General features: G+C 39.5%; 7 protein-coding genes and 1 non-coding gene across 9 annotated transcripts; 4 read left to right on the top strand and 4 right to left on the bottom strand.

Annotated features, from left to right (window-relative positions):
- Positions 1-5,374: 5,374 nt before the first annotated feature.
- Trnar-ccu (transfer RNA arginine (anticodon CCU)) lies at positions 5,375-5,447 on the bottom strand. The gene has a single exon. It is a non-coding gene; the product is annotated as a tRNA-Arg (tRNA).
- A 329-nt stretch (positions 5,448-5,776) lies between these two features.
- LOC139734067 (uncharacterized) lies at positions 5,777-18,269 on the top strand. The gene is made up of 9 exons (XM_071644882.1): positions 5,777-5,923; positions 9,648-9,716; positions 10,221-10,278; positions 11,280-11,309; positions 12,484-12,522; positions 13,787-13,851; positions 14,809-14,888; positions 16,657-16,721; positions 18,032-18,269. The coding sequence occupies exons 1-9, from the start codon at positions 5,881-5,883 to the stop codon at positions 18,084-18,086; spliced, it is 504 nt and encodes a 167-aa protein (XP_071500983.1). The 5' UTR covers positions 5,777-5,880; the 3' UTR covers positions 18,087-18,269.
- A 9,694-nt stretch (positions 18,270-27,963) lies between these two features.
- Positions 27,964-44,634, bottom strand: LOC139734083 (E3 ubiquitin-protein ligase MARCHF5-like). 2 transcript variants are annotated; one of them, XM_071644898.1, is made up of 5 exons: positions 44,435-44,634; positions 42,141-42,233; positions 40,868-41,073; positions 31,584-32,074; positions 27,964-30,259 (listed from the first exon to the last, which is right to left on the bottom strand). In XM_071644898.1, the coding sequence occupies exons 2-5, from the start codon at positions 42,215-42,217 to the stop codon at positions 30,146-30,148; spliced, it is 888 nt and encodes a 295-aa protein (XP_071500999.1). In that variant the 5' UTR covers positions 42,218-42,233; positions 44,435-44,634; the 3' UTR covers positions 27,964-30,145. The 2 variants fall into 2 exon arrangements, with proteins under 2 accessions (XP_071500999.1, XP_071501000.1); XM_071644899.1 differs by lacking the exon at positions 44,435-44,634 and having other exon boundaries at positions 42,141-42,343.
- A 3,915-nt stretch (positions 44,635-48,549) lies between these two features.
- Positions 48,550-74,923, top strand: LOC139734066 (poly [ADP-ribose] polymerase tankyrase-2-like). Its single transcript, XM_071644881.1, has 22 exons — positions 48,550-48,739; positions 51,619-51,843; positions 52,245-52,453; positions 53,412-53,506; positions 55,330-55,467; positions 56,205-56,320; positions 57,998-58,119; positions 59,799-59,890; positions 60,792-60,870; positions 61,700-61,871; positions 62,878-62,960; positions 63,895-64,046; positions 64,824-64,989; positions 65,628-65,847; positions 66,620-66,729; positions 67,548-67,670; positions 68,262-68,810; positions 69,440-69,658; positions 70,953-71,133; positions 72,011-72,197; positions 72,602-72,758; positions 73,040-74,923. Exons 1-22 carry the CDS (start codon positions 48,550-48,552, stop codon positions 73,097-73,099), a joined length of 3,645 nt encoding a protein of 1,214 aa, XP_071500982.1. The 3' UTR covers positions 73,100-74,923.
- Positions 74,924-83,267: 8,344 nt separating this feature from the next.
- LOC139734073 (uncharacterized) lies at positions 83,268-97,644 on the top strand. The gene is made up of 2 exons (XM_071644887.1): positions 83,268-84,825; positions 96,674-97,644. The coding sequence occupies exons 1-2, from the start codon at positions 83,268-83,270 to the stop codon at positions 97,642-97,644; spliced, it is 2,529 nt and encodes an 842-aa protein (XP_071500988.1).
- Positions 97,645-100,636: 2,992 nt separating this feature from the next.
- LOC139734072 (UDP-glucuronosyltransferase 2B17-like) lies at positions 100,637-102,614 on the bottom strand. Its single transcript, XM_071644886.1, has 3 exons — positions 101,871-102,614; positions 101,327-101,570; positions 100,637-100,914 (listed from the first exon to the last, which is right to left on the bottom strand). The coding sequence occupies exons 1-3, from the start codon at positions 102,612-102,614 to the stop codon at positions 100,637-100,639; spliced, it is 1,266 nt and encodes a 421-aa protein (XP_071500987.1).
- Positions 102,615-108,521: 5,907 nt separating this feature from the next.
- On the bottom strand, positions 108,522-112,964 carry LOC139734071 (transient receptor potential cation channel subfamily A member 1-like). Its single transcript, XM_071644885.1, has 5 exons — positions 112,648-112,964; positions 111,792-111,941; positions 110,992-111,219; positions 109,896-110,111; positions 108,522-109,009 (listed from the first exon to the last, which is right to left on the bottom strand). Exons 1-5 carry the CDS (start codon positions 112,922-112,924, stop codon positions 108,522-108,524), a joined length of 1,359 nt encoding a protein of 452 aa, XP_071500986.1. The 5' UTR covers positions 112,925-112,964.
- A 2,372-nt stretch (positions 112,965-115,336) lies between these two features.
- On the top strand, positions 115,337-129,223 carry LOC139734065 (26S proteasome non-ATPase regulatory subunit 4-like). Its single transcript, XM_071644879.1, has 11 exons — positions 115,337-115,384; positions 118,241-118,381; positions 119,659-119,770; positions 120,090-120,176; positions 120,620-120,688; positions 121,415-121,476; positions 122,295-122,463; positions 124,060-124,168; positions 126,232-126,384; positions 127,613-127,704; positions 128,325-129,223. Exons 1-11 carry the CDS (start codon positions 115,359-115,361, stop codon positions 128,499-128,501), a joined length of 1,197 nt encoding a protein of 398 aa, XP_071500980.1. The 5' UTR covers positions 115,337-115,358; the 3' UTR covers positions 128,502-129,223.
- The last annotated feature ends 14,956 nt before the right edge of the window (positions 129,224-144,179 follow it).

The raw sequence follows: 144,179 nt of genomic DNA, 5'->3' as shown, positions 1-144,179 counted from the left end.
GTAGAGCGCGCACTGACGACACGATGAAAGCTCCAATGTCCACAGCCCAATATCAATGACACATTATTGGGAGTTTTCACAATGTAACTGCACAGTGTCCTGTAAATCGTGGAGAAGAGAATCTCTCCAATCTCAGCAAATACAAACTAGAGGCAGTCTCAAAAGTGAAGTGTTCCGTCATAGGAGCAGGAGCCTTTGGGAAAGATGATGGCAGTACCACAAAAAAATTCAGAACACAATCCTGCAGCAGTTATGCGAATTAAAGTAGCAAAGTTCAGCTGTAGATGTCAAGCATCCGAAAGTGAGCGCAAATCAGAATCGATGGCAAAGTCCCGAGCGGTAAGATGGCTCCAAGTTTAACCGCTGCCACCAATGTAACACTCGATAATTTAGAGGTAGCGTGGTAGAGTGTTAACAACAGCAGTTCATTGATGAAGCGTCACACATTCATTTGAAGTCAACCAGCAGGTTTATTGAACTCAAGATACTTCGAACATGGAAACAAATTCACAATGATCCAGCCGAGTATAAGTGCGATATAACCCATATATAATATAAAAGCCGTAACCCAACGGAGGGGGTGGCTAGAGGTTTTAGCTTATCCAGGGAGGTGATTGTCTCACCTCCCTGACTTATCTGAGGTCCTCACCTGAAGAAGGTGGGAATCCAGACTGCCCCTGTTCTCTTAGTCACACTGTATATACACTGTATCTATGTTTATGCTTATTAGTCTGGTTACTATAACTACAGACATGTTAATTAATAGATGTACCAGTATAATAGTTACATGTGAACAATATACTGCTTTAATATAAAAGAGTGACTCACTTGGGGAGTAGAGATAGGGCTATACATGCTGTGCCCTGTATTATATTCTTAATCCTAGTGCTATATTGTTAATCCAAAGCCTATTCAGTTGGGTTCTATTCATTCCGTTGTGACACACAGTTTCTTACTGCTGGGCACACTGTTTATACATACAGTGTTACAACATTTATCAAACTTACATACAAACCCCATACTGGTGTTATAACCTATCAACCATACATAAAACTACCTTACACTAATAAGAGGCGTGGCCTGTCGCTTTTTATTATTATCACTTTATTGGATATGTCAGACATTTGAAAACCAATTTTCATCAAATAAACGTTGAATCCTTTTTAAAATTACATGCTCTTCCATATTTCATAAGAGGTTTTTCATTATCTCTTTTAGGAATGTTATAAACCTGAATCCTCACCTCAACCAGTACTGTACAATCCCTTTGATATTTATGTATTCATTTATCAATGTCTATATGCATGTATATGTATATATGTATGTATGTATATTGTATTTTATTTTCTTCTTTGTTGTCATGTTGGAAATCCTCATAATTATTGTATCGATGATAATGGAATTGATTAAACCAAGATGGTGGGGAGGAGGGTGGTCCGATGCTTGTCACGGTATTGCTTGATCAATCCGCGTGTAATACAGTCCATGCTTGTACATAACGGAACGGTGCATCTTATACTTTATATAAAATATTTTATAAAATCAATATACAAATGACGCACAGGTCTGAGTGCGTCAGTCGGAATTGTGTGCACAAGGTAACTATGGCGAGGCGAAGCCGAGTGGGTTTAGGCTAAATTCCATAGTTACCGCATGCACACTATATTCCGACTGACGCACGAAAAGACATGTGCGTCATTTGATTTATAGAATGGGTAATTTTCTTGTCAAAAACCCAGTTTTCTATCGTGTTACCCGATGACAAAATTACTGGATGCATTTCCTTTTGGCTTTCCGTAGGGCGGACGTCCACTTGGGCGCGGACAAGCCCCGGAAGGGTTGCGGAAGCAAATTTTGTTATTTCGGCATCCTGTCCGCGACAGACGCGGAATAACTTTGTGAATCGGCTTGTCCTGGGACATTCCTAGGACTGTCCGCGGACTGTCCGCGGACTGTCCGCGGACTGACTGCGGACATTCCTAGGAATCTCTCCGGAAGAGCGCGAAATACCTCGGAATATGCTAATCGTAGCCGGGCAGCGCGGAAACATCTAGGATTACACCAGGAATGAACGCGGACAATCAGGATGCCTTCCGGACAACACAAGTTAGGCATGCGGACAAACTGCGGACAATACCAGGAAAATGGAAAGGTATAAATTTGGCGCTGACTTTGACTTTTCCTCATTTGACTGCTAGCCGTCGTTGATGCTCCTTGTTGTGCTTCCGCAGTAGCGGCTGATATTATATTAATATGATTGGTCAATATCATTTGATAAATGTGACCACCAAAAGTCGAAGAATAGGATTGTCTGCATGTCGGCTGACGACTCATTTTTTTTTTTTTTTGTCTCATCTGGGAGAACAATTTTTTCTCTGCCTACAGTCACATGGATGATATTCGCAAACTTTTTGAACCATATATATATATATATATATATATATATACATAAAAATGTAAATGTATATACATATATATATATATATATATATATATATGTATATATAATCATGCTGATAAGGTAGTCCACGTGTGGGCAAGATAAAAAGATAAGTAACAAAACTGCAACAAAGTTCGTGCTGTATTCACCAACGATTTATTTCTTCACAAGAAATAAACCGTTGGTGAATACAGCATGAACTTTGTTGCAGTTTTGTTACTTATTATATATATATATATATATATATATATATATATATTCTTTATTCCCTTTTTTTAAGACATGTGCTTTATCCATCGTGAGGTATACACATGTTTTGTCTGATACTTCTGTAGAGCATGCCAAAATGATCCTAATCATTAAATTTTTTTCTTTCTCTGATATTTACCCTTGTGCATCTCTAACCCTCTCTTATTTTGATCACTTTTGAACATTTTCAAGTCCGAGAATTTTTTTTTCATGCTTAGAGCTTACTTGCCTATTGTCAATGAAGTGTAAAAATAGGGAAATATTTTTAACCTGCTTTAATTTACTTTTTTTTGGGGGGGGGGTTCAGCTGGGCTGTCAAATTGGACAATCGAGTTTATTTGCAACTAAAACAAAAAGAGAAGAAAAAATATTAGATAATAACAACTACGAAAATCATTCAGGTAAAGAATATTTCTGAAATGATTTGTGATGCTTAATGTGTACTTAAATATATACACTCAGCAAAAAAAAAAATAAGACAGACATTTAACACTTTTTCGAGTTCATGATTTATTGCTTTTTCTCTCATTTCACTTGAATTTTGAAGTGACAGAAAATTCTTCATTTTCCTCAATCATCTTTATCTGTCATTGTTATTTTGGGCTTCAAAGATATTACATTGTAATGAGACCACAGGTATATCTTTGCAACTGAATTCATGCTTTTCAGTGTGATGAATTTGTCTTTTGTTCTAATATGTTGTATCATTAGAAAGCATTTACGTATGAATAACAACTTGTTCATTCAAATTCATGCTTTTCTTCCGTCGAGATGTTTTCATTGCAATTGATTGACAAATTGCCCTACATCGACGTATATAATACATTAACATGTGGCCAAAAATTCTATGCTTTTTTTCTGAGTGTACTTCCACCTACTTTTGTGATTTTTCAGCTGGGCTGTCACATGGGACAACCTAGTTTGTTTGCAAATAAGATACGAAAACAACATAAAGGAAAATGTACTATAGTAAGTAATAGGAACCAGGAAAGTCACCCAGATGAAAAATAATGTCTGAAAAGATCAAATCAAAACAAACTTACTAGGAAGTTAGGGGGCTGATTTCACTTCTTTCTGGTTGCTTTTGGCACAGTCTCTACTACCTTATTCTTTGCCTTCTGGGACCGGAAATTCCTTAGATTTAACTGTTCTTCATCACTAGACGAAAGGTGTGCCTGTGATGGGGATATTTGCATGGGGGCCTCGCCTCCCTTCTTACTCATTTTACGTTTCATTGGCATGACGCTCGCGGAAAGTGTCGACATTTTCGAGTCTTGATCACAAAATTTCCGCATCGGTTCCGGACACTTGCATATATAGATCCGCATCGGCTCCGCGCCGTCCTAAAACATTCCTGGTGTCTTCCGCTTTCATTCGGGAAGCTTCCCCACACCGCGGGATTCTTTCCGGAGCGTGTGCGGAAGGAGCGGAAGGGTTCCGGACAAGCGGGACATCCTCAGGACATCGTCAGGACAAGTCGCCGAAGGTGTCAGGAAGTTCATTTCCGCGTCCAAATTTTGGTCTCGATCAAAATTTGGACGCGGAAATTTTTCTCTCTCCCGAAGGTGCGGAAACGCCCGGACATGTTTAGGACAGTGAGCGGACACGTTCAGGAACGTGCGGACAGGTTCCCGAAGGAGTGCGGAATACCAAATTTGCATTCCGGAGCTTGTCCGCGTCTTGTCCGCGCCCTAGTGGACGCCTGGTCGTAAAGGGCATGCATACCCGTACTTACGGTTTTTACTGGATGCATGGCCAGCCATGCATAAGTTTTTACTGGATGCATGGCCAAGCCGAGTGCGCGAACGCTTGCTTTAGTGCGCGAACCTTTGTTACAAGTACGCGTACTCTTGCTAAGTGCGCGATAACATGTTTACCACTGTGACTCAGCGTGCGGCCAGTAAAAATGAACACATAGGGGTCTAGCTCTCGACCAATCAGATCGCAGGATTCTCGCTACCCATTCTATAAAGACTATTATAAAATGGGTTCAAGAATGTAGCCAATTGGAAGCGCTGAAATGAGTCACGTGTGCGTGCATTATTTTCTTCAAGTAAGCACTAAGAAGAGTCTCTCTTCCACCTCCCTGGCCTGACGTACGTCACAATGTTTTACACTAGCAGTGCGCACTCAATCAGTTGTTACAAGTGCGTCACGCGCTACTATACGCGCTGTCAATCCTGTAAACAACTTCTAGTTCGGGCCGCGGGCTGCCACAACAGCCGGCGGCCTTTCTTGTGCATAACAGTACGTGGCGTACGTATACTCTTATACGTACGTACAGTACTAGGTGAGTGTGCGGGATTTCCGAGTGCGACGTGCGTAAATGTTTGGGACGAACATCTTCGGACATCTTGACTTTTGAGAGAGTGCTACATGTAGCTGACTGGTATTGACCCACAAAGGTACGTGAATAATGCTGTTAGTTTTCGACCCATTTTATAAAACTAATGATGCACAGGATTATTTCGTGGCGTTAGTGAAGGTGCGGCTCACTCTCGAGTATTGACAACGGTTGCAAACATGCACTCGGCTGCGCCTCGTGCATGTCGCACCATTGTCAATACTCTCGAGCGCGCCGCACCTTCACTAACACACTCTATCCTGTGCATCATTAGTATATTATTGACATTAAAATAAATAGAATATTAAAAGAAAAAAAAAAGAAAAAAAATCCCATTCTTTCACCTCCGGTGGGACTCGAACCCACAATCCCCGGTTTAGGAGACCGATGCCTTATCCATTAGGCCACGGAGGCTGTTGGCGCTTGAGGTGGTTAATTTATATATATAGTCTATACACTTTGTATTTAGTCTCATTTGTAGCATTTTTGTCAATTTATGATACATTGTATTGTACAAATTGATTTGTAATAATAATATTTAAAGTTAAAAACAAAAAAGGAACAACTTTTTGTATATAATACGTGTTTAGAAGCATTGACATGTTATCCAGGTGGATCTTATTTAATAACAAAACATAATTATTACTAGAAAAGCAAAACTAGACCTAGCTGTTGGAATCATGAGTGTGTTAATTTGCTGACTGCGATTATTGCCTATGGGACTACACGGACTGTAGCTCGAGCTGGGACTGTAGCTGTCGCTGTATGTGTAGAGCTTCTCCCTGATATCCTGTTTATCATTGTTTATTCCTAGGGCATAGACAATACAAGAGCTTATTCTACTGAGATGGGGAGAAGTAGGAGTCGATCGAGGTCACCGAAAAGGAGAGGTAAGTTTGAAATATCCAGTGAAACCAGGGTATTACTAGGGATGTGTTACAAATGTTATATTTATAAATTATAGGCACGTTAGGCCGATACTCAGTAGATCTAGATGGAGTGGCAACATGCAAAGACAGATAGGCTAGCTAGTCTACATGCTTTGGTTCAAAGCATTGACATTGCTAATGCAATGCCAATGGGATGCAAATCATTCCATCGACTCCACTAACAATACACTTTTAAGTCATGCTCGGCACCGCTCTAGTTGCAAGACCAAGGTGAAGACGAAGTTTGGAGACAACAAATGCATTTCACTGTTTTCACTTTTCATTGTCATTGAATTAGTTCTGGCAAAATCGTGAAATAGGGCCATCCATGGGATAGCAGAGACTCCAACTCTCCCGTTTTCGACGGGAGATCTCCCGCTGAAAACCTATTTTTGCAAAATCTCCCGTTCTCCCGTTTGAGATTTAATTTCTCCCGCCCTGGCTCTTTGTCTCCCGTTGGAAAGGATTTCTTGCATATTTCTATCGTATGTTGAAAAAATAAGCCTTAGATAGCACCAGAGAGCATCTAGAACCCTAGGAATTTCGCGCTTCGCACACATCAACTTTGAGTCTCCCGTTTGCTCGGGGTTTCAGTCGGGAGAATCTCCAGATCAGAAGGTACTTTGGGTTGGAGTCTCTGGGATAGGCCCCACCGCAGTGCGCGTGCACCTGTGGCTGTGCGTTAGCAAGCAAGGGTAGGTCCTTACTCCTGGGGTTAGGGTTAGGGCTAGGGTTGAGGGTTAGGTAGGGTTGTATTTATGGTTAAATTGGCCATTAAATTAGTCGAGGGACATTAGGGAGTCCTTCCCAGAAGAAAGGGAGGACGAAAGATGCTATGCTGTGGAAATCGGCCCCACCGCTGTATCAATTTCGCGTAAACGCCGTTTGGTGGGGCCGCATTCACAAGTTTATAGATCTAGTGTGGAAGGAAGCCCCACCGCCGTGCCTTCCTACCGATGAACGCCACATGGTGGGGCCTATTTCACGAGTATACCTTAGTTCTAATGTTACGAGCTAGTTTCTATATTTCACTGTAAAATATGAAGTGAAATGCTCGAATTGATTGAGATTAAACTAAAAAGAGAAGAGTTTAGGAAAGAATTCGATGTCATGAAATTTAAACATCTAGTCTAACACTTTATAGAGGCGAGTAGAGCCTATGCCTATAATAGCCTGATATTATTGTTAGTTTCTTCGCAATGCGCAAATGGACATGAAATGAAAATTAGATCCTCTTAAAAAACCTAATATTCTTCTATGATGCGCACATATATGATTTGCGCATATTATTTTGTAATCTTTCAATCTGGGATATTTTGATCTTCTGCTAAAGCGTGACGGTTTTACACTGCATTTTGATTTGCTGCTCCAATTCAAGGCACACAAATTCATTGTTGCCATGCCATTACATTCATTGTTCAAAGCGAGAGCGAACTGAAGTAGGGGGAAGTCTTTCCTGGTGTGAGAACCCTAGTCCCGATTATTGCATGCTCTCTTTTATCAAAGCACCTGGTTCCCACTACCTGTACTAAGCGCATAGACCCTAACTTCTCGGTAGTGCCGCGCATGACTTAAAAGGAGAGCAGGAGTTGTATCTCCTTCTCTCACACCTCCCTGGTGAAGCGAAACAACGTACTTCACTACATTAGTAGATTCATAGATATTGTCTGCAGTCAAGAAACCAAGATACAGTCTCTCGACTCAGCTCTAGCTCATCACATCACAGATAAGTGTAGTGTGGATAAGTAGACTAAATCATGATATCGGTCCCCTCTTGTTTTTGCGTCTGCGTCTTCACTATGTGCAAAGTCTAAGGAGGTTGAAAGCAGTCACCGGCTATGACGAAATAAATGGCGGTGAACATGTTGATGATCTATTTCATAATGCCGATAAGTACGGTAAACATAGTCATCAACCATTTAGTCATTTAGGTTTTGTCAAGATGAGTTGTGTTGCATAGTGATAGGAACTTAGCTAGCTTGGTAGGCAAGGTTAAAATACCAGACAGTTGCACCATGGTTGCAAATGGGTAGCACTTTATTCAGAACCATGTCTTAAATGTGAAGAGAGAAAGATGGATAATGGGTTAGCCTCTATGGGAAGGACCAAGTTTTCAACAACGTGGCCATGTGGAAGGCTATGAATCATAAATGGTTAGAAGAAACCCTAAACACGAACCTGCAGTCATGCAGGCTGGCCTGATGATTCGACCACCTCCATTGACAGTCTCATCCATGCAGTGAGATACTGTATGCATTGTTCCTTCACACTAACATGCAAACTGGGAAAACGTGCAATTTGTCATTGTTGTCTTTAAAGTTCATGTGCTCAGTCATGCATGACATTTGTCAACATAAATAGGTATCAATGGAAAGAGGAAGAGTTCCCCTTTCCTCTCAACCAACATTGCACTCTCCATAGCTGACAATTATAAAATAGTAGCCCTCCAAAGTTAGATTACCTTTCTTTTGATACGCACTGTATGGTTATCTTGTTTGTAATATGCATTACATTGTATAACAGTTGCCACCACATTGGCATATGAACATGTAGCCCGACCAGACGCTATACCATGCTACTGATACAGTGACTGGGCTGTGTATACATGTAGTTAATGGCATGAACATGGCTATCACAAAATGGTTGCTGTGGAAGTGTGGGATATTTTGTGTTCACAGCAAGCAGCCACCATCATCAATGTATGTAGGACCCTACTGCGACTAACCCCGGGGCGCTCCTTGTCCGGGCTGGTCGCAGTTTGTAAATTTACTGCGATTAGCCACAACGCGTAGCATTAGGTTAGCTTACAGTTGTACATGCAGCACCAACAAACTGAATCCTGAATCACATAGCACAGAGGAAGCGGAAACTTGACTGCCATCAGCCCCAGGCATCTGCAAAGATCGATATGAATCGAATGATGGGATTCAATATAAAATGAAAGCTGAAACAGAGAATGTTTACAATCTGTCATTAATTTAATGAAGGTTGGTGTAAACTCTGCAGTGTTAATGAGGGCATGGGAACGTTCCATGGGCACAAACATGTTTTAATCTTTCAGTAGAAAAATTCTAACAATGGTTAGGTAGGTCTATGGCTATGTATATCTATATTAAAGTATCTGACAGTTACTGTAAAACAAAATATATTCATGGTATGAAATTTTTATGAATGGGAGTGGATGGCTTTTTTCATACCATGAAATTTTTGTAAATTGCCACTGGTGTTCAATGCATAAATATCGATAACCTACATAGTTTAGACCAGAACTTTTGCGGGCATTTTAATTACGTGAATCTTGGTGCTCACAAAATTAAAATGCATGCGAACATTCTTCGTTTTACAGTACTACTAGAACCTCTCTATTTTTTTGCAAGGAATAAAAATTCATTATGACATATAAAAATAAGATCTACTAACCACACCAGCGACCCCAACACACCAACAGCTCCCTGTGCCAGGGTAATTTACACATGTATGTAGGTCTACCATCTTACTACAGTGTATCTCGTGATATGCAGAACTTTGTATTTCATACACATAGTCTTTGTACTTGTAAATATCTGTTTTTTGTGTGAATTGAATATCATAAGTACAATGAAGATAAGTGGAGGAACATTCTTCTTGCAACTGATTGACAATTTCAATTTCATGAATTTGAATAACATTCTTTGTATTCTCACAGATTATACCAGAAGACGTTCAAGGTCCTTATCAAGAGAACGAGATGTAGAAAAAAGGAGGAGATTCACAGGTAATCATTTTTCCCCCTTTCTCTAGTACTATGCTAGTAGTTTTACTAGTAAAACTTTTTTAGTAGACACATGACAATAACCATGTGTTCAATGAATTAGAAATTGTCATATCAAGTACATGTACAATGTACTAGTACATATAGTAGTGTGTATGATTTGCAATTTCTGAGTGCATCTTAGATATTCTGTCAAGATACTGTGGTACAATAATGTAGAAGTGTATTTTATTTTATTAACATTGTCATAAGGGTGCTATATTTTTCTGACAGTATTTTCATAGGACTATTCACAAGCAAATTCTTGTTCTTTTTTCTGAATAAATTAAGATTCAATCAGTTTGTTGCTTTTATCATAAACGTGATATGTCTACCATGTAGCACAATCTGGATACTCAATATGCCTAGGACAAAACACTGCACAGTACATGTTAGAGCTAACAAAGTTGCAACCTGCTTCAGATTTGATTCATTATTATATCTGTTTATATTATACCTTGTGTACAGAGCGTCGTAGGTCAAGGTCACGGTCGAGATCACCTTCAAGGAGATACAGGAGATCAAGGTCAGTGACATGTCCAAGTCAATGTCTTTCTGTCTCTCTCTCTCTCTCTTGGTATCTTCTAGATGCTCCTAAGCTCCCTCTGCTCTCTCCCTGTGTTTTCATACATCATTCATACATTTCCTACTCCATGAATTTCAAACCTCAGAACAAACAGAAGTTCACACTTTGTATTCAAACTAACTTTAATTATAACATTATATTCTAGCATTATGTATAGTTATGTGATGTTATATTTAAAGGGCAATAAATGAATGGGAAGAGTACAGTAAATGTATTTAATTTTACCAATATACCTCTTGTAAAACAGTTAAAAGCTTACCATTCAAACATTTTTGTATTTATCCAATTTCATGACATTTCTATGGCTGCCAAATCCTCAGGACACATACTAGCTAAGTTTAAAGAACGGCAAGGGAACATCCACATGGAGAGGGGTTTCACCTTACCTCTATTGTTACCACCCATGCTCGGCTTATGTACAGCGTCAATTGTACCTTGAGGAGCTGGAACCAAAATGGTTATGGCTGTTTGGACCGAAGCTCTTTTGGTGGCTGGTGTGCACCAATGTTATACAACGGTGTACCAGTTATTCAACATTCACTCACTGGCATCTTCTGTATCCAAGTGCCAAAGTCAAGGACAACAAAATGTGTAACCTGCATATCAAAATATGGATACTCCTGTCATGGCTTCTTTTATCAGCATGATTCCACTTTTAAATGCTGGCTTTCTATCTACTGTAAAACACAATATTTTCGCAGAATGAAATTTTTTGTGAATTGAAGCTGACAGCCTTTCACACGGCATGAAATTTTCACAGGTTGCCTCTACCATGCAATACATATAGTGTAGACAAAAGCTTTCCTGTGCGTTTTAATTTCATGAATCTTGGCTCTCGTTAGATTTATGAAAATAGAAAGCTCTCGAACATTCCTCGTTTTAAAATATATTATAAATGTGGTGTTTGTTTGTTTCTTTTCCTAATTGTCTTGTGTTAATAGGTCAAGATCAAGATCACCAAGAAGAAGAAGGTACTTGTCTCTTTATTGCAGTCCATGGAATGGTCATACTCAACATTCTTTTATGTGGTGAATTCACCACTGTGGATCCGTGCATGTGTGGACAGTTTGTGTCGAGTTCATGGGCAACTTTTGCCTGAGACAATTATAATATTGTAAGAGTGGGAATCTTTACTTGAGTATTTTGAGCCGAATAAGACAAATTTTACACACTATTAACCCAGCATAATGAAAATTTGAAGCAGTATTACATAAAACAAGCCGTAATAAAAACAAATGCATGCTTTATTTTCAAGCTGGTTTTATGTTGAGTGAAACATGCAAAAATTTCCACCCTGTTAAAATGCACAGTTTTACAGTAACGTTTGTCAGACGAATGTATTGGCCATGCATCTTAATGACTGCTTCTCGCAGTCTTTTATACAGTGTACTACACATGCTAAAACCCAGAAAAAGTAGGCAAAAATTAAAAAAATAGTGTCCACTTTTATACATTGGTTTGAAAGAGTAAGCTCCAAGCTTTACAGTGATTTATAACTTGTTAAAATTGGATCATCCTAACCCATTCAGAAAGTGATTGAATAAGACAGAGTTGGGAGACTTTTGCAGTTTCATAGGATGGGGAAAAAAGGTGATTCAAAGATAAATAGATTCACTCAGACGTGCTGTGCAGAAGTAGTTAATGAAAACATGTTCTATTTCCCAGTGACAGCAGCTCCCATATGAAAAAGATATGGTCTTTAAAAAAAAGAAGAAGAAGAAGAAACTACTAATATCTTGATTTCATTTTAACCTGTTGAGGACGAATCCAGAGTATACTTGGGCAAGTGTCTATGGGAAATGCGTGTTGTAGTAAAATCAGCCCATCCTCATCAAGTTCAGTCACCAAATTTTAACAGAAGGTAGAGAAAAGATTCCTCTTCCAGGTAAGACAAACTTCAAAGAGTAAGTAAATACAAATAAAAAAAGATTGGTCCATTACAGAGAGTGCTGATTTGTGACCTTTTGTAGATTTCCAACTGGAAGGTCAAATCCTGTCATGGTGATGTCAATATTAGAGATGTAGAGCACATAGTGAACACCTGTATGGTAGATGATAATTGAGTGATAAATTTTATACTGCCCACTGCATGTCTGTGTCACAGTGAATGTCCTTATTTGTTTTGTCTGCTTTCCTTCCAAACAGATCCCGAACCCCATCACCTAGGAGAAGGCGGAGGAGTAAGTCCCCGTAAGTGCATGAAGGATTAGACGACCTTGCAGTGAAACAAGGCCCATTTTTGGTCCTGGCTTGTAGTCATAAACTTATGAACATACATGTATATCTTCCTCTTTCCATTACCCCTTCGAATTAAGAAGGGTCTATTAGCCATCTTCTGCCATGATATGTAGCTATGTATACTAGAGTACTTGCACTTACTTCTATGTATGACTATCATCCCTGGAGAGTATGAATGGTCTAGCTGTCCTCTGCTCTGATTTTTAGTCAAATACTTCCAATCTGTATGTACGTACAGTTTATACTTCTATGCATCACACTGCAATATGAAGGGTTCAGCCATCCTGTGCCATTAAATTCATCAACCAATTTGTAGTTGTGTCATATGGCTGGACTTATTGCGTAATAGATCAATTTAAACGTTAGTAAATGCTTGCTGTCATCAACAGTCAATGGCCCAATTTCATGAAAAGAATTGGAAAATCTCTTGAAATAGCCAGAATAGTGTTTACTCGCATCTCCTTGGCAAGATCCATGAAGGAGCATGTGTTATGATAACACATCTTTGCAAAAACCAGTTAGATCTGAGAATTGCAGTTGTTTACACAGGAGCTTCAATCTTGGTCACCTACACAATGAAAACTTCTCTGTGAAGCAGACCTCAAAATCATCATGACCGACAGCATGATATACGTATGAGCCCTTTACCATTGCAAAAATATTTATTACTGCTTGTGGTCAGTACATAATGGTCATTGCTTGCATTTTTGAATACTTCTGGTCATTCCTTCAAATGTATGAAGAAGGATAACTTCTTGTTGTAAGGTTCTATCTATAGACCAGTTTGTAGTTCCACTTTGCGCGTGAGCTGAAAAAGGTCATTTGTACCAACAGGCATTTTGGTTTGTAAATTTACTGAGATAAGCTTCTGTGATGCGATGATTATTCATGTGATCCTTATCTAAATGGTGCTTGCCAGCACATCCACCTGACAGCAAGAATGATATTCCACAATATAAGAGGAAATAGGCTGCTATTGCATTCAATTCAAAACAACGAAATGGATGCCTGCTAGATTGTCAACTGATGGAGTATTCTGATCACCTGATCGCAAGAATGAATTTCATAAATTGGTATGTCGGCAAGCTTATGCATTATGCCGCTTTGAAACTGAGTGAAGTGCCTAACCAACTGAGAAAAAAGAAAGGTCATTTGTACCAATGTGCACATGAGCTAATTACGAACTGGCTTATTCCCTTTCCCCTCGCAGGTCAGAAGAGCAGGCTGGTGGAAGTCACAAGAGAGCTGAAAGGGAGGAGAGACCACAGATAGATGGTAGGCATTGAATATGGTGTGGTTGGAATTTAGGATGCCTCTACACCTGTTGTATTTTATTCCTGTATGTGCATGATGATTCTTCAAACAGACCTCTGCTGACGGGTGGTGAATTTCATGCCTCTAACACTGGTAGCAAAATTCTGTAATGAAAAAGTATAGGTTATGATAGTGATTCGGATGGGTCTCAAAGGGCCCAATCACCAGAGGGCTTGCCTCTTATTGCTGGTTTGACAGGCTAAAGGAGGTGTTGCAAGAAAGTTGCAATCAATTGCAACTCCACATCACAAATCCTGCAATTGATTGCAAATTTGCAGTCAATTTCAACTTCCAATTAATTGCAAGCTCCCTTCTTGCTACAGAAACTTGAGATTAATTACAAGTTACAATTGATTTTTCTATTGCAAAGTTTGCAACAGATATTTAGTGTGATAACCCTGTGCTGGCTTCTCTTGCAATCACTCCAGGGACACAACCTTTGACATTGGCTTTTGTTACCAGGATACCAGACTGAGATTTGAAAATAACTCAGAAAGAAAGAAGTGTGCCTACATTTGATTGAAATAATATCTTTTGTGTACAGAAATTGCCCCTAGATGGAATATTATAACTTTTTCAATCTTATGAACTGATGCGTGCTTAAGTTTGTTTGTTGCCAGCAAAATCTTATTGAGATACCAAAATAGCCTTGATTTACTGGATGTACTTTTTTGAAGTTCAAGCAGACAAAGACCTCTCATGTAGTACAGAAGTAGTGAAAAGTGTCCTCATGTATTCAATATCGTGTCAGATTTTGTGTTTAGAAGAAAATGTGAATTATTTATGTAGCCAGAATTATCCTACAATTGAGAGGGGTCATGGTTTCTTCTTTTTGCTCTTGTTGTTGTTGTTTTTTTATTTTCAAAGTCAAGCTGATTGCATGCATGAATATTTGTTTTTAAATTCATTCCCGTGCAGAGAGCAAACTAGAAGACATGACGGAAGATGAGATTGAGATGATGAAGGTGATGGGATTTGCGTCATTTGATACAACGAAGGTGAGTCCACAGCACATACCAGCTCTTCTTGTAGTATACAGTGTTTTCAGATGACTCATTAATGGAATAGTCTTCCAAAATTTCCACAGCAGCACACAATCAGCCAGGATGCCTTGTTTGAAGTTCATTACTATAGACCAATAACCGGAAATTGTACATTTTATGTCATTAATTCCCTATGTATTCATATCCATCATATCAAAATTCCATTATCATTAGACATTTTATGCAAAGATTCACGTGGAAGGCGATAATTTCAGCCAAACTTAGTGACATTTCATGTCTAAACTCTTTACCCATATCATTAAAATGATCATGAAATTTTCAATTAAAATGATCATTCACATGTCTCTATCCCTGCTAGCTTATAAAACATTGGACATTCCTTGGGCTCAAAATTTCAGCCAAATTCAGTAACTTTTTTACTATTGGCCATTTACAATTCTTTCAAAACCTAGTCTCCACATCAACACATTGTGTAAGAAATCTTGGGTAGAGATTATGAAAATTAAAATGACTATTACCTGTATATCATGTTAGATATATCACTCAGGATGGATGAAAAGGCATATGGACAACCTAAAATATCTGTATTTAACCCTTCTCAGGTAAAAGCATAACTTGCAACAACAACAACAACAAAAATGGAATCAAAAAGATGTTTGTCATCAAATGAAAGAGCTGGAGGTCTGATAAAAGTTGATGTGTCAAAATGTGTATTAAAGCATTTTGACACTGAGGGTAATCATTATTGCTGTATTAATAATGTTTCAACAGGGGGAAAGAATGCATGGAGGGAAATATTGCTGCACAAATAGGTGCAATAGAAGGATTTTCATTGCCGTCAAAATTGTTTACCACCACACCAGGGCCATTCATCTTGCACTGTAGACTTTTTCATGACATTGCAATCTCCATTCAATCACTTGTATCAAAGTGCATGAGTTATATCTGTTCTTTTCCTTGAACATGTGTGACAATGATGATACTAATAATATGCAGGGTGGTTAATGACAGTAATGTTCAAACTGCAGTGGATTCCGTTCGTGAATAGCAATGTCTGTACGACCAGTAGGTCAGTGCATGATGCGAGATATCTTGTAACAGAAGATATATTCAATGATGTGAATGAATGGGTACTGTATAAGCTGTATAATTGTCATGAGGGTTCAATTTACACGAATTAGAGTTGGACTGTGAATTTAACAAGATGCAAAAATGTCACCATGCCCTATGGTAAAAGTGCGCCTATGAAGACCTGTCAATTCACAAAAACAATATCTCGCGAAAATGTCTGTGATCTCCTCACTTGCAAAAATAAAAAATAAAAATATCTGTACATTCAAATAGAGCTTATACAGTATATTAGAAACAATCTTTCTTTAAAAGTTATTTTGTTAGGCTAGATCTCTCTATATGATTTTTTTTTTCTTTCTCTTTTTATACTCAGAACAGTACTGGCAGAAACAAGTCTTATGTAAAGTTGTTGTTTATTAACTATCTCATTATTAAAAGAACCTCACAGCAACTGATTACTGTGGTGAAACATGCCCGATTGTACCAGAAGAGGATCTACATCAGGGCACTCATGTGCACCCCTTGAAAGGTGGAATATGGAGTGTTTTTTTGTTTATTTGTTTGTTTTTAACCCAAGATCCAAATTTTCACAGTGCAGTGCAACCCCAGCTGAAAAAAAAAAAATCTGCGTGTACATTCTTTTAGATCTCACCAGATTCACCCTGCATGTTTAATTCTGTGTCTTTGACAGGGTAAACATGTAGCTGGCTCAAATAATGCCTTTGCAGCAAACATCCAAATGAAGAGAAAGTACAGGTAAGATCACAAACTTTGCAGGAAATTGCGCATTTCAAACTAACATTTGAAATATTAATCAGTGCAGTTTCATTTGGGTTGACTTTATTCATACCTAACCTCGCTGAAAACAAACACACATAAGAGTGTTGTGTACCTATCCATAGCAACATTAAGTAACGGTTCACCAACGAACATGAAATGAAGACTCTATCAGGTAATGTGTCATTTCAGGCACATCCTTTCACGCAATGTGCATTCATAGGTAATTTTTTTCTTTTTTTGATTTGCTGGAAGGAGCTAGGAAATATGGCATGAAATTAGTAGTAAATATAGCCATGTTGGTCACTCTGAAAGCCTAACTCATATCGAAAGGGTTTGAATGAAGTTTCATCGGCTGTATGTGTTTTCAGTTTGCATCGTAGTGATGCCAGTTATTCTACATTGTACTTGGAAACAATACTGTATGTATGTGCAATTCAGTATCAGGGCCTCAATCTTACTCTTTGGTAACAAGTTTCACCTAATTTTATGATGCCCTCATTTCATGCAATGTTCTCTCTGCTTGCTTCAGACCAATATTACAAATAAGGGGTCCGCTCCAGGGGCATTGTTGCATAAAAACATACAATCAAACGTAAGTCAGAAAATCAAACATAAGTGCAGTTTCAGCTAATCAGAATCAAGTAGTGAGAGACTTGTGTTTCCTTTTGTGACTTACGTTTGATCTCAACTTTCATGCAACAGTGCCTAAGATGTTCAGTATGGAACCCCCCCCCCCCCCCCCTGATATTGTCCACTAGGAGGAAAGGTTATGTACCCTGACTGAACACGGTCCTGCATCACTTCTTTGACATTTGCATTTACAGTTTTTTTTTTAAAAGACTCACCTGTGACATTGACAAATTTCCAAATTAAAGGGACTGTACAGTACTGGTTGAGGTGAGGATTTCGGTTTATAAAATTTTTGGGGTGAGATAATGAGACACCTCTTATGAAAAATGAAAGTGCATGAATTTCACGTGATTCAAGATTCACAAGATTGACGTTCCACAACTTTTATTAGGATCTCTTTGTTTTACCTTGTATTTAGATATCTCAGCAATTTCAAAACCGATTCTCGTCAAATAAACTTTTGATTTCCCTAAGAATTGTAAGCTTTTTAACATTTCATAGAGTGGTTTCTGAATATCTCGCAAAACGTTACAAGTTGAATTTTCACCTCAACCTGTACTGTACAGTCCCTTCTTGAAAGCTTGTTTGCCATTGTCATTGACATGAGTAATGTAACATTTGTGATACATTTTGTTACTTTTTGGATGCATCTGCAGGCAGTACATGAACAGAAGGGGAGGATTCAACCGGCCCCTGGACTTCATCGCATGAGGGCAGCTGTATCGCATGAAGTGAAGTCCCTGATTCCATGGTTCTGCTAACCCAAAGAGATGATAGCTGGGTGAACAGTTGACAGAGTGTACAAAGAGGAAGCTCTTGAATGCATATTTGGAATTTAGCTCTGCTTCCTGCTTTGAGATGACTGTGAAGGTTGATGGAGGAAGAGTTTTGGAAATCAACATATTGAACATGTTTCCTGTTTTGTTTTTGTTTTTTATTAACAACACCAATGGATTGATCTGCCACAAAGATCTGCTCTACAAGTCTGTGGGAGGAATTTAGCGCAGTTGATGAGCACAGCACTGCAAATCCAGCACAATTTTTCCTGTAGCTCCGTTGGTGGTGAAGAGTTCATTGCATTGTACTTTGGAGACACTGTGAGATAAGCATATACAGTGTATTTCAAAGTTCCTCTTTCACTTCATAAGATATTACACCAGCGGATATGGTCAAGATGAAGGAGTCAAGCATTGTCTCATGCTCTCTCTTTTAGACACTTGAAAAGCAAGTTTATAGGAGGAAGAGAATCGGTATCTTGAGATAAAGATCACGACATAAACAAGGGAATTGAGGCATTCCATTATATTTAGGAAGACAAAGCGTTGTGTCGTATGAACTCATATGGTGGATGGAAAGAAGTTGTTGACAAAGTTGGGACATTGAAGGTGATCACTCAGTTTTGGGTGGTATATTTTTTCTTCTGGGTTTTTGTTCAGATTGGAAAGCACTAAGAGATTGCCTTAGACTTTTGGTTTCACATTATTTGATCCTGTGTAAAATTTATGCCAGTCTATCCTGTGCATTTTTGTGTACAACTGTGCAATGTGCTAGCATTATCTTAAATTTTTTGTAGTCTTGTGATTCCATTCTTTTTTCTTCAGATTTTTAGCTCCTTTTTCCCAATCTTTAAAAAGGTAGGCTTTAACTTGCAGTGTTCCCTGAAGAGGGAAATAATCTGAATGCTCTTTGAATGTATGATGAGGTTACGGAGCATTGCAGGATATTTGAACTATTCGAAAATTTATCAATTACCCAAGCAGTCACTTGAATAGTCAGCAAACTATGCAGCAAGTGATTCATGCTCTTTCTTTTTTAATGTGAGAGTTTGTACTAGTCTGGACGAACATTTCGTATGTTGGCAATATGCTGATTGCTAATGTTTTTACATGCAGAGCTGTCAGTCTGGTTTTGCAGGAGGCTTCTGGACAACCTTGTATATGTTGTCTTCTCCCCAGAAGAGAATGTAAAGGTCTCCAGACTTTGGAATTGTCCCCCCCCCCCCCCCCCCCCATTACATGTGTGTCACCAATATTTTTTTGTGAGTGAATGCTGGTACGTAGTCCTGATAATGATTACATGTATGTAATGTGCTTCATCATACCCCCTAAAATTCACTTAAACTTCGTTGCGAGATTCACAGTTTGTTTTGTAACTGGTTCAATTTACTGACCCCCTGCATTGCAGGTTGTCGACATTGAAGTCTGATATGCTGTGTCCCCCAAATTGTCTGTCCAAAAAAAATTTTTTTTAAATACAGCGACGCTGCACACTAGCTCTGGTCCGACGGTCCCTGACCAGTAAAAAATCACTGTTGAACCAGTAACTTTTTCAGAATTGGACCAGTGAAAAATGGAAAAACTTAGTACCTCCTGGTCCGATAGTCAGGTCAGACCAGTAGAACAAATGGATTACTAGTAGTGTGCAGCCGTGAATAAAGGAAAGCATTGAGGTATTATTCTTCATTCAACTTGCCACTAGTAACCTCCTTCTGGTGACAGTCTGGTCATATTCTTGCTTTCCCCTGACAATCCCCAAAGTTCTCCCATCAAAGAAAATGACTGTCCTGACGACTGGAAAGACTTAAGACGTGGACATCTGAATGAGCTTGATGTGATGAGATGAAGCAACCTCAAGGTGATCCAATCGCAATTGTCATTAAAGAGATACATCCAATGTACAGTGGACTCCCGTTATGACAAGGTCCTCGGGACTGGCAAATTTCTTTCATTATACATGTATCGAAATTTTGTTATATTCTAACATATAAACAATACCAACACATTGAGTCAATAATTTTGCGACCTGATTTTTATTATGTTGTAACCGGAATTTCATTATAACCGTGTTTGTTATAATGGGAGTGCACTGCCCTACAGACCTACATGTACTTCCTCTTGCAAGTACAAGCAATTTATTTTGAGTGGGCATGTTACCTGTGGAAAGGACAGGACCCTTGTCTAAATGTCTTTTTTTTTTTTTTTTTTTGCAAATAGACAGAAATATCTCTAGTGTGTTTGATTTCCGTGCTTATAACTCATCAACGTCTATGTCTTTACTGGCATAGTGTTGATTTTTATATTAGAAGTCAAAATTCTTGAGTGATTATCAGGACAGGTGGATTTTTTATAAGGTCACTGATGCCCCATCTCGACATGGATTGTACTGTGTAAGCTGATATTTTTGTGAGGGGTTAATTTTTGCGAATTTCACGAATCACAGTTGGATCGCGAATTTAACAACACGCAAACATGTCTTCATGCGCCCCTGCTAATAGTGCATTAACTTAAGCGTCGGCGTCAATTCGCGAAAATGTGTATGGCCTCGTCATTCGTGAAAATTCGTGAAAATATCTGTATGCGAAAATAACAGTGTGTACAGTACAAGATTGACCTTTCCTATTTCATGTTTGCCAGCCACTAACAGTAGATTCATGTGTTCACTTAGCCTGTAAGTAATGTATGTGTATGTTGTCATAGATATCTCCATATTAAATGAACATAGGTACAGGCAAGCTCTGTTATGACACACACGGTTATGGCGAGAAGTCATTGTTAAGGTAAGATTTTCCCACTACAGATTGTTTTTTTCTTTTTCACACACATGTCTTTTTGGCACAACTCACTTGATACAGTGAGCTGTTTTCTGAAACACATAACAAAAATTTTTTGTACAATGTGATTAAACAAGGTAAATTATGTCACCATTTCCCATACTTACTCTAAAAAGGGGGGCAAAAATGCTCTACTTCCTAACACAGTCTTTGTGAGTATACAACCAAACACATATCTTGTTAACATGACATGCACATTGAGGCACTTTTCGCACCTCCTTACATTGAAAGCAGAGGAATAACACTCAATGTGCAGTGTACGCAAGTATCACATCTGTAGTTACAACCTATAGTTGTCCATTCTAAGATAAGAAAAATGTTCTCGGTCCAAGTGTCTCATGACAGGGTTTGCCTGTACCATGCATACACATGTTAAGCTGTAGTTAGTTATTTTGTAGAATAAATTTAGTATGTAACTGTGTACATGTGTATGTTTTGTGGCATAGAAATAAACAGACATAGTTAAACAGAGGACTTTTGCTTTGATTTGTATTGTTCACAGTACAGGAGTATTGTTTAAGTTCAGCAATAGACTAATCAGATATAGTATGAAAAAAATAAGATCGCCATGTTGTTACTTTTTTTGTTGTTCATGTGTGTATGTGTGCACTTGCCCATGGTGGAAAACGAGGACATACACACAAACTTTACATTTAAACCAAGGACACCCAGCGAACCAAGGACGTCCTCATTTTGCAGACCATTCCAGAGGGTCTGCTTTTGCATTTAGGGGTACATGTTTGTAAGTCCTCAATTAACATTGTCATTAACGTAATAAGTCCTTGGTTGTATGGTAATATACGAATGAGTCATCGGTTGACCAGATTCCTATTTACACACAGGTCCTCGGTTATGTGGTAAAATTCTTGTGGGTAAAACATGTCCTCGATTTCCACCTTAGACGCATGTGTGTGTGTGTGTGTGTGTGTGTGTGTGTGTGTGTGTGTGTGTGTGTGTGTGTGTGTGTGTGTGTGTGTGTGTGTGCGTGGGTGCGTGCGTGTGTGTGTGTGTGTGTGTGAGAGAAATGCCCTCTGTCAAGCAGAGTTGGATGGGATTGGTACAGGGTATTCCCATAAGACATCACTTTGTATTAGTATCACCTTTGCACCATGTGTTGATGAAATAATCAACATTGAATTTAAACTTTTCAAGTTTCATTATATCAAAGGAAACATCACTTGGTATTTATGAGTAAGAAAGATTCAGTTCTGCTCATGCTTGGACAAAAAAAAATAGGTAAATAAATACAAGACTTGGGGAATGTGCTGTGAATTTTTGGGGAACTCCCAATTTTGTTTTAAAAAACGTCTGGTGTTTTTAACACTGGCCCATTTAGTGTGCAGCCATTACAAAGGGGTACATTTCCTGGTGCTAGACTTGTTGAATATGAGATTCAACTTCCCATTTCTCATAGATACTGAAAGTTGCCTCCAGTAAACAAGATTTCTCTATGGGCAAATGATAAAAACTTGGGGGATTACGAAAAAAAAAAATCACTCCTGGACTATATCTTCCTCTATTAAAATGTGAAAGCAAAAACTGAATACCAACTGAGGCAAAATATCCGAGCAGCATTTAAAGGGATGGTTTAGTTCTGGTTGAGATGAAAATTCATGTTTCTATCTTTTTACGAGATGATTAAAAACCTCTTAAATGAAATATTACAGAGCATACAATTCTAAGAGGAATTAACAGTTTGATGAAAATTGTTTTTAAAATGAGTAAAATATCAACAACAAAAAAGTAGAACAAGTTGCTTTCATACAGCCCTTTTACACATGCACATGTATGTATTTGTATTTTACAAGTACAGTACACATAAATGTATGCATATATTTTTCCCTTAAGATTTTTTGCTTGTACACATGCACATCAATCCATTCCTATATAATAATAATAATAATAATATCAATTTATAAAGCGCAAAAACTACAGACATATATTCTTCTGCGCTGCAAAAAGCAGAATGTTTTGCTTTTATATCACATTGATATGTTTCGTACTTTGCATTTGTTGGTCAAGTCTCACTTTCATTTTGTTGCCACATCTTTGTACACCAGGTTCAATAGGGCTCGCTGCCCGTTCAGCTCTCCCTTCACTCATGCTGTTGCCATTTCACTCTCTTCCTATTCTTTATCTTTCTGTTGTTCCTTATCTTGTTTGATGTTGCCTCCCTATTCATTTTTATCCTTCACAGGTTGCCCCCTGTGATCCTAGGGATCATCACTGGCCTGTCTCTGCTTTTTGTCTGTTCACCCCTTGTTTTAATCCCCCTCCCTTACCCATTTGGCTCCATGCCTTTGACTTCTCACTCGCCCCTTTTGTTTTCTTTGTTCTGTGGTACTACATGTATAGCCCTCCCCTAGCTGTCCTTGTTGTGCCTAGTCCTTATGAAATGTACATTGTATGTGATTGCTTTCCCTGCCTGTTTTCCTTTTTGTTTTCTCTGTTCTGTGTCCCTAGCCTTCCCATGGCTGTTCTTGTTGTGTGTCCTCCTTCATATGATTGCTTTCCACACTTGTGTATTATTTTGCCTCTGACAAAGATTCTGCTAAGATCAAAAGCTCAGGCCCCTTTTGACTCTGAATTCTAAAGAATTAAAAAAAAAATACATTCATATGAAAAGTTCCAATTTTAATACATCTGCCAACTCTAATTACTTCAACTGAATCCCAAATTCTCTATTGTCACTTCTCCATCTCTTCTACTGTACATGACAACCACACACTCATGTATAATATTATTTCCTTTAATCAGATTTTTAGAAATATTAACACAAGACATCATGCATACTTGTACAGATCACAGAAAGGAAGAGTTGCAGAAGAGCCAAATAGTGTATCATTTATGCCAAGCAGACACAGTACCAAAATAATAATTTCCCTGTCTTCATGTATATTTCCCTCTTCTTACATAATTAATGGGCACTGATTCCTTTTGCCTAAACAGCAAACCATAATGAATGCTTGATGCTGTACATGGCTGTATGCTGCTAGTTTTTAAGAAATACTGTACATGTATAATATTGCAGAGCGTACACAGGAACAAAGTTTGTATCGTGGAATAAACTTTTGCTCGCTTTTGCCCCAGAAATGTCAAAGTTTTACATTGCATAAGCATAAGTGCAATTCCTGACGTGATACAGGTTTCACCCTTAGTGACGACAGTATTAAAATAAAAAGATGTACAGAATCTCTATGGTACAGCACTTTATAGGATGGTACATCACCTGGTAGGATGGTACATGTACATGTACTGACTACTTTGCAATGATAATAAGATATGCTGGGCTTTATTCTACTGCTACAACTGATATGTTAAAATTTCCAAGCCTTACCTTACATTTCTCAATATCAAAGAACAAAAGACATCAAAACATCCAAAGAACAGAGCTTGAGTAGAATTCTCAAAATCTCAAGTAGTGCATCCTATCTTTATGGCTGAAGTGTAGAATATGAATGTAGTATTCTTACACTCAAAAACTTTATAGCACTGCTTGGTTCTGGGGGAATCAACTGAATGCAAAAAGACACACACATACAAAAAAAATAAAAATGCATAACTTGTGACTACAATTGTAGGTGTAGGGGCATATAAATGAGTCACAACAATCTTCCCATTATGCTGAACACCATTTCATGAAAGACTGGCTACATCTCCAAGGACTTCATGTATCCATCACTATCACACTTACACTGTTCAAGTGGTTTCAGTTGTTGCTATGACTGTTACCATGTTGCAACTACACTATTTGTACTGTCTATTTGCTTTACACTGGGACCTCCTCTCATTCCAACATGCACTTGACTACAGGTCAACACACTTGGAGTCATTTTTAAGCTTCATCTAACAACAGTCCACCCATATTCAAAATAAGAGTATCTGGCCCAGCCAGCCGAGACACAGTGAAGCAAAATGGAGGACCAGTTTCTTTGCAGTCCCCCGTATGTATGGCATTGACCTCATACTAATGCTATTTAAACTTATATTTGAAGGGGGAAAAAAGATAGTAATACAGACTGTGAAAAGTATATATCTGAACAACTGAAGAGTGCCAAACCACTGCATGAAGAAATGTTACGGGGCAGAAACTTTTATTTACTGTAATGTGGACATATGTTCATTAGAAAGCTTAATGCCAGTGCTATCCGTTTCAGGTACCCGTGCTCACTGTTAATGTGTTACCTTTAATCGGGTTAAATTTTAGAAGGTTGGACTAAATATGGCATTAAATGTCCCTATTCACAATATCTCAATTCTAAAAGGGCATATCTTGACGGTGCTTGCAGCAGAAAGCTGCTACATGTATAAGATGTAACATTTGTATGCTGAAACTACTATATTGTATTTGAAGTTACAAAATGTTATATAAACAGGCTATGCAATGCCTCAAAACAGTTGAAAAAATATTCATAATGCTATAATACATGCAAATAAAGCATATTATGTAAACACATTGGACAATTCACCATTCTTGACGGGGAAAAAACAAAGAAGTAGAAGATATTAACATAAATTAACTACCGAATTCAAACTATTCATTTTCACAGCAACACTCATGAAAATGTCAAGCATCATGCTAATAGCCTTGTGTTAGAGTTTTGGACTTGACACTATGTAGAAGATTTAAATGCTACCATAAACTGACCTTAACCATATTAAGACAATGAAAGAGGCACACATGCCATGTTACAAATCTCAAATCATGTAAGAGAAAGAATGTTACTGGAGAACATACTACAGTAGCTATTGCCATGAAAATTCAAAGTACAGGGTTTATGTGTGATGCCCAAACTTCCAACTATTCAACTCCACACTATTCCCCAAAGTAATATCCAAACATAGACAACTGGAAGCTGAGCAGGCCTGTTTCACAGACATCTTATAGAAGACATACACGTAAACTATCATAAATTATATCTTTTGAGACTACATCAAACATAACAGGATCTACATCTCTCGAGAACAGTTTCTTTACGAAAAAAAAATAAATAAATAAAGGCTTCTGTCAAATCATCATACACATGGTATCTGGATCTATACATACAGCAGATATCATAAATATATCTACAATGTGATTAAATTTGTACAAGCTATACATAACTGATAACATCTCTCCATATTACAACCAGTAATGAATAAATACAAAAACTGATAATTCAAGGGTTCTCGATCACACTTGAATGATCAAATCACATCTGGTACTATTGACCAATAAATCATACAATTTCATGAATAACAGAGAAAACATCTGAAATGAATAGTAACAGCATATACCCTAAGAGCTGAGAAATGTCTGTGTGTACATAACCTCAGCATATAAGGCCCCAGTCACATATAAACACCGATCCTCAATGATCTACACAATGACCCGGGGAGTTCTGGGATATTTTGGATCTTGATGGAGTGTCGGAGAGCGTTGATATGACTGTACACAATGGTATCAACATGGCAGCTACATGGATAAGGCCGGAAAAGCATTGCGTCTACACGTACCAACACGGCAGCTACACGGCAGCCACACGGACCATCCCAGATTGTTCAGCCAACACGGCAGTCCCCGGATGACACCGGATGTTTTTGACCTCCAAAAGTTGCCGCGTTGGCCTCCCGAAGTCCAGAGTCCAAGGATGTCCAAGGCGTCAACACGGATCTCTCCCCAAATCACCCAGGATCAGATCCGGGGTGATCCGCCATGTCTATGTGACTGGGGCTTAAGGCTTGGTGGCAGTGCACAAAAGCACTGCCAAGAATACCTTGAACATACTCAAACCAATCCACATTACGTTTGTATAATGCGACGGGATGTAAACACAGTGACACGGTTGTTACATCGTAGAATTTGTCACTTTACAGCGAAGGGATGCACAAGACGATGTAAGACTGCATCCCGCTATCACATCGACTGTAGTCCCTTCTATAAATGATTACCCTCCCACTGCTAGCTGACAAAAATGAAACTAGAAATGTCGCTATGGCGACTGGTATGCCTCCGCCATAATGCATGATTCTCCCAATAGGTCTATAGTACATGTGGAAAATGTATGATTACATTTTCACAAAATTGACAAAATAACAAAGTGACATGTTTGTCACAAATGTGTTGAATGTTCACCTTCCTTGACCTAGGTTTATTTGGATGAATGAGAGAGCATGTATTTGGGGATTTTAGGACTTTAACTTCACTTTGACCCTTTCATAGTTTATGCATTGAGAAATTTTCAAGGTATGGAGAAAAAGTGCAATTTCTGTAATGAATAATAAATTGTTACCATTTTCAGCTAGCCTTTGACCCTAAAATTCATAAGAGAATAATTGTCAGGCAGAACATGTACTAAGTTTCAAGATAACTTGAGCTACTTCCGAGATATGGAGGAAGAAGTAAAGTTCAGCACTTTCACTTGATCTTTGACTTTTGACCTTTTTGGCAAAAAACAAAACAAAAACAAAAACTTCCCAGAGAATCTCTATCGGGTTAAACATGCATACACCAAGTTTAAATAGAAAACAATCCTACAGGCATTGTATAAATATGAGGGAAATAGTAAAATTTTGAAGTATTACCCTTGACCTTTGACCCATGACCTTTGACTCCATGAACCCAAAATTCCCTAGATAATCACTGCCAGTCAGTACATGCATATTGATATATACTATGTTCCATGAAGGTACCTTGAACCTTTTCCATGATATGGAGAAAAAAGTGAAATTTTAACATTTCTACTTGACCTTTTGACCTTTGACCTCATGACCCCAAACTTTCACCAGAGAATCTTCATTGGGTAATACAAGTATACACTAAGTTTCAAGAAAATATCTTCAGGCATTGCATAGATATAGGGCAAATAGTGAAATTTTGAACATTTGACCATGACCTTTTGACTTTTGACCTTGAGCATGTGCACCCAAAAGTTGATAGGCACAACTTCACTCCCTAATACACATACATGCCAAGTTTCATTACGATGCCTCAAAAATTTTTTAGTTACACTGTCCACAAAATTCATTACGGACGGATGGAAGGACTGATGGATGGACAACCTGAAAACATAATGTCTCCGGCGCCACTTCATGGCGGAGGCATAAAAACTGGGGTCGTATTAAAAAGGCTATGATTATGGACTTAATTTAAGCTCATAAAGAAAGTTACACAGTTGTGGTGACAAAAAGGCATGGAACAAAATAGCAAGCTGGCTGTCAAACAAGATCACATAACATTCACCTGTTCCAAAACAATGTAGGATGTAGTCTACTAGGGACTGCAGGACAACATGAATTTTGCATGCTTTTAATTTTGCACGATCAAGACATAAACCAGTGGAACACATGGCAAGGAAAAATATTTACATGCTTTCATTTTTGCGCTAGTTTCTGGTAGCGCCAAATGCACAAAAATTTCCACACTGCAAACCATTCACTTTTACAGTACTCAATCTTTGTTACGCATTCCCCAACAGCGTAAATAAGGTCTTCTCGTTTGCTCACTCCTTTGCACCACTTCAGTTATATTTGTCATATCATGGCCTGTTTACATGCATTACAATGTTCCTCCTTACATGTACACTAGTATGCCTGGTACAGTCGGGGATAGTTGAATGGATGGCCTTGATTTTTGTGGGGTTAGGAAATCAGAGTATATTGCCTAAGGTACAATATGTAGCCCATGCTCCATCACCTAATCTCACTTGCCTCACATAGACATGTAGTGAGTGGTCTGGGCAATATAACCCCGTGTCATTGTAGCAGTCAGTCAATTCATTTTCCACCTTACATTTCTCCATACAGCAGCTGCCATATACTTTATATTTGCTTGACTTTGTTTTTTTCTTTCCCAGTTATTTTGTGTTTTGCTGTAATTTCATCCTGTCAAACATCACAAGCACAATGGAACATGGAAGCTGTGTTTCATGCAAGAGTGATTCACACTAAATTTCAGCAGAAGTGCACTAGTACATAAACTATCACTAAAATATCATGTTTTGACCAAAATTGCTTTGGTATAGCTCACAGTTTATATTACATAGATTTTACTGTAATGCTGAGCTTTCAGATTTAGTGACAGCGAGCATGCTGCCTATGTGTCAAATAATCGCTTAGGTCTTCCCAAGGAAAATCTATGCCTGACATGAATCAACAATGGGTTGTCTCAAAACTCTTAAGTCGCTGTCCTCAGGAAGGAATAATCCACAGACAACAGACTGAATCTCTTGATATGGTTTATGCGATTATTTCAACAAGACTTAGTGCCATGAATGAAGTCTATAATCGTCTATCGTTAAGGGGGTAAGGACTGGACTGAACACTGATCAGAATGGAACAGGACAAAGGCAAGGGGGAAAGTTTATGCCAAATATAGAAGCTTGGGAGGTCTTGAACAAAAAGGTCCAGAATGCTGTTTAAACACTTTTCAAAGTTGTTGAACTATCCTAGGCAAGACACTACATCTATAGACAGGCTTAACACCACAAGGTGTTCAAGCTCAGATAGTTGTAATAAGTATCATGCTATACACATCCTCAATTCCTGGGCTGATGGCAAAAACAGCACTGATTTCAGAGTGAATAGAAACACTGCTTTTCATACACATACAACACAGAGTGGCATACATATCATTTTGCAATTCTTTTCTGGTTTTGTTTTGTTTTGTTTTGTTTTTAACAATGCAGTGACACCTCTGTTTTTCAGTAGCACTGCTTGTGCCAGTGTTCACCAGCCTACTCCTTTCCTGGTGAGTGTCACAGCAAATCAACACCTTCCAAGATTTTTCAGTGGGATAACAGCACACTCCTACTCCAATATCTTGCTTTACTCCAGTGGAGCAAACTGTCTCAACCCACTAGAGTCACTCTCAAATGACACACCATCAAACTCCACCTGATAGTTGAATGACTTGAGTCCGTTTCACTGAGACTGCTTCACTCAGTCTCACATGACTGGTATCAGAAGGACTGTCTATTCAAGTGCTCTCCGAAGAACCTGCCAACAACTGCTCAGGAAATCAGTTTGGTAAATCAAGTCCGTACTCACAGTCAAAATCATTTCTGTGAATGTTCTTCAATCTCTGCTGCTGCGTGTGGGTTTTTGCACACTGACATCCTATTCAGTTCAAATGCAACATTTTAAGCACTCGATGCATGTTTCATCATCTTCCATCTCCGGGCTACCGGGAGTCTTCTGAGAAATCTTGCACTTTCCTGTGGACTTGCCGTAGATACTGCTGCTGCTTGTAGAAGATTTTCAGGGCACCCTTGATCGCGACGAAAGCAATGCCACCCTGTCGTGAAAAATGAAATGGATGCTATCATGTGAGCATTTTCATTAATTCCAAACACAACAATGAACAACACCAAAATATGACCTGTGATGCAGCCTTCCAGTGACAATCTACATCTGCTTTACATTTTCCTATAGCATGCTTTAAAATCATGTCTTACCCTGGACAACTGGATATGGCTGGTTGACATATTGTTGATTATCATAAGGGATATACACTTTGTACTGTACTCTCAACTGCAAAATAAATCAAGTTTTGGTTTCAGATAAATGATAAGTTATGACACCTTGAGCATATTATCAAATAGAGCATGCATGGATGCCTCCAGAGAGCCATGTGATGGAGATAGAACCACAAAGCTGCAGCTACAGCTAAAGCCAAACAGATACTATTAAAAATAACAATAATAAAGAATATCTCTACTACTGCACAGACCACTGTATGCCTTACTCACTAATTTCTGCTGCAAGCATGGTCCTTAATTAACATTACGATGCAGTTCATTGATCATATACAGTGACTTGGATGGTATATCACTTATATTCATAATAGGTAATTACTTTTCCAATGGATTTTTCTGATGATGAATTAGGCTGGACGTTGGATTTTGGCTAAATTTCTGCGACCTTTCATCTTAACCTCAAACCTCCACCTTGCCCTTGCCATTTTATCCAAGGGTTGTCTATTCCTATTCATCCTTTCCATTGAATAAGACTGCCAAGAGACATTCTTAGCTGATGCTATGGCTGAACAATGCTAGTGAAAGCCAAAGCCCAGCAATCTTTTACCTTGACCTTTTTTCCCTTTGCAATTGATTTACAGAATCGTCTATCTGTACCCTTCCTATCAAATCACATAACTGCCTGGGCTCTAGCTGACATTATGGTTGGAGAATGACTGTTTCTAGCCAAAGCACAGTGACATTTGACCTCCACCTTTGACCTTTGACTTGCCTGCTTTTATTCATCCCTTCCCAACAAATTATATTACCATGACATTATTTGGAGCTGAAGTTGTGGCCTGAACAGTTGTAGCCAGAGGTCAGTAACTTTTGACCTTCAGGGATTTTGACCAAAAAAATCCTATCATAGCAACTACATTTTGTGCATCATGGCTATTAAACCCAAATATCACAAAAATCCCCTGATGATATTTCTTAAAACTATTCTGGAATTCTGGATTTCTGGAATTCCGAATTCTGGAAATAACAGATAAGACAAATGAACAACCATATTGCCTCTTGTACTCTGCCAGGACAAAGGCATTTAACACCAAGAAGAAAATCTGCAGTGATCACGAGTTGCGGCTGATTTCCAGTGCTTACCAAGATAGTTCTCTGCAGATTGGAGTTCAAGGAGCTGAACATGAGCTTCCCACACATCGTAGCAATGGTGGGGAAGATGAGGGCACCGCAGAGGACCCTGGTTGCAGAGACAGGGTCCGAGATGGCTTGAGGCTCTGCCGCAGCGCGAGGTACAGTGGGCACCTTCATGCTTTCCTCGGGAAACAGGTAGTTCCAGAAGGGGAGCTTTGGGGAATGCTTGCGCCAGAGGCGCAGGACGTAGTCCTCCCACCTGACCATCTTGCCCAGGATGAGCATGACTGGGATGGTGGGAAGGCCAATGAGGAGGAAGAGGGGATCCGCCCGCTCCATCACGTCCAGCCCTTCCTTGTGGCCGAGGACCTGCATGACAGTGACGGCTCCATAGGTGACAGCCGTCCAGTACACTGACCCAACCACGATGCCTCCCGCTGCAAATGGGCAGACTTTGAAGATAAACCTATCTACCGCATCCAAGATGAATACAATGGGTCCTGGTTGAGATCAAACACATACAAACACATACATTACTCATAATACATACCTGATAGTTCTTTCAAAATGTACATTCATATATCAAAAAATAAATAAAAACGTCATGAAAAATGGTGCTCTGGTTAGTTGAAATTATGGCAACGATAGTTAAACTTAATGAAATGGTGAGGAGTACACTGTACAGTATATAGGCACCATCCAATTAATTCTAATCAGTGTCAAGGCCTTGAATATGGACTCATTGCAGATCAGTGTCATCAATGTAAAATGCTAATCTCAGTTGATATCAGCACACCCATTTACCATATGGGTAATTCCATGGGGTTGGGACTGAAATTGTGACATACAAGTTGAAAATTCAAGTTGGGTAAATTGAAATTTTCTCTTTCCCCCTGATTTGTTACTCCCATTCTTCAACTTATTCCACTAGAAATCTGTTTATTACTTCGCACACTTTCAGTCAGCATGGGTAAACAGGTATGACAAATACCTACGTTACATGGACTTCATTTTGTGACATCCTCAATAATTTTGTGTTCTGAAATGATAACAATGAACATATCCCAGTTTTTTTCCACCATAACACATCAACATGTTATCTGACAGGCACACGAGATCATTATTAGTAAGATTGTCCATTCTGATATCAACCGCAAGACACTTTTATTAACATGTTTTTTCTACAAACCATTTACAATTTTAACCAAAGGTTTAACTTTTTCCTCAAGAGTGACACAATAACAATATTCTTATATAAAACTACAGTCGAGGCAAGTGAGTTGTATGGACATTCAAGTGAAAACATGATTTTATTGTTATCATCAGGGGTTTTCGTACTACAACCTTGTCCACAGTATATTACCTATGTTACACGGACAGTATGTCTTCGTAACATAGGTACATTACGACATATCAACTGATTTCCTTTGTTGTGGTGTCAGATGTTAAAACCTACACACATAGACTTTATGTATGTTCCCCTGAATAACACTAATGTAGCAGTTCTTTGGAATTATACCTGCTGTATACCTTTGGAACAACACCTATGTTACACAGACTTCAATTCTTTGTAACTCTGGTATGAAAGAAGGTAGACTTAATAATAATAAGAAGAATGATGTCGAGCCTTACACAATTTGACCTTATATACTCTGACTAACAACTTCATCAACTGTCAACTCAACTATGAAAACTAATAAAGGGAAATCATACAAGTTTTCTTGTCTTCTCCATGTTCTTTGTTTGAAGTTAATTTCTGCTCTTTTCTACAATGTCCATTTTCCCTCCGTGCAGTTTTCTTTTTGTCTAGTTTGTTATGTTCGCTCTTCTTTGGTGTTGCTTTGTCAGCTTCCTCTCTCTGTTTGTGGAGTGCTGTGGCTGTGCCCTTTTCACTCTTTCACGTAGTTTAATCACGTAGCGGCGGCAGAGGAGGATCCATGGCAGATTCATCGACAAACTGGACAAAAGGTGTGAAGAGAAATAAAATGAAAGAATTAACAGAAAATTTGTGTCTGTGTACTCTTTATATTCCTGTTGATGTATCTGTGTATATGAATGGAATTAAATAATTTGGACAATTTTGCTTACCTTTCTACCTCTTGTCATACCAGTTGGCTACAGTTCCATGTGTACCATCCACCAAAAAAAAAAATAAAAAAAATATGGGTTACGCTTAAAATGATGTACAGCAGTAATGTTAATAATATTAATAATAATATAGCATGTAAAAAATCATTTTCATATTCTACGCTAATTTTTTTTTCACATCTATGTAAGCTAGCAAGGCCAAGGGCAGGGCGCTGCCCCCAGTGTCATGGCTAGGGTTAGGGATAGGGTTAGGTTTACGGTTACGGTCCTATTCCAAATAGACCTCAAACAAAATACTAGGCCCCCCCCCCCTTTTTTTTTACGGTACTCAATCCCCATCAAATTCAAAATTTTTGCCCTCTTTTTAGGATAGGATAGACCAATATTATGCCAATTTTGATTGCGGTACACATGGAACTATTTCCTACCAATTTACCTACCCAAAATGAATACGAAACTGGCATTTTAGCTTTGAGACTTTACAGTGAGTGAACGTGGAATGGAAACAGTGAACCCATGTACTGCTTCATCAGAGCACCGTAAAGCCATCTAACAGTAACACTATTAACAGGTCAGTGAAATCTTGAAAGGAAAACACTGACATTGTAAATCTGTTCAAGAGAAAGAATCTAACAGCTCTTAATTCCCAAAATATCAACAACAAAATTGGGCAAACTCTTTCTTTAGCTCAGACGCAGTCTGGACGTCTACGTATTCCAACTTCATAGTACCGTACTAACGTTCAGCACATCTACTTGGTAGATACGAATGACATAAGTAAGGTCCAAAATTCACAAGAATCGGGAGGTAAAATAATGTTATATTGCCGTGAAGATACACTGGACATACTTTTGTACGGTTTTCTAAGAGAGGAACACATGCTCCTTTTGCAGAGACGGGCATAAAAGGGGAAATTTGGCGATCACTATTACGAACATGAACAAGTAACAAATATCTCAGTATGTGGGACTACAGCGTGTTAACAGCATCATCGTCCACCGTATATTTGGCCAGTTTAGTGGTTTTAATATCGTTTTTTTCCTCCAATACAGTTTACAAAATGTGACAAAAGTTATTTACTTCGTAAAATAGCGTACAAGCTTACTGATTGACATCGGAAACATTGAAATTCCCGATCGGAAACATCGAAATTCACGTACCGATGTAACACGGACTACAGCAGAAAAACGGGTCTTGCACCGTCCAGGTAGGTGTGAACGGGCTGTAAGTGGTCTTCCCGCCGTTGGGGAAGTACTGCCAGTGACGTAAATACGATTGCTGAAGTTAGTAGCTCTTCTTTTTGTCGCGAGCGCGACTTTCTTATCCGATGTTACACGAAGAGGCCGGACTTCGGACGGAAGTACGGTAATATGTTCTGTGTTTTCTCTTTTATTTGGAGCTTTTTGATGCTAATTTTTGGACAATAATACTCCTAAAATATGAGTCTAATTATAGAAATCAAGTTTCTGATCATATTATGATTATAAGTGTATGTAAAACCATGCAATACCGATGTTACAACAAAAATCGCCGCGGACTTCGTTTGTAACATCGGTATGAGGTTGCTTCAAGATGCTCTGGTGTTCTTATTTTGTGACACATGTTTATGTGCCTTATAGTCTTTGTAGAAGTCACCTTGCCTCTCTTAATTATGATAGGCATAATGCTGAAAGGTTGTGTATTTCTGTATTACATTGCCATGAAAATGGCATATATTTTTGTCACAACTGGTACCACAAAAAAACCATGAGACATCAACAATGAAACAGTCACAGACAAAATAAATTTGTACACAGGCTTGTTTTTTATTCATCAAATAATTCTTCACACATCTCTCTCCAAGAATAACCACAAACCACAAGCAATTATTTGATAAAATTTTCAGAATATGACTTTTATTCCCTGCACAACATGAAAATCTAGAGCATGGCCCAACCCCATGGAATGACCCACATCTATTATTTTCCACAAGTGACATGGACTGAATGAGTTTTCAAACATTTAAAGACAACTTTCATAAATTGCCATACCAAGCTCAATGAACTGCTATGAATTATGAATGTGCCTTAAGAAGGTCAAATACCAATTACATATGTAATCTCATTACAGATGAAATGTCCAACAAGGATGAAGGGTGAACACAAAACGAACTGAGCTGTCAAAACTAAGACAGTACCTGTACATGTAGTATAGCTTGTGGACATCGAGCTACTGTGCTAGACTACATTATCTATCTTATTCCAACAAACAAAACTAGAAATGTCGCTATGGCGACTGGTATGCCTCCGCCATAATGCATGATTCTCCTATAGTACATGTGGACAATGTAAGATTACATTTTCACAAAATTGGCAAAATATTAAAATGACATGTTTATCTCAAATGTGTTGAATGTTCACCTTCCTTGAACTAGGTTTACTTGTATGAATAGGAGAGCATACATCACATATTTGGGGATTTAAGGACTTTAATTTGACTTTGACCCTTTCATAAGTTTATACATCCATGAGTAAGTTTCAAGGTATGGAGAAAAAGTGCAATTTCTGTATTGAACAGTAAATTGTTACCATTTTCATCTGGCCTTTGACCCTAAAATTCATAAGAAAATCACTGTCGGGCAGAACATGCATATAAATATGTACTAAGTTTCAAGATTCTTAGAAAACTTGAGCCACTTCCGAGATATGGAGGAAGAAGTAAGTACAGCATTTTCACTTGATCTTTGACCTTTTGACCTTTTTTGGCAAAAAAAAAAAAAAAAAAAAAACTTCCCAGAGAATCTCTATTGGGTTATACATGCATGTATACACCAAGTTAAAAGAAATAATCCTGCTGGCATTGCATAAATACAAGGAAAATAGTACAATTTTGAAGTGTTGCCCTTGACCTTTGACCCCTGACCTTTGACCCAAAGAACCCCAAATTCCCTAAAAATCACTGCCAGTCAGTACATGCATATATCCTCTGTTCCATGAAGATACCTTGAACAATTTCCAAGACACAGAGAAAAAAGTGAAATTTCAATATTTTTACTTGACCTTTTGACCCTTGACCTCATGACCACAAACTTTCACCAGAGAATCTTAATTGGGTAATACATGTATACACTAAGTTTCTAGAAAATATCTTCAGGCATTGCATAGATGTGGGGGAATAGTGAAATTTCAAGCATTTGACCATTGACCTTAAGCATGTGCACGCGAAAGTTGATAGGCACAACTTCACCCCCTAATACACATACATGCCAAGTTTCATTAGGATACCTCAAAAGGTTTTTTAGTTACGTTGTCCACAAAATTCATTACGAACGGACGGACAGAAGGACGAACAACCCGAAAACATAATGCCTCTGGCACCACTACGTGGCGGAGGCATAAAAAAGGAAAAATAAACAAAAGGAGAAAGGCTAAACATTGCAATCTCATTGTTTCAAACTTCATCCCAACAATTCCTTCCAATTTATGTGGACAGGCCTGATATTTTCATTTATTAGTCAAACGTTACAGATTGACATTTTGATTGGTGATTTGCTTTTTATTTTCAAAAACTAATTATTACCCTGGCAAGATCCATCCAAAAACAAACAAACATTAACATCAATCACAGACGATCTTCATACAATTTCATTCAGACTTTGATCTTGATCTTAATCTTGAAATTCCAGGCTATCCTATTTGTTGCTATGTGATAGGTATGTATAGCAAATCTTACTACCTGGGTAACATGCAATGGTGGGAACCTCTTATTCTTCTTACCTATTTGTTTGTATCTGTTTGTGTGTGTGTGTGTGTGTGTGTGTGTGTGTGTGTGTGTTTTTATACAGTCACGGTAGCAAAGGAATTATCATATCAATAGATGGCAGACAAATAAGGAATGGAGTGTATTAAGTAAAACATCATGGTGTAGAGGTACATAAACAGACAAACATGCAAAAGAAAATGTAAAGACAGAGATAATATTTCTAGACCATACATACTGGAAAACTTTGACCTTAACAGAGTGATTAATGATCAGATCAGGTCAAAGTCTATTCTAAGCAAGTTACAATTTGTAGTTGTGTTTATCTGTTTTAGTCAAAGCAAGAATCAGATACAGGGAGAGAGATAGAGATGGTAAGTTGCCAAAAAAAACAACAACAATGATCCATACAAGACTATAACATACAAATGAGCACCTGCTTGTACAGCAGCAGTACATCACACACAAAGGTGAAAAGTTGTGTCCACACTACATGGAGCACCACCAACCAGTTGCTCAGAAGCACCATCCTGATCCCCCCCCCCCCCCCCCAAATAAAAGCACCTCCTAGGACTTCTGAAGAGAGATGGGCTGCAAGGTGTATTGAAAAAGCATATGTATGGCCTGTATGTAAACTCTTCACTGAAATGCAAAATATTTGTACTTCTCAGATTCAGTATAACCAATAGCCTCTGAGATCATGGATAACAAATACATGTAGATTTGTTGTGCGCTTCATGCAGTTTTTCAAATCAGTTTAATCATTAAATTTGTGACCAGTGTTCAGCACAAGACAAGTGTCTACAAAACTAGCCCATAGTTTTGGTTAACAATAAGCTAGTTCTTACATGTGTAGTTCCCCTTTGCACATGAGCAGAAAAAAAGGTCAATTGTACTAACAGGCATGTTAGGTTTTGTAATTCACTGAGGCACAATGTAAGCATCTGAATTACAACTAGAGCACTCCCATAGGAGACCCGTTCGAGCACATGTATCCCCCGAACCCGTCTCCCATACCCCATCTGGATTACTTTTTAGGCCAGAATGTTGTATAACATGGCAACTGTCGCAGGATACAATAAAATCCGACGAGAAATGAGGCTGGTATATAGCGTATACAAGGAATATGACATATCATCCTATAAACGTTTGAACAATGAGAGTGCTGGCAATTGATGAAAACTTTTGTTGCCTGGAACAACTCCCCGTAAACCTCAATAGCAAGTTCGAATAAAATCCAACAAGAAATGTGGCTGAGAGAGCATGCACAAGAAATGTATTACTGGCATCCAAGTTGGAGCACTGAGGGCACCACCACCACGAACTGTTGTGTCCTACATGTACATGTTGAATGACCATCCGTTCACCAATTCTTAGCAAATCTAAATAAAATCCCATGAGAAATGGGGTTACATGTAGTATAGCACATACAAGAAATATGACATGGCATCCTTAAAAGTCAGAACAATGAGGGCACTGTCAATGGAAACTTTTGTTACCTAGAATAACTCCCACAAACCTCCATAGCAAGTTTGAATAAAATCCGACAAGAAATGTGGCTTTAAGCTATAGAGCATAGACAAGAAATGTGACATGGCCTCCAAGTCGGAACACTGAGGGCACCGTCACCACAAACTGTTGTGTCCTTCATGTAGAATGACCACCCATACACCTCCTTAGCAAGTCTGAGTAAAATCCAGTGAGTAACAATCAAGTTATTGCATAATTGAGCATTTTTGCAAATTTTGTCCTGATCAGGGTGACCTTTGACCCTGTAAAAGAGGGTGGAACAGTGGGGGCAGCAGTATCAATATGTAAAGGTGTCTAGATTTGACTATAATATAAAGCCAGTTCAAGGTTCCAGTTTGAGCATGAGCAGAAAAAGGTAATTTGTACCGAGAGACAGGTTGGTTTTTAATTTCACTGAGATAAGCATCTGTAATGCTATTATTCATGGAATCCTTATAAATGGTGCCTGCCAGTTCATCCACCTGACAGCAAGCCTAGTATTTGGCAATGTTAACAGAAAAAGTTTGTTAATGTATTCAAAACAGCACAATGAAATAGATGCTTCCCAAAGTGTTGATTGATGAACCATTCTGGTCACTTCATCTACACAGCTAACACAGGTTCATTCTTTGTTAGAATACGAGTTCCATAAATTGCTATGTTGGGCAAGCTGCTGCATTATGTCGCTTTGAATTGAGTGAAGTGCCTAACCAACTGAGAAAAATGAAAGGTCAATTGTACCCATGTGCACATGAGCTATCTCCGAACTGGCTTATACATGTATGTTTACTTACCAAATTTGACAAAAAAAAAAAAAAAAATCAGTCAAGAAACACAGCCAGGATCGTACATACAAGCAGACTCTAAAATATTTACCGATTCGTGTATAAAAACGGAACAAGCGAGGGCGCCACCACCAAAAACAAAAGGCATCTTCAATTCACTATAATGCACCTTTTCGCCAAATTTGAAGAAAATCTGATAAGAAATACAAAATGTGGCTGATACAGCGCGCACAAGAAATGTGACATGGCATCCAAGTCGGAACACTGACAGCGCCGTTACCACAAACTGTTGTGTCCTTCACGTAGAATGACTACCAATACACCTCCTTAGCAAGTCTGAATAAAATCCGTTGATTAATAATCAAGTTATTGCATAGATAAGCACTTTTGCAAATTTTGACATGATCAGGGTGTAAAAGGTGGAACAGTGAGGGCAGCATTATCATAGGTGTAGGTGTATAGATTTGACTATGATACATTTACATACCAAATTTGAAAAAAAAAAAAAAATTCGGTCAAGAATCAAGGCCAGCGTCGCACACACAAGCAGACCCTGTTAATTTACCTTTTCATGTATAAAGACGGAACAAGCGAGGGCGCCATCACCAAAAACCTAGGCGTCTTTGTTTTACCATAATACACCTTCATGCCGAATTTGAAGATGATCTAAGAAGAACTGCACCCAGGAGAGCGCTTACAAGAAAATCTCTGTGGCGGACGCGGCGGCACAATGAGGCCAAATCCATAGTACCGGTATCCTCCGAACTCTGTTCGGGGGATACGATGATCAGTTCAGTAATCCTTATAAATGGTGCTTGCCAGCATATCCACCAGACAGAAACAAAATGTTCACTACAGCCTAGTGTAAGATGCATTCACTGCAAAACCAATAAAATGGGTGCCTCCCCAAAAGTTTAAATTGACAGATGAATCTGGTCATTGGTCTACACAAGTTAATTCTTTGCCTCAACATGAATTACATAAATTGCTATATCAGATAAGATTGCGCATTATGTCACTTTGAAAGTGAGTGATGTGAGAAAAAGAAAGATCAAACGTGCACATGAGCTAATTGTACTACCTGGCATATTGGTGATGAAAATGAAATGCAGAAAGTTGAGGGAAAGAAAAGAGAACAGTGAGAGCAACAACCCAAGATAAAAGTCAACGCACCCAGTTCTGGATATGTGATGGAGTACTCTGCATTGCACTGAGGACAGGTTACTTTGGCCATGCTGTTACCACGCTGTTTCTCGTCAATCCATCGCTGCAGGCACATCTGGTGCACCCACTTTGTGGTGCCGCGGCAACGGCAGGGCCGCACCCACTCGGCTGAATGGTCATCCTCAATGGTGGCAAAGCAGACCCAGCAGGTTCTCCTGTCCAGACCAGACATGTATGGAGCATAGACAGTGAGAGACTTAGCAATCAAACACAGGAATAACTGCTTGGCATGAATCAGATCATAGAAGTATTTCCCGGCATGGACATTTTTGTGAAATTCATGTTGCGCAACACTATCATGTAAATGTTACAACACAAATATTTCAGCCATATTCAGACAAAAGGACCCAAATTTGCAAACAAAATTATGTTTGCTGAAATTTTGCCTAGGGCGAAATATCAATAGTTCCACATCTTATTTACAGGGCTTTGAAATACTGCTCTCAGATGTTAGTGTTGTCTACACTGTAGGACTGATTCATGCACATCATCAACAAAGCAACTGGCTAAAATAAGATAGTGGATAGTTTCATGTACATATCAAATAATGGTCCTTATAAGAATAGATGCACTGGAGCATTAAACATCATGCAGCATTTGCTTTGAATGATCCACACATGACATTGAACAATCATATTCATGATGATGGTAGTAATCATGAAAATAATGATGATAATGCAGCAATATTGAACACTGTTGTAATTTTTATCTTGAAAACATCTGTACTTGCTATGTTGGCACAGCCACCACTAATAGCTTCTTCTGACTTCAACCACCAATGCATACTATGTGTATGATTTCTATTGACCGATTCGGGTTCGTTGAGGGAAGCAAACATTTCATGACACTGGGCGCAGCCATAGTGGGTGTCTGAGCCGACCCCCCCCCCCCCCCCCCGCTCTCCCCCACCCCGGGCAACATGTTTATCGCGCACTTGTAACAAAGGTTCGCGCACTGAGCAAGCATTCGCGCACTCAGTACGAGACGCCCATTGGCTAAAGCAGTTTTTCATTCTGCGCGCGTGCTAATGTAGGGAGAGGGGTGGGGAATGGGAAGGGGGGGTCGGCTAAGACACCCACTATGGCTGCGCCCATGCCAAAAATACACATAACGCGTCACAGAATCGGTCAATACTTCCTGTGCCACATGAGAATAGTCACTGCTAACCTTATAACATAGCAAGCTCCTGTTTAATACTAGAGTTTACTACTGGTAATCTTACTTGTCATCAATACTGTTTGGCCGACCATAGCTACGTGCTGGTGGACACTCGGACATTGTCTCGGTACAACTTGTCATCAGTGCTAAAAGTATACTTTGGGGAAATACAATAAAACGAACACAGCATCAAAAACATGTGTAAAGTATAAAAGACACTCATACCAAACTCAATACTACTTCCGCTGTTCATGTGGACTTAACAGTCAGACATCATTATTTTGCTCTCTCTCCTCTCCCCCCCCCCCATTGAATACTGTATACACCATATATTTTGCAAGTCCGTATATTTAGCGAGTCTAAATTTTTGCGAATGAGGATTTCCTGACAATTTCACGAGTGATCAAATTCGCGATCGTGGAGTCCTGTACTGAATGGAGAAATGTATACGCGTACGTCACATTCATATCGGCATTAGAGTTGATATTTTTGCGTGTCTTTAATTTTCCGAATAGCAGCTGACTCGCGAAAATAAAAACCTCGCGAAATATTCAGCGTATACAGTAGATTATCGCTGCACTGGCCACGAACCTGATCATTAGTTTCCTTCTTCCCCAAAATTTCCCTTGTCACTTTGTTTTTCCAATGTTGTTCTGTAAAAAAAAAACAGTAGACCACATCACCTCACAGAGGCCGACGTCTATCTCATCATAACTACAGGCCTCGAAATAGGATTTTGGAGGGGTAAGGCCATTTAGAAAAGGGCACTTTTTCCAAGAGGCCAGGGCACTTAGGTCAGTCAGAGGGGCACCAAGGCCACATTGGAAAGGGCATGTTTGGTGTTTATGAAAAAAGAAAGAAGAAAAACAAACCTAGAAAAACAAACAAACAAACACACACACACACACAAAGTGCAACACACAACAAAAACCTCTTCCCTACAGCTGTAACACATTCCCGATCTCCGCGTTGCTATCAGGTGAAACGACATTTTTTAAAACAGGAATAAAACAACAGTAGGTATTGATTGAAACTCGACACCCTTTCAGGCCAGCCAGGCCAGGCTGCCATGAAACTTCAAAGCACATTCCGACAGCTGGCTGGCAAAACCACATGGCAAAGGAATTTGCGCACGCGTGTGAATTGATTAGTCTGTGACAGACAGTTCATGACCTCCAAGAATGCGCCAGTACATGCGGTTTCTTCTGTTGATTGGTCTCTCTCTCTCCACCCCTCCCCATTCCCCAGTCTGGCACACCTTGGCATCGTGGGATATTTCTTTTTTCTTGGTGAACTTGGTGTTCACTCTTTCACTCCGTCGGTTAATTCAAGGCCTGTAACTACCTCGATAACTTTTCATGACTTTACGCAATGCAATGCTATCTTATATGATGTTTATGTGCATGATATTCATAGCATAATAAAGCCAGTAAGATTGAAGGGAACAATGACATATGAGATGGATCTAGACCCCAAATATTGTATACATGTATCACAGTAGGCATATGAAATCATGTATTGCAGTGTATGAACACCTTTTATCGATGCAAAACAGAGAGAATCTGTAACGTAAGTACTGTTAGTTAACTGTTGAATACCTTTTCTTTCAGTATTTTTTATCAATAAATCATAGACCTTAGATGTTTTGTATTGCTTGAACTTAACCCTACAATTGTTTGAATGTTTACAAACTATAGTATATTGTACCCGGTAACTAATTTACACTTGTAACTCACGTACTGACGTAGCTCACTCAGTAGGTAGAATTCAATACAGGCTACATTGTATGCTATACATGTAGGTCTACAGTGTAGGTTCTACACTACAGCTGTAGATTCGGGCAGTCTGATCCACCCAACACACTGCTACAAGGCTGCTTTTCTCTATCTCAACCTTTATGCGTGCAGATTGCTCCCCGCGCTAAATTATAATCATGATTACTATTTTACTTAGACGTCTAGATATATAACAATGGAACTATCATGATTATTATTTTTTCCGTTGTTGAAAAAATGAGTGTGAATTTCTTTTTCTATCTAGACCCTATATGAGATAAAAGGCGTAAATATTCAATATTGAATGAGGCGCCTTTAAGCACCAACAACAACTTGACCGAAAAATCGGTCTTATCTCAATGCTCAGATCTGGTCGTCGGGGAAATGTTCCGCGAAAACTGCGTCTGGCTGCACGGACCTACGCAGACTCCTGTACAGTTCATAGCTGAAGAATGCAATCCAAATCAAACGAAAAAAGGCACTCTACTACCCACAATACTGTAAATTTACATTGTACCTAACTAGACCTATACTATACAGCCCTGTCGCTGTACACAAATCAAGTGTAAGTTTGATACTGTACCGTGAGTTGACAGTAAACTATCCGACGAGCAAAGTTGAAATCTCCATATGACGGGCGCTACGTGCAAGTCGAACAGGAAACTGGGGCGAAACTGGTGAATGTGTTACGAGTCGGTGAACGCAGTCCGATCCTCTTGATTCACTTGTACAAAATAATGTAGAATACCATTATGTTTACGTACGTTACAACACGGCATCAATATCGTCTAACAGATAGGTAGAAGGGCACTCTCTTTGCTTTGCACTACATATACATAGCATGTGATGATCGGGTGGGTGGTTTGAGAAGGTAAGGGTTCTGGACACCTCGACCTCAAAACGAGTCGACTACTGTAATAGTACAGTACAAAACAGTACTAGTACACCCTGTACTCGAATGTCAGACAGTCGACCCTGTATGTAGGACAATTGTCGAAGGGTCTGTCACTATTATTTTCATTCACAGAGATAAATTTAGGTTCACTATAATTTTCCTTACCACGTGATTAGGGAGGACAGAAATCTAGGATGTGACAAAGGGGCGGCGAATGAAGGGGGTGCTATTATACACAGCCTCCTCCTCTCATTTCTTGGCTATTTTAAAATAAAAATAGAGAAAAGAAAAGAAAAGCCCCTAAAAATAATATTATCAAAATAACATCGCAAAATGATAATACATAATAGCACATCTTATAGGCCTACACTAGATTCCTATCTTTGACCCCCCCCCCCCCCTCCCCACACACACACGGTTAGCTAGAAACGTTCCGCGGCCAGCGCTTTTTGAAACAAAAGACCGAAATAACAAGAAAGAAATGAGGGGTGCGTGCGCCCCTTTAATTTTGTAAATAAGCAGCGGCAAATTAGGTGTTACGGAGTTTATACTTCCCCCCCCCCCCCTTCGCCTGCCAAGTGAAAATGTGTGGGTTTGATTTAGAGGACAAGTTCACATCGATAATAATGCATGTGGACGTGTAAATGAATGCAACAATTTATGTATTAGTAGACTTAGCCACAATGTCAGCAAAAGTTTTAGGAAACTCGGACAATCTGTTCAAAAGTCTTGAAGTTTTAAAAGTTTTGTTACTGCCATTGCTGGATGAGAAGACCACTACAACTTAATATGTGTAAAACGATAGGGCCCATTAAGAAAATATCAAATGAAAATTTAACATATTTTCACTTTTCTCGCAAAATAAAAGACCACGTGACTTGCCTCTTTCAGAAGGTAGTGGAATAATATTATTCTAGCATAGTTATGACATTATAACAAGTCAATGGAAAGGTGTAGGTATATCTAATACTTTGAATTGTTTTTCTTATTTTTTATGAGGTTAAGGGTTGGATTCTCTTTTTCCTTTATAGTGTTCTACGCATGTGACACCAGAAACTATAGTCTTCTCATCCAGCAGTGACTGCGCACAAACTTAAAGATAGTTAAAAATCCATAACTTTTGACTTTGATTGTTCAATTATTTTCCTCAAACTTTCACTATACCACATGTTCTATTGATATAGGTGCATTCACTTAAAATCCACATGTATATATCATGGTGAACTTGTCCTTTGAAAAGATGTTTTCATGTACTGCTTTTCAGGGTCTCCTTTGTGTTCAATATATAGGAGATGCCACGAAAACATCACTTTACGGGGGTTCAAAATAGCGGGGGGGGGGGGGGGGGTAGCCGAGAGAGGCGACTCACTCATTTTGGTCCTTTCTCACTCTAAAACTTTATTTTATTTGCATGCATTTCTACTGATCTCACTCATTTTGACTCCTAATTAAATTATTGCTTGGCCTATGGGAGTCTCACTCTCAGAGCAACTAGTTTCCATTGTTGGCAGCCCTGCATTAATCGGACTCTCCCCCACTCGCCCCTTGTCTAATTGCGCGGCTCGTGAACAATAGGCCTATATCACGTGCTCCGCATCGTCATGCCCCTCTCCCCCCCCCCCCCCCGTAAAATGCTAGATTATTAGTCCCTGATTAAATATATCCAACAAAAACATACTACAAAATATAGTAAATGTGTTATGCCAGTGCGATTTCACAAGATCATCAAAATAGGTGAATGATGCGAGATACTCTGTTGCAAGGCGAAGCACCACGAGGATGATATTTGTAAACGATGTGATGTGATCTCCCTCCCCTCCCTCCTTGCCGACAGCACGCTTTGAGAGAGTCAATATTTTCGACTTCGATGTTATAAAAAAGTCCTATTGAATCATAGATTTTGTAGTGCTTGACGTGTTGTTTGGTTGTTTTATTTTTCTTGATTAGACATTTCTCTCATATAGAAAAAGCAGCGTCAAATACACATTCACGAATGAAAATAAAGAAATACATCGGGACCAGGAATATTGGCTGTTTACCCCGCATAGAATAGACGGACACGGGACAAAAGATTGATATTACGGGAGAAACCTGTGACACATAGAGCGTGTGTACCCAAGTCCACCTTCGTAAACATGTGGATTGAATGAAAGCAGCAATGATATGTTATTATAACACATCAGTGAAAGTTTGGGGGAAATCGGACAATCCGTCCAAAAGTTTTTTAATTTTCTGCACAGCACTGCTGGTATATGTCTGTCTAAGGCTACAGTGTACTATATAGTATAATGTCACATAATGCGTACAGCGCTATAAAAAAAAAAAATAATGAGAATTTCACAAAATGTTACTTTCTGGAAAAAAGTGCACAGTTCCTTGACTCTTCACTGACGTATGTTAATGGTAATATTATTCCCCCTTGCTTTCTGAAAGAGGGAAGTCGAGTGTTCTTTTATTATTCAAGAAAAGTGAAAATATGTTGAAATTTTTTATAATTTTCTTTATATTTTTCATAGTCTTCTATTGCACCACGTCTTTGGAACTCTCTAACAGTGCCGCTTCGGAATTGCAAAAGCCTCAATACCTTCAAGTCTGAACCGAAAAATCCAGTCTTTTCCTGCAACTTTGTGGATGATGTTTGACACATTGTGGGAGCCGGGTGCCTTTGAATGTTTCTATACAGACAAATGGCGCTATATAATCAATTATATGCTGTTTCATCATCATCATCATCATCATCATCATCATCATCATTGGCATCATCATCATCATATATTGTTGTACACATGTGACATCACCAGCTGTAGTAGTCTTCCCATCCAACAGTGACTGAGCAGAAACTCCAAATTTATAACTTTTAAATGGATTGTCTGATTTTCCTCACTCTTGCTGATGTCTTCTATCAATATTGCTGCATTCACTCATTTAATCCACATGTCTATGAAGGTGAACTTGTCCTTTGGCATCGTGATTCACTGAAAGTCTGCAGTATTGTATCATATTGTAAGTTGCAATTATACCATGAGCTCTACTGCTGCTTTTTTTTTTGCAACAATCTTAAATGCACACGAATGATATTGGTTGCTTGTTGATAGGGGGCCTATGCCTTCCATTATTTCAATTTTCATAAAACGATATAAGTGCGTCTCCGAATTTAGAAACTGGCTCCTGATCCTCGGCATTCTTCATCAGTTGTTACCCAGTGCACTCACGCACTCAATTTTCATACAAATCAGTCAATGTGTTAGCGCTAGATTAAATTTTGGAACTTATACAAACAATACGATATGTTGTAATTTTTTGAATATATGATATAATAGACAGATCCTAATGAATGCAATGACTCGACGAAAAGACGGGCCATGCGATGAATAGTGATTCATGGACGATAGCTCAATGTTCCGTCTCTCCACCCTCCCCCCCCCCCCCCCCCCTGCAATTACTGGTCTAATGACGGTCTAATGACCAATTATCAATTTGCAATAAATTCAAGGACTATAGACTAGTTGTTTATGGTGACAATGGGAGGTTTCATGATATAACAGCTTATAACGATGGAATCATGGATCATCTTTGTTACGACAGTGCTGACATAATGATTAAACGGCTGGATAGTACGACTATTAGTGTGGAAGAAAGCTTGGGAACACCAACACAAGCTAGCAGTACCCAACAACAACAACAATAGATTTCAGTACATTACTCTCCCATGGCCCACTACTGCATGCACTGTGTGTTCGACAGTACAGTGCAAGTAGTGTGCACATGCGCGCAGCGCGCAGCGGCAGACCCTACTTGCAAATATGGCGACGAGACGAATACCTCTGTCGTCATTTTTGCCAAGTAGCAGCAGTCAAAGTGAACCTAATCGTGAACTGTTTGAGGCATGCAGGAACGGTGATTTAACTAGAGTGAAGAAGTTTGTTTCTCCGACCAATGTGAATGCAAGAGATACCTCTGGGAGAAAGAGTTCTCCCTTACATTTTGCCGCAGGTATGACATATTGTTTTGACGATCTGTTTCTTGTTCAGCACAAAGATTACTAACGTTAGTATTACCATAGTCGCACGTATTGAAAATCGTGTTATATGTTATGCCCTTGCCAATGGGCGTGCGACCAAGTTGTAGTTGCACAACTAAGTTAGCAACTTCCACATTGATTATAGTTGGGTGTCCAACACATCGACACCCTAATACTAATGTTTTTCTATCAATAAAGTTTTACTCACATGTCAGTTCGGGAAACCCACTCACAAGGGGGGCCCCTCCTTATAAGTAACCCGTCCCCCTTATAAGTAGAGTAGTTCTAACCCCGTCCCCTTTATAAGTAACCCCCGGGGCACCCCTTATAAGGAGTCTCCACGCTTTTTTGCAATGCAACGCGAAAATGAAAGGACTGCGGCAATTCGCTTGATTATGTCCATAAAGCTTCACAAGTTTCCTAGTTACTCACGAAATTTGAGCAAAATCGGTTTGAGGCATCATATCTAAAATCATGGATTTAAATGCGATGTCAAACGACCCATGCGAATGCTGAAATGCGAGCGATTACTGGCGTGAGTGTCGCCAGGCGCGGCGGCGCGGCAATGCTTGAGTGCAGACGTGGCGACTGAGTACGAATGTCTCCGTACTCAGTCGCCACGTCTGCACTCAAGCATTGCCGCGCCGCCGCGCCTGGCGACACTCACGCCAGTAATCGCTCGCATTTCAGCATTCGCATGGGTCGTTTGACATCGCATTTAAATCCATGATTTTAGATATGATGCCTCAAACCGATTTTGCTCAAATTTCGTGAGTAACTAGGAAACTTGTGAAGCTTTATGGACATAATCAAGCGAATTGCCGCAGTCCTTTCATTTTCGCGTTGCATTGCAAAAAAGCGTGGAGACTCCTTATAAGGGGTGCCCTGGGGGTTACTTATAAGGGGGACGGGGTTACTTATAAGGGGGACGAGTTACTTATAAGGAGGGGCCCCCCTTGTGAGTGGGTTTCCCGAACTGATGTATGATGTAAAGAAAATACTCTGAATTCACCAGCGCGCATTGAAAATGTGATTTGCGGTAAATCTACACACGCGCTCCAACTTCCAAATCCAAGATCTATTCTTACTGCGACCACCAGCCCCATACACATATAGCGTAAATGGGGCTGCGGACTGTAGCATTTAGGATCGTGACTAGGTAGTATCCTGCCCAAATATCAACTTTAAATCGACAAATTTATTCAATTTGAAGAGTTACCAGTGCGATGTTGAAGTATTGACAACAGCAGTCCGGGAAACCCGCTCATGAGGACCGCTCCCGCGTACGAGGACTGCCCTGACTCATGAGGACCGCCCCCACGCCTCATGAGGCCCGGGGGGGAACGCCTCATGAGGCCCCCTATTCACTTCTATTCATCTCACATCTGACGTATAAATTGTCGCAACTTTGCACGGTGATTTTTTGTTACACACACATGTCCACTATCCATGATGAAAAGAAGAAAAAATCCTATCCGTTTTTTTTTTTCAAAAATCGAGTTTTAATCAACCGATGCAGAGCGCCCATCAAAACACGTGTGTGCGTGGGGGCGGTCCTCATGAGGCGGGGCAGTCCTCGTACGCGGGAGCGGTCCTCATGAGCGGGTTTCCCGGACTGACAGGGTTCGTGCAACGTTTGGTTCTGTCAATAGTCCCTTTCTGTTCGAATTGATGATGTAATGTGACTCGGTCGAGAGAAAGCTGGGAAAGCTACACTGAATTGACGGCCAGTGCATGCGCACACAGACATCTTATCCAGTCAAAGGATTAGAAATTTGTGCGCATGCGCTGGCCGTCAATTTAGTGTGGCTCTCCCAGGTTTCTCTCGACCGAGTCACATTAAGTCATCAATTCGAACAGAAAGGGTCTATTGACAGAACCAAACGTTGCACGAACCCTGTTGTCAATACTTCAGCTTTACTGGTAAGTCTTCAAATTGAATAAATTTTTCGATTTAAAGTTAATATTTGGGCGGGATACTACCTAGTCACGATCCTGAATGCTACAGTCCGCAGCCCCATTACGCTATGCGTATGGGGCTGCTGGTCGCAGTTATCCAAGATCTAACGTTACTCGTTAGGCTGAAGATAATTGCTTTGAATGCGTGGGTTTGACCCGCTCAGTTGCACCGTATTTTGAAACCAACACCCCTTCCCTCTATTGACAATACACTTGAACAGCACTATTTCTCTTTTCTTTGGAAATTTGTAGCATTACCCATAGATAGTTTTGTAAGTAAGATTTCAATGGCATCAGTACGGACAATAGAGACAACATACATGTAAAAGTTTGGAGTAAAACCACCAGTTTTCGGACACTTGGGCCTGAATTCACAAAGGTGGTAAATTTACAAATGAAACCATGGTTTAAACCATGGGCAAAAACCATGGAACGCCAAGTGTCGCATGGAATATTTCGTTACGAAATCAGTCATGCCGTCGATGAAATGATTATTTTGTAACTAAATGACAACATATTGTAACTAAAAATAAATGCACATTTCATCCACGAAATGATAATTTAGTTAACGAAACGGTTGTTTTGTCGACGAAACGACCAATTTCGTAACTCCCTTCACTTTAGAATTCAAATGGGTCAATCCACTGCACTGTTAGCAACACTACACCACAACCCTCATCCAGTTGCTGAACAGACTTTGATGAAAAGCTTTGTAGAAGAAGAAATAGCGATCTGGGATTTAAATTTGGCACTAGGCCTAATGCAGTTTGTAGTGTTATTTTCTTCTTATCTGTTCTTTGTTTGCTTCCATTTGCCTTTCACCAAATTTTACGGCATGCCAAGTATCTGTTTGGAAGACTTACATTTCTCACCAAGTTGCACTTTCATTCAGGTTTTGGCAGGAAGGATGTGGTAGAGTTTTTACTGCAGAATGGTGCCAACGTTCACTCCCGTGACGACGGTGGACTGATACCACTCCACAATGCCTGCTCCTTTGGTCACGCTGAGGTGGTCGTACTCCTCCTCAGAAACGGGGCTGACGCTAATGCCAGAGACAACTGGAACTATACTCCACTTCATGAGGCGGCCATCAAAGGCAAAATTGATGTTTGTATAGGTGAGTACATCACATTGAAAGACAGTGACGAAACCTGCTTTACTAAAGCAGATGCTTGCAAATTCTGAGAAGCAAAAAGCATGCCCACATCTTTGCCAGATCTTTTGAAGATGCTAAAACAAGAATGATGGTAGTGTCCTATTTATCAGTTTTCAGGGTTTAAGATAGCCATCATGTTTTTGACTCTCATACAATCATTTAATAGGGAACAAAAAAGAAAGCTGATCTCTCACTACTGTTCAGATAAACATTACATCAATTTCATGCCATGTCAATTGTGATGTCAGTTGTACATGATTTAAAGTGAGATTGTGTATTACTGTAGTTGTGTTAATGCATCAGATTTCATGGTCAAACTGCTACAATCCCACCTGTTGTTATTGGTGTTGTGTTTTTTGCAGTGTTACTACAAAATGGTGCTGACTCACATATACGCAATACAGATGGCAAAACCCCCCTTGATTTAGCTGATCCTCCTGCCAGGTCAGTACTCACAGGAGAGTACAAGAAAGATGAACTGCTGGAAGCATCGCGAAGTGGCAATGAAGAGAAGTTGATGTCCCTCCTTACACCGTTAAATGTAAACTGCCATGCCAGTGATGGGAGAAGGGTATGTCTGAATTTTGTTTATGATGATATGATACTCGTATTATGATACAAGTAAAATGAGTGTTTCTTGATGTGTGTTGCTTGCACTACATTTACTGTATGTACAGATGTTCTCCCTTTAAACTCAGCTAGAATTCATGAAGGTACTTTAAAACCTGTGGATTATATGTAAATTTACAGTGAGTAAATGGGCTCAACGAATCAGGTGAACAAGCAGACATCCAATAATGCATGCATGTGGACATGTGCATATTGATGTGCAAGATACACCTATTTTGTGCTAGTTTTAGTCAATGGACTGAATTTAAGCCACAGATGTGATTGAGACTTCCTTTGTGAATTCAGGCCAGTTAGTTTGTTTTTATTTTGTTGTGCTTTTCTGAAAAACAAAATAATTGCTCTATGAGCAGGTACAACAGTATCCGTCAGCACAAACTTGTTTTATTTTCCATAGATGCTCATGAATGGTAAGACCAAAGTTTCATTTCTTTCAGATTTTCTCAACCTGTGCTGTCCCATTTTGGGGATATTTCTTCTGCTTCTTCCTCTTCTTCTTTTTCTTCTTTTCTCAAGGGGGGGGGGGGGGGGGGGGGATAGGGGGTAGAGTTGTTTGTTTTAGTCTGGTCAGAGTACATGTATTTCATGAAGACACACACTCCTGACATACACCTTTGTACATTCATACCCATTTGACACACAGTGTCTGTCTCTCTTACATACATACTCATAAGAAATTGATGAATTGATTGATGAAAAGATGTGATGTTTATCGGGCACAACAGGAAAGTATATAATCCAGGTTCGGAGAGGATGGATACATGCATATCCCAAACCAACTCATAGCAGAGGAGAGAGACAAGGGTAAAACATCTGTGTGGTATGAGAAGTCAGATTCTAAAGTTGTGTATGTGCATCAAATGTCACACCATAATTTTTCTCATATTTTTTTTTTTTTTCAGTCCACACCGTTACACCTCGCCGCTGGCTACAATCGTATCTCCATCGTCCAGATGCTCCTCCAGCAGGGTGCTGACGTGCATGCTAAAGACAAAGGGTTAGTGTGTTCTGACCTTGTTCGAATATGATATGTGCAAGTTGATGCCTGGCCTCACAGAAGCATTTTGTAGTGATTTGCTTCCCCATTTAACCAATCAATAATTTTGAGCCGTGGCTTAGAAGATAAGCGCCGGTACGTTCTAGCTATATGTGTACATTTTTACAAATGATATTGGGATTCCATGTCAATCGGTTAGCGAGGTATCAACCCAAGTACAATGTAAATGCACGCCTGCACATGTGTTGCATATCACAATCATTCAAGACATATTTTGGAAAAAAAATATTGATATTGTAATCGTTTGATTGAAAGAATTGGGTGATCGGCTAGTCTACTTCAAGTTATTATATTTTTTTTTATACTCTTTAAAATTTACATTTTGACCCCAATGAATAAAAATCGGAGTGACAAATATTTCTAATATTTTGCACATGATATGTCTCAAGTACATTCTACAAATATAGCAAATATAATACTCGGGGTAATGGTACAATGGTTTTGGATGTTGCACATCCAAGAAAAGCTACATATCAAAAGATGAGGTGCATGTATATTGTACATGCCCATTGTGTCATGGTTTCTTTTCCTACATTTCACATTAGAGAATCATCCCCCCCCCCCTCCGATTAGGGTTAATCTGTTACATACAACCATATTATTGTGCTATTTGGGGGACCAACCAAAAGACAAAAAGCTAGTACAAGCGCAAATACGTCCATAGTCTAAACAGTTCCTAACATCATGGCCAGATCAGATTTAAAGTGGAGATGCTATAATTTCTGGCATTGCCTATACTGTGATTACCCATATCCTACACTGTGAAGATCAGTGCTGGTATCACCACATGTGTACTTGTACCCCTTGATTTGCTATTATCATCATGTGAAATGAACAGATTTGCAAATACTTTGTAAGAGAGAAAGAAAAAATGATTGTGGTGAGCTGAAAGAATAATACATGTACAATATGTCTTTGTATGCTTCTAGACAGGATCCCATACTATATTTACATGCTATCACACTGTATCTATCACTATTTGCTATCTATGGAGAGGTTGGAAAGCGTAGAAGGAATTGTTCACTACATTAGTTTTAGTAGTATTAAAGCAGTGTATGTGGTACAGACTTTCACTCAGAATATCGGCTCCAGTCATCACTGGAGTTCTTAGCAGTTGGTTCACATGTGTCAGGAAGTCTGTGCAAATGACAGTATGGGTGTGTATGTATGCACAGGCTGATCATTAATATAATGTCTACATGTATATCCCACGAGTATCGAGTGCTTTGTATTGGCACACTCGTTTCAGATCATTGGTGATCAATCAGCAATTGTGTGTTCTCACGTCATTCCTCTATTGTAAGGTTGCCGACAACACAATTACCCATTGTTCCTGCATTGAGCATCAAGCATCTTTTAAAGATGGGCCCCAACTAGATACACCAGTAACACAATAAACTCTGTATGGTTGTACATGGGATAGGGGGCTACAGTACACTCTTCCTTTTTGTTCATTTATCTTTGTGTGCTTTCACTGTACAATTTTGTCAGCATATCATGTTTGATAAAAAAGCCTATTAACGACTTAATGTTCATCACTCACCAGCGTATAAGAAAACAAACACAGGAAAAACGAGACAGAAGCATAAACCATATATTTTTGTGTCTATTCGTGAAAAACATATCAATTTCAGTTGTAGTGTAAATATATTTTTTCCATATGTATCTCATAAAACAGAACTCAATTACATGTCTTGTATGCAGATGAAATGCTATTGCATTTAATTGATGGTGAACTCTTTGATTATCTTGTTTGATTTCAGTGGCCTGGTGCCCCTACACAATGCTTGCTCCTACGGCCACTTCGAAGTGACACAGCTGTTAATCAAGCATGGTGCTAGCGTCAATGCAGTGGACCTGTGGCAGTTCAGCCCCCTGCATGAGGCGGCTTCAAAATCAAGGTGAGTCATGCTGTTGCACGCTGACAGTAGAGGCTCATCAAAATTCTTTTTATTTTTTATTTTTTCATTTACATGAGGCATGATAGATAGAACTAGAAGGAGGTTATGGCACAGAAATTTCACTACGATTTTGTTTTTACCACGAAACCACTGTATATTGCAGACTGTGAAGTATATTTGAATTTCTGTGAAAGGATGTCGATCAAAGATTACAGTCATCCACGAAGCCTCACACTATCATGAGGAGTCAGGAATAGCGCTACATGATTTTATAAATTTGACACTGTACAATCGCTTAAACGCACACAACTTTATTGCAGGTATTAAGGAGACTACAATGGCTTGCCGTAATGTGTAGGGAGAATCTTGCAGTCCACTTAATTTTTTTTTTGTTCTGTTTTTAGCACTCAATGATTAAGAAACATTTGTATGGTATATGATGTGCAGATAGACCTTTTCTCAGCCAAGACATTTAGGGTCATCAACTTTTGTGATTATTTATTGTGAGAACATGAACAAGCATCTTCCAAAGATCATGTTTAAATGTGATGCTCAACTCTATAACCATCTTTTTCCATTCCTCCCCTAATGTTACTTTGCATGCTCATTAGCCTGTATCTCTCACATAAAATATAAAAAAAAACCCTAGTTAATTTCTCAACCTTGGTCTCTCAAACATTGGTACTGGCGTATGTTTGACTGTCAGTCTCTCTGTCACTGCTGTTGTGTCTTTGCAGAGTGGAGGTGTGCTCCTATTTATTAAGCCAAGGTGCCGATCCCTTCCTCATGAACTGCCACTCCAAGAGCGCCGTTGATGCAGCCCCAACAAGAGAACTGAAGGATGCTCTTCAGTGTGAGTTCAACGAGTATTCTTTTTGATGTACAGTCAACCTTGCTTAAAGTGGACTTCGCATAAGTCAAATAATCGCCTAAGTTGAAGGTCTTTTCAAGTCCTCTTCTCTTTATATTCTGTTATTATTGATTCCTGATTAGTCAAATTCTACAAGTCAAAGCTATTTCTTCAGTCCAAATAGATGCGACTTAAGCGAGGTTGACTGTGGACCCAGATGGGCTTTGTCACCATTCTCTCATCTCATGCAGAAATACATTTTAATCTTTTTTGGGTTTTTTTTTTTTGGTTTTTTTTGGCCACTTGACCATGTTGTCATAAGCCTAGAGAGTGCTTATGATGTCCTTACGACATGAAATGCCTGCTCTTGCTGGGTGTTACCTTTACATGTATTGCTGCATGGGTGCCCTGAAATAGATTTAGGACTGCTCTTTACTCTTCATGAAACCATGAAATGTACAGTCCCACTTCTGTGACCCGGCCATGTTGGGGGACCAGCGCCTGTTTGGATAAGTGATTCTTCTAGAAATGAAAAAAACAACGTTTGTGTACATCACATGTACCTGCAGATCCAGTGGTAGCTTACACCACAACTGTGGTGTAATCTATGCTAACTACTTTCAATTATAGTGCGTTATTTACAGAAATTGAAGCATTCTAATGTAAAATGTAGAAAAGTTGTTTCTGTTGGTAATATTATAGGCAAATCTTAAGAGTTTCATAGAAATTTTTTGTAATTTTGAAATCACTATCGTCAGGATGTCTTCACTGCATGAAGACATCCTGACGATAGAGAGAGAAGTCTGGATAAGAGATGGCCAGATAATCAAGCTTGGACTTTATCATGCCACTCTGGGTTCGGTGTGTGTGTGTTCCCTCATATCCATGATTTCCTACTGGGATCTGAATTATTTAAGTAATCAGTCAGATCTTGATTCACTGTTTTAAGGACTCAAAATTAAGACTGATTCACCAAATTAAAGCTTTATTTAGTATGTGTGAATAAATTGAAAAAGCATCAGAATGTTATATAGCTATGATAGTATTTGTATTTGTATTGTAGCCAATTATGTCTTGGTTTGATGCAGCTTAAAGTCTTCAATTTAAGAAAAAGATTGTTGCATACTATCAAACTGGCAGCAGTGGCTACATGTTGGCGGTGTGGTATTTACACATGAAAATAAATGAATGCATCCTTTGCAATGACAATTTGATTACATTTTGATAAGTCTATCACATATGAGTAGTATATCCCATACACTCTTTTCACTCAAACAAAAAGTTAGCCCCAGAAATATGATGGGTACATTTGTTTGTGATTCCTATGATTTGCAATGACACAAATGACACAGTGACGCAGCTCTGTCAGAGTTTTGCAGTGTGTATGTCGTGCGTAGTCCATAGTATATGAGTCTACTCTAAGCAGCTGTTCCAAATTTCAAGGTGTCACAAATTGTGAATATAGTGTGTCATCGTGCCCAAATAACACATTATACAAAACTTTACTTGTACATAATACAAGTTGTACAATGTTCATTTGTTGTGTGAACAGGAAACTAAATGTGCAGTTTCCCAAGTGGTGTAGAGAAAAGTGGATATCAGTGTTGCCCTTACCTCATTCTTGTATCACGTATCTGTTCTCTCGTTTTGTTTTGTTTCTGATAATGATGTGGAAAACAGATGAGTTCCGCGGCCATCAGGTCCTGGAAGCCTGTCGACAGGCCGACCTCCAGAAGGTCAAGAAACAACTCTCAGCAGACGTGGTCAACTTCAAGCACCCTCACACCATGGACACACCCCTTGTGAGTATGGTAGCTGACATGGCTTCACCCCATACAAGCCACATGTTAAAGCCCTACTCCATTCCATGTTCCACTTGACTGCTCTAGATAAACTTGAATTATACAAGCCCAATTTTGATTTTCTTTCCTTCAAAATCTGGCATGGAATGATAAAAATATGGAACTGTTAGTTTCGCCTGTTGTAAAAGATTAGTGATAATAGATTTAAGCAAATTTGTTAAATGAGGTAATGATGTCATCACCTCACAAGTCTGCCATTGGCCTGCATGAGGATGTTTTTCATTATTTTTAAAGGAAATCATGAAGCCAGTTTTGCATCTTTCAATTCAGATTATTGTTCTTTTTTTATTCATTATGCAAATAGGGCTAGAGTGTTGAAGAGGTCATAAGAGCTGGATTATAGACCAAAAGTATGATTACCATGGTATTATTAAACATATGAGCCAATTGGGGAGATGTTTCGGGAAGACATTGTCACCCAATCTAATACTGTATACGCTATAATTTTCGCGTACATAAATTTTCGCGAATTGCCGCTGTCACACATTTTCGCGAGTGGTTAAATTCGCGATTGGGGGACCAGAGAAAATATGAAGTGGCAAAGAAAGTGTGAATTTTCATCTTACTAGCAAATAAGAATGATACTAGCTATGCGCTGCATGAAAAAAACTTACCAAACTCTGCGAAATAGTAAGTTAGAATTCAACATTTTTGAAGTGGTTAAGTCCATCGCGCTAGATTTCTGACGAGTGGTACGAGGGGTACGAGTAAATTCAACGGCAACCAGCTGGAGCGTACGATCGAAGCCCCCGCCCCTAAAATTGACATGTAGCGGCATGCAAACGCAAGAGCTAGTGCTAATACGGTACATGTAATCCAAGGGTGACACGCCGCGCGTTTGTAACATTGTGGCGCAATGGATTGGCTCTCTACAGTATTCGTATTAAAGTAGACATGGACGTATGGTCTGTTCGGTAAGCCTTGACATGGTATACTAGTACTGAAATGTTCGTATCATCAAGGCAAGGGATTCATTTTGGAAGGTAATATTTTCGCGCGTTGTTAATTTCGCGAATAGCTCTGATTCGCGAAATTCGCGAAAATAAAACCCCCGCGAAATATATAGCGTATACAGTATGCTATATGATTTCATATATGAACTGCTTTTCAGGGCATTGTCAATATTATTTGCCCCACGGGATCTCAACTCCATGCTATGACCTGAGGAGCTTACTTTGAGGGTCATGGCATGGAGTTGAGATCCCTCTCGGGAATTATATCAACAATGCCCCTAATAGAAGTAGTCCATATTTGTATATACATGGAATGAAATGAAATATATCTTAGTTGGTCGATCGCGATTGCACTAGCCAATTCACACACTATCATATTGTAAACAAATTTTGTGTGCTGTCATACATGTTTTCATTGTGATTTCATGTTACAAGGGTCACCTCTCGTGCTAATGAAGCTAAGCATTTACAGTACATGTCCATGTGGACTTCTACAAACCAAAGGGGGTAGGTTTGTGGTACAAACTTGTATTTATGTATGTGGTTGTGGCCCAAGAGATAAGGTCCACTGAAGTTCAGATTGTGTTAACTCTCCCATTCTTTGCCAGTCTTTTCAAAGAGCAATTTGTGATGTCTCCTTTTTTTTCCCATATGCCTGTTATACAGCATTGTGCCTCCTCATCTGTGTTTCCCAAGCGTCGGCAGGTCGTCGACCACCTCATCAGAAAGGGAGCCAATCTTCTGGATAAGAACAGCGAGTACGCAACAGCTGCTCTCCTCTTTCATTCTGATGTGGAGATTGATCTACTTTTAACCCACATATATATCGTCACCAGTTTGATGTGATTTGTCATATTAAAGCGAAATTCCATCCTGGTATTATGTTGCTTTGAGTGAAAATGGAGAAATGAAGGACGTAGATAATGAAAATTTGGGGAAGCTATCAGACACACATGCACAAAAAGTTTTGAACTGTAAAAGTGTAGAGTAAGACAAATGGACAATTCTGTGTGATGTAGGTGTTGAGTAGCTTTCCATTTGGCATGAATAAAAAATATATAATTTTTTTTTCCCGAAAGATTTTTTCTTCACGCCTGTGTATGGAATGTAATAAGATTAATTTATGTGTCCTTCTGAGAGTATAAGTTCTAAGTTTTCTAGTCTCTTTCCACATATATATGATGTGATGTTTAACTCTATTCATAATAAGCTTCATAGTCTGTAGCTAGATTCCTTTGCTCATCTCTCCAGAATGTTTAAAATGTCAGCTACTAGGTAATCTAAATCATAAAAGAGGCAGCCTTTTCTATATTGCACCTCCCATATTCATTGTTATGTGAACAATTTGCTGTAGTTTCAGACAGGAGTGAATCTTACTGTTCTAAAGATAGTGGTGAGTCACAGCTGTGTCGCACCTAAAATGAATCAATGGTCAGTAAATCACGAAACAGGTCTTGTAATTCTGTGACACATTGTATCGCCACCTTATAGCTATTGTAAACTAGTAGTGAATCACAGCTTTGTTAGACCTGAAATAACTTTATTGTCAGTCGGACATGAAACAAGGTTACAACCAAAAGAGCACACTGTAATGGGGAGCTTGTCTGTATGTTTCCGATCGAGTTATCAGTATTACCTCCTTTTGATTTTTCTGTGCAGTGGCTTGAGTCCTTTGCATGTGGCAACCAGTAAGTCCCACCTCGACGTCATGGAAATCCTGCTCAAGCATGAAGCCAAGGTAGGTGTGGCACAAATGGCATGTCCATGCTGAGCACATCATCTCTTGCATGCTCCTCATAATTCCTGCATGTGATGTTCTGTACCCTCACTCATGAGATCAGTGCTCACATAGATGAAGGGTTTCAGTGCACAACATTTTGATGAAGGGATCTGTTGATATACCAGTAAGGTTGCAGTTTGTAACTCACACATGAGATATGTCTTCTACGAAAAACATCCTCCTTTCCGGCACTAGTATGTGATTTTGCTGAGAATAAAAGTAATAATTGCATCTCATTATAAGTTGTTATTGTAAAAGCAACACCATATTATTGCCCTACGAAATCATGTCAATATGAAGGTGATTTAGCTATGTAATTCAGAGCTTGTCTCCAGGAGAAAAACAGTTACAGTGGCTATTCTAGTGTTTGTCTTTGCATCATCAGGAAGAGAATTAAGGAAAGTAAAGAACACAATTAAGAGAATTAAAGAACACGGGTGCTAAACCTCTTGTCAAATATGGATCAGAACTGCCAGCTAGAATGTATTTGACCATATTAATTGTGATTTTTCTTCATAAAAATTACATTTTAAATGATATTTTGGTGATTTTTTTTTTCTGTTTTAGCATGTTTACTATAGGCAATATTCCTCATCATCAATGTATGTTTTACGCCTGTAAAAGATGCATTTTTTCTTGTTTTTTTGTTTTGTTTTGTTAATGTGCATCACTTTGTGCTATTATCAACAGAAAATGGCAACCCTGCAAGTGTAACAAAGAGCTGCACTGTCTCTAGCCCCCTTCCTGTCATTGCTTTTGATTCTTCAATTTCCATGTCCTCCCTCAGGTGAATTCCACAGACAACTTGGGTCAGACCCCCCTCCACCACGCTGCCAGGGATGACCTGTCGGAGGCCTGCAAGCTCCTCCTCTCCTATGGGGCTGATACGGGGGCCATGTGCAGGCAGGGACTGACGCCCAGCCAGCTGGCATCTGACGGCATCCAGAAAATACTCCAGGGTAAGTTGCGTCAACCTGCCTATCTCTCACTGCTGTCTCTCCTGAATATCCATTTTGTAGAGTCAAGCATTTAACTTCTGAGTGTGTGTGTCCATGCGTGTTGTGTGCATTTGAAGAGTTTGATTGCAGAAGGAGTTAACTCCATTCTTGCTAAGTTGAGATGATTGTGATTAAAGCTGCTAAAAAAAAAACAAACATAGAAAGTGATCAGAAAATATCGGATATTTTTAGTCACAACTTCAAGAATATTTCTTGTTAATGTCCCAAATGAAATATCACTTGAAAGGTTTTGTTTTGCTCTACCTGATGAGGGACTTGCTTTAGAGTGCTTACAAATGGTACTTATCCTGTTTTCCTATCAAATTCTTCAAAGCGTAAATTTTGATTTAATGTCAAATTATAATGCTGGTCTTTCCTTGTACAAGCACTTCCTATAACTTCTGAAACACTGGCATAGTTTGCTGAACAGGTGCATTTGGTCACAGATCACGTTACAAATTTGTTGCAAGTGGATGTTCGTATATAGGGGTCTACAGTGTTCTGTCGTGAGTGAGTGAAAATTTTTCGATGTTAATTAAATGAAAGAAATGACACAGCGCCAAGTTAGAATATTGGTAGTCCTTGAAAAATATGTGTTAGAGTATTTCTCACCTCATTTCATCTTTGAAAGACAACTTGAATTGCAATTCATGGTAGAAGAGATAGAGAGACAGAAAAAAAGAATGGATAAACAAGACCATATGTGCAAAAGAAAAGAAAAGTTGTTGAAGCAGGTGTTACATGTTCTGTATGACTGTAAATTGTATTGCAAGTGTTAGTTAAATGGTATGTGGCTACTGCTGACCCCCCGTGATGTATTGCCATGGATTGATCTACAGTGTGTATGTTTTGGTATTAATTTTCCAAACATCATATATAAGAATATTGAGAAGGATAGAAGTATAAGAACTTCATATATCCTCCAGTAATCAATTCTCTCTCCCACCATCAATTTGTTTGTCATCAGCTGAAGACCAAAGGTTGTCAGTGACAGACGACACCATGCAATTTCTGGAGGCCGCAAAAGCTGGAGATTTAGACACCATGAAGGTAAGGAGTATACTGTTAATGTATCAATGCCCACGCAAAATAATGTTTGTTATTTGTTGTATAAAATGATGAAGTGAATCCTTGCTCAAAAAAAAATATATATATATATCAAACAGGCATTTTGAAATCCACAACAGCCATTTTGGCAAGTAAACAAAAACAACGAAAGCTCACTCAGTCAGCATGGCAACATGAACGTGCTAATGACCTATCATACTTTACTTATGACCGGTCATAAGCAAAAATATGCGTTTGGCCAAATAATTGCCTGGTCATGTGTGTGCTCTCATCCAAGCATTCAATTAGGATCTGCTTCATCGTTTTGTAATGGGGAATACCGCTCAACAGTCGTAAGCTCTTTGTAGTCATCATGACCTTTTTTGTGTATCATATTTGGGACCTTTTATAGGCATGTCCGTCAGGTTTAGCATTGGTCACACTGTTTAAACTGTCAGGCCTGAAGTAAGGCAACTGTGGAGGTAGCAAGGAGACAAAATATCATGTCCAGAAGATGCAAAATGTGTATATGAGCCCATTAGTGTGTGAACAGTACTATTAATTCAATTGTTTATTTAGATATTTACTGTTTATTCATGCTGATTCCGTGTAGATTTAGTTTTTTTTTGGTAACTTTTTCAATTATCTTTTTCAATTATGTACTCCTTCAGCCATTTATCTAACTACTCATTCACCATGCACAAAGCAGTGCAGATTGTGCATGACTTTAGTTTTGTGTTTTGTGTTGTATGTGTGTATATATATATGTGTGTGTGTGGGGGGGGGGGGTAAGTGTTTGTGTATGGAAGTGTGTGTGCTTTCCATGTTTGCCTTCTCTTTTCATGTTTTCCATGTTTGCCATGATGGAAATACCTTTTAATCTCTTTTCACTCTCATTCTCTGTTTATCCCCCTGCATCTGTGCTGCATCCTGACAGGCGATGGTGGAAACCAGCAAACACTTGGTCAACTGCTGCGACAAGGAGGGCAGGCACTCCACCCCTCTGCACTTCGCCGCCGGCTACAACCGGGTGGCCGTAGTGGAGTACCTGCTGACCAACGGAGCGTACGTTCATGCCAAGGACAAAGGGTAAAGCTTTTTCCCATACCGTTCTGCTCACTGTCATCACGCCAGTTTCTTTGAGAGACGCGGTAGTGTTGGGATTCATGTGAGGCCCGATTCATTCAGTGCCCACCGGGGTACAATCGAAAACCATAATTAGCACTGGTCAGCGAGTGTGTGCATCGAAGCGTACACTCGTCGATAACTTTTGATTCCAGTTGAGATTATCAGCTGTGTGTGTGCCCATTTTATGGTGTGATTAAATTTTATCACTTACCTGTGTCGTTCTATTCCTGATGGGATTCTTTCTTCAAGGCTATGGTCTATGTACCAGTGATGTAATTGTCGTGATTTCTTTAGATGTCCAGATTAAATAATATCCAAGTTTTTTTTCAACTCTCAGACAGATGTATTCCTAGATATGAAGACATTCTCTTTACTTAGTTGTCATATGGAAGAACTATGTCTTATGCATCTTGTTCATGAAATGTTTTTGTGATTATAGTGCTTTTGTTTTCCTTTCTTTTAATTTAGCATGAGTAGAAGAGATGTAGATGTTTTGTTTAAAGAGCTCTTTAGTCAGGTTACAGCATCATTTGTATGTAAGTGTACTGGTAGTGTTAGGTTGTCAATGATTTCTTTTGTAGTTATAATGTCAGAGATATTATATCAATGATGATTGCTTCTGTAATGAAAACGCTCATTTCCAGAAGACATGTGAGGATTCACAGTGAGCAGTGCTGTTTAGTATGGTACTCACCAAGCCTGTATGAGCGCATCTTTTTGTCTCTGTCTTTCCCACAGTGGTCTGGTTCCTCTCCACAATGCCTGCTCCTTTGGCCACTACGAGGTGACCGAACTGCTCCTCAAACGGGGCGCACTGGTCAATGCGGCAGACCTGTGGAAGTTCACGCCGCTCCACGAGGCGGCAGCAAAGGGGAAATACGACATATGCAAGCTGCTCCTTCAGGTGTGCTTTCCCTGGTCTGATCTCATTTGTGCCACTTTTGTTTTTTGTTTTACATAATGCAGAGCTTCTATTGAGTTAGCCTGATGGCTATACAAATGCATTGGGTTTTAGTAATAATAGCCGAACTTGTACAATGTCGGTTTGCCATTTGAAACATCTTTGAATTTTGTATGACAACTGCTCACATTGCTCCAATTTTCGTGGAAAAATTTTCCCGAGATTGCAATAGCATTTGCTTCAAATAGTTGGATGAATAAGAATTTGTATCCCTGGTTTCCTTGTGCTAGACTTAGAATTCCCAATTATTGCTCAAGTATTTCAGAGCTTTACATGGTTTTGTTAATCACTGTCCCCTTGAATGAAATTTGTGATTTCATGTTCTCAGTATATGATATCAGGTAACCTTAATTATTGGTGTACACACACTGTGGAGAATCACATATACTGAAAATATGACTGTAACTGTTGAAGTGTGATTTTTTTTCCCCTTTCATATCTAAAAATAATTATTTAGTGTGCAGTTTTAACATGAGCCTGTGGATTCCATGACAATTTTGTTGTAGACAAAGCCAAAAAATTGAGCAAACCTGAACACCATACCCCTCAAAACATGCCCTTTCTCTCTCTCTCTCTCTCAGCATGGGGCTGATGTGAACAAGAAGAATCGTGATGGCCATACCCCACTGAACCTTGTGAAGGACGGAGATCAAGACATCCAAGACCTCCTGAGGGGCGAAGCCGCCCTCCTTGATGCTGCCAAGAAGGGCTGCCTGGCCAGGGTGCAGAAGCTGGTCACACCCGACAACATCAATTGTCGCGACTCGCAGGGCAGGAACTCCACACCCTTGCACCTAGCCGGTAATCATCCAGTCATTGATGTTGTGTGGATTTTGGTGATGGGATAGTGATATTGATAATCATTGAGGAATTTAACATTGATTAATTTACAGATGCCTCTTATACCGTTCACAAGAAATATCCCATCTCACATTTTCTTGATAGCAACATGTCCTTTAAAGGCACTGTACAGTACTGGTTGAGGTGAGGATTCAGCTTGTAACGTTTTGCAAGATAATTAGAAACCACTCTATGAAATGTTAAAGAGCCTACAATTCTAAGTGGAATCAAAAGTTTATTTGATGAAAATCGGTTTTGAAATGACTGAGATATCTAAAAACAAGTAAAACAAAGAGATCCTAATAAAAGTCGTGGCCTATCAATTTTATTAGGATCACTTTTTGGATATCTTAGCCATTTCAAGGCCAATTTTTATCAAATAAACGTTGAATCTTTCTTGAAATTACATGCTTTTTCATATTGCATAAGAGGTTTCTCATTATCTCACCAAAAATGTTTTAAACCTGAATCTTCACCTCAACCAGCACTGTACAGTCTCTAAGATCCAGAACAAAGGAAAACAAACTATTCCAAAAACCTACCTTGTGTGCCTCTATACCATGCAGATGAGGTGTTTGGTCTGAAAGATATAATTGACCTTCACTGACAGCTTTTTTACATGCAGCAAAAAGTCTTGATTCTCTTGTTTTTGTATCATGCTGAGTTTTTTTGCTGTCTTTCCCTTTGATGCAACCCACTGAACTGCCATGTTGTTCCACCTTCTTGCATCCAGCTGGCTACAACAATGTGGAGGTGGCAGAATACCTCCTTGAACACGGTGCTGACGTCAACGCCAGAGACAAGGGCGGTCTCATTCCTCTCCACAATGCGTCCTCCTATGGAGTAAGTTGACCACGTCCCTGCTTCTTCCATACCTAGCATTTTAGGGAAATGTTTCTTCCAAGTCTTCAGCATAATAAATTATTTGATATCCACACCAATTGTCCTTATCAGCATGTATGTGAGAAGCTCGGTGAGATAGTGCACCATACAAGACATACGGTATAATTGCAGATTGAAAGACTGGTGATAGCAGCCGCCTGATATCTTTACAATTATTTGCAGATTTGAATGTATATTAATGATTTATACATTGTATTACCACTGCAAGCAGTGGAACAATTTCTTTGGAAATGTTCAGTTTTAGTGTGAAAAAACCTCGTATCAGCAATTACGATGTGCATGTGATGCAAATCTTACACCTTTTTTTTATTTTGATTACTTTAAACATTGAAATTTTCATTGTGTGGAAATGTTTGCACATTTAATGCAACATGAAAATAGTGTAAAAATGTAAGTGAGTGAAATTTATTTTGCTTGTACACATATGATAATATCAAAGAGTTCATATCCTTGATATGTAGGTAGGTTTATTGTAGGGATATAACTGTTATGTTATTTGTAGTTTTCTTCACATTTGCTAGTCTTGTAGCATTAGTGAATGTGCTGTCATAATGCAGACTGGTTACCCTGTGCAGTCGGACATGCTATGTGGCAGAGGGTAGCTGTTTGAAGTACTTGCTCAGTTGTCATGACCGTCCGCAAAATGAAAATCACATGAAATTCATCATACCCAGCAGAATACAAAAAAAAAAAAAATGATAAACTTGCATAAAAATGTCTGCGTTTACATTACCACTCATGTCCTCCTTAATTTGCAGCATCTGGACATAGCTGCCTTACTCATCAAACACAAGACGTGTGTTAATGCCGTAGACAGGTGGAATTTCACACCCCTTCATGAAGCAGCTCAGAAAGGCAGAACGCAACTTTGTGCCCTACTTGTAAGTCTTCAGTGTCATAGTTCTGTGTTTGTTTGTGATAGATGCAGCAATTCACAGTCATGCAATGAGTGTAATTTACTGTTTTAGAACATTGAAGAGATGTTTCCAATTCGCATCTGCTGTGAAGGGGGTTACCATGTGCATAATAAGTGTTTTTTGGTGTGCTCCCTTTGCAAAGAGAATGCTGTAATTTGTCCAGACTACTATCGCTTTTCTTTGTCCATTAGGCATAATTTTGTATTAAGAGATGTGTCATTCTATAATATGCGTTCAGTTCTTTAAATATGAGTAGAAAACGAGAGCAATGAAAAGTATTAACTACTGTCTATCTTATGGATAGAATGACAGTTAATGTACAGAGATAGATCATCGTTTATCAATGTTGTGTCAGACAGTGAAGTGAAGAGCACATTTCTTACACCAGCTGAGCAGCATAACAGCTTCATACAGTTGTCCTAATGTTCTCTAAAATATTTACAGGCATGAGTATTCTGTCCCTAACATGAGGGACAGGGAGTGCAAATGTAGGATTATCTTCAGCATATACAGTGTGTATACTCACAATGAAATCCCATACTTTTCTTTTATTAGCTTGCTCATGGTGCTGACCCAACGATGAAGAACCAAGAAGGGCAGACGCCCCTTGACCTCGCGACAGCTGATGATGTCCGCTCCCTCTTAGTGGATGCGCTTCCTCCGACAGCCATAAGGTCTCCATCATCAATCCCAGCACCGACGACCACTCCCACCACGCCCAACCCTCAGACTCTTAACCCAGGCATTAGGACTGCCGGTATGGGTGTCAGTGCACCGCCCACCACCAACTTCAGACCTGCCTCGGCGCCGGTCGTGGGGAGCACCAACGTGGGTGCCAGCAGTGGACTCAACATGCTGGGAGGTGTCGGCAGCGGGCTGAGCACCACTGTGGGTGGAGCCAACAGTGGCATGGGCAAAGCGGTAGTGGGAACCATTGGCGGTGCCGGGATGGTGGGTGCCGTGGGGCAGTCGCTGCCCGCAGACAGCGTGATGAAGTTTGAGCGAGGGGCGGTGGAGGGGAACAACCCCATGGACATCAGTGTGGGAGCCTTCCTCAGCAACCTCCAGCTTGATCACTTGAGGGATATATTTGAGAAGGAGCAGGTGAGTACAGAGTTCAAAAATTATAAAGCTGAAGTGACCACCATTTCTGCATGGAATGAGCTAAGTTGCAACAAGTAAGCCAAGCTTTTCATAGCATAGATCATGTTTGACATGAGGTTTTGCCGAATCCATGCCTGGGTCTTCCTGAAATCTGCAGGACAAGGTAGGGCACAATAGAAACTAGAAGAAGTAGTTGATGGATTGCCAACCAACAGATCATGCGATGCAGGTAACTGCATGAAGATTTTCAAAATGCCCGATCTTTCAGCAACTATGATGCCACCCTTTAAACTTCTCTCGGTAAAGTCTCTTAATGATCATGAAGCATAATTTGAATGAAAACCTGAGTAAAAGGATTACTCTTCCCTGAGAAATCAGCTTGTGAGTTACTACGGTAGTGCATAACCTTGTGTATTGTATCTTGTATACTGATTTCAACTATAGCTGTGAGATGGGTCACTGAAGACTCTGCAACCAGTTTCCTTGTCACAGACGAAAGTGAATACACTGTAAGTGCGTCTATCACGCAAGTACCAGGGTACTAGAATGTATTTCATGGAGGTTGCTATACAAGCAACCAGATGGAAGACTATTCATCGTCATGGTTTTGCCAATGTCTCCGTCCTTAGATAACCATGGATGTCTTGGTGGAGATGGGCCATGAGGAGCTGAAGGAGATAGGCATCAATGCCTTTGGACACCGTCACAAGATCATCAAGGGGGTGGAGAGACTCCTTGGAGGACAGAGTGGGGCCAATCTTCACCTCGCCATCCACACCAATCATCAGGGATCCACCCTCATTGACATGCTTCCAGAAACCAAAGAATATCAGTCTGTGGCCGATGAGGTACTATGATTATTTCTCTGTTGTTGTTGTTGTTGTTGTTGTTGTTGTTGTTGTTGTTATTATTAACCTCATTGCATTATCAAATTGGTGCTGTCATAAATGTTTGTTATTGTTGGAGGTTTTTTTTCGGGGGGGGGGGGACTTGGGTTTAGAGGTAGGCACGTAGTAAACTCACATCCAATTCATGGCCTATTACTGCTGTTTCCAAAGGCCGTTTATAAGAGCAAGGATGCTCTGTAAAAACACCGTCATTTAAAAAAAAAAAAAATCTGGTTTTGAATCAGAGATGTATCAGTTGCAAAGAAATTGGTTTTAAAATGCAAAAAACTTGTAGGAGCAATGTGAGTGAGCCAGATTAGCTTTACTTAGCCATAATATTGGATGTGTATGTGGTACCTTCTTGGGGGGGGGGGGGGGGGAATGGCAATGTTGATACAGCTTATTTCATGTATGCCCACAATGTATCATGCAGTGGAACCAAGGACACCAAATGTGACCGTGCATCACAAAACCAACAAAAAGTCGCACGCCTTGATTTTACGTGAGAACTTGAAAAAGGTGAAACTGGTCAACTAAGGCAATCTTGAGTTTTTTATGTTTCCTGAAAGAGCTATTCTTCTGCATTATTCCTAACTTTTGGATCATAAAATGAATGGGAAAGTGTGTTTTCCGAAGTTTTTCTGTGACCCTCTTTTGTAAAGTAGTGAGATAAGGTGTGTCTTAGAAGCCCCTTTTTCATTTCTTGAAAATCCTTTGCACACTCTTCACTTTCAACTCTAATAACTTTGGAAAAGATAATACTACTGCTTTGAAAGTTGACAATAAGCATGGACAGAATGTGTTAATAGAGCATGCATGCTCCATTTCAGCTTAATCTGATAATCCCTTAATTATTGTTGCTCCAGTGGTTTACATCCTGTTTTTGTCCCATTCATCACACAGCTAGCACGGTCTGGTAAAGATTAAGAGCTTGAATAGAGACCCTGTACTTCAGAGCCTCTTTTCTCAGTTCATACTTTTCAAGAGTGTGTGCTTTCTTTCCAATATTTAGATGGTTAGCAGAGTCCATTTGTAATGAGTTATATATCATGTCAAAGCTTAGAGTCTGCTATTTCAGAATCTGCCCTTAACTAAAAATCCATGTCTGGCGACTTTTTGTTGGTTTTGTGATGCAGGGTCACAAATACCCATTATAAATGGTAATGGCACTCAGCTGCTCGTTTCAGAGCTCAGATCACCTTCATTTCAGGATGCCACATCAACCCTTCCTTTGTCTATGTTTTCCACCCCAAAGATGCAGAATACAATACGTGAGCACAGGGACAATGGCCAGGCTGGGGGCATATTCAACCGCTACAACATCATCAAGATTCAGAAGGTGCGCAACAAGAAGCTGTGGGACCGCTACGAGCACCGGCGGAAGGAGGTCTCCGAGGAGAACCACAACCATGACAACGAGAGGATGCTGTTCCACGGTAAGCATTAGTCTCTATGCAAATTAGTTCATTGTCCTATGTCAGCACATCCCAAATTACCTTCTGATTACCTGTAAGTGGCAATATTTGTGATGCCGTGCTATTGTGTAGCAGGATGTCTTGTCCACAGGAAAAGGGGATGTGAATGTTACTGAATGTTACTGCAAGTGGTCTCAATGTTTGTGAGATGACTCTAAACCTATGAGGCAATGACCTCCCCCTTGTATTGCATCATACGACAGAAGAAGAAAAATAGATTAAAGGCATAATTTACCATTTACAGATAAAACAAAAACCCAGCAGTAGTACTTCAGAATTGTTCCAAAATGTGAGTTAGGGAAAGAAACAACCAATGTAAAAAGTTGAACCAGTGTAATCGATGTTAAGTACTGTTAAATATACAAAATGTGAACAATAGTTATAATAAAAAATGTTTCCAGACTAAACCATCTACAGTTATGGTTTAATGAGAAAAATGGTGATATCTACTTATGTTTTAGGCTTTACTGCAAAAATTCTATATCATGGTAGGATGTTTTGTGATACAACTGACCTATACGTATGCATCAAAAGTGATATCTTGAACATTTTTTTTAAATCACTGCTCCCATAGGTAAACCTGACCTTTAATCTGTTTTTCTTCTGTGGCGTAATGTCACTGTGTGTGTCATGAAGCTGGTTAATCAGATGTGTTGACTTACCAAAATTACAATGAGCCAGGTAGTATGCAGTGGTGTGGCTGCAGTACAAGAAACTAAAATGAAAAAGGAACTGAGTCAAATCATCCTACTTGCAATCCTATAAGTGAAAGCATGTCATCAGCTTCAGGCGCTACAGTGTTACATGACATCCAATCTTGCTCTGTCATTTTCTGCAGGCTCACCCTTCATCAACGCCATCGTCAACAAAGGTTTTGACGAGCGACATGCCTACATTGGAGGCATGTTTGGTGCCGGCATCTACTTCGCCGAGGACTCGTCCAAGAGCAACCAGTACGTCTACGGCATCGGTGGGGGGACTGGGTGTCCATCGCACAAGGACAGGTCCTGTTACATCTGTCACAGGTGATTGATTGTGTCAATTTGTGCTATCCTGTTGATGGATCTACCTTCGTTGTCTTGTGGTCTGAAATCATGGCTGTGTTTGTGTGTGCCCAACCTTTAGTGTCCTAATTGTTCTTGTTGTGATAAGAGAATGCAAAGAGCTCCTTGATTTAGAAATTGTTTGTGCCATTTTAGTATTTCCCTGCTTGCTTTTAAAACTTAGTTGATTGTGATGTTATAAATGGTGACAGTCCTGGAAGTGTGTAGGGACATATTTTGGATAACCACTGTCATGAAAGATGAATACAAAAGCTGAAGCCATATGTGTTGTAGAAACATGGCAGAGGAAGACAAAAATAACACTCTGTTATGATTATCACTCTCAATGTCAATTTCTCGTCTTTTTGCCCCACCCACCCACTTAGACAACTGCTGTTCTGCCGGGTAACTCTTGGGAAGGCATTCCTGCAATTCTCTGCCATGAAGATGGCTCACGCCCCACCAGGTCATCACTCAGTCATCGGCAGGCCAAGCGTGGGAGGCTTGGCATATGCAGAATATGTCATCTACAGGGGAGAACAGGTAAACCAGTGTAGTGTGGTATTCCACTATTCACATTTTCTCTCCTTTTCTCTCATTTTCTTTCCTACAAGAGTATAATCTTTTATTCAACTAGTTTATTTCAGGAGTGGGAGGCTAAGTAAATGTCAGTGAAAATTCTTGTACAATGTATGTGGTCTTACAGGGGGACACAATAGAGTGTCTATGAAAATATTCACTGGTTGCTATTCTCATAATGGCACAATGAACGCATCATTTGCAAAACTGTCCTCCTACTTTCTACTCCCTCTTTCTCTTGGCAGGCGTTTCCGGAATACCTCATCACATTCCAGATTGTGAAGCCCGACAGCACAGACAAGTGAGCCCGCTTGAGTCTGGAACAGAGGAGTTGGATTAGACTCGTTCATCGAACTGAGAGGGGATCAGCTGCAATAAAGAGTTCCCACGAACTTTTCCCTCCCTTCCACCAATGTTGGGGATCATAAAACTGTGTTTGCTGGGAGGCCGGAGGGCAGACGTTTCCATCTTTTGAAGGTCAGGGCTCCATTGGCCATGAATCATTGCGATGAAATCCCACCTACACATGAGAGCCAGAAGCGGAGGGTGAGCGTAGTCGTGAGGCATTGGATTCTGAGGGTGACTTTCAAGAGTTCCCACCTGCGAGGTGCTCATAATGTGAATGACGTTAATTCGAGCGCTCTGCTGGTTGTACAGGGAGATCCTGCAACAGAAGCATCCTTTGCATTGTGGAACAACTTCAAACCAAGGATTGTTCCACTCAGTCGTGCCATCCACACCTAGTCATGCCATTGGACAACTGCCTCATTGGGAAGTTTGGGCCGGACATGTTCCATCTTGCCTGTAGAGACACTTAATCTGCCCTTATTGAGGAGTAGTAGTATTCATTGCCTTTCTGTACAGGAAATTAGTCGGTAAAGTTTGTTTGTATAATATATAACTCTGTCTGTGGTCCAGTGATTTAATCAAGGGGAATAATCATGAAGCTGCCACTAGTAGGGAAAGAAAATGATGTGAAGCTACCATTCAAGCAACTATAATGCAGTGTGTTCTGTTTCTTTACTGGTGTTGTGATTTTGTAACAATGTATTTGATGTCTGTTATCAATCACTTCCTTCCCCCACATTTTGTAACAATAGGGAGCTTTAGATTTGCGACGCAGACGTTGAGACACTGATTGCATTAGCTGTTCTCCGCTCTCCCGGTGTTGTGTTGCAAAGAAGCTGTAGATTACACGAGGACGCAGCCTATGTAAAGTACAATGGCGCTGCCACATGATCACTGCATCAAGTAGCTCTCTGCATCGTGAATTGAGTGGACGCAAAAATGGCCTAGAACGCTTAGTGAGAACTCGTACAACTTGAGATCAATTTTGATAGACAATTTTGCACATACGCAGAACAGGCTTTTTTTTCCTACTGAACGTCCACATCGCGAAAATCTAAAGCTCCCTACTCTTTACATCTGGTGCTATATCCAACTACCACTTTGACAAAACTTTCACCAGTCCAAAAAATCAGATCTTTTTAGCAGACAGGAAAGTAGAGCATTTCAGACATGGGAGTCAGGAGATGAAAGAAGAAATTATCCAAGCCAGAGGCAACGATACTAGAGAAACAGATATACCACATACACAAAGTCAGAGCATAATGGGAAATATAGTGATAGGCTATTTAGATGCTGGTAAATCAGCTCTGAAGGCATATGTGACAGACCAGCTCAAAACCCACAAAAAGTAGGCCAAGATGAATTTCCACTTTTCTACATAGTTTTAAAGAGTAAGCTCTAAGCTTTGAAATGACATATAACTTGTAGAAATGGGACCGTCCTGACCCATTCAAAAACTGAGGTAAATAAGAGAAAGCTAGGAGGTCTAGTTTTTATAGAAAAAGGAAAAAGATGGATTTAAAGAATAGGATCATTCAGACATGTTGTGAAAATGTATTCTCTTTCCCAGCGAAAGCAGTGCCTGTCCAAAAAAATATGATCCACATAAACTGCCAATATCTTGATTTTGGTTTATTTTCAACTGCAAAACTTTGTTAGAAGGTACAGAAAATAATTACTGTCCTAGGTATGAAAACTTAAAAATTTGAGTCAGTCAACCAAAATGACATATTTTGGTCCATTACAGAGAATACTAAACTGCGAATTTTTGTGAGTTTTGAGCTGGGCAGTCACATATGATTGATATCAATGTGTAGCCATTTTAATGATATAATGTGGTCATGCTGCTTGTACCCTATGTGTTTCAGATCCATGAAAAGTCATTAATTTCACATTTTTAGATGGACAAAAAGTAGCCTCATGATGATGGGGGATTTGTTTCGTGGCATGCCTTGAATGTAGGTCAGATATTTCTTCATTGTGTCTTTTTTTTTCTTTTTTTTCGCCGATGTGCACGAGTGATATGCCATTCCCTACTTAAAGTACAAGCCTTTGGTTCTAAATTATGAATATTCAGCTGACCAGAATACATGAAATAATTACCAGCTCATGTTGCCGTGGTGACCATGACAATTTCCCTGTCAAATCTGTGTGTGACAAGATCCACGTAAACATGAAAGTAGTGTAAGTTAGGTGACTTAATCTTGTTTATATCATGCATGCAACCAATGTGTACATTTTTTTTAAAATAGAGAGAATCTTGCTCATACTTAATCAACATTCTTTATACTTAGTAGATGTAATTATAATGTACGAGCGATGAGCCCTCAACTGTACTATTTTCTCCCTGTATGTTTTAATGAGCAAATGTTCATGTCTTGGAGATGTTGCCCACTCCTATGTTGTGGCAGGCCACATCTGGGATGGCAATATGAGTATACCTTTCAAATTTCTTTCTTGGTATGGCTCATGCTGAAACATATATCTCTCCTCACCACACATCAGGAGACTCGCATTATAACAAAGTCCTTGGGACCGGCAGTTTTCTTCCATTATATCAAAACTTTGTAATAACCGAAGGTTTGCACCTTAGACTCTAATGAGTATTATTTTTTTGTCCTGAATTTTTACTTTGTATTAAACAAAATTGCTTTATAACTGTGTTTGCTGTAACAGGAGCACCTTGTACTACTTTGCAGGTGCCCAGTATATATCCACTCAATAGTTTTTAGACTTTAATCACATTCTATTTGACAGAATTCAGTGTCCCAGAATCGGAAGATGACATCAAGATTGTCCATGCAAATTGCAAATTGACTGAGAAATTTTGTACTCAAACTATGGTGCTGTTGATGTGGTTAATTTGTTGATAAAGCAACTGTTTCATTTACTGTTCAAGTAACATATGAGTAGTCTTAATGCAAGACACACTCACTGCTGATACTAGCCAAGATTGAGTGTGTGCATAGTTTTCATCACTTTCACCTTTAATGTGGGAAATTTAAACATGTAGTCAAATGCAATTTTGGCAAGAGAGCAAGAGGTGCATTTACTATAATTGCCATCATCTCTTTTAAAGTATGTGTGTTTCCTTTATCGCCATAGCGACTCTGCTAAGTAGCACCGAGTTGTTAGCTTTTACCTACCACTAGCGTCCATTACGGTCTTGTGCAATGGCCCCTTATGTATCTGTTTATTGTTCGATGTGAAGTAACTTATTGATTGTGCTCTTCCCATCTACTTACTGACCTGTGCTACGGGCACGCTGTACCACAGTTGAAACAGCAGTGAGGTGAATCCTGCCTCATTAGGAACATGGAGGAAAATTAGGTCTTGTTCGTTGCACACCTGTTTCGGGCAGCACAGACATCATGGCTTGAAGAGAGAGTAATGAGGAATATCTGTATTTTGTGTCGTTTCGTGGCCTTGTATTATGAATTCATTATATCGTGTGATATTTCCACGCATGTGGTGTGGAAAACAGTTGGTGAAAATGACAAATATTCTGCTAAAACACACCCTCAGAGCAAGAATTCCAAATGACATGGCCATGCTGCATAAGAGTTTTAGAAAAAGAATTCTTCCCTCATTACCCAAGTAGATAGATGTAAGCAGAAAATTGTTGTTTTTCAGTGGAGCAGATTTAGTGAAGCAGAGTCGATGCACAAGGGAAAGAGTAGTTCTCATACCAATCCACTCTGTGGAGAGGGATGAATAGATAGCAGGTTTGGAAGTTGAGATGACAGAGGGGACTTCAAAGTTCATTCAAAGTTTACTACAATGTCTACTTTCCAAAAGGAGCCCATTGAAAAGCTCTATTCCTAATTGCTGCTCCTCACACGGAATACAAAGACATTTTTTTTTTTTTTTTCAAATCCATGATCCTGCTGTTCTGATATAAAATCTTGTCTGTATCTGAATGTTTTTGTGGAGATTCTTCCTTGATTGTGGCCAAGATGTCATGGTCATTAGACTCTTGTTATTGTATTCTCATCATCATCATTACAAAAAAATAATAAAAATGATAATAACCAGAGCACTCTGGGAGTGCAGACCTCTGCCAAGCTACTCATTTCCACCACTGATCTTGTTCTTCCTAAGAGATCAGTGATTTCCACCCATACATATGTATGCTGAAAATCACCTGATTTCACAATATAGAAGCCCTTTGTTATGTCATCAACTTCCAGCTGCACAGTGCTTCACCCTAACAGAAACTAGGGCCTGCACTTTAGTGCACATTTGCAAATTTCAAAGTAATGTACAGCTTGAACTCCCAAGTTCATTGATCCTACCTGCCAAAATATCAATAATCCTTCATAAATATATAAAATTTCCCATATCACTTCCAAAATTTAATCATCTGCTGCTTGGTTACATGTGTCGCTCTCAACCTTTCATGTAAGTTCCATCCAAATCCCTTCTCAACCTTTTGAGTTATTTTGCACACAGACAAACAAACAAACCAACAAACCAATGCTGATGAAAACATAACCTCCTCCCTTGGCAGAGGTAATAATGGTGTATGATGGGCATATTTTAGCTTTGTTCTGTGTTCCTTGTGAAAGTGCTGCACCAAAGTAACTTGTCCACATGGCACTGCTGACCAACTTTCACAACTTGCCAATCTAAACTCTTGTTTTTAAAAGCATTGATGTAAATTGGTTGATTTTTCAGCATAACAAAGTTGCAATGAATCACAAGAAAAGAAATAAGTAATAGATTTTTTTTTTAATGTCCAAGTTGGCCACAAGACGACAGGATTTCAGCGTTGCAAAACATGGTGGGTCTCATGAATGCAATGCACAATAACTTCTGTGCAATAGGATCTTGTAATGATTTTCAGCGATTGCCCTTGGATGTAGCAGAGCTGATTTCAATCAAGCAAGTTTGGAGGCTTTTTAGAGGCATCTGTTTATGGGTGTAAGATGCATTGATGTCCATTTGGAAGGCGCCATAGAGAAGCATTGTGTATACTTTCACTATTTGAGGTTTCAAGTTTTTATAACACATCGATGAGTTCACTCTTGCTACTTTGCTGCTGGATATGGTTTCAAAGAAATTACACTTGTCCTCATTCATCAGAACCTTTTGTACCTCGGGTGCTCTATGCACTTGTTTCATTGCATACCACTTTCCCTTACTCATTTTTAATAATGTTGCCAAAATGAGACATGCAGAAAGGGTGATCACATTACAATTTTATCTGGTACAAAGTTACTGGTACAAAGGCAGCCATATCTTGAATTCTAAATTTCATGTGGTTGCCAAACAATGCATGGTTACCAAAACATGCATGCATGTGTTTGGCACAGTAAGTAAGGTGGATCTCTTCCTACGTCGCTTCTGCAAGTAATATGTTGCTGTTGTCTTTTTTCAACTTTTTTGTAGCCGTTCTCCACGTGACATGCACAAAAGAAGACCAGAAAAAAAAAAAGGCCAACCATAAACAAATCACCTCACTTATATCTAGCATAGTCAAGTGGAGTGTTGCCAGATTACAAGAGCATTGAACATGTTTACTTGTCGAAGAGACAGAACAAAATTTAAGTGTAATACAGGGGTATCATGGAAAGTCTGCCCAATGGTGTCAATACCATTCCACAGCAGCTGTCTTCATCTGTCAACCAACAAGCTGTTGTACAGTAGACTACCTATATCTGTGCTTGTGTGTACAGTATGGTCAATCCCACCTCAAGAAAACTTTGTGCCACAGGTATCATGCTGTGTTACATACAAGCTGGTTCATAGGATGTCTGTCTGTCTGTTTTTTACCTTTTGTATTTTGTTCTGTAATATGCCTGCATTCTAGCCCTGTCATGGACATGTATAATATGAGAGAGTACCAGTGTGAAACCCTTTCATGTGTTGAGGAAGGTGCACACTGCAGAGAGATTAATCGGTCCTTGCAAATGACTCGGTACAGTATATGTGAAGTAATTGTTGTAGAATTACGTGCAGGGTAGCTGTAGCACAGAATCACATGCGAAATTGTAACCCATGAGAGGAAAATTTGATCAAGTTTTAGAGGGTTCCATTCATGAGGTTAGTAAAACGTCGGTCAAATGACATCGAATGTTACAAACTCCAAGGGTGCGTTCGAGCGCTCTCCTAAAGTGAACCGAACTGTACCAAACCTGCGCTAGAGGAACGGTCAAACACTTCTGAAGTGTCCTGTACCAAACCAAACAGAGCCAAAAGTGGACCACCTTCTGCAATGTGCTCCGAAAGGGTACCAAAAGGGTACCAAAAGTCTGCATGTGAAGAATGTGCGAACACACATACATCATAATGCAAAGAATTCTTCCTTTTTGTTTGGGACATCTGTAAGTAGTTCAAACACGACAGGTGAATGACCGTGTTGTTACAAAATGCGTGACCTCCTCTAAAAATTCATCAGAGGTGTGCTTTCTCCACAGAGAGCTTGAATGCTCCTAATCTGGCACAGTTCAGTATGGTTCGTTCTGGTTTGCTTTTGAGTGCTTGAAGGCACCCCAACTCATGATGTGGTCTCCTAGAACTGAACCAAAATGTTCCATGACATTTGCTCCTGCGACAATTGCTCCCATGAATCTACCAACAAACATTACCCCAACCCTAGTCCTAATCCTCACACCAAACTAAACCTCAAACCCTATGACAATGCCAACCCTAATCCAAAGTCCTTGGAGAAAATAGGACGATTGTCGCAAGAGTAAATGTCATGTCATTGGCCTAGCATTATGTGGTTGTGAGCAAAATTAGCAATGTGTGACTCGCTGATGGCCACGTGTAGGCTGCTTGAGAACAATGATTTTCCCTTTTGTATTTCATATGAATGGGAACCTCGAGGATGAACCTTTGTAAAGAATTGCACTGTATTCAAAGCACACTGTTCCGTCAGTAGGGCTAAGAATCTCCTTCGTCAGATAATGCTCTCATAGCGTAATGTGTTGCCATACTTCTTAGTGTGTTAATGGGATTTTGATGGGACTCTTTTAAAATTCGTAGAGGATTTAGGTTTATAATAAAAAAACAAACAAACATGAAATTGACATGAAATGGTTTGGTTTTTCTGTGATTTATGTGTTTGGTCCTTTTTTATGATTCTTTTTTTTTATGAGTTTTCATGTGTCCGTGTGTGGTTATGCTTCAATACTCAATTCTTGGCTGGAGTGATCCTAGCCTGTATACTAAGTAATTATCCGGGGGAAAAAAAAAGAAAAAAGGTTAGAAGTCCTTTCCATTATGGCTGATATAGACATTAACATAGAGAACAGAACCCATACCGAACAGGTCTATAATGGTGGTGTGAAAACGTGCGACATAGCCCTTTATATTGGTCATAGTAAATCACCGACTTCTATTTCCATCTCTCTATAGAAAGGTGAGAAAGAAAGAAGTCACCGGATGACTGGCTAGGAATTGAAGCATGACTATCTGGCATTTATTTTGGCAGACAAATGACCACTCCTCCTCTTAGTACCAAACCAAGGAAGTTAAAGAGATTGAGTTCCGACTGGCTGTAATTATTCAAACAGTTGACAGTTTTCTATTGATGTACAAAAGAATTCCACAGGTGCATTATGTGCCTTTGATGAGCGATGTTCGATGTCGTCGTCTTGCTGAGCAATCTGAGGATTCATTTTGAACGTTAAAAAATTAATGTTGGCAATATTTTGCTTTTTTTGTCTATCAAATGAAAGGAAATCTCACTTAAAGGGGTTGGCTAGTAACTGATCAGTGGGAATGCTGGGGAATGATTTTTCCAATTCTTTTGGGATTCATTTAAGAGTACATTATGGTATCTATTGTTGTGTGAAAATTATTTGCTTCAGAACGTTCTCATATTCAAGTAATGTGCAGATTAATGCCCCGTCACTGACCAGGCACGCTAACCTGGAAACATTAAACTGCACATTACTTGAATATGAGACCGTTCTGAAGCATATACTTTTCACACAACAATAGATATATAATGTACTCTTACATGAATACCACAAGAATTGGAACAATCATCCCCCAGCATTCCCACTGATTCCCAGTGATCAGTTACTAGCCATCCCCTTTTATCATAAAGCAATTTAAACAAGAGTCAATTCTGTCAAGAAATATTTGCAAAGTGTAAATCGGTGCTGTATCATGTGAAAGTGTCTAAAACTGTACCCTCCTGGAAAGCCGATTTTGTCACTTTTCCACATAATTCCGACAAATAAAACTGATATGGAACAATCTCAAGTATAATTCTTTATCAATATATATATCGGCTTAGTGCCCGGGCATGCCCAGTTGAGAAATTTTCATTTCTGTGTCGTCGTTTGAGCAATTTCTTTTCGCGCTCCCCCTGTCTTTACCATTATACACATCACCTAGCTTTTGTTAGTAGGGGTAGCAAAAGTAATTGCCATCACAAAGACATAATTATCTACCTTGGAAAGTGGCTGGTGATTATGCAATGAGACACGAGTTAGTTGTCTTCTTATCTACCAGATCCAGTTTCGCACGTGCTTCGTATATTTTCGAGTGGCGGCATCGAATGAGAGTTCGAAGGAAATAAGACAGTTGTGACTCCATTTTCTTGAACCTCCTTTACCAAACACAACACCGCACGGGAGTACACGATGGATTTTATAGAGAGAAGGTCACTTCTCGGTCACTCCTTGAAATATGAGGATCGGACATTATATTCCGAAAACGATTCAAATCCATGAACGTTCACAGCAGACAAGGCGCATTGCAAGAGAATGAGAGAGGTGTGTATACGCGCTATTTTCAGTACGATGTGATCTGGGCCCCCATTTCCTTAAAAAAGGTATAAAAATGCTATGATAGCATCTTTTCCTTGTATGCATGGTAACGTCAAGAATCCAGCTTCCTGATTGGCTGCTGTTACTTTTTAGCAAGAAATGCCTGATCCGTCAATGACTCTGATTGTCGAACGCAAGAGATCAGACTGCGTCCCGCGGATTCTAGAATGTGATCTGAAAACCCCTTAGTTAAATCCCAAACTATACTCGGTTGTAGCCAAGTTTTGTCGTGTGTTGTTGTTGTTTTTTTTTAGTGTTGGTGGTATTAACGAGGAGAGCTTTCTATAAACAATTTTTAAACTCTCTACAATGATTGCTTCCATTTGTATATCCAGTAAGCAGAGATAGAAATTGTGACGAATGATTTATTTTAGAATTATGTCATACCTTTTCTGTCAATCATTTAAGTGCACATCGTTATCCCTTTGGTAATTTCTTACCATGCTTATGAGACTAAGAGGCTTTGAAAGATCTAAACATACACTCACTCAGAAAGAAAAAGGAAGCACTACTGAGGAGTCATTCCCTCGTTAGGTTGGAATAATCAGCTTCAATTAGCTTGCTGGGTTTGGGGTTGAGTCAGAGCCATCTCTTTGGAAAACATCTCATACGTGTTGCCATGCTGCATCCACAACATAAGCAATGAAACGGCCAAATTTCAGGCGGTCTGGCGTCATAATCAGCATTTTTGTGGATTCGTCAGTTGTTGCCCTATCCAACTCTCGATCCAAACTCTCCCTCTCTCTCTTTTCTACGATATCTCTATCCGAACGATGACAATAAGCGATTTGGCTGAAGTACCTCAATAATAGCAAAACCCATTGACGCTTTTTCTTATTTTCAGTCCATCGCGACTGCAACTCAAGCTTATTTCTTCACCACAAAATCGATGCCTCCGCGGCGGAGAGCTATCACAAAAGACGTCTGCTCGTTTGTTAACGCGTTTTTGCAGAGGCCAGCTATTTCGGCAACCTTTCCTCCACCCCTCAGCATTGTACTCGGCCGGCGAGTCAAATCAAGAGTGTGGACTCTCTGATCGCCTCCTCTTCTCCTCCCAGGATCTCACCGAATCTTGTTTCTTTAAAATGCACTGGAAAAGGAGATAAATTAACCTCTTATTTCAACTGTCATGAAGGACTTGATGTTTTCTCAGCATTGCTGATCTGAAGAAGCGGCTAAAAATAGGAAGTAGCCAGAAGACGAACGTTACAGAACAGGCGAAGCCGAGTCCTCGGGGAGAAGATAAAAGCTTTGTTAAGACATTTTCATCAATGGAGATTACTTGGGCCCTAGTCCATGCAGTCTACGGGTATTAACGACGCTTTTGGGGACATTTATCATGGCGGAAGTCTCTAAGACGAAAGAGACGAAAGATTTTGAAGAATGCGAACCGAGCGACAAAAATGACTTTATTCCCTCGCTGGACGATGCAATGACAATATTTGCCGAATACGACAACACCGTGTCTCTGTACACCCAGACTACAAGTGAGAGAGAAGAAAGATCTGTCACCCCTGATCTTGAACTTTTCGTCGAGAGCCGCAAACTCTATTGTGAAAAGCTGCCAGAGGGTAAAAGTGGAGAGAATAAAGCCGTAATTTTGTTTACTAATTCTCTCAGATGCGTGGATCAGCTAGCAATCGATTCTCGTCGCATTCAGGCGAATAACATTCAGAATACAGTACCGCATTCAGTGAAAGAGTCAAGGAAAGACCATGAGACCACCTACAACAGGCCGCTAAACAAGGTCCCGGTAGGGGACAGACACTATCCGGACTGCGAAGTTGCCTGCAGCCAGACTGACGTGAATCCAGATAGAGAATCCAGCGGTGTGGTGTTGAGGAGGATCGGCGTAGAACCCGGTCCTTTCGGAGAGCAAGTGACAACACCAGGCCCCAACGAATCTCGGCAAAATCTAGCTGAGTCGAATAGAGACGGAAATAATGTCATAATGGTGCATACAGACAACGTGGATCGAGGGACTGGAAACACCGACAAAGTTCTTCACGGACACAACCATGGGATGACTAAAAGGCGACACTCGTCGGCTAACATGGCGGGGGATGATCTCATTGGTTTCGCTAAAAAGTTGTCTGCAAAGGGATCAAATGAAAAAGACTTCGTCAAATCGTCCCCAAGGAATGACATAGACAAGAATTTAGAAAACGGACTACCTTCAAGTGTTATGAAGAGCAGTAACAACAACAACGATTCAGACTTCATAGATTCTATGTCAAAGAAAAGTCCAAGGCCTACAATCACTCCCCCGAGTCACAGGTCCGTGTCCTTACCAAACACGCCCAGGGATCCACCGCTCAATGACTCCAAGCCAACCCGTCGCCCTCGCCGCTACTCGCTGGCCGACATTAGTAACATGGGTCTGAGCGTCGTCCAGGACCAATCGTTTGCACGAGAAATCCGGCAGCACCAGCTACTGCTGCAAAACAAACACCGTCAACCACCGATATGCGAGCAATCCGACGAGGCCGACGTCGAAGAGACAAACGAATCAGCGTGCGCACCGTCAAAGACTGCGGACTTGACGTCGCCCGATGAGCGAGCACGCTACCTACAGCGGCGCCGGGCGTCCCAGGGTTCGATCCCGCACATCCTCCCCAATCTACATCTTCCGCGATCACCAAGCATCAGCAAAAGTTCCTCCTTGGAGACCGTGTCGACGGCGACACCACTGATCAGCGTCACCGTGGATGAAGAGGTGCCGTCGTCTCCAAAGCAATCTAGCGACGACTCCACGATGTCGAATGCCGAGAGCGAGAGACGCCTTGCCATGTATCGACGAAGTAAAAGACGGTCATCATGGGCGTGTACCGGAACTCATTCGAATGTCAAACCCATCTCAACGTTGACCCTTCTTCGAGAGACCTCTTACCACGGCGGTGAGTATAGTTTACAGTATAACTGTGAACTTACGTGTCATCTGCACTGTTGAAGTTCGCCTATATGAAAAGTGGCATATCAATATAGTGACTCCGGTTGATACCAACACACTTCCAACAGATTAAGCCATTTGAATGGAAAATATTATGCATCGTATTTTATTCATTTATCGTGCAGTGCCCAATTCATACCCAACGCGTCAAATTGTTGCATTGCTAAAGGCTAACCCAACTCTCTGACTGAAAAGTATGAAATAATTCTCACTTTTGGGATTCTGTCACTTCTGGTGCATTCAAGATGTCATATCCTTTTACATCTGCATTAATTAAAAACAAAATGATTCTAGCCAAACGTTATGTGAAGTAATTCAGGTTGCGTAACTTGGGTGTCGAGCAGCATTTTGTAACATATTCTAGTTGGAGAAACTGCCGCATGATTTTCACTACTTACTATCATGGTAGCTTTTATTTTTACCAAATGGATCTTTGTGATACTCTGTTTTGTAACCCAAACAGGTGTTATCATGTATTCCGTCTTTTTTACGTAATGCTTCAAAGCCATGAACATCGAAACGCAAAAAGTGCACGTTTTTAATATCTTTGTCAAAATACAATTACAATTCAGTCCCTTTTCGTGCCTGAACTATAATGTAATACGAATATGCATGAACAATCTTCATATTTTGTTCGAAGGTTTGCGGGGTGAAGTAACTGAGGGAGAAAGATTTGCGGTGACACCATCAATGGTGTCACCGCAAATCTTTCTCCCTCAATCTTCATATTGATAATTATTGAGAAAGATCGAAAGTTTATTTGTATTTTGTGAGAAATAAGTATTAGGGTTATAAGAGATATAATTGATATGATAGACAAAAGAATTACAGTAAAACCGATGAAAGACTCCTCATGATTACATGTACTTGAATTACTTGAAGGTCCTTAAAGCATCGCCATAAGGCAGGGGCGGATCCAGGAATTCCGTAAAGCGGCGCCCCTTTGATTACAAAATTAAAGGGGGCGCACGTGCCCCCCCCCCCATTTTAGCTTCTTATTTTTTGTTTTTGTTTTAATAAAAAAAAGGGGGCACCCGGTGGCGCCCCACCTGGATGCGCCACTGTAAAGATCAGCATTGCAAATTCCCCTGCCCCCTTAAAAAAATATAATATATATCCTGAAAATTAAAATGGTGTTATCACAGTGAAGCTTTGCCACAAGATGAATACTTGAGGTCAACGTTTGTAGAATCGAAGATAAAAACTGTTATCTTCTTCAATTTATTTAAAAGAATCGACTATTGTGGGCTTGCTAAGTATGCATAGTATCCGGCATATGAGTCGAGAAGGAAAACTAACAATAAAAGAAAAATCTCGACAGAAAACATGAAATTGATGACACCCTTATCCCATACAATTAAAAAAAAAGATTCAAATCTTTTCAAGATAATGTCAGAGACCGACTGAGAGGAAACGTGATTGGTTCACAGAACTCGACCTTGCAGAGAGAATGTAGTTGTCGATATCAGAACTGCGATGTATACTCGGCAGTTACAATACTTCTTGTATGAATCATTCTTGAAAACAGCTCAGTCTATCTGCTTGGCCATGGATGCTCGACAGAGTCTGTTTTAAGAACCACGACAACTCCGATTGATCCTTTCCAGAGACTTACTGAAGTTCTGGTATTATGAAAGGATTAGTCCTGAATGTGTAACATGTCCGGTCCTGTGCACTGTTCTGTGTTTTTATTAACCGCACAATAAGTAGACCGGAAGACCGACGATCTTTAACTCGACAAAGTAAATTTGACTCACTGGTCCGTAAGGATTGACAGCACTTGTCAAGAGAAAGTTCTTCCGGTATAGACAAATTTAAAGCCAAATTCTTTGTAGATATTTCGTCATAAAAAGATGAAATGAAAAAATGAAATCAAAGTTAGACTTACAAATACGCAAGTTTAATAATAAAGGAGCAACTGGTTTGGACAGACCAAACGCTGACTTGTGATCGGATACGTGATAACATTCCTCGTAATATTTTTTCTCACTTTCAAAACTAAGATAACGTAATGATTATAAGGAAAAAGAATTTGGACCCGTGGCTTCTGATCTTCAAACAGGCTTTTTAAAGTCATTTTATTACTGCTTGAACAGGCATACTTAAGGGACAGCGTGAACTTGTGCGTGATGCATGGGCAAGACTGAAAAATGTTGGACAAATTAGTGAGTCCTATTTATCGCTATGTTTTGGAGAACGCACGATACAGCTAAACATACTTATTGAGTATATCACAAAGTGTGTTACAAGTGAATCGTGGCGTGGAAACATTATGGAATACGGCGAGGCGTAGATGTCGTGTGATACACGTGTAATGGCATGTGCTGTTTATTTCTTGTAAAAAAAAAACAAGGAACAATGATGACGACTTCTATCAGTTGCGATTCAAAAAGCCCCTCTTCTGTATCCACAATACGTCTAACCATTGAATTCACGGTTATTCAGTTGGTCGTATTTTCATGCAAGACGGAGAATGAACAGCGGATGTATGCAAATTACTCGCTTCATCGAGGAGCAGTTATATGCATTACTTACGCCTCGAGTGTCATTTTTAAAACCCTTTTTGTCGCGATTGATGACAAGAGAATACAGAAAAATCAGTATAGTCTTGTCTCACAGACCTTGAGCGAACCTGTTTTTACCTTGGACAACTGACGTACAAGGATACCGCAGTACGTGTTTCGTGCACCACTTCCAATCAATCCATCAGACAATCCACTTCTTCTTTTTCTTTATTTCTTTTTTTTTGTCTATTCATTTGTATTTGGTGGTCAGATATATAATTGTATTACTATATTGCTTTTCTTTTCCACAGCATGACGTTTCTTCAAGGTTTACGAACCGATGTTTCTTATCTATACATAATGCCTTTTTCTGCCTTTCATCTGTATATTCATATATCTTGATAACTGTTGTTCTGTTTTGTTTTTTTCTTTTTGTTGGTAATCACTTCATTCAGTTCATCTAGTTATACAATCTACGTAGGCCCTACTTATTCGTTCATGTTTCAGTAAGTGATGATGCTATAGCAAGACCGATTAAACCGTCGTAGGCCTACATCATCATGCATGTATTGTTTGATGAAATATAATGGAATGAGTTGAATACAGACGTAAGAGGAAGTGTGAGCATAATAACTTATAATAGATAGGTGAACTTGGGAAAAATAAGAAAACAGAATAGATGCGAGTTGATATTTTCGTCATATCAGAAGCAATACGGCTAATCTCATCAGAGATACGATACGAGTTTAACGGACAGACCACATCACTTACTTCAATGACATCATAACTATATCATTTATCCCTTCCTGATTCCATTCCACGTGGAGTTTGAGAATATTGTTATCTTGAGGATCTTCGAGTGATATCGTCCTTACTTTTTTATTGGAAGTAAGCTATGGACATGCCATATACCTGGGATTTTTGTAATGAGCAATACGCCCCCCCCCCCAAAAAAAAAAAATATATATATATACATCCCTGTCCCATGCATCATAGACCAATAAGAGACGAATCTGAGTCTAAAATGCAAACATTCTCACCTACTAAATGTTCCACCTTTTGCAAGTGGAAACACACTCATAACTCAATATTGCATTCTCCAAACAGTTAAATGTAAAAAAAACAAACAAACAGTAATTTCTTTTGATTTCCGTAAGAAAATAACAATATTTTCTGCATTCAGAAACGGCAGAAGTCTGCCCTCAACATGGGGAGGGGGAGGCAAAAGATAAGTTGGGATCATCGCCAAGGGTCTGAATATCAGGCTAAGTCGATCAATACGAAGCTACTCCGACTTCTTGCCAGTCCATTAACCAGTAACCACCCTGTTTCTGCCAGTAGCTTCTCGGATCGATGTTGTGCAGCTAACTATTGTGATCAAATCACAAACTCGTTTCGATCATGACACATAGGGATTATCGAGGGGATTAGAGGTATTCTTGCCCGGTTGAATGGGGAAAATTTATCGCAATGTCGTCGTTTGCAACAATTTCGATTTATCCCATCTTCACGGGCGAACTTCTCAAGGCCTCGGTCCGTGGCGCAGTGGCGTATCTAGGGAAAACGGCGCCCGGGGCAAGCGCGAAAATTGCGCCCCTAACTGATGATTTCTGAAAAAGTGTTCAACCCCGACCCGATCCCGGTAGGGACTTTAAAAAAAAGGTCCGCATGATATGCTTTTTCAAGCACCTAAGAGGGGTCTTTTGAGGGTGATTTAAATGAAATAAATTTTAATAAATTTTGGCGAGCGAGCGCAGCGAGCGAGCCGAAAATTATTGTATTTCAGCTTACAAAACATGGAATTCATGTCATTTTTTCTTATTAAATCTTATAATTCTAATCTAGATATAGTGACGGCCTTATAGATAACGATTGATACCAACAAACTAAGGACTTGAAAAAATACTCTAAATTAGTATATATGCGCGAGTCAGCCGAAATTTGTATACTTCTGTGTCATCATTACGTTTTGTTCTTATCTTCTTCTTTTTTTTGATAAATTTAGGCGAGCGAGCACAGCGAGCGAGCCGAAAATTTTTGTATTTCAGCTTACAAAACATGGAATTCATGTCATTTTTTCTTATTAAATCTTACAATTCTAATCTAGATATAGTGACGGACTTATAGATAACGATTTATACCAACAAACTAAGGACTTGAAAAAATACTCTAAATTAGTATATATGCGCGAGTCAGCCGAAATTTGTATATTTCTGCGTCATCATTACGTTTTGTTCTTATCTTTTTTTTTTTGATAAATCTTGGCGAGCGAGCGCAGCGAGCGAGCCGAAAACTTGTGTATTTCAGCTTACAAAACATGGAATTCTTGTTGTTTTTTGCTTATTAAATCTTACAATTCTAATCAAGATATAGTGACGGCTTTAGAGATAACGATTTATACAACAAACTAAGGACTTGAAAAAATACTCTAAATTAGTATGCGCGAGTAAGTAGAAATTTGTTTATTTCCGCGTCATCATCACGTTTTGTTTTTATCTTCTTCTTTTTTTGATAAATTTTGGCGAGCGAGCGCAGCGAGCGAGCCGAAAATTTTTGTATTTCAGCTTACAAAACATGGAATTCTTGTCTTTTTTGCTTATCAAATCTTACAATTCTAATCAAGATATAGTGACGGCCTTATAGATAACGATTCATACCAACAAACTGAGGACTTGAAAAATACTCTAAATTTGTATGCGCGAGTAATGAGTCGACATTTGTATATTTCTGCGTCATCATCACGTTTTGTTCTTTTTTTTTTGTTAATTTTTGGCGAGCGAGCCGAAAAGTTTTGTATTTCAGCTTACAAAACATGGAATTCGGAATTCTTGTGTGAACACAATAACACAATAAACATTGTTATTTGTCCGCGTCATCATTATGTTTTGTTTTTATCTTGTTTGATTTGGTTTTCTGCCCCCTTCTCCGTCCCCCCCCCCCCCCCCCTCCTCCCCCGTCCGGGCGAGTTTTGTTTTGTTTTTTTTTTCCCTCCTCCTTCTTCTTCTTCTTCTTCCTTTTTTTTTTCGTTTTTTCGTTTTTTTTGCGCCCCCAAGGAGTGGCGCCCGGGGCACGTGCCCCCCTTGCCCCCCCCCCCCCTAGATACGCCACTGCCGTGGCGTTTTATTGGAGTCGTATCGGACCAGACCTGCAGACGCCATTTTATCAGCACAAACTATAATTATATCATCATAATTGAAAGGGGGTGAAATGTTTTTCACTGATTAGCTATATGAGACTTCCTCAGATTGCATACATGCTTTAGATTTGGCCACAAGTAGAGCAACATTTATTCCATCGTTGTTTTATTTGAGTAAGACTATGATGAGAAGCAACAAACCAATAAGCTTAGATTAGAAATGTTCAACTAGGGGAAATCAACAAGCGAGCGATGCTTGATTTAGCATGCATTTTCTTCAGTTGCACTGATGATCATGCATGATTTGAGTTTTGATTGATCAAATAATTTGTGAAAAACGGATAAGTTTCGCTAGATCAGCCAAACGCAAAGAAAGAAAGAAAAAGAAACAAATTTATATGATCTATGTTGTTGTTTTGTGTGTGTGTGTGTGTGTGTGTGTGTGTGTGTGTGTTTGCTCGCTCAAGTCTGAAAGAAATAAGATACATTTTTAATTTGTCGTCAAATAAGGCAAAAATATAAGTTTCCAACTTAAAAACTTACTGCAAAGTACGTTTCCATTGTGGATTTTCCCCAATAGATAGATAGATAGATGGATAAATAGATAGATAGATAGATAGATAGATAGATAGATAGATAGATAGATAGATACTAGTCTTTATGTAAAGGCAAATCATATTCATATCTGAAAACACAATGATATGCAGTTTTGGGAGAGATTTATTTAAGTCCAAAATAAAAATTACATCGATAGTAATTACAACAACAACAACAATGATGATAATAATATAATAATAATGATAATAATAATGATAATAATGATAATGATGATGATAATGATAATAACAATGATAGTAATGATGTAAATGATAATAAATAGTGATAATGATGATAAAAAGAAATGAATGACTTTATCCATTATTCCATTAACTTCTATAAGTTGAACAATAAGTCTGATATTTAATATCCTTTGTATACATATTTGTAGCGAGTGGTACGGTTTGTTTTTGTCTTTGTTTTCTGCTATATCTAACAGCAGCAGTGTAATTAAACATACAGATTAGAAGATCGATACCAAGAAAATGTGAAGCTATTGTCTATGGTCCTGACACACAACCTTAAGTATACTCGTCCGCATGCTTGCTTCATGTCTTGAGACTGGCGACCTTAATAGTCATGTTCTGAAGTCATCATGGATAGCTTTGTAGTGTCCCGTAATCCGCCCCCACAAATCATTGCCTGCTGAATGAGGGTGACGTGTAAGTTAGCTCCATCATAGGGTATGGAAAGCATTTAAAGATCCAATTCCGAGAAAGATGGTATGATAACTGTTGCAGTTTCTTTCAAAGTTTAACAATAAATTGTCATGAATCGTTATTAAGTTTGTGTACAGGGGGTGGTACGTGTTGCAATAACAGCACCGTCGAAAATGCGTGGCCTTATACAGCGACATGAGACGACTCTCTTTAGATGTGTAAAAATACATTGTATCTATATAAAGGTGACGCCACATTGTTGAAGCATTTATGAGCAGATAAGGCATAACCGGCCTCCTCATCCCATTTTCCTCTCTCCCTCTTCCCTCTTTTTCTCCTCACTTTCCTGTTCACTGTCCTATAAATATCTCTCTTAGATCAGGGAGGTGACAACTCTCTTCTCAGATACATTTATATGCACATGATTGTGGCGTCACACTGTCCCGAGATTGACACAGGATGGCAATACTAATGCGGAATTTTCATTTTCGTACGAAGTTGGCCCCGAACATTGTCTAACGTATGGTGCTCACACAGGGTCACACGATAGTACCCGAACCACCCACAAAGGCTATAGAAGACACACGAAGATGTGAATCTTTTTGCAAGAAGTTTACCCGAAGGACTCGCAAAGGAAATAACACAACGCATGGCTACTACAAGATTTTGCCGCCGCTGTCGAAGTTTCTGCGGAAGACTGAGAAATTTCGGCTTTAACACGATGCCTTTACGAATGGCCCGATGTTTATACGATCATAGCCGAATATGAAAATATGAGTAATTGTGTGTCCATCTTTGCTCACAATTTCGAGAGGGATGACGCCTGCTGTCTGGAATTATTTGTTCCGAAATAGACATTTTCTGTAGTGTATTACAATGATAGTGGATAATAATTTTCGTACAGCCTAGGGAAGCACTTCGTTCATCTGCTATCTCCATTTAAGTTCCACTGGCAGAAATTCACTTTGTGGTTATTAAGGGCAACTTCTGAGAACAAAGCATACATAGAATATTTGAGTACTCTATCGAAACCTATGTCAACTGCATATCCCACATCGCTTATTTCCTGGAGTTCGTTCCATCACAATGCTTGTATAACTGTACTCATGCGGCCTACATGAGCAAGGACATCTATTGTGTACGTAGGCCTATCCAACCACTTGCTCTCTTCTACCCAACATCTATCCAAGTCAGTCATGTTATCATCGTCATCATCATCATTATTATTATCATTACCATCATCATCATCATCCTCACACAAATGAAGACGGATGTCCATAACACAGTGATAAACCTCACTCCCTTATGAGGGGGTAGCCAAGATGAAATGCTTCGCTACATTTTCCCTGTTCATTTAATGAGTGATACGCCGAAGCCGAAGAATAGGGTCTACAATTATGGTGGCCCTGAAGGGGCATCTTCAATCTAGATGTTACAATGGGGGTTTGTCGCCTTGGTGAATCAACAAGTGTCTCGGTATTGTGTTCAGAGCAGTGGGCTCATTGTATGTTCAATGACATCATTGAACATTCACAAACAGGAAGAAAAGGGAAAAACAAAAGCAACCGTCGTGTTGTGTGGCTTCACTAAAGCCATGTCATCCTATTACAGTGTTGTCACAGGTATCGTGACAGCTCAAACAAAGCACAGCTAGCCTTGGCCTGGATTCGCTGTGACTGAAACTCACATTCGCGTCACTGAATGATCAGATGCTATACTTTCGTCTCGGCTGCATATTATACAGTACATGCTTATAACATGTGTGTGTGTGTGTGTGTGTGTGTGCGTATGTGTGTAAGTAGGTATGTTTGTATGTGATGTAGTTTTCAATATTACACTTTGTGATTTGTCCTTATCAATCGAACACATGACTGTATGAATTATCAATTTTGATATACATCATTGTGATAATATGAATGAAATCTCAATAAAGATTACGGGACACTTAACATGCTTAATCGGCCCACGCCCTAGAGTGCAATCCACTAGATGTTGATTAAAATATAGAGTAAAATCAAATAAAAACAAAATACTGGAAGATTCATTAAAATTGGACATGAAGTAAGCAAGTTGTAACGTTTTCGTGAAAGTTTTCGTGTAATTTCATTGGACAGTGATATTGAACACAGCAACGATACTGCGCAAATTAGATGACTTGATGATAGATTCATACACTTAGAATTCGTATCGCGAAAGGCCGAGTGGCTTCTAACTATGAAATTACAATGAGGCCATTTCAATGTAGGATCATCGTAGATGCATCATATTATATACATGTGGCAGGTCCATACGGTTTCACTAGATTGTCTTCGACACGCTACCGATACCGCGCTGGATTTGAGATCCTGCTGCACAATGTGGATTGAGATATATGAGTTTACAATAATTGTTTTGTATTCCTGCTTACTCCCTCTAATACTTCGAGGGGTGCTTTGTCAAACTATGTCGCAGCTAACTGTCAGACGATCCGCTATCATTACGTGATGTGACAAGAAGCAAGAAATCGTCAATTGTATCGCCTGCATGTACCCCGCGGGAAACATTTACTGTCCATTTTGCCCTTCTTCTTTCCTCTTCCTGCCTTTCTTGGTGAACCCATCCTAAAGTCAGCTGAAACTACATTATTTATGCGATCGGATGATGAGAGTTTGGAATGAATGGGGGTGTTTGAAAAGTTTGAAAAGAGATTGATAATGTGTCAAAAACAGGTTGATTGTGAGACGGTAATACACAAACACCTGTCTGAAGCCGAGGGTATAGGTTATATAAGTGCTATACATAGTCTGCCTTTCTATGGTTTCCTTTGACCAGGTTCCATCATAATGAGTGTCAAGAATAGAAAAGGGGCAGTGGAAAATAGCCAGACGTAAATAATCACCACAACAATAGTAGCACAGTAATGATCACTTGGTGGAGACAACATGTAGCGTTAATAGAACCACGAGGGAGGGAGAGCTCTCCCACTAGCCAACCTGCCTGATAAAACTTTCAACTTGCATCCACCAGTTCAGAGTTAGCTCAAGAGCACCCTGGGTAACAATTAATTACCTTTATTTTTCTTTTCTTTTCGCAGTAGACTAGGTATTTCACTCGTTTTAGAAACGATAATGCCAAAGTTTGTCCGACGTATTTATAGATCCATCAATCATGTTCAAACGAAGGAAGAACTTGAGTGTGGCCAGAATGGTCTGTCAATTAACGCCCTGGAATGTATCTAGTTCATTATTTTGCATTGTTCATACATATTAGCAATCGCTTTCTAGTGATATTGCTGAATGCCACTTTTGCTGTCAGGTGGTTATACTGGCAAGCACCATTTACACGGATTACTTGAATAATCGTTACATCCCAGATGCTTATCTCAGTGACTTAAAAAAAAAACATGCCCTATAGACCCTGTTGGTATGAATGACTTTTTACTGCTCATGTGCAACATGAGGAACTCTGGACTGGCATGATTAGTTTGCTTGCCTGTTATTGCCCACTTTTTGTGTGCCGACAAGGAGCCTTTCCGTCTGCCTCAGTTGAAGACCACGTAGCATTGTAGACGCCTGAATTTCTTGTAGTCATTTTCTTTCTTTCTTTCTTTCTTTTTGCATGGAGGCTTATCCATTCGCTTGCCACAATTTCGCAATTACGATTGTGATGGTTTGAAAAAAAATGTGCTAACATCACTTTTTTAAACAGGTGAATATAATGAAGACAGATCCACTGGCTGCGGTGTCCAAAGAATGTACTTTTCCATGGGCAGTAGGTCACCTAACTCGAACAATAAAACCAATTATGTTTCTCATGTCAATCTATTGATTTTTTGTGTTGTTGTTGGGATTTTTTTTTTTCGTCGACAAGTCAAACCTGGTGTAATAGCAGAGATAGAGGTCGTGAGCAGGCATGACACCTTTTGTCTAGGTGTGATTTAATTTGCTGCTGACCTCCCTTGGAGGCTGAGAAAACCCATCGTGAGCAAGACACCGGCATCTTTCTTGATCAATGCATTGTGCGCCAGACGGGGCCTTTTCGCGCGAGGCTATTGAGGTTGGATGTGATTTGCGTCATTGCTGATGTGGCGTCGTTATTAGAATTCTTTGCCTTGCTAAAATCTCTACGATGAGTTAACCAACGCAAATGCACGAAGGTCGTCGTGTTTATCACCCCGTTCCTATGGCTACGGAAAGTTTAGTATTGGTGCCGCCGAGAAAACTACATGAACATTTCTTCACCTTCACGACCTTTCCATCAGGTCCCAAAAGTCAAAATAGGCAAAGTATAAGATCTTGTCTATTCGAGCTCCTAGGTACTAGAAGGCGAGATGTAAGATGGCGCTTCTCGATTTCTCTGGTCCAAGAAGACAAGAAAGTGAGTTCTGAGATTTCGTCTTCTCGATTTCTGGGCTCCGCGAAGGTGAGATCTATATCTCGACTTCTCGCTTTCTCGAAGACGAGATCTCACAACTCCTTTTTTTTCACCTTCTCTGATCCAAGAAGTTGAGAGGACGCGACCTCGTATTTCGCCCTCTCGTGTTCTCGGACCCGAAAAGTCAAGAAGACAAGACCTGTCCTTCCTCCGTCTCAAATCCCCCTTCTCTCTCTCTCTCTCTCTCTCTCTCTCTCTCTTCAAAGATGGAACCAGAGGGATAAAGGGGTTAATGGCCTCCATGATACTGATATCCAAATGCAAGAATTATGGTTCTTCTTCATAGTTATTCACGTCATCTTTTTTTTTCAATTGTAAAAACCACAATAAAAATCACAATTTCTCGTAGGTTTACCTAATCATATACAATTGTAGTGAAAATCACTGTAAAATCAATTAAACAGCACCACAGCTCACTAAAATCGTGTAAGGTCGAAACATTATATAAGTGACGTGTTTTCTATCTTTTCTCTTCACTTGTTACAGGATCTGAGCCATCGTTGAAGGCGTATCACGACCCTTACAGGCTCACTGTTCATTTCATCACAGACCCCGGTCAGTCGGACAAGCTTCGCAACCTTCTCCGGCCTCTGACGAAGGCGATCGTATCTCGACTCGCCATCTTTAACTACGCCGAGCGCAGTGTGAACGCATCCGTCCTTCCACCCGACGATGACCAGAACAGTATCTTGGCTCTCGCCATCGTCGTGTTCATCGAGGAGGAGGTCGGTGCCGATCGTCTGGTCGGCGTCCAACGGTACCTGCAGCATGAACCATGGGCACTGCACCACCGTTCCGAGCTAGGTCCCAACGCGGCACCGTATCCTACTAATAACCAGGACTACTATGCACACGCTGACAATATGCCGCTCTGGGCAGTCCGACAAGTACACTGCGGCAAGGATCGCCTGCGATGTCAGCTCTTTGTCTCCGACGAACACTGGATCGGCATGATGCAGCTGTATGCCACCCTCCTCGGCCACGGCGTCCAGTACCAAAGAGAAGATTTCTGCTATTTCGTGGTTTACGAGAGTGTCGAACGCAATCTCGAAATCCAGTTAGCTCTGAAACGATTGCCTGCTGCCTATACGCCGCTTCCCTTAGAGGACGTCATCCTGCAATTCAAAGTCGACGACATCGGCCTACTAGTACCACTCCTGCCCAATGTCTGTAGTCCGATCAGCGAGAAGCGATGGCAGACGACCGACTTGGACGGCAACAAGATTCTCCTGCTCCTCCGAAAGAGCGACAAGAGCGGAAGGTCGACCCCGTGTCGCTCCGAGGCCGGCGATGTTTCAGTGTCCCCTGCGTTATCCGGCGTAAGCAGCAATGGCAGTGACGAATCCGTGTCGACGTCCGATAATGAACGACATGGACAGACACGTCAACGTGGTAATCATCGCCATCTCCGTAAACACTCAGCGCGACGTAACAGAGACTTGACGACTACTGTATGATGAACTTTAACCTCCCAATGCAACACAAAACGTCATATTAAGATTTCGCAAAAGCGGATGATCAGTGGTTAGTAGAAAAGATGGCGCTGTGGCTATTTGAATGCTTTAAACTATTTTTGATCAATTTCATGCCAATTTTCATTTTGCTGCTACTACTGATAGTTGCCTTAAATGTTGTATTTATTGTCCCCGACACATTTAGTTCTGTAGCTTTTGACACACAGAATTAGCTATCAGAATAAAAATAATATGGCAATTTGACAACGCATGATGCCACAGTAAATAGATATAGTGAAATATACTGAAACTATACATAATCCCCCAGCAGCAAAAGTGCATGTCTCATTCTGTGGAACAATGTGAGATCGTGTTGCTCACAGTGAAGTTTGATGTGATTGTCTGAATGTGAAGATGTGACTAAAGTGAATGACTTGCTATGCAATTATGAGAAACTGAATCATTCAGCTAAGACATGAGACTATCGTCAAGTCCACGTATACAAATTGAATTTGTGGAATTTATTGTGGTCCTTGTGCGGAAAAGCCAATACTCTGAAAAAAATGAAAACAAGTTACACTGAACGATGATACCATACGAGACACATATATTTCATATATATAGCAATGCAATCCCATTACAATACTGCTTGATTAATAAGTTGACATGTGTAGAATTTATACATGCTTTCTTTTTTTGTTCGGCTTCCTTGAGCCCCACTGATGCATTAAGGAGAAGCTGCCAAGTCATAATTTTTGTTCATTGTGATTTGTTAGACATTTTGAAAGCATTCTTATTCCTTATCCCAATCATTATAAATTCTGAAACTCTATACTCATTATAACTAATTTATAATTGTTCAAATGTATAAAAGTCTTAAAATCATCCGGAGGTCTCCTTAAAACTCATGATGTTCGGGTTCATCCCACGAGTTCGACACCCACGAGTCATACAGCCCACGATCTAGACATTGAAAAAAGGTCCATGACCCATACACCTACAAGCAATACAGTCCACAAGACATGCAGCCCATGAGCTAGACACCAATTAAAACATGCCCACTAGTTAGACACCAAGTAAAACAGACCCATTACCCAGACAGTGGTCAAAGAAGGCCCATGAGCATGACACTAACCAAATAAGGCCCATGAGCTCAACACTACGTACAAAATGTCCCATGATGTAATATCATGAAAATGGGCTCGTGGGCTTATAAATATTGCCTAATATCTATAGCTCGTAGAGCGTATTGCAAGTGAGCCTTTTTACTTGATGTCGAGCGCGTGGGCCTTGTTCACTTGGTGTCTAGCTCTTCGGCTGTATGACTCATGAGCTGTATACACGTGGGCTGTATGACTCGTGACAAGACTCGTTGGCTGTGTGACTCAATGAATGTCGAGCCCGTGATGTGCACCCAATTATTCATAGTATCTCCTCTACGTAAACAATTATCATCCTACAGTCTTGTTTAGTGACTAAAAGCTTCGCATCGATGTGACATGGTGAAAGAGATATACAAAAAATGTGGCATACGATTCAATTTCCCTCCCTGTATAGATCAAAGTATTTTACTTTGTACACTAAACTCTATTAAAGTTCATTCAAGTAGAAACAAGGAGAATTACTCCGATAAACTTTAGACCTAAACATGTTCCTTCGTAGTAACTACAAAGCGTCAACATAAAAAGAAAATCAGTTATATTTGGCCTTGCGTTCTTTATGTTTAAACAGACTAATGTATCGGCCGAGTGTACAAGCTGATTTCCAAGAGAGATAAACTATTATCAACAAGATGAACAGCAGGGAGGATAGAGCATCTAGACACGCGTATTGAAGGAAGTTTATTATTGATCCAGTTCCTGACTGCCTGAGATGACTGCCGCCATTTTGCAGGACGTGCTCTACCCAAAATGCAATTCGTTCCCCAGCCGTTTCAGGCTTCGAGCGAAATTTCTTGGATGCGTGGAGGGCTTGTTCCTTGAAGCTGCAACAAACAGGAAGATGAAAAGTCTGATGAATTCTGATAATTTCAAATAAAATATAAGAGGAAGAATTACTCGCACAAACAAATACGCACTTTTTATGGCATTCTCTATTTGAATTTCATTCAATATCAGGCATCATTTTCACAGCAAAACGACTATAGACAAAGATAAGCAGCTGTATTCCTCTCAATTCTGTGCTGCTGAATCACATTTTGTTTAACATGCAATAGAATATCTTATAAACATCATACCATGTATACAAAATAGACATATATTCTGCATGAATCTCATAATACAAAACACACAAACCGATGTCTAGAGGTAAGACGGAACATTTCTTGAAATCAGACTCCGTACGCCAACGCAACATGAAGAGTTGGAATATTAATTTACATCTTGGCATGCTTACGCCAGATAACACAGGGAGGATAAAGAGAGGATGAGGAAGACATCAATGGAATGGTCTCAGTTACAGTGTCTATAGCTGATTAGAGGTAAACATTCAGATGATACCAATAAGAACAAATGCTCACATTACTGAAGAAGAGGGAAGTCGTTATAATTAATAAGCCAGTTAGGAGTTGGCTCATGGCACGTTTGTACGAATGACCTTTCTTTTTTCTCAGACAGTTAGGAGCACTTAACTCGTTTTCAGAGCGACACAATGCATACAGCTTTACGTATCAATCTATGGGATTCATCAATCCTGTTCAAACAAAGAATGAACTTGAATAGACCAGATGACCAGAATGATCCGTCAATTAACACTTGGGAAAGCATCCATTTCATTATTTTGCATTGAATGCGCTCTTCTTTCTACATATATTCAAATACCAATTTTGCTGTCAGATGGATATGCTGGCAAGCAAAATTTATAAGTATTACATGAATAATCATTTCATCACAGATGTTTATCCCAAATGAAGTCAAAAACCAATATGCCTGGTGGTACGAATGACCTTTTTTCTGCTCATGCGCAAAATGGAACTCCGCACTGGCTTACACTTTAATCACAAGACAGGCATGGATATTGAGAATTGAATGACAGGAGAAAGACGCAAGTCACACCTCTTGTTGGTGGCGAGCTCCGAGATAGCTTCGTGGACTTCTTCGGAAGAAAACGACTTGACATCGATCACTTGGGCCATGCCTAGTCGAACCAGCTTGGCACAGTTCTCGTAGTGCTCCGAGTAAAGGGGAAGGCACAATGTCGGCACTCCGTGGTAAATGGCTTCAAAAGCACCACAGCGCCCTCCCGTGGTAACAAACACCAAAGTGTTGGTCCTGCCTGTAACAAGATTATTACGGTAATCCTCTTTACAGTCGAGTTACAGGAAACCATCCCAAAAATGAAAAAAGAAAAATATTGAAGTAACAACGGAATAAAAGTATGCGTAATGACACTTGATACTAGACAACATAACCATAGCATATTGGAATTCTTCTGATGCACACACGTGACGAATGACTTATATTATTTTTGTCCTATTTCAAAGTAATATTTCCTGTTCTTTCAGTTTGATTTAGCACTAACAATCAATTATAGCAGTAGTAGTAGTAGTAGTAGTAGTAGTAGTACTTGTTGTTGTTGTTGTTGTTGTTGTTGTTGTTGTAGTTGTAGTTGTTGTCGTCGTTTTGTTGTCGTCGTCGTTGTTTCATTTTAAGAGTTAAGAACACTTTAAACCGTGGTTCATACACACCAAGTAGGTCGTTCATATCGTTGTGTTCGAGCCAGCCCGTGAAGTGTATCGCCTGGACGGAGCGGTTTTCGTCAGCCCCCAGCCGTTGAGGTTTGGACCTCCGCCACACCACCTGGAACGGCACCCTTCCGAGCCCGGCGACGAAATCATTCTGCAGTTTCGTCGTCATCAGACCCTCAATGCTGCTGACTGCCACAACGACGATGCCCGTCGACTCCTTCCAACTCAAGATCGAATTCAGTTCCTGAAGAAAATGGATTCTTGTTATTTTTATCATTAGTCACTTGTTTCGTATTGTTAATTAATAAAATATCAAGATTGTGCACACCCGACGCTTCACAGTAATTATGCCCTCACATCTTTTGTTTTGTCTACAGTCTAGCGGCAAACTTGCTTCACTTGAAGTTAATGAAATCTCAGATATATTGTCTAGATGTTATTGTCGGGTAAGATAAAATAATTTTGAGTTCTCTTTGTAGCAACTACATAGATTACACAAATAAAATGAATCAAGTAGAAACAGAACTCGTTTGTGACTTCTTACTTCGTTTTGAATGGGCTTGGCAGATCGAACACCGAGATCCGGAAGAGGAATGACGTTAGGTGGGATGGGAAGGGCGAAGTCGAGGACGGGGTCACTGTTGCTGAGCCAAAGGGAAGCCGACCCGTAGGACGCAGAAAGCTCAGAATGACTATCTAGTGATGTCACATTGAAATTTCTGGCAAGTGTGACGTACCAGGCAAAGAGTCGCTGATAAAAGATATGGACGCTCAACTGGTGTACTAGGGCTTGGAGCCTTTGAAAGTAAGAGCGATCGTGCGTGTAGGCCATCGTCTGCGGAAATATGGCGGGAGGAAGCATTTCCGGCGAGGTTACCAGAAAATGAGCGAAGGGGATGCCGCCAAGAATGTCTGCTAGTATCTGGTAGCATGGTCCGAATGACTCCCCAATGATTAGGTCTAGATCTAGTTCTCGCAGCTGTTTCATCGCCGTTTCGTTGCGGAGTAAAACGTCGCATCCTATCCACTGCGGCTGTAGAAGATTTAAAAGTTGCTGTACGCCGATTTCCTTCCGAGTGCTCACATGGAAGTGGGAACGACACTGTGTCGAGACCTCTCCGGAGTTGATGAAAATTTTCTGGTAATCCCTGAGTTCATCGTAAGCAGACGACGTGCCGTTGGTATGTGTGACAACGAACGAGACGTTGAAGCCGTGAGCGTAGAGGGCAGCGCCTAACCTCAGTCCGACATTGAAGAGACTCGTTTTCACACCGCAGCCTTGGAACATCAAAAGAATATTTCCTCTTGCGTGTGATCCTGACGCATTTATCTCTTTCGCACCACAGCATGATGAAGAAATTAAGGCTAGAGACAAAATCAGTGTCAACATGACAGATACTGTATTTGTTGCCATGTTTGGAGACACGCACGGCGTCATGCGAATGACGGAACTATACGAACACACAGATGTACGTTCCTATAAGAGCATTGATACTTTCCATATTCCTTCGAACTGAAGTAACTGCACGATGATTGTTCATCAGTCTCCTTCAAGTTGCAACCTCACAAATTCGTTGCCATCTATATCGACAAACACGAGGACTCAAGGAATATGCATACCAACAGCTTAGATTGTGTGCTTCCCTTGGCATATATGTTGCAGAACTGACGACAGTATATCACAGCGATATAACCCGCTCTATACATCCCATGCAAAAAGAAGAAGAAAAAAAAAATGGCTTAAAACTCTGCATATCTTTTATGTTGGATCCAACGTAATCTTCGATCACTGCCTTGCGAAATGCCCGCACATTTCTGAATGATCCAACACGACGCAACTATTATCATACCAGCAGAGTTTTGCAAGTTTCTTTTGCTGTACGAGGTGGAGTGTTTTCTTGATGGTAGGCCTCGGTAGGGCTATCCCTCCTTTGAAAAAAAACCCAGCAACCCACAGTTGTGATGATAATAATAATAATGATAAAAGATACTTAACGAAAATACAATATAATGGATTTGAAAGATATAAACGCTCAAGATTGCTGAATTGCAGAAAGGCATTATGAGGTATTCATCATCTTGAAGTGAAGGTTGTGACTCGAAGTGAGTGGGGGCAATCAAACTTATCGGGGAGTCGATAACTGAAGGAAATTGTCGCATATCTGCGATATACACTGGAAAAGATCTTACAATATTTTGTATTTCCGTCACACTTTTAAGTAGGTTCCATCATATAATTTCTTTAGCATTTATTTTCAGATTCCAACTTTCATAGATTGACCACCTGGTTCTGTTTGTCTGTAATATTCTATTACGCTTCCTAGCTGGATAATACGTGTTATTTTCATTTTGTCATATTTGATGTACTTTTTACTAAGAAATATATGAAAATAAATTGAAATTGAAAATTGAAACACTAGCGCGCCCTCTACCTTGCAGAACCACGCATCTCCTCCCTCATTTTAGCGTTTTCATACTAGATGCGTTACAAAGATTAAATTTTTCATACTTTCGAAAATAGAATGTACAGCTAGATTGGATTATTTTACTTTCTTTGATAATTTTTGTTGATCATGAATCAAAAAGCACAAAAATGGGTAAATTTCGATCTGTTGCAATGGTACATGTACTTTTAAAGTGAATTTTGATACTATTTTGATGAGTACATATATAAATCAGTTCAGCAGTTGATGACATTTGTAGCCTGGATATGAACAAAGTGCCCTGGCCTCACAGCTTGGAACGTTTTTGCAGCGAGAGTAGTAAGTTCCTAAAAAGTAATCTAATCCTCCAAATTAAACATTCTGTATGTGTTCACTTCTTCATCTGTACTGTAGGCCTATGTCCCCTCCCCCCCCCCCCCCAAAAAAAAAAAAAAAAACACAACAGGACCCTCCACAACGATAACTTTTTCAAAAATAGTGAATTTATTCAAATCCGATTTCAGGGTACGAAACTATAACTTATTACACACATCTTGAATACAGAAAACCCCATCCGATTTGCTTCAGTGGTCAAAGAGAAATGAGGATCTTTGTAGAGCATGTCAGGAATCCCTTCCCTCCAAGTTCTGTCCGTGTTTACACATTAATATGCAACTCCAAGAGCATCCAAGTGCTAAACTTGTGAGAAAAAAAGCCCCATGAAATGCTTTACATTTCTGTGACCACTTAACCAAATTGAATGGGATTTTCTGTAAAATATAGGTAAGATGTTATATGTCTATACCCTGAAATAGGATTCAGACAGTTTAATCATACTGAAAGTTATCAATGCGTAAATCCTGTGGTCATTTATATATTTTTTTTTTTGGACATACTATAGTCTAGGAGATACGTTTGTATGGTAGGTCCAACTCTACTGCTTTGGCTCCATTCCAAAGAATCAAATATGTGTGTAGAAGGAATGTATGAAGCCACATAATATATGACACACTCCCACACACCAGGGAGGTAGATTCTCTTTTCCACCTCCCTGCACACACTATCACGTATACATGCAGTGGAACCACATCATAAAGAGAGCATAATATAACACAACCCTATTCTGACAAAATAACCTTGCTGGTTCAAATTATATGTACTACTGAGTATTTCTAAGTTTCACTGAGTAACATGTCAGAATACTATAATATAAAGCTTGCATTACCGCACACGCACACTCGCACACACACACGCACACACACACACACATGCACACGCACACACACACACACACACGCACACGCACACACACACGCACACACACACACACACACGCACACACTAGCTAATGGATAAACATAAAGCACATAATACATTTTCATCATGATCACTCATGGTCAAGCAAACATAAAAACAAAAACAAAAAAATCCACCCATTTACTCCATCGTAGAAAATCTATAGAGAGGGCTAACAACATTTTTTTCCTAAGCCACACACAACAACAATAGTCAAATCTTCCATTCACTAAGACAGATACGTCTGTTTTAATAATTTCTCTTTGCTATTGCACAATACAAATGTATTCCCTACATGACTGCAAGCCACAACAGCCAACTTTCTCTTACGGGACGTTTATGAATACATCCTCAATATCTTTTCATTGCAAGTCATACCAGTACTTCTCGGGCGTAGCGAGAGAAAATTCACCCCTAGTCAGCCTGTAACATACAAAAAACAAGAAGAATATAATGTCATTTGCTTTCATGCTCCATCGTACTGACTGTGCTGAACATTGTAAGGCCAAAAAAATATAAAGACACTTATGTGCTTGATGATTAAACATCAAATATTTTCTGTCATTGTGGACACCCTAGGTGACACATGAATGCAAAATATTCTGGCTGAACTTAATCTATCCAAACACAAATTCTGCTCTAATACTGTATACTAGTAAGCTGTTATTTTCACGGACAGATATTTTCGCGACACCAAGGCTATCGTAAGTGCACCATTAGTCTAGTGTACTGTGACATTTTTGCGTGTTGTTAAATTCGCGGTGCAGCAGTGTTTCGTGAAATTCGTGAAAATTAAATCCTCGCAAAAATAACAGTGTAAGAAGTAATCTTTAAGCCTTGGTTATCAAGGACATTAATACAACACAGGCTTTAAATCATTTTGTTTCCTCACACTTCACTGAGCATCATCTAAATTTCACCCATACATGGCAAAGATGGAAACGCTATTAAATCTTGTCATGCTGTATGCAGCCATGCACTACAATGCGGTCTCGGTCTACATTTCTACTCGCTGTCATCCTCAATAAACCTCAATTTTAATTTTCTTTTTTTTTTAGTGCCTTTCAAGGTTAGTTTCTCATCTTAAGATTTCACATATCGTTGCTCGGGTGACAAGACCTCATATCTACAACATGTCAAATGTTCAGGAGAGCAAAAAGAAAAACATGGCAGCCAATGCACTATATCAAATGGGATAGCCTTTCCTTTGACATGCCGTGGTGGTTTCATTTTTGGGGTAAGACAACTAGAATTTGGACAGGACATCACTTAACCCATGATCTGACCATTAATCCAAAATAGCAATTTTTGCCAGAATTTGAGATACAAGGTCTTGTCACCCAAGCAACAATACATATTTTGGCATGTGTAAAGTGATGAATTTTATGGAGACTATTGAGGTTTGACACTTTGTAGCCCACTTCAAATTTTATTCAATTTTTAAATTTCTAATGAAGTTTCAGCTGCACGTGGCAGCAAACTATGACTTAAAGGGATGGGACAGTTTTGGTTGAGATGGGGCTTCATGTTTTCAACGTTTTCTGATGATGATTTTTTTTTTTGAGATGAAGAGAAACTTCTGACAAAATATGAAACAGCATATAATTCTTAGGGTAATCCAAAGTTTATTTGATGAAAATTGGTTTTGAAATGGCTGAGATATCCAAATCAAAGCAAACTGAATAAAAGGTGGGATCCATCCTTAATTAGGATGGCTTTGTTTTACTTTGCTTTTAGACATCTTAGCCATTTCAAAACCGATTTTCATCAAATAAACTTTGAATTACTCTTCGAATTGTATACTCTTTAACATTTCATAAAAAATTTTTGTTAAAAGTTAAAAGCTGAATCCTCACCTTAACCAGTATTATACCATCCCTTTAACCATATGTGAAGTCAATTGTTTCTTAGCCAACTGAGAGAAGTGAAAAGCCATGATGCAACAGACATATCATAAGATTTTAAAAAAAAAAAAGAGGTGTATGTATGTCGCTTGTAGCAACCTTCATCACATAAAAATGCAATGTGAGAACAATGATAAATTGCAGTTCCTTCTATCCAAGTATGACAGTGAAATACAACCATCTCCTGAATTTTTGTATATGAGCTTTGAGAAGGTGGGATATTTCAGTCATCCCAGTATGTATTAATAGATAGATAGATAGACAGAAAGACAGACAGACAGACAGACAGATAGATAGATAGATAGACAGATATCACAGTTATCATTTAAATGTGACACTATGACCATGCTTTGCATAAAGCCAATAAAGCGTCATACCATGCAAAACTATAAAGAACCCGTATATTAGACCCTGTAATGTACTGCAAACGGGGTTCTACCAAACAGGTTACACAGTGCCTCTATCAAGCTGACTCGTACACCATATAATCTTTTAATGAAAAACAAAAACAAATGTAATGATGTGTAAACTTGAATACTTTGGCATATGATGGAAGGATTTCTTGGCATCTTTCAGAGGAGGTAGCTCCTTATATTAAGATCTTCCTATGTCAATTTCCTCTTCCCTTAATATTATGACATCATGCCTGTATCAGAGTTGGGTGTAGTAAGTGTCAGTTTATCCATTGGTAAGGAACTAGAAGCTCTGTGAACTTTGGTTTCAGTGTGTCCCTGAAGTTTAAACTCAAACTGGCAAAAAATATATTGCCTCAAAATTTACCTACACACAAATTTTTATTACATTTTCTTTTTTTTTTTCTTTTTTTTTTTTTTTTTTTGGGGGGGGGGCTATGATGACATCATAGTTCACAAATCACTGGGAGAATAGGAAGTTGACGACATCAGCATTTCAACCACTGGTAGTTTGCACGGTTGCAACCAATGTCATTGATTATGTGATGAACGCTTGCAAGATTTTGTATATTTCATGAAATTTCTACTACTTTCTTTCGTCTCAACGTTGACATGGTGCAGAAATCACACTTTGATGCATCCTCAACCTGCATAATGACAAGACACTCTCTACCATAAAGTTTTCTACGTTTTGACTACACCCTAAATTTCACCATGTGTCTCCCTCACAAGACCTTTTTTTTTTTTTTTTTTTTTTTCCATCAATAATCCCAATTATGTCTCAGGCCCTGTGCAGAGTTTTGTACATTGTATTAAGTGAGATCATCTACGTAGTTCTGTGAATACAGTTTTGTTCTCTAGTCTTTTGATTTCACTCACCAGCAAAGCCTCTGCTCATACTCTGTATACTGTAACTTCGCTCTACCTTTCTAGATATTTCACTTGCTCACGTGACCACTTTAGTACTAGCATGGTGCATCTAAGTACAACGGCTACTGCCATGTGCCCTGCAATGAAGCATCACACTGAGCTGTGAGTTTGATGGCAAATACCTTTAGCAGATGTGGTTGTTGTCATGCCTACCACATTGGGTCTCCTGTCCATCTGCATTTCATGCAGAACATAGAGTAAGAGAGATATGTATGACACTCGTTCTCACTCATGATCTGAGTAATATGTAATCCTTGAGTTTCTCTGGAAGCCTCAGCTCGTTCAGTCTGTTGAGACGCCGCGGAGTGAGGAGGCGTCGTATCAGCAGGTGGCACTGGTGCTGCAGTGTCCGGGGCGCCCTGAAGAACTCCCTCAGTCTGGCCACCCGCTTCTCCGCTCCCACCTCCGCTGCTCTCGCGAACGACACCTGCTCCGGCTGATTGGGAATCTCAAAAGAATGGGTGACAGCAAGTATGGCATCAAGGACGGTGTCGTCGGACTGGGAGTAGATTTCCTGCTGCAGCAGAGATACACCGTGGTATTCCACTTCAAAGTCTGCTCCGTACGCGATGAGAAAGCGGGCCAGGGCGGGGTCACGATGCGGTCTCCCCGGGTCACAGGTGATGTGGTCATTGGACATGCGGTACTCAATGGTGTGGATGTGTATATGCGTCGCTCTGTCAGGTTCAAAGGCTACAAAATGGAGCGGTCTCAGACCTTGAGAGAAATGAGTCATGAACAAAGGTAAAAATACAAATGTACATACCTTGGCATCCACAAACTTTAATTTCCATCTATCATTATTTCACCAAGAGACACTATTGCATCTGCTGTACTACAAGTCTGGAAGACTTGCTATAAACCGGGTATATCTACAAAAAGGTCTATCTTTTCCAGTATGCAAATGCAAGTCATGGATTACAGTGCCACAATTGTTAATCCATCTACATTAATATCTTCAGGAAAAGAAAGTGTTGGCCACCGGAATGGGACTGAACCTTATATTAATGATATCATCTATGATATTTTTATACAAGGTAGGCTCGTCAGTATTACCACTGCTCTACCACAGGGTCCTGCCATTATGATCATCCTAGCATTGCTATCTGTACCCATTTATTCCATCCAGGTTGAGAAGAATATGATGGGTAAAATCACCTTGTCCAAGGACGTAGGCACTTGATGGATTCAAAATTGAGACGTCAAGAGGCTTATCCACTATGCCACAGTGCCCCCATATCATAGAAATATGAAATCCCTTTTGACATGCTACCTGCTCCAACTATGACAGTTTTCTATGTGAATGTTGCATACTTCCCAGAGGAGACCAAATTTCACAATAAGACAATGTTTCTTTGATATTGTACTTCATCACCTACCATGACATTGAAGCACAGCATATTTGATTCAATATTAGCAACCTACTTAAGAAGGTAAGGAAGAGACATTCATCTAGCAAACCACAAAATTTCTACACAAACTAAAGAGATGATCAAAACAAATCAAATTGACCAATAATCTTCTTGTAGTGAGAAAAATAATATTTGACAATACAGTGAAAAGGTGTATGTTTAGTCACTAAACCTGGTTTAATATAACTCACTTCCTTTGCCCATCGGAAGGTTCAGGTCCACCCCCTGGCTGTGGAGAATGAGGGCTTCCGTGATGTCCTGGGCGGTGGAGTCAGTCTGTATCAGTGCAAAGTGGAGGGGTGTGTACCCTGTGGGATTGGGCCGATTCACATCGGCCCCTCTTCTTAGGAGGGCCTTGGTGGCCTCTAGTAGACCCCATCTCACACAGTCATGGAGAGGGGTGTTGCCTGCAGCCAGTAGAATAACAATGAATATTACAATGGTCATAAAAATCGAAATCACAAATCATAAAATGGGCTTAAGAATGTAGCCAATCAGAAGCGCTGAAATGAGTCACATGTGAGCTCTTTATTTTCTCACTAACATGCACAGGGCTGCACAAAATGTGCAGCAAAAAAAAAAATAAATAACTGCACACTCACTGAATTCAAGATGCATAATTTTGCAGCACGCACTCAATCACTTATCTATACAGCTTCTAAGTTTGTGTTCAGGATGGGATCAGAGTGTTTGGAACATCTTTGAACATTCTAGCTTCTGAGCAAGTTCTACATGTAGCTAACAAATATTCACCCATAGTAAGGTACATGAAAAATGTAATTCATAGACCCATTTCATAAACCAAACAATGCATAAATTTAAGTTAATGATGTTAGTGGAAATGCAGCTCACTCAGGTATTCACGATGTTGTGCAACATTCATTCTGCTGTCGTGCCTCATGCATGTTTCAAACCCTCTCGTGCGCTGCATCTCCACTAATGCAGTGCAGGTTCCAAGAGTGTGCAGAGATGTAACATCCTCTACAAAGGACACATCAATAATCATGCCTTCCAGAGGTAAACTCAAAACATTCTTCTCTGCCACCAGAAAATTTTTGACGTTTCACTGCTTATATGCATGCATAAATGCATTAGAAGTATCGCAAAATGTAATCATTTGCCAAGCACAAGATGTTCGTGCTGTGCTTCCTTTTGTGCATATTGGTACTAGCACCTTGTATGCCTGTCTTCAACCGTGTCATTTGATTTAGCAATCTTAATCATTAGTGTTTATATACACTGTAGTATTAAATGTTTGAGGAAAAGATGTGGGGGTACAATGCTCACCAGTGCCAATGGTCATGCCAGTCCCAAGCTTCTGCCCTTCAGACAGTCGAAGGATGGTTAGAATGCTCTCCTCGTGGCCCAGCTTGCAGGCCGTGTTGAGGCACGACATCCCGATCACGTCTCTCTGGTTGACATCCGCCCGGCCATGCTCTACTAGCTCCTCGATGCAGCCAACATGGTTCAGCTTGGCCGCCATGTGCAGCGGAGTGGTGCCACGCCGAAAGGGCTCTTAGATGAGAACCATGGACACAGTGGGATGTTGCTCATTCTGGGATGACTAAACTTATGGTGGACACTTACGCAGACTATAGGATGGACCTTATACTAAGCAAACAGATTTTGTTTGTTATGAGCTTGCTCTACAACAAATTGTCATTAGTTTATTATATGATATCTGACATTTGAAACATAGAGTAAACCTTTCCTTGATACTATAATGCAAAACCAAATTGATGAACCGATACTGATGTAGACCTTGATTCAATCATCCCCGGTGGTTCAGAAGTTAGATAACCTCCGGTCAACTGGATTTACCTAGAGACATTAAAAGAGGACAGTTTCACAACTCATCTGAGTCATATATTCAGCTTTGTCTAACCACCAGGCAGAGCTGAGGAAGAAAAGGAGGGCGGGGCATAATCATATTCACAATCATATCTGAATGGTGACTGGAACTACACACACACACATACACACACACACACACACACACACACACAAACAAACATACACACACAGGCACACACAGAGGACACCCACACAAATGGAAGCAAGAAATAATGAGATGCATCGATCCTCACTCTGGTAAACACCAATCTTGTTAAAGTCGCCCGTTTCTGCATTGGCACTTGCCCCTGCATCCAGCAACAGCCTCACACAGTCTCTGTGGCCAGATTGGGCAGCGCAGTGGATTGCTTGCACACCATACTTATCCTTCCCACTGGTATCAGCTGTGAAGTTTTGGAGCAAGATGTCGTGAAAGTTGATTTAAGAGGTAATGCACATACAACAACAAACGAAAACTGATCTACAAAAAAAAAGAAAGGATACTTCACAAAGACAATGAATTTTGTGATGTCATAATCAATTCTGTACTTTGGTATACTCTGACCTTGACCTTCTTCTTGATGAAACTAACCCTGAAACTAGGTTTCTCTATCTAGTGTGGGATGGGATGTGTGATGTGACAATAAATGAGGGGAGGGGAGGGTGTAGAAAACAAAAAGTGATGCAGAATCAAATCTTCATTCACAATGAATGTAGTGATAAAGAACTACACTAATGTCCAATCTTCAGGCTGTCATTATTACCATTACACTGCATTAATGACATTACATCACACTGTATTAACTTTACATACATTTGAATAAAGGAAATATTTTAATTTAAACAAACAGTGGTAAATGCCAATTACAAAACTGCTTAACTACGTTGTGTGTCTACAACAGGTCCATAAGAAAGAGAGGAGTAAGTTAATGCCCGTTGTCTGCAGACCCCCTCCCAAACTCTTCATTAAGATTAAAATCATTAAACTTCATCTGAATACGCGTACGGATATTATGAATAAACCACAGCACATGCACAGGTACAGACCGACCGATTTGGGAAGTAACATGGAAATGAATGAATGGGACTACGTTCACAGAGCTTGCCTACCTCCATTCTCAATAAGCAACTGAGCCATTTTCTTATTGCCGTTGATGACAGCGGCCATGAGTGGTCGTCTGAAGTTCTCACCACTCATTGCCTGTGCCACAGCATAGACTTCTCCCTCGGGGGAGGCTCCCTTTTGTAGGAGGTCGATCACGGCATCATCATCGTTCCCAAGGCAGGCATCCACAAGTGCTTTATCGAGTGCTCGTTGCTTGTTGACATCACGACTCTCCGCTAGCTCCTGGAAGAAATTCATGGGATTGTAACGTTTCTTCGACATATTGCTGGGTCAGGGCGATTGCAAATATTCTACAAATCTTCTTTAGCGGCTATCCAGTACATAAAATCGAATAGATAAATATTATACCAAAATCCCAGAAATATTGTTGACTGCCGTGTGGGCTACCAAGCAGTGCAGTACAGTGGACGTGCGCTCCTTGTTTACGTTTGGCTTGGTCATCTTCCGGGTGGCGTTTTTTTTTTTAGACGGCACAGATTGGGGCATGGCGTGTATTAAACCTATGGGAAACACGTTGGGTTAGGGTTTAGGATTAGGGTTAGGGTTAGGGTTGGGGTTAGTGTCCCCAATCTGTGCCGTCTAAAAAAACACGCTTCCGGGTGGTGGTGGGTGCCGGTGCCGATCGATCGATGATGATGCTGACTCAGTCCGATGAAGTGTATGGGAGCAGCTGGTAATGGCGCGCCAGCTGTTTACAAGCAATACAGTACATATAACTAGGAAAAGAAAGAAAGAACAAATAAACAAACAAACAAACAAACAAACAAACTGACGTAAGGCCATACAATTTTCCAGATTTTGTAGCCCGACTGTTATGCCAGACTTTGTTGTTGCCCTTGTTTTAATTGTGTCTATATACAGCAGCTCGCTTTGTTTCTCTTTAACTTTGTTCTGATTTTGCTTTGCCTTGCTTTTATACTTTAGTTTGCTATAGGCCCTACTGTAGGCCTATGCTTTGTTTGACAACCATCTACTAGTACGTAACAAGAATCCTCCTTCCCAACTTGCCAGCGCTCAAAAACCGCGGATGTGGGAGGAAACAGGCCTCTATAATTACATTGAATTGTTCCTCTATATCACCCCCATATCACCTATAAGTCAATGGGCCATACACATTTGTCTCTTTTTCCCGGATAATGTCCGTCGTTTGAACGTCGGCCGAGCGCTTTTATTCCTGAAATATTTTACACCAGCTAAAGCTCACCTGAGTGTCTTGAATTTTATCACAGCAAACTCTGCGAATCATTTAAACCCATCTGAATATTTGACAGAGGTTGTAGGGGAGGAGACAGTGGCCCAGGTGCCAGGGCCGGGTAATGTGGGGAGGAGGGCGGGGCTCCACCCCTTTAGCTTTTAAAAGATACACACACAAAAAGGAGGGTATCACAGTAATATTATTTGTCTGTGCTCCGAAACGATTCACGGGCTCTAACTGTCCTTGTATAGGCCTAAACGAGAACACAGCGTCATATCTCTCTCCCTCTCTCTTTTTCAACAATTGCAGACAGTCAAGCATTGAGGGGCCTACCTATACAAGCGCCTCAAATATTCTAATTATGTGTTTTCTATGTAGGAATTACCTTCAAAGTGTGAAGTTAGGCATGCTGGTGATGGTGACGGTGAGAAAATGATAAAGACGATTATTTTCTCTTTGTTTTAATGTGAAGAACAATTTGAATACAATGACCAATATGTAGGACTGTCTATATTGTACTGCTAAACAGATGTGAGCATTTCTCGTCATCATGTAATGAAGCCAGTTTGTAGGCTAGGCCTAGGTTTGTTGAGTTTCCTGTTCAAGTTAACTTTAAAGAATGCAACAAAATGAGACCAAAAAAAAAAAAAAACCGGAGGAGTTTAATCAAACTGAATATAATTTAATTTTTAGCTGTCGTTCATGTCACAAAAAGTATGGATTAGAAGAAGTACCGTAACGAGTTTCCCCTCTTTTTCAGAATAAACCAAGTCCTTGGCATCGAAATAGGCCAGCTATAGTAGAGTTGCGATTCAATTGTAGTAAGAGGGTTTTAGTCGGTAGTCATGGTTGTTTTGATAACAAAATCGGCCTAAAAAGAGATTATCGATGATAAATCATTCCTCATGTGGTTGAAACTGACATCAATGTTCAGAAAACAAACAATATCAACGGCAGTACATGCTTGTTTGATTTTACTCTAATCACCAAATTTCCAACATTAGCTTTATAATCTCATCAACGATGGTTTTGCGTTTTACTCAAAAGTTGGCATTTATTTGATACTGAAACAAGTTGTGGAGAATTGTAGGCCTGCAGCATGCAGAAACGCTAACTCTGCCGACAAAGGCCTTCATCATCGATCTATTATCTCTCTTTTTTATGGACCTTTGTGAGATTTTGTGAAGTGTCGCAGTGTAGGCTTATTACCAAGTCACGAAAGTACAGTGAAAGTGCATCGAAGAGTGAGAAATATTACAAAGAAAAGTTCCAGAAGAGGCTTTGAGTGACAGGCACCACAGTAGAAGTAGAAGTAGAAGTTTAAACAATCATTATTTTCAAGATGTTCAGCAAAGAGCACTGCGTGCACTGTTCTAGCTATGACTCTGATCTGATGAACATAACAGCAACTGTAATTTGAAGGATAGCGCCATCTACAGTTGTCGTCGTCACTCTTCACTCTCCTCATTCCGTTGCAGATTCAATCGAGAAAGATCAACAATGGTGCTTGAAAGTACCGTAATTTGGTAAGAAAAACCACCTATGCTTTTAGAATAGATGAAAATATGTTTCTTGATCATTGGAATCGATGAATTTTGTTTCTACAATAAAGCGAAAGCTTACCTTTTAATCCTTGATATGTGTAGATAAGTGATGAAGCAATTTCGTGTAGAATTGTGTAGTCCCATATCTTGCATATCGTGTTAGTATCGAACCTATGTTTGTTACGTAGTTATAGGCCTATGCTATGCCTATGCATGGCATGACATTGACCGAAAGATCGGTCTGTATCTGTCCGTCGGGGAATGTTCCGCGGAGACTACGTCTGGCTTCACGGATCCCCTACGTATACAGACCGAAGTCAATGATTGCGGCTCCTGTGTGGGGCAGTCGCGCACAGCAAACGTTACGATAAACCAAATTTCAGACAGCTTACATTCAAACAAGTTTGACATGACATGACACATTATGCAGCAATATTTGGGATAAATTTCTCACATTGTGCAATCGAAATACTCACATAAATTCCGTTATAACGCAGAAATTTCATCGATATCGCAACATCGCCGTTCGCGAGCAGTAAGTCGCCATTTTGAATCTGTAACTAAGCCAATCACATGCGAGGTACGTGTTTTAGTTAAACAAACACGTAGAAACTACCTCGCATGTGATTGGCTAATATATTCATAGTGTATGTTTCTGCAGTTTGAATGTGACGACGCGACAGGCTGTGTTTTACGTTGAAAATTCTACTAAAATGTTGGATTATTCATTAATCTGGTGAGTGCAATGTATTCTTAAAAAGCTAATTTCATTATGCAAGCTTAAATTTGCCGACCTAGGGCCGTGAATTAGACGCAATCGAGAAGGATGAGGTACCTCACCCAATTTTCCATAGAGACAGTGGTTAAGAACATCCACACAGCAATGGGTACTGATACCTTCCGTCTGTCTACGGAGGACAGCGTTAATGGCAAAATATAAAGGAGTCCTCCGGACAGACGGATCTTTCTGTCTAGGCATGGCACTGTGCGGCATGGAGCTACACTGAACTTACTGAAGTGCCAAGTATCTAGGCCTAAGTGTAATAGATTCTACTTGTAGATCTAGAAATCTAGACTCTACACCCATAGATTCATGTGGAGTTAACAAGTTGTTCAATGCACATGCATGTGACTTTATCGTGTTATTTAGAAAGCCTATTCTTCACTTTTTACTTAGCCCCAATGTAATAGTAATAATCTCTATTTCCAAAACTTGGAATAAAGTATTAAAGTTACCCAGTGTTCGACAATAAATTGCGGAAGCAAAATAGCGTGCATGATCCAAACGCCTGCGCTGCGATCATCGTTCGAACGCCTGTACTCATTGTTCGGCCCCGGATGTCCATGCTTCGACATTCACGAGGTACTGCGCCGTGCCCTCGCCCTGTCTATGGAATGTATTACTATTACTAGCGCGTGCCACGTGCGGGCGAAACTGTATACAATAGTATATCGCACTACGAGAGCACGGTACTTCATGTACTCCACGCTGTGCGAGAGATTCAACGCATACACAACACGTTGCGATCGAACCATGGTGATATACCGCAAGTTCTGGCACGGGTGGCATGCAAAATATAAATATTGCGAAAACACTCAAGTTATCTCAGGAATGGCTGCCATCTTGGCTGTAGGTGTACACGCTGTACAGATTTAATGCAGATAAACAGACTAGTAACTTCGAAACTTGGAATGAAACAAGTCTATATGTGTTGCTATGCAACTTTACTTACCCGTTAGGCAGTTACTTACCTGTTGAACTGCTTACGCGAGCTGACCCGGGAGGGTCGCGACAATGATTTTTGGGGTCCGGTGACATGGCCCACTGTTGTGCTCTTCAGAATACGTGTGGAGGTAGTTGCATAGATTGAATTTCGTACTTGACATGCGCTTTTTTTTATTCATGAATTTCAGGAAATTTTTATTTGTAAGAGTGGTCTATTCATGGAAGCTGTCGAATCAAGGGCCACTTGATTTTTTACTTCTTTTTAAAACAAAATCAAGGTATAGTGGGAATAATGTTGTTCAGCTCGATTTTCTTGAATTTTTAGATTAGATTTGTAGAGAGTCTCTTCCTTGTCTTCGCAACTTGGTGACCGACCAGACCAGAGGTTGCACACATGGATAATTTATTTTCATTGCTTGTCTGTCATTGTCTAATTGCATTCATTATTTGTGTCCCCAGTTTTTGTTTGAGAGGGCAAATTGCTGAGATCTTTACCTTTACCTTTACTGAAGATACTGGAAGATTCCACAGAAGTTAAGCATCCAGGTCTATCCTCTTCTGATTAGTCTCTACCATCAGCCCACTTATTGGTGGATGGTTTCTTGTCTATGAGACTATTCAATGATAGAAGAGTTTAGTTAGGTCACTGTCACTTTTCTCTCGTGTAACTAAAAGTGGAGAACTCACTAATTATGTGAGTTTGCTTTCCCTCTTCAAATCCTGGACAACAGCCAACACTTTACATAGACCTAGAACTTGTAACATGTGAATTTAAGTCCCATCATAGGTGTTTTTTTTTTGTTTTTTGAAGGAACCCCCTATTAAATATCAAAATTTTACCAACGAAAAGTTGATGGCATCAATCATAATTATATACTTTGTGATGCTGTAAAGCTAACTGTCTCTGCACCTCTTGTCATTGGTGATGGAAGGTTATATCTTGACCTGTGCCAAGATGGATTTCATGATCGTGATTTCATGGTGTAATAATTTTTTTTCCCTTATCTCTGAGGAATGTTATCACAGGAGGAGAAGGAGGGAATGGTACAAATTCTCAGACCACTTCATGTATTCATACATTATCTATGTGCATTTATTTCTTTTTCCAATAGTGTGGACACAAGTGAATTTATGCGGAATGGAGACTTCATACCAACAAGGATCCAGGCCCAGCAAGATGCCGTTAATCTGGTTTGCCTCTCTAAGACCAGATCTAACCCTGAGAACACAGTTGGTCTAATAACACTGTCAGAGTAAGTTGGCAAGTAAATACCATACTCTGAATAGCAGAAACACAGTCTTGATATGATTGTTGTAGGAATTGATAAAGAAGTCCTCTCAGGAGATGGAGTGTTCAAATGCCACCAGATTGTCTTGCGATTTGCTTTTTTTTTTTAATGAAAGTGCAATAAGATTCACATTAGTGGATTTCACGGTCGTAGAATCAGAGCAAGACATTTAATGTGATTTGTAGTGAATTGTGTGGGATAATCTCAGTGATCTCCTTTGCTGTCAGTATGTGTGGTTTTCATGAAGAGTGAGAACATCATAACATCATTTTATTGTTGTTTATTCTGAGATGATACTGCAGTTCAGTTTGATGCAGTGATCATCATGATTACCAGGTAGTCATTTCATTGACTATGGATCCGTACGGTGTTTTGAAACGCAGCGTATGTTGAAAGTGTGCATCATGTCCCACTGGTTTTCGTCCCTGAAAACAGTATACAGTGGACGACCATTAACTCTTTATGTGCCACGTTCACACGTCTGGCTCAGTCGACGGCGTGGCAACTTTGCATATTCTGCTCAACAAACAAAGCCGCCAAAACCGATCGATAAATCGCTAATCCCGCGGTACAATCAAAGCGTTTCTCGCGCTTTTGTTCCTCTCACATACGGCTTGCATTCTATGTGGTGATTGACTATCAAGCGGTATTCCCAACTAGATTTGCATGTACATTCTAAGTTTTTGTCACTATTTTATGTGGAAAAGTCATGCCTTTACAGTGATGTAGCAACTGGTAATTCAAACGAAAAATTGAAAATAGAATTGTTGTACATTGTATATGGAAGCAAAGTTTGGCATTCCTCTCTGGTAAACTTTGCTCACTATTATGTCCAGCTTAACAGTAATTTGTAGAAGTTATACAAATTGGAAAAACAGAATTCTTTCTCAAAGCATGACTACACCGTACTTTCGTGTCTCAGAATAACGTGGCACACAGGGGGTTTCCACCATGGCACATAAAGAGTTAAAACAAAGTCCTTGGGACAGGCAGTTTTCTTTCGTTATAACTGAAAAAATAAACAATAAAAAGCATAGAGCAGATAATGTTGCAGTCTGAATTCTTATTTTGTTGTAACCGGAATTTCGTTAGAACTGTGCTCGTTATAACGGGAGTACACTGTAGGACAGCTTGGTTCTCTTCGAAAAAAAAAAAATTGACATAGAAATTGAGTTGACTTTTGAGCCAAACAAGCCTTAAATGAAGATTTGTTTCCCCCTTATATTTATTCTATCTCACAGGGTGAAATGCCTTGTCACCATGACTACGGATGTTGGGCGTATTCTCGCAAGGCTTCATCAGGTCACTCCAAAAGGGAGTCTGAGCTTCATGACTGGTATCAGGGTTGCCCATGTGAGCATGTGTAGCAATTGATCCTACTTACATTTTTGTGATCAAAATGTACATAATTATATTAACATGGAGATGATTTTTCAGATTACCGTTGCCTTTAAAAAAAATTATGTATATCTTCTTCATTAAAGAGACATAACTCATTTAATTGGTAATAACATTTGATATAATTAGAAATAAAAATGTTCTACTGTATATAATATGATGCTTTGCGCGGTCTAGTACCATCTTTACTTGTGGTTGTTTCCAATGTTCAGTGTCACTCAATGCAGCCCATGTCTTATATCCCTGTTTTGCTTCAATCTCACATCATTTCCAGCTGGCACTGAAGCACAGACAAGGGAAAAATCACCGGATGAGGATTGTAGCATTTGTTGGCAGCCCGGTTGAGAATGAAGAAAAAGAGGTTTGTACCGATAATCTTTATAATGGCTGTAAAGGGCTCTCAGAGTTAACTCTAAATGCATTCATGTTTGTGCTTACAATTGCAGTGCAAAACTGCTCACGATGTAAAAAAAGAAAAAAAAAATGTTTAGTATGTTAAGTGTGTAAACAGAGACATGTGTCTCACAGATAAAAAGTTCATGATATGACATGAAGACTTTGTCGTTGCATAAATTCCATTGAGGTAAAACAGACGTGCCTCTGTACTCGAATGAGAAATGTGCCATTGTTGTTTTATATCGTGGACTTACACTCAACATTCTGCATTTTATGCATACTTTGCATATCAGTGTTTAGGACTGATCATGTCAACCACAGCTCTTAAACAAGGACTTTAGTCTCATTACACCCCAGAATATGAAATTTGGTTATGTGCTCTTTGCAACCTTTTCCTCCACCCTCTAGCTTGTGAAAATGGCAAAGAAACTGAAGAAGGAGAAAGTTTCTGTCGATGTCATCAACTTTGGAGAAGATGTAAGTTTGAATATTAGTGATCCATGATATCTTAAATTAGTACTGATATTTAGGAAAACTTTCTTTGGTATGTATTCATATTATTGAATGGACACTCTACCCATGTAGTGGGACAAGAGACATCTAGTACAATGTTATTAAAAGTTCTGATTGACAATTGATGTACATGTAGGTGGCTGGTGTTTATCGCTTTTACTCTATAATTACTTTTCTTTCAGTATGTGTGTTTTTGTTCTGCTTGTGTAGTGCCGTTTGTTCACCATGTAGCGTGATATGTTTTTTACAGTGTAGGTACTTATTTCTTTGATGTATCATATGGACTGGTATAAGCTTAAAGCTCCAGAATGTATTCTATTGGTTGTAGCATATTCATTCCTCATAAATATTGGGATGGTTAACGTTTGAAGGAAAGTGAATACTCAGTATTCTGACACACATGCCAGACCAGTCTTCAGCATGCAAGAGTTTTTCTTCATATCTTGAAGCTGTGGTCCAGAGTTTTATGTGCTATTGCAGTTTTGCTGAAGGTCCAAAATGCATACATTTTTTCATGAAAGTGTTTCATCACTTGAATACAGACTCTTGAAAACACTTTGTGAATGTGTAGAGAATATACCACAAGTCGAGTTCTCCCTCCTTTTAACCAAAATGTTTGTACTTGCTGTTTGAAGAGACTGGTCGGGATATTGTTATTCTTTGCTTTCTGTCATTTTTTTTCCTAATCAGAGGGTGAATACAGATAAGCTGACTGCATTTATCAACACAATCAATGGAAATGAAGGCACAGGGTAAGTGGTTGTGTAGGACTTTCGGGCAAAACGTGGAGAAGCAGATATATAGCACAAAAGGCAGTGACTTTCCTGTTAGCTTTCAGTTCTTACAGTTATTACAATTTCCCAACCAGCAAAACTTTAAACCCAAGTATTCACAGCATGTTCCAATTATAGACACTCACTGCTGGATTGGCACATCCTGCCAGGGCAGTGCTAGAATTTGGCTTTACAAGGACTGGACTTAGCAAGCCTCATCAATCTCCTACCACCACAACATCCAAACCGGTTAGAAGTGCAATTTTATTGCATGATTTGGGTGTCATAAAATTGTTTCGTATTCATTGCTGATATTGCAATTGAATGACCAACAAGAGTATGATTGGTGAATTATTGTAATTAGCACAAAAAAAAGTGTTCAGAGTTTTGTGAGCATATTAAGGCAATCATTTACAGAACCATTCACCACCAGTCACATTGCCCCTCACACATACTGAATATATGCCAGGGGCAATGTGTCAACAGAGATGAACAGAAAGGGATGAAATGTCAGTTGAAGCAACAGAAACCTCCATGGATCTCTTGGTAAACATGACTGATGTATCAGAATTTATGGCATTATTTGGCCAAACTTTAAAGAAGTCTCCCTTCTAGAACCATGCAATTTGTTGTGCCTCGTTTGTTTTGTGTAATGCTGTCTTTGTTTGTAATGCTGGAGGGAACTGTGCTTATGGTTATGTTGTGACACACTCTACCTGGAACATCAGCATGAGTATTAGAGTGTTCTTATTTTTTATTTACTTATTTATTTATTCTTTTTGTCTGTGATCTGGAAGGTCGCACCTCGTCACCATTCCACCGGGAACTCTTCTCTCTGATGCCCTCATGAACTCGCCCATCATCGTCGGCGAGGATGGCTCAGGAGCAGTGCCTGGTCTTCCAGGGGCCACTGGTGGAGAGTTTGACTTTGGCTTTGATCCTTCCACAGACCCTGAACTGGCAATGGTGAGTTCGTCAGATGTTGTGTGGTCTTGTCCATTTTGAGTCATCATCATAATTATGCCTCATTCTCTACAGTGACTCTGACATTCTCTATACTCTTGTGTTCAGTGAGCATTTTTGTAGGTGTGTGTGTGTGTGTATGTGGATGTATGCCATCTGTCTACTTTTGCTGTTCATGATTTGCTGATGCTAACTCTACTTGCATTAGATACTACTGCCACTACCACTACTACAGTGCACTCCCGTTATAACGAAATGCTCGGGACCGGCAGTTTTCTTTCGTTATAACGAAATTTCGTTATAACCGAACAAATACAATATATAACCAAAACAAGGAAACCACGTATATATATCATATTCTGTTTGCTGAATACTCATCATACACTGGAAAGCTATGTGAAATGTGATGGGATAACTGTACAATACAATAATAAACGCAAGTTCCCCTCAGAAACTGTACGTGACACAAGGAGCGAACACACAGTGGTGTGAAGCGTTCACCCATGCAGAGCTTAGAGACGCTATTTATATGCTTGTTCCGCTACGTATTTTCAAAAGCAGTTCGCATTTCGTTATAACGGAGCTCATTTCTTTTGTTTTTCTTTGTCTGCGGCGCTCGGAAAAGACTTCGTTATAATGGAAATTTCGCTATAACCGTGTTCGTTATAAGCGAATTTTGTACCATAGACTTTAATGATGATAATTTTGGGACCAGATGCTTTACTTCGTTATAACGAAATTTCGTTATAACCGTGTTCGTTGTAACGGGAGTGCACTGTATTGGGGTTTCCAATAAGCCAGTTCACGATTAACTCATGTGCACATTGGTACAAATGACCTGTCTTTTTTTCTCAGTTCGTCAGGCACTTCACTCATTTTCAGTGCAACATTATGTATAAGCTTGCCCGACATAGCAATTTATGAAATTCATGTTCAAACAAGAATGAATTTACATTTAGACTAGGTGACCAGAATCAGTGAATTTAAAAACCAACTTGCCTGATAGTACAAAATGAAATGATCTTTTTTTGCTCCTGCGCTAACTGGAACTGTAAACTAGCTTATTGCTCATGTCAGTTTTTGCTTTCCAACTCTTTCTCATCTCTGTGCCTCGCAAAGTTGTAATATCTCTGAATGGGGAAGTGGAGATGTACAAATGAGTATGGACTTTAAAGGTCCTGTTTACCTTTGGGAGCAGTGCTTTACAAAATGTTCAAGATATCACTTTTGATGCCTATGTGTAGGTCAGTTGTATCACAAAACACCCTACCATATAAAATTTCTGCAATAAAGCCTAAATTACGAGGAGATATCACTATTTTTCTCATTAAACCAGAACTGTAGACGGTTTAGTCCGGAAACATTTTTATTATAACTATTGTTCACATTTTGTATATTCAAAAATACTTGATATCGATCATACTGGTTCAAATTTTTATATTAGTTGTTTCTATCCCTGTCTCACATTTAGAACTATTTTGAAGCATTAATGCTGGGTTTTTGTTTCATCTGCAAATGGCAAATTATGCCTTTAAAAAAAAAATAAGCAAGACAAATTGCACTAAGATGATGATTGGATGGTGTTATCTCTTATCCCAGGCCCTTCGCATCTCCATGGAGGAGCAGCGCCAGAGGCAGGAAGATGACACCAAGAAACCAGAGGATGCAGCTGCCGATCCCTCCCTCAAGCCTGCTGTCCAACCCTCAGGTAGGTCAAAGACTGAACTCATCAGCAGAGTGTGTATGGAAGACTGTCCCGTTGTTCAGATACTTTGTGATTCGTGCAGTGCAGGAGTATTATTTGTATTTCCCCACATTTATTTTATTTTTTTGTAAAGGACTCTTGTTGTTTTGGGATTTTTGGATTCACTTTGTAATAATGAAATCTTGTCCTGTCAGAGTTGAAGCAAAATGAAATACAAAGAAACTTTGAACTTTGGAGCAATGAAAGAATTCTTTGTTTTAAGATGAATTTGTTCTCTCATTGCTCCTTATAGCAAGAGTCCACTAGATCACTCAAAATGTACACCCTTTTGTTCCAATATGAAGAATGCATTATATATACTGAATTGTATGTTCATCTATTCTTATTTTTCTATGTGGTTTTTGCCATAATAATGCTACTTTCATTTGATTTGATTTGATTTGATTTATTTCTGCTTAATTCCGTTACATCAGATGTGATTATGTACATGTAATTTATGACAAACAGTATATCTACACATAGTTTTTAGTACACGTACAAGACATTTAAATACAAACAGCTTATGGAACTTAAACAGAAGGGTCTCCAAAATAAGCCGAAGCTTGACGGTATGAAGACTATATGCTTACCTACTCTGGATAGAATAGGGAATAGAGAAAGAGAAAAATAGGGAAGGGTAGGGGGAAAATGGAAAGTTACAGAGTGTATGTGTACCACTCCAATTACTTTACAATAATAGTAATGATGATAAATACAATATGATAATGATATTAAAGTTAAGACGTTCAGTTGCCTTTGCCAAAGTAATGACCGAATATGCACTATGAAAATAATAATGTGTGAATACAAAGTATCCTAAACATATTGTTATCTGATATGGAATGAAATATATCGTTCTTATTTTATGTACGCAGTAATGGTAAGGCACATCGTACACATACATATACATGCTCATACAATATACATGATGTACCCATCCTATACATACATATATATTCATATTCATAATATGGATTATAGATAAATAAATCGATATATGTATGCACACATACATGCATCATGTACCACGTACATATTCATACACATTTGATTATAATACAATAAAGGAATCAGAATGTAATCCTGGGGAATACTGCTTAAGGAGGTGAAGTTTTACAGCCTTCTTAAATGAATACATAGTGGTCATATTTTTAATTTCGATGGGAAGGGAATTCCAAGTGTAACACAATTAGCCCACAAGACTTCATATAGTATGGTACATGATAGTAGCATATTGGATCTCTGGGTAAACATTACAAAGGAAAGTTACTCATACAGGATTATAAGCCAAATACAGTTAATCAATGTACAAGAGTGATTTATAAATCCATGCATATACAGTAACTCATTACATTTGGCATATTCCACATCTTACATTTTCAATGTCAAGGCAATTTACGTAATAGAAATAAGGGAAACCTGATACAAGGACAAGAGGAGTTACTTTTGGCAGTCAAATTGTAACTTTTTTTTGAAATTCACTATTCAGAAGATAGCAGTGAGGTGCAGTGAAAGTTTGCTCCTCAGCAAATTGTATGAATTGACTTTATAAGTTTTGTTTTAGAAGCAAACATTCGAAATCCATTTTGATTTGGTTTTGCAGTGAGTGAGCCTCATCATAGGGCACATACCTAGTTTCTCTGTGTAATGCGCGACAAATACAGGTACCAGGTAATACAAAATGACTCAAAGAAGAGCTGATTTGCTAAACACTCCCAATGGTTCACCAAACTTCTCTATCAACTTGAACAGAACCAAATATACAGTATTATTCCAGGCTTCGTATGACTTAAACGTCTCATAGGGGATGACACTTGCATGAGTGAACCTGATGTGAAGAAAAGTCTAGATAACTGTGGAAGAAGAAAAGTCTAGATAACTGGAAGAAGGGAATTGATGTAAGGTCCTAGAAATTCAGCTTTGACTTTTGCATGAAACGCAACATCCTGGCATATGAAGGTGTACATTTGTTGCGTTGAGATTGATGGAAAGTTTTGTTGTTTTTATTTTCATCTCTAATCTTGTAGATTCCGAGGAGGCTCTGCTGGAGCAGGCCTTGGTGATGTCCAACCAGGCCATGGGAGGCTTTGAGGACACGCCCACCCCAGACCTAGGTGCCATGACGGAAGAGGAGCAGATTGCCTATGCCCTTCAGATGTCATTGCGCCAAACAGTTGCATGTAAGTTTACAGTGCGCAACTGGTGAACATGAACTGCTTTAGTTGGAAGCACTGTACATGCAGAAAATATTGTACTTGTAATTTTCACGAGAATATTGGAATCACAACCCTCATTTATTTGGGTGTTTATTGGCTGAAATGCTACTGACAAATGAGGGTGCTTACGCTGAATGTTAAAGGGTATATTTTGCAATATAGGAAATATAGGAATAATTAACATTGATTGCTCTATCAAGACATTCAAAACATTTTTTTAATGTTTTTATGTTTTCATGTTTTATAATGTTGGCAAAAAGATGCCTCTCTTATGTCTTATATGTCATCTAAATGCTGTTTATGACATTTTATTCTATACAATGTGTTTGGTTTTGTGAAAAGCATGTGAACAAAACAAATATCCATGATATGGACAATAAATGATTGAAATGAAATGATCAACTTCAGTTACCTGCACTTAAAGGGACTGTACAGTACTGGTTGAGGGGAGGATTCAGGTTTATAACATTTTTAAGTGAGATAATGAGAAACTTCTTGTGAAATATGAAAGAGCATATAAATGAAGAAGGATTCAATGTTTATTTGATGAAAATTGGTTTTCAAATGGCCGAGATATAAAAAAAAGTGATGATAATAATAAAAGGCGACAGGCCACGCCTTTTATCAGGACCTCTTTGTTTTACCTTGTTTTTGGATATCTCAGTCATTTCAAAACCGATTTTCATCAAATAAACTTTTAATGCCTTTTAAATTTGTATGCTCTTTGACATCTCAGAGAGTGGTTTCTGAATATCTCGCAAAAAATTAAAAGCTAAATCCTCACCTCTACCAGAACTGTACAGTCCCTTTAAGTTTGATCACTTCTGTATACACATCTATTAAAAAAGATATAGATATGAATATGTTTAATGGCGAACATTCTTTATTGTATCATCTTTGCATATCTCTTTTTCTTTTTTCTTTTTTTTTTAAATGGACAGCAGTAAGTCATAGTACATTCATTCTTGATCATGTGATGGTACAATTCTTTTGATATGGGCTATATCCATGAGCCTCAATGTGAAATTACATGCTGATTGCGATAGAAGTATAGACCATCTCATGAGATATTATCCTATGGAGGTAGAGGCTTCCGTAGGTACACTATGTGCAGTATAAGGTGACGAGTTGGTATCTTTTCATTCCCTCCCCTCCCCTCCCCCGCTGACTTCCTACCATGTCATGAATGCAGCTGACCTGCCCTCGTCATCGGCGGAGCCCCCCTCACAAGAAGCCACGCCCATGGAGATGGACACACCTGCTGCAGAATCAGCTGCCTCTAAGGTATTGCCCCTTAAAATCACAATCAGTCAAGTGCTCCAGACTAAGATGGCGCTCTACACAGGTTTTGCCAGGTCTTTGTTATGTGCGACCTATCCAGTGTACTTTGCAAGATAGAACTTGGAGGGTAGACAGTCAAGGGATTTAGTCATACAGATGAAAGATAATCGTGGAATTGTAATGGAGTGAAATACAGATAACTCCCATTTTAGCGAAGTCCTTGGAACAGGCAATTTCTTCAAGATAACAAAAATGAATATGAGGATATTCAAAGATTGATAATTTTAGGAACTGAAATTTTACTTTGTTGCAACCAAATTTTGTTATAACTGTGTTCATTGTAATGTGAGCACCCTGAATCAGACGTAAGAAATAAGGCTCATGACCTCTGTGCTTGATGCCAACATTTTGGGAGATTTCTTTTTGAAGTAAAACTCCTCAAATTTGTATATTGTGTATTGATACAGGGATGATGTGAACAAAGCAAAGAAAAACACATACTTTCATGCCTCCACATTCAGTGCTTAAGCCCACAATAAACCAGAATAAATCCCGAATAAACCAGCAGCCTCGCCCCCTTCTTTATGTTCCCCCTCTGAATCCCCCCCCCCTTTCATCTTCAGCCCGATGAGGACTTCTCAGAGGTAATGAATGACCCCGAGTTCCTGCAGAGCGTCCTCCAGAGCCTACCCGGAGTGGACCCAACCAGCGAGGACGTGCGGAGAGCCATGGGCAACCTGACGCAGCAGGACCAGCAGAAGGGGGGCGAGAAGAAGGAGGAGAAGGGGAGCAAAAAGTAGTATTCTCGCCATCACCCATCAAAGTATCGGCATTCTTTATTCCTATGTGTAACAGACAAAGAGTAGTGATGACTTGAATAGACCGTAATGTGTACAGTAGTGATCTGATATGACCTTGTGGTATCACCGTAATATATTGACCATGTTGCAAGTACCAAAAGTTGGCTAATATTACTCTTACCCCTACTCTTTTCTGGGTATGGTATGAGTATTCAAGATTCAGTGCAACAAAGCCTTTTTTTTCTTTTGTTTTGTTTTGTAATGGATTAAAAAGACACTGTTTGATATCGTGATGACTCAATTTCAGAGATTGACAAACCTTGCTGATTGAGCTGTTGCATGGGGAAAAAAAGTAGGTGCAAAGAAAAGTTCTGAGAATTTGTGCCTGTGACTCGCAAGAGAGCTGTTCTCATTTATATCACCGTGTGAATGTTCCGTTTACTGAATGGTTTGCCGTATAAGCCATGTATTTCACTGCGAATTTCGCCAGCTGGGTGCTATTCACAAATTTAACAATGCGCAATAATATAAGTCTGATTCCGACATGAATGTGTCATGCTTGCATACATTTCTCCATTCATTACAGTACTCACGAGTCACAAATTTAATCCCTTGCAATATTGTCGGGTTGTCCTGATTTGCAACAAAATTAGACTTGTTAGATATTTGGCATGTACAGTACCATTTGCATTATCCACAGTGCATGCTGCTACAGTCATATGCTTGGGAAAGTTTTCTCCCATATCAAAATTTCTACTCCTTATCTTTTTTTAATTCAACTCCAGTTGTGAAACTGTGCACAACATCACATTATTTGTAAACAAATTGGAAAGTTTACAGAGTTGAATATTTGTTTTGTGTGTCGTTGTGCATTGTGTCTCGAGTGTACTCGCTGAATACCTGTGGCTTAATTTTTGTTGCAAGATTTTACTGTCAAGCTTGTTGAACACTTCAAAGGTCAGGAACTGCACTCTGGCACGTATTGTTGGGATGGAAAACAGATAACAATGATGATGTGACTTACCGTGAGATGTTATTACATATGGTTGGAATTTTTTTCTTCAGAGTACACTTGGGACATTCAAAAGGCTGACTGTTTGAGAGGTTCTCTCATGCAAGGTTGAAAATCTGCACTTGTGTGAATTCAGGTCTTTGATTGAGATTTAGTGGAAAAATGTTTTGCCCAATCCTAAGACTTTGAAGTTTCGGAAGGAATTAATGAAAAATTGATGGCTTTGATTGTTCAGTTTGATGAACTGAACTACACCAAGCAGTCGGCATTCTCCTGGAATCGCAAGAATTTTACTGGGGAAATATTGCACACATAGTCATGGCCCATTTAAGCGCAGTTGGTTTCAAAGCTTTGAGATTGCCCATCTGAGTTGTGCTACATTTATCACTATGAATGCATGAACGAAGATGAAGAAGAAGAAAAGTTCTGTAAACATAAATCTCTGTAGAGTTCCAAAACCATGCAGAAAGGGGTACGTACATGATAGTCTGTACATATGGACATACTTGTCAGTGTTGTGTATGTGAATTGTTATCGTGTAGAGGAAAAAAAAACCACCAACAAACAAGAGAGGTAACTCACTAATGTACCTGCTGGATTAGCAGCAAGTTATGCCATGTACATGTAAATGAGACGCAAGCATATGTCTTCATTTCCCACAGTAAAGTTCATCAAAACCAGTTAGTAACACATTTGAACTTTGAACTGTGAACTTTATTCTGTTTCATGATTGTCACATGGTACTATTTTTTATGGTACTTATTTTCTTTTTTGTTGTTGTTGATTGTGTATATTTAGTATTCTTTCTGTGATCTCCTTGCCGTGATCATGATGCTGATGCTGATGTTAATGATGATGGTCTTGTATGATTATGGTGATTACTATTATCATAGCCCCGCTTTAACAGATCCTTTCAAACCAGAGTTAACACTGTCTGTGCAATCTTTTTTTACCCTGCCTGTTAAACAATCCTCGCAAAATGTTGCTCAAACATTGTCGCTGTAACTTTTGCCAAATTCTACCCTGGCCAGCTGGGGGTAATTACCCTGACATTACCTCGACATGCCCCCAACATTACCCTGACAACCCTTCGGTTGAAACGCTCTCGCTGTATTATTCATTTGATGCACTCAACAAGTATGCGCAATAGCATACTTGCCAACTAATAAGATTTTATCAGATTCAGTAAGATTTTTTACATTAAAAATAGCAAAATAAGATTTTCTGTCAGAGAAATAAGATTTTACAAAAATATTTAGATGTACCTTTCATGTGTATTATCTGAAGATTTGACTGAAAGTAAGATTTTTAACTTCAGTTTGCGTATGAAATAAGATTTTTGCAATCCATGAGTAAGATATTTCATCTTGAAATGTTGGCAGGTATGCAATAGTCCAAACAGAATGACACACCTCTCGCTGATCACATGCATGGATTCTAATCGCACCCCCTAAAATTCGCGCATGAATGAGTAGGTTGTTATGAAAACCAACCCGGAGAAAGTTTTCGGTGTGTATCTGTTAAGATTTTACTCCTCACGTTACACTTCACTTTCTCCTGTGGATTCATCGCCAAGGCAAGGGATTTTGTTCTCCAGACGTTGTCTGGATTTTGTCCGGGTAAGGGTCTGTTAAAACAGGGCTTATAATTGATAATTGCACTGTAAGCAGTAAATGGCAGTAGTATACAAGAGCAAATGGTTATGAGTGTGTATACAAGATTTTGCACGAGGTGAAATATGAGATGCTCTATTCAACTTGGTTTTGTCTCGTTGAAGCAAGCATCTCATCTTTCAGCGAAAGTGAAATCGCATTCAATTACATTAATAAGGACCATTTACTGTGCATGGGGACTACCAAGTGTAGTTCAAGCCAAGACCTGAGGATGGAAAACAGCCACTTTGCAGGGCAGGGCGTATTGGAAATGTGGGGGTCTGATGAACAGCCTATTCTGTGGGAGACATAATACCATGTATACATAAAGACACCCAGAAGACGGCATTTGTACATTTGTTTGCATTAGCATCCATGAATACTGGATATGCAATATAGTCCATAGCAGTATTAGGACTCAAATTGTTCCGTGAGTACATCCTAGTGTATTACAAATAGTGTGTGTGTGTGTGTGTGTGTGTGCGTGTGTGTGTGTGTACGTGTGTGCGTGATGTCCTTGTGTAGGCTTATGCATGTGTATGTATGTATGTATGTATACATACACATCAAAACAAAAGTTAAAAAAAATACTTTCTAAAATATGTTGCCAATCTAGATGCGGTATTGAGGCTTTTGATAAAAGTAAAAAAAAATGGTATATGACGAAGTCCAGGAAAGAGCGCATCGGAGGGATAGGTCTTCTGTGTGGTTTGCAAACCGTGAGTGACTGTCAGAACATTGGAGCCACAAGTGCAGCAGAGATCGCAAAAGCTAGAAAATTCTGGATGAGAAACTGTACAGTGTATAAAGCTTTATGCCAGCAATGAATATTGATGGTGATGCTGCTGCTGATGATGATGATGGCAAAAGTGATATTATAGAGGCTGCTCAACCGGGGGAGGGGGCATGGGGAGGGGTGCCGGAGGGACGCAAACACACACAAATAGAACCACAAACGCCTATCCTTCCAGAAAAAAAAAAGAAGGAAAATTGAAAAAATTATTGAAATATGCAGCAAAACCCACGACTTTCCAAAGGTTCTGCCCAGAGGTGAGATTGGGGTGGGGGTATATCCTTGACATATCCTTAAAAAGCTTTCTTTGATCCTTGATTAGTAGTGATGATGATGATGATGATGATGATTTTACGATAATTGTGATAATATTAATTAATGAGAAATTAAAATGATAAAATTAATACAGAAAATAAAGGTAATGTAATATGTTAGAAGAAGTAGTAGGAGGAAGAAAAGACAAGAAACAAGAAGCATTTGTAGATACAACTGAACCACTTTTCTTTTTCTTTTTTTTTTCTCGGAAACCTGTGGGACTACAACGCTCGCACCAGTATCACCTTCTTGAAAATGCAGGGCATATATCGAGCACAAGGACGAGATGTTATTTTCATGAAGTCATCATATAAATTTCAGAGTGGCCAAAGTCGCTAATATGTAGCTATGAGCGATTTTCAAAGAGAAGTAAGCACTTAACCCCATTTCACGAAGTGTCACATAAGTGTGTCTTATGAGCGAAAAGCCTCTCTTAAGATTTTAATGAAACGGATCCCATGGGCACCCCATTCCCGACCCCATAAAATGCGGAGCATGATTCTGTCCCTATCCAAATACGAAGCAGGCAGGCTCAGTGTTAGAGGACATTAACCCAGATCAGGGGCGGATCCAGGGAGGACCGCAACTGGCGTGCGCCTCCCCTTTATTTTCGTAAATGCGCCCCCTCTTTACGGAATTCCTGGATCCGCCCCTGCAGATATATGTGTGGATATAAATAAAAGACATCTATGAAAGTTTGAGGTAAAATCGAGCGATCCGTTCAAAAGGGGTGCACGTCACGAGACCGACACCCACGAGTCATACAGCCCACTAGTCATACAGCTCACAAGTCATACAGCCCACGAGTCATACATCTCACCAGTCATAATTATAGCCCATGAGTTCGACACTAAGCCAACAAGGCCCACGAGACCGACACATTACGCGCCGTGTTGTATCTGTCGAACTCGTGGGCTGTTTTTGCCTAGTGTCGAACTCAAGGGCTTTATTTGCCTAGTGTCGAACTCATGGGCTGTATGACTCGTGGGTGTCGGTCTCGTGGGATGACCCCTTCAAAAGTTGTGAACTCTTAAAGTTTTGGTGCAGTCATTGCTGGATTAGAAGACTACTACAGTTTGTGACGTCACGAATGAAGAAAGATATAAAGAAAATTTTTTTTTTCAATGAAAATTACACATTCCTTCGACATGTTACTGGCACACTGTTAAGGTGAAATTATTCCCCTGCTTTCTGAAAGAGGTAAGTGGTGCTCTTTCATTTTGCTATAGAGACATGAAAATATGTTGTAATTTTGAAAATAAATATATTAAATTGTTTATATTTTCTTTATATTGTTGGCCTGCAGTGACATCACAAACCGTTGCAGTCTTATCATCCAGCGATTAATATGATGAAATGAAATGAAATGAAATGAAATGAAATGAAATTTATTTACCAAACAAACATCGTGAGTGGAGCTCGAGAAGGAGATGTGGGAGAATTGGAAGGAAGGGAGAGGGAAAAGAGGGGGAGAGAGAGAGGAGGAGGAGGAGGAGGAGGAGGAGGATTTGGTGGAAGAGGAGGAGGAGGAGGAGGAGAAGGAGGAGGAGAAGGAGGAGGATCATATACAAAGAGGACGGGGAAACACTCATCAAATTCCATCAATATCACAATAAAAAAAAGTATCATTACTGAAACCTATTTCAATTTCAGAGAAACGCACTCTTCTTAATTTTCGGATTAACAAACCCTTTCCCCGATACATGACAGGATAGATTCAGGAATAAACAACACTTGAATTCTGCATTAAAAAAAAAAATATATAAGTTGCAGCTGATGTTCCGTTTTGGTTCCGAGAATTTGTTATGGGTTACGTCACTCAGGGTAAATAACATTAATGTAATACTGGATTTCCGTCTTATGGAAAGCGGATTCGTTCGAAAGCTGGATCAGCATCTACTGTATAATTCATTTTCTTCAGAATTTCGGTGTCTCCAAAATTACTATTCACTTCACCTCTGCTCTTAGTTTTAACCAGAAGATTAACTCTCAACTCTTATAGGCCTATATTATTTTGTATACTATTATATTGCTATATAGAGCTGCTGCTAGTCTTCATATAGACCTACTGAATTCTGATCCATGTACTTACAATACTGTTACACTCTTCACGTGCTATTCTATGAATATACTGCTGCCATTAATTATGTAGTACTACTAACAATGTACGGCCACTATGTGCCTACTACTTAGCTACCTCTGCTAAGCTTCACTCTTTCTAATACTGCATGATATTCTTTTTTTTTTTACATTTTGTTCTCTATAATACTAACACATCTTTTTATATACTTGCACCCCGACATCTATTTCGATCTTCTCCTATATTTCGGTATAGCAAGGAGCCGTGAAGCTCCTTGTGAATAATAACAACACATTCACAACGCAGAATTGTCTTTATACATATACACAACGAGGAAACTATAAACCCTTAATAATTGTTCCTGCGCGCGCGACCTCAATAGACAATGACATAATAATACACCCATAAATCACCATTTTTTTTCTGTTGACCAACAAACAATACAATCATCGTTAGCGAGGGAGAGAGACAAAGGGAAAGAGGGGTAGGACGGGAAGAGAGCGAGAGAGAGAGGGAGAAAATCAATTTTGCATGTCATCTGTAGCTACATACGCATAAAACAACGTCATTGGCGTCCGTTTTCGTGGAATGGCGTACCAGGAATCAGGAAATCCTTTGTTGATTCTTAACAATGACCAGGATTACGTTATGCCAGCAGATACTGTTACACTATACTAGTTTTCACTTAGATGACTGTAAGACCAACAGCTGTAAGATGGGATTCACTCATGAGAACAAGGAGTATCCGTAAAGTGATATGTAGATATGGGGTCTAGTGACATTGCGGCTTGCCACGACGATGAACTCTCCCTTAGAGATGATACACTGTCCAAACAGAACCTCTTTCTGGTCACAACATGACGATGTGAATACACGACATGTCCTCTCCGGGTTTGAGACGAGTAAACAAAAATGGGTCCACTTTTGTGATCCCAAAATAAGCATCCTCGTAAAAACAAAACAAAACAAAACAAAACAAAACAACACAACACAACACAACACAAAACAAAACAAAATACAAACAAAACAAAACAAAACAAAACAAAACCACACAACACAGCACAAAACAAAACAAAATACAAACAAAACAATACCAAATACCGAGACTGGCTTAGTTGGAAAAAGAAGAATGAAAATAAATAAATTGAATTGAATTGAATTGAATTAATTCGTTTAACATTGGCGGATACGCGGGAACACCAACTATTCAGTGATTGTATAACATAATGCTCGATGTGAGTTTGGAATTGGGATCTGCTCCCATTTTGGAATGTTGGTATATGTTTGTCTTCATAGGGTTGTATACAGTAAGGGTCATTATGTTTCCAGTGTCCTGGTTCTTGGTCTTGTACCGGACGTCCATGTCATTGTACCATCCACCTCGTAGTTCCTCCTTCCTCTTCCTGATCTCTTGGATTATAATTTTTTCCCTTTAGTTATGATAAAGTTTTGGCAACAACGGTGGTTCATCTTGTTGTTTCTTCCGTTTTTACTTCCATTGACTTCATACTTCCCTCCGGAGACATTGTACATGTATATGGTAATCATATCAGCTGCCGAAGTTACCGACTGCCTGACATATCACGGTATTGCGGCGAGATGCATTTTTGTTCCTTCTTTAATATAGGCGATTAAGGTAAGCAGAAAAGGCTGGTTACATAATCTATGTTGAGATGGCAATATGTATAGGGTCCTAGGTTAAGAGAGGGAGAGAGAGAGAGGGAGAGAGAGAGGGAGAGAGGGAGAGAGGGAGAGAGGGAGGTATACCCAACAACTTTCAAATCATCAGATACGTTAGTTTAGTTGGCTGTATATCCCAGACGAAAGAGCCACGTATAACGAGCCACGTTGTTTGTTTTCATTAAATTGGCTAATTTCTGCTCTAAAATATCTATCAGATTAATCATTACCCTCTCTTCAACGTTCAACTTAAATATTGCGCTCTGCATGCGCATGCATGCTATTCTCCAGATACCACGTAAACTGCATGGTATGAGGCTGGTGAGTAAATAGTTTCCTATTATTGCTTGGTTGCTTGGACCATCAGCATGGAATATAGGCCCGGTACCAAAGAAATTTCGTTCGTCATCCTCAGTGTCAATTTTCAAAGAAAATCTTAAAAAGTTCCTATTCTTTTTGACCTCGTCATTTAGACAATTTTGACCATGTAAATAAGCGCATTGATTATTGAAGATGATGAGAAAATTTGAAGATGCGCTTTATATAAAAGACTCTATTATTACTATTATCATTTCATAGGTTATTATCATTTTTATAACTATTATCATTATTATCGTTATTAACATTATGCCCTATCACTATTATTACACTATAGGTTGAGTATCATAATTTGAGTAATAACTTTTACAGCGTGGTAGAATTTCTCTCAAGGACTTATCACTTACCAACAAATAAAATGATAATAAAAGACATAAAGTATAAAAGAGTTTCATACACAATGTCTTCACAAAAAGTAAACAGACTATCGCAACATGCAGTTTATTTACATAAGACGTTGATATCGTCGCCTCAAAATTCCAGCTTTGATTTCTGCACCGACACACACACAGATACTGTATTGGGAAGTTAACCATCATCATTCTTTATTCACATAATACATTTCCCATTAATAAGTCTCAAGTTGCAGATCGTTGTAAGCAGAGACTATTAAACAAAATATATTGAACTTGCCAAAAAATATAAATCACATATCACTAGACATACATTTATACCAAAAAAATAAAAAAATGATTGACCATTACAAAATGTAAGTTTGATGTGAAAGATAGAAATCTTTGTATTTTGACCAGATTGAAAATGACATTATTTACTCTCTTTTTTGTGTTGTGTCTAAATACGTCAATGGGAAACTTGTGACATCAAAGGCCGTATGATAATTTTACCTCTTTTACACCAGTGCGATTGCGACAAATACCAACGTTTCGCGAAAACAGGGGGAATTCCGATATTCCAGTACGTTTTTACACTGTAAAAACATCGGTGTTAGCTTTAACACCACGGGTGTTAAATCTAACACCGATCAAACTTCAATAAAGGATCACACCCACAGGTGTTAAAAATGCACTGGTGTTGAAAAGTGTTCACCTGACACTTCGTGGTATTAATTTGACACTGTACCTGGTGTTATTTTGACACTGTACTGGTGTTAATTCAAAAATGACACTACATGGTGTTGATTTGATATTTGTTGGTGTTAATATCAATGGTTTAACACCCGTCCAGCTTCAATAAGAGACCACACCAGCTGGTGTTACTTTGGTGTAAATTTATTTTCACATTTTTTCAAAAATCTAGTATTTTGATGTAAAATTCTTGATCGTCTTGTTTAAATTAAAAATCAACAAGAAGTGCAGTTACTAAGAAACTCTTCAAAAAACAGTTTAAAATTTGGAAATGACACCCAGAGGTGTTAATTTAACACCATAAATGAGCACCGAAAATTTAACACCAGCTCGGTGTTCACTATTTAACACCGGACTTTTTACAGTGTATTAATGTTAAAATCAAACAAAACTTCTATTACTCAAATTCATGAATTTCTTCCGTCGAGATGTTTTCATTGCAACTGATTGACAAATTGCCCTACATCGACGTAAATAAGCACTGAATTGATCAGTGTTTAGTAGTAGCCATGATAAAAAATCATGGGCGTACATACTCGAGCAGGATTCGAACCTACGACCTCCTGATCACCGGACAGGCGTCATCTCCACTAGACCACCGAGCTTTCGCCCGAAAGCAAGTGTTGGTTCTAAACCTTGTAGCATGCAGCGGGTACTGCTTTGTTATTCAAATTCATGAATTTCTTCCGTCGAGATGTTTTCATTGCAACTGATTGACAAATTGCCCTACATACGTAGGGCAATTATTTTGTCAATCAGTTGCAATGAAAACATCTCGACGGAAGAAATTCATGAATTTGAATAACAAAGCAGTACCCGCTGCATGCTACAAGGTTTAGAACCAACACTTGCTTTCGGGCGAAAGCTCGGTGGTCTAGTGGAGATGACGCCTGTCCGGTGATCAGGAGGTCGTAGGGTCGAATCCTGCTCGAGTATGTACGCCCATGATTTTTTATCATGGCTACTACTAAACACTGATCAATTCAGTGCTTATTTACGTCGATGTAGGGCAATTTGTCAATCAGTTGCAACTTCTATTACATAGTGTATTTGATTTTGTTTAAGTTTGCTGTCTTCGCGAAAGGCAATCTGGTTTTCCCCATTGTGTAAAGTCTTTATAGGTGCAGAGCGTCGTGAGCAGAGACCATTTACACAATATATTGAGTTTGCAAAACAACAACAACGACATAATGAAGTCATTTATCGTGCCAAAACTGGTCTCAAATTCGGATTTATATATCGTAACACTCTGTTGATCGAGAACACAAACACTCTTATACATCGTTAAATTCTTGAAGCAAATATATTACCGAGAGATACGTGAAAGCAGTGATAAAAAGGTCCATACATAAGCATTTTCGCAGTAATTATATCATACGCAAACATAATTTTCGATCACTACCCCCTTGTGACATAATATTGACAGCCATTAAAAACAAGAAAAATAAACTGGCTCAACAAGTATTTTGTCGTTATTCGTAATCCTCTATCTATATACACACAGGCCTCGTATCTCCCGACAACATCTATTTTAGTACGATTGTAATGTCCAAATTCTGGGGACAAAAATCCGGTGTAAAGATGACTTTTATAAACAGAGTAAAGGTAGCAAAAAAAAAAAAAGCAGCACAAGTTTAATAAAGTCCACATTGGCACAAAAACAACATCAGATAATTATGTATGGTAGTTATGAAGATTTCAACTTCTCCATTTTATTTCTACATACGAAACACTTTTATGCTTCGCACATCACATAAAGTCGAAGGGCATGTCCAAATTCTCCCGTGTGGTCTCACACCAATTTTCTGTATTTCCTTAACTGTAGACGAATTTTTAGAGAAGACCTTTTGCTTCAATCTACCATAGAATTGTTACGATATTTCGCTATACTGAGTATTATGGATGTCTAAAGGTTGAGTTGCAATTACGTATCATCAATCATTGCCAAAAGTATATTAAAGTCAATCCCATAAATTGAAAGGAGATATAGAGCCTGCATATTATTGTGAAGATATGATGCCTCTGTACCATTATATATATATATATATATATATATATATATATATATATATAGCAATAATAAAGTCACAACAGAGGAATGCAGGGAATGCATTAATAGCCAATCTTGATTTAATGAATAATCCGAATTTTCGAGGAACCTTCCTCTTCTTCAGGGATGACAGTGCGAATATTCACACTGTCATCCCTGAAGAAGAGGAAGGTTCCTCGAAAATTCGGATTATTCATTAAATCAAGATTGGCTATTAATGCATTCCCTGCAATCCTCTGTTGTGACTTTATTATTGCTATTTCTTAGTACTGCCAATACGCGGAACAACTACAATATATATATATATATATATATATATATATATATATATACATATATATAGATAGATATGTATACTAAATTTGTGGGTTTTTTTTTCTTCTCTGTGAGACGATGGTAAGCATTCAATAACTCAATAACTCAATAATAATATCGCTACAATGCTATAGAAATTTGATGTGAAATAAATTAGTATCGAAGAAAGGACTCAGATTTCTTGCAGCAATGATTGACTTTTAAATCAATCAATTACTGTGCGGCTGTATGTATTAAGCGAGTGGATAATATGGAAGTAGAAGCTCTGCTGGTACTGAAAACCTAAATCAACAAGAACAACCGCAAAAAAAAAACAAACCCGAATGCTACTGACTGTTATTGTTGTTGTTGTTGTTGTTGTTGTTGTTGTTGTTGTGGAAGTTGTTGAAGTTGCTGCAGTGATGATGGGGGTTATGACTGTGTGTGGCTGGTCTATAATATGAGATTCTTTCAATTTGAAATTCAACTCAATTTGAGTTTGATCTTTATTATCAAGACTGATATTTGCAATAAATCGCACGTTGAAATCAATCGCTTGTAAGATTTATGATATAGATATAGGACCAGAATAATTGTGAAATTGATTTCAATCACATCGAGCGTAAGTTTGTTTACAAGTGCGCGTAACTACGGTTTTTTTAATACCATCGCAGACACACAAGAATCTAAGAGCTTCACGTGTTGGGGCGCCAAGTGTCGCATGGCCTATTTCGTTACGAAACCAGACATTTTTGTTGACGAAATTACCATTTCGATCGTTAACGAAATGAACATTTCGTCGATGAAAAAATGATCATTATAATCTTATTTGTAACGAAATGACACCATTTCGTTACGCAATGAGGAGATTTGAATACAAAAAAATACATAGGAAAGGAGAGAAAATGGTGAAAAAATAAGAAAAGGAGGGGGTAAAGAAAGTTGGTGCAATTAAAAAAGTAAGACCGATAAAAATTGAACGTACATTACACAAGGTTGCTTTCAAGATTGTTGGTGCAATAGGACTAGTCGTGACAGTGCTAACCCGTGCAAAGAGAGGAGGGAAGGGGGAGAGAGAGAAAAAAAGGCAGACAGAAAGACGAAGAGCAAAGGCGATCAGATGAAATAAATTTAAAAAGTGGAAGATTAGGAGTAGAGCCTACATACTGCAGGAGGAAAAGAAAAAAACGGTTCCACAAAAGAATGCGCTCAACTCCTATCAACATGTAGCGTTCTTTCCCTGTTCATTCCCGAGGCCCCAGACTGTTTATGACCTCCAGGATTGCGCCTGCATGTGCGCGCGGTTTCTAGTTTCTATTATATATATATAGATTCCTCTCATCTGATTGGTTAAAAGTGGAGTCATGAAAATAGCTGTGCCCCATTTTTGATCAAAATGACGTCATGATTTACTGTGCCCGGGGCATAGAATCAACTGTGCCCTGTAAATAGGTTTGGAGACAGTCGCAACCTTAACCCCGTACACAATAGATCGCTCATATAGTGGTATACGCATCAATGATACGCCCGCCGCACTGTCAATCAGCGTTGATTATGAGTGCTGTAAATAAATAGCTTTTAGTCCTTGTTTAATTCAGGTAACCTTTTAACCAATCAGATAAGAAGAATCTATATTTTCGGTATATAAAGCAAATAATGACAGCTTGATATTCGGGGCACTGTTAAAATTATGTAGGCCCTCGGTGATGTGAAAACCATAACTATGCCCTCAGCTTCACTTCAGGCATAGTTATGGTTTTCACATCACCTTGGGCCCATAATTTTAACTGTGCCCCTCATAGCAGTCATTATTTGTATACTGTACCCCTCCCATTCCCCAAGTCAGGCACCTTTGCAATCGTGGATTTTTGTCTTTTTTTTTTTATTTGTTGTATTTTCTTTTTTGTCAGGATGATGTTCCCAAGCAGTCACGAACTTCTCTAGCCTTTAGCCAAGGCGCTCTGTCTGAATGGATATTAATCGCGATACAACAACAATCATGTCATTTCGCAATGAAATGACATTTCATTACTAAGTGTTGTCATTTTGTAACGAAATATTGTAATTTCATTACGAAATGACGATATTTTGTTGCGAAAATTATCATTCAAAATGAAATGTCAACATTTCATTAGGAAATGATCATTCACGACAAAATGTCATTTCGTAACGAATTAACATTTCGTCTACGAAATGATCCTCCATAACGAAATGTTTTCATTTTGTTACGAAATGATCACTTCATAATGAAATTAATGTTTCGTTACGAAATGATCACATCATGATGAAATTAATGTTTCGTCGACGAAATGATCATAGTTTCGTAACGAAATGACAACATTTCGTTAACGAAATCGAAATGGTCATTTCGTCGACGCATTTCGTCGACGAAATGACTGATTTCGTAACGAAATAGGCACTGTGACACTTGGCGCCCCATATACGTGCGTGTGGACTCTTCTTCTATGTGTAAGAGTTCTGTGGGACGGACGGTAAGCACTATTTGGGCACCCGTCCCGCTTGAATATTTATATTATATTGGATGGCTATGAATGGGATACCAGGGGATATTGCACGAGTTAGCGCCAATATTGCACGAATCGAAGATGAGTGCAATATTGACCCTAACGAGTGCAATATTCCCTGGTTTTCCATGAATCAAGGCCATCCAATATAATTATTATCATCTATACAATCAAGCAGAGCAAGCATAAACTGCACAAAATTACCCGGCTTCTACTCGTCTTTGAAGTTGACTCGGCAGTCCCATCCCAGCGCTGAAAAGGGGAAGCCCCTAAAACTGCGTATGAAACAAACAACTAGCAAGATGTTTGCGCGCTTGTGAAAAATGTAACAAAATGACGCGCACTAGTAGCGAGCGTTTGCGCATTCAGCAAGCGCTCACGCAACAGACAGTATACAAATATCGACTGCTGCAGAGGGAGATGGTAAAACTATTTGCACCGAGGTGATGTCTCAACAGTGCTATGTCCCGAGACGAAGTCGAGGGACATGGCACTGTTGAGACATCACCGAGGTCAAATAGTTTTACCATGGCCCGAAAGAAAGCAGTCGATATTTGTTTTATATCCCTCTCGAGCATTTTACTAGAGTAATGACGGTTCCCTTTTGGAAAAGTGTGCAGGTTTCGTGAACGATAAATCTAACGTTAGGCTGTAGCAGTGCAGCAGCAGTGCGTGCAGCGCGTAGCGAACGACACCGCTGCGCTGTTGTTGATTCCTACACACGAGCTACACTACAGCGTGCAAAACTCCGAAAGATCGAGGTCCAGGACTACGTTAGAAGTAGGCCTAAAGTGGCTTCGTTACCCAGATCATCTTCAAAATCGGTTTTAGTTTATTCCTAATTCGTACCTGATATGGTGTCCTCCTGCGATCATTCTTCCGTTACTGGAAGCAGTCACTTTGTCAATTGAGCTGAATGCATTGATCACGTATCACACGTCCACACGTTACACACCGACCGGCCACGCCATCGCACCACACAGATTTCTGTAATGCTGTCGCACATCACACCGCGCGCTCTCTTAGCGCTAGTAGCTAGCTAGCTACAAGCCACAGGACTGTCGCTCAAAAGTATCGCTACTACGCGCACTGCGTACATTCTTAAGTGAGAAATGTAGATATCGATCACACGATCACGATGGGTGCAAATCGTGGATTCCCAAAAGTACTATATCCCGCTGGCTAGTAACCAATTGCACCGCATCCAGCTGCTCGTAGCTAGCTAGTAAAACTACACCATGTTCGTGCTCTGTACAATCCTATGGCAAGAAGCTTTACATGAGGGATATAAAATTGAATATCGTGTGATCTTCAACGGCAAGTAACAACGGTAGCCTATGGGAAATTAATACGTTGGTCTATGCGATTCGTTCAATAAGCTCTGATATTGAACGGTAAAAATTGAGCGGACTACAATACGCGTTTTTAATGCGCCGCTAAAACGTCCTATATAGATGATAATTATATTATATTGGATGGCTATGAATGGGATACCAGGGGATATTGCATGAGTTAGGGCCAATATTGCACGAATCGAAGATGAGTGCAATATTGACCCTAACGAGTGCAATATTCCCTGGTTTTCCATGAATCAAGGCCATCCAATATAATTATTATCATCTATACAATCAAGCAGAGCAAGCATAAACTGCACAAAATTACCCGGCTACTATATACTCGTCTTTGAAGTTGACTCGGCAGTCCCATCCCAGCGCTGAAAAGGGGAAGCCCCTAAAACTGCGTATGAAACAAACAACTAGCAAGATGTTTGCGCGCTTGTGAAAAATGTAACAAAATGACGCGCACTAGTAGCG

Source organism: Diadema antillarum, unplaced genomic scaffold, assembly GCF_040938485.1.
Source record: "Diadema antillarum isolate AM-2024a unplaced genomic scaffold, OU_Dant_1.0 seq00000508_RagTag, whole genome shotgun sequence".
NCBI lineage: Eukaryota > Metazoa > Echinodermata > Echinoidea > Diadematoida > Diadematidae > Diadema > Diadema antillarum.
This window is presented reverse-complemented; position numbering and strand designations above follow the sequence as displayed.

Coding starts and splice junctions, on each gene's coding strand:
- LOC139734067 (XM_071644882.1), top strand. CDS start 5,881: ATGGGGAGAAGTAGGAGTCGATCGAGGTCACCGAAAAGGAGAG. Junction 5,924..9,647: donor GAGGTCACCGAAAAGGAGAG/GTAAGTTTGAAA, acceptor GTATTCTCACAG/ATTATACCAGAAGACGTTCA. Junction 12,523..13,786: donor AGGAGAAGGCGGAGGAGTAA/GTCCCCGTAAGT, acceptor TTCCCCTCGCAG/GTCAGAAGAGCAGGCTGGTG.
- LOC139734083 (XM_071644898.1), bottom strand. CDS start 42,217: ATGACAAGTTGTACCGAGACAATGTCCGAGTGTCCACCAGCACGTAGC. Junction 32,075..40,867: donor CATCACATATCCAGAACTGG/GTGCGTTGACTT, acceptor GATCTCAACCAG/GACCCATTGTATTCATCTTG. Junction 30,260..31,583: donor ATCTGCAGAGAACTATCTTG/GTAAGCACTGGA, acceptor TTTTCACGACAG/GGTGGCATTGCTTTCGTCGC.
- LOC139734066 (XM_071644881.1), top strand. CDS start 48,550: ATGGCGACGAGACGAATACCTCTGTCGTCATTTTTGCCAAGTAGCAGC. Junction 66,730..67,547: donor ACAATGCGTCCTCCTATGGA/GTAAGTTGACCA, acceptor CTTAATTTGCAG/CATCTGGACATAGCTGCCTT. Junction 72,759..73,039: donor TCATCTACAGGGGAGAACAG/GTAAACCAGTGT, acceptor TTCTCTTGGCAG/GCGTTTCCGGAATACCTCAT.
- LOC139734073 (XM_071644887.1), top strand. CDS start 83,268: ATGGCGGAAGTCTCTAAGACGAAAGAGACGAAAGATTTTGAAGAATGC. Junction 84,826..96,673: donor AGAGACCTCTTACCACGGCG/GTGAGTATAGTT, acceptor CACTTGTTACAG/GATCTGAGCCATCGTTGAAG.
- LOC139734072 (XM_071644886.1), bottom strand. CDS start 102,614: ATGTTCCAAGGCTGCGGTGTGAAAACGAGTCTCTTCAATGTCGGACTG. Junction 101,571..101,870: donor CCAAGCCCATTCAAAACGAA/GTAAGAAGTCAC, acceptor CATTTTCTTCAG/GAACTGAATTCGATCTTGAG. Junction 100,915..101,326: donor CGATATGAACGACCTACTTG/GTGTGTATGAAC, acceptor ATCTTGTTACAG/GCAGGACCAACACTTTGGTG.
- LOC139734071 (XM_071644885.1), bottom strand. CDS start 112,924: ATGTCGAAGAAACGTTACAATCCCATGAATTTCTTCCAGGAGCTAGCG. Junction 111,942..112,647: donor GTTGCTTATTGAGAATGGAG/GTAGGCAAGCTC, acceptor AAAACTTCACAG/CTGATACCAGTGGGAAGGAT. Junction 111,220..111,791: donor CAAGATTGGTGTTTACCAGA/GTGAGGATCGAT, acceptor TTCTCATCTAAG/AGCCCTTTCGGCGTGGCACC.
- LOC139734065 (XM_071644879.1), top strand. CDS start 115,359: ATGGTGCTTGAAAGTACCGTAATTTG. Junction 120,689..121,414: donor TCATCAACTTTGGAGAAGAT/GTAAGTTTGAAT, acceptor TTTCCTAATCAG/AGGGTGAATACAGATAAGCT. Junction 121,477..122,294: donor AATGGAAATGAAGGCACAGG/GTAAGTGGTTGT, acceptor GTGATCTGGAAG/GTCGCACCTCGTCACCATTC.